General features: G+C 39.9%; 1 protein-coding gene across 1 annotated transcript; it reads right to left on the bottom strand.

The window, feature by feature from the left end:
* Window positions 1-336: 336 nt before the first annotated feature.
* On the bottom strand, window positions 337-108,894 carry pclob (piccolo presynaptic cytomatrix protein b). The gene is made up of 41 exons (XM_079619989.1): window positions 108,664-108,894; window positions 89,594-90,626; window positions 88,351-89,226; window positions 82,305-83,132; window positions 81,452-82,216; window positions 80,447-81,352; window positions 79,376-80,266; window positions 78,508-78,975; window positions 77,521-77,967; window positions 76,304-77,131; window positions 75,411-76,199; window positions 74,479-75,219; window positions 73,544-74,290; window positions 72,589-73,410; window positions 71,659-72,498; window positions 70,358-71,407; window positions 68,174-69,274; window positions 68,048-68,077; window positions 44,297-44,761; window positions 37,780-44,083; window positions 35,712-37,441; window positions 31,281-33,414; window positions 29,166-29,192; window positions 20,946-21,034; window positions 19,397-19,472; window positions 19,052-19,177; window positions 17,235-17,343; window positions 15,943-16,010; window positions 15,169-15,380; window positions 14,980-15,030; window positions 13,893-14,023; window positions 12,904-12,930; window positions 12,248-12,341; window positions 11,624-11,695; window positions 11,043-11,322; window positions 10,137-10,331; window positions 8,633-8,738; window positions 7,543-7,610; window positions 5,201-5,329; window positions 4,918-5,063; window positions 337-3,185 (listed from the first exon to the last, which is right to left on the bottom strand). Exons 2-41 carry the CDS (start codon window positions 90,518-90,520, stop codon window positions 3,045-3,047), a joined length of 25,836 nt encoding a protein of 8,611 aa, XP_079476115.1. The 5' UTR covers window positions 90,521-90,626; window positions 108,664-108,894; the 3' UTR covers window positions 337-3,044.
* Between the last annotated feature and the right edge of the window lie 13,002 nt (window positions 108,895-121,896).

Genomic DNA, 121,896 nt, shown 5'->3' with positions numbered 1-121,896 from the left:
TGAGCATTTGGGGGGGGGGGGGGGGGGGGGAATGGGTGTCCCTTATTTTGCCACACTGAAGGTGGCAACCCTACCTCACCCGTATGTATTTTCAATGGCATATTATACACTCACAAGAATACTTTATTACTTGAACTAAAGTATTATAATATACATTAATGAGCACATATAGTAAATATACATTAATGAGCACATCTATTTTTGAAAGAACTAAGTGTAAGAATAAACTACAAAAGCTACACAGTGGAGCTTTAAATAAGAATGAAAAATGTTGCTAAGATTTCACCAGATACTAAAACATCAACAATCAAAACATACCAAACACATTTTCACATTTGAAATAGAATCTATTCTTTATTATTTGGACGCAGGGAGAAAGTTTTTTTATTTATTTCTTATTTTTCATATATTATATTTTCTCTACTGCACAATTTGCATAATTTCATGACATCCTGTGGACAACCACAAAACCATAACAATAGTTTTTTTCCTACTTTTTTTTTTACACGAAGTGAAAAACAAGACTCATTTTACAAGCATTTTTACAGTCCGCATACAACTTCAGGTGATGTGTTCAATTTTTCTCTCTTTTAAACTGAATCTGGAGGCAAAATATATCAACAAACATCTAACAAAACATGCAACATCTATGTAAAAACATAGAAACTCTTTGACAACATTCAATTTGACAGGAAATTTTGTGTTGTCTTTTTTCCTTTTTTTCTTCTTTTTGTTTTTTAAACCTTACCGTTATCATTCTGAGAGACGCTGTTGATTTCATCAAACAGGTTGGAATGGGTTGATCGAACACATGATTTTAAACCAATCCAGACATTACTTTCTTACACAGTTAGACAAATACAGTATGTACAGACAGAGTTTGACCTTGATCACAATCACATGCTCAACGTCAGACCAAATAAATATTCAGACTTCTTTTCGTAGAAAATATCCTATATATTTACAAAAAAACAAAACAAAAAATCACATTCACGCTGTTTACGGCAACTGAATTCATCAAAAGCATCGTGATTTTAAAAGAAATGGGGTAATATAAGAATAGAAGATCATTTTTAGTAGTCAAAAAATTAAATGTGCTTGCTTAAAGGGAACAACTGAAAAAAAAATTGAAAGGTGTGATGCTATAGGTGAAAAATTGATGACAATGACTTGCAACAGGTTTTGATTGGCCATCATAATTATACGCAATATAAAATATTGCATTATGATGTTTTAAATCTGCACATATTTGTACTAATTTTTCTGGTATGTTAGCACATTTCTTTTGTCATTATTCAAGATGACATTTGGAAACCTATGAAAACAAGAACGTAAAGTGCATACGATTAATATGTACTGTGCCATAAAGAGTAAGTAAAAAATAAATAAATAAAAATAAACACTATACAATATTCATATAATTTATGTCTTGTTTTCTTTAACAGATATACATATATTCAGACACTCGCCGGATGCCGCATGTTAAGGTATATGCATTCAAAGAACATAATCCATGTTGCATAGATTTACCCAAACAGAACCAGTGGTTTGGTTAAAACATCAGGTTGGCACACGATAGTTTATCTTACTATGACAGCAACCTTTTACTCATGTACATCTGTGCACCACCTGTGCAAGATGTAGATTAAATAAAATGGAAATGTTGGAGTACGTTTTATTAGCCAGGTTACAAAACACTCTGTTTCCATGTGTGAGACATGTCCACTGATATATTGATCATGGAAACACTGACCGTTAAGTTAGAAAATTACTGACTGGTGTTTTCAGGACCTAGACAGACAACAAACACGTGTCTTAATCCATCAATGGCACATACTAGTGTAGCTATACACTGATATGGTGCAGAGGCAGTGATCATAATGATCATAAAGAAAAAGAACCATCCTTCATTGCTAAACTGACATGACCAGATGAACTTTACAGCAGAAAAAAAAACAATATTAAAAAGTGCACCACCATGGAACAGTGACACGTGACGTAGGACAGACACCTTGCACCATTTAAATAAACAACAAACATTACATCTGAATTTTAGTCGAGCCAATTGAGCCAGAATATAAATGCCAGAAAGGTATACGTTCATTGTTATTATTTTTTTTCTCATTGCATATTTGGATTCCACATACAACTTGGTCACAAAACGGAGACTATTATGACAACATCAGACCACTAACATGACATTTACTTCAAGATGCTCTTCATAAAACAAACACATATCAGGGACACGTACAATCATATTTCTGGACAGAGAATAGATGCCCTTTAACTTCAGAGAACCTAATTTGAGGGCTTGAGATGCTAAAAAGCAAAGTACGCCCTCATTTAGCATCCGACAAACATCAAGAAGGTTGTGTGAAAATCATCTCAACTTCAATGAGCCATCCGTCAGTCTGAAGTTTTAACATTCCCTAAACGTTAAAGACGACACTCCAGACAATATAAACAGGGGAATCTTAAACTGTGTGCGGTTGGATGCTGCATTCAAAAAGGGAAATCCATTATATTTACGATTGTCTTTCTTCCTTACAGTATAACCTCCATACAGTGCATAACATAGTCTGATATGGTCATTATATATCACATGATTGTGTCGAAAACTTTAAATTATGCTACGTTTATATCCATGTAAATAATGTTTTTGTTTTTTCGAGAAATATGACCTTGAACATGTGATGACAGCTAAAATGGCATTGAAATGTAGAAAATCTCAAGTAATAATTGGCCCATGCCTAAGATATCTTAGATGTAGAATGTAGTTGCAAAAAGACAACAGCAGTGCATGGGGAGTGGAAATGGATTGACATATCCTGATTGGGAATGGTTGGGAATTTGGAGTACACTTTTCAGCTAGAAAACCAGCAGTCTCACCCTACAGACTCTTCGACACAGTAGTCAGTTTTTTTTTCTTCACCTTGATTTTCTCTTTCCATCACCTGTCAGCCATTCCAGATTCCCAAACCCACCGTTTCCTGTTTTATTTCTCTTTTTTGGAGGGCACTGATGGGAGACGGATGGGCGTTTGATTATGGCTGCGGTTGATTGGTGGCCACTAGCTTGTGCCAGCTGACCGCCCGCTTACGCATGTCCACTTTGTCCAGCCAGATGTAGGCCTCACCAATCAGGGTCTTCTTCACAAACTTCCCTCCATTTGACACCAGAAACATCTGTGAAGAGGAAGGGGATGCAAGACAGGGGAAAGGGGAAACAAAGGGTGAATGAAAGAGTTACGTTTAATAAACAAGGTTCCCACGGGTCCTTGAAATCCTTGAAAGTTTGTAAAAAAAATACTGAAAAAAATACAAAAATTCAAGGCCCAGGAAAGTTTTTTTTTAAAATAAACATACATAGAAGCAGGTCCTTGAAAGTGCTTTCATTTATTTTGTGCAAGAAGATTTCTGGAAAAAATTCCATATTATTCCCTCCGGTCCACTAATGTGCTTGCTTGATTTACGCTAGTTAGACTTCGATAAGTGTTTCCCGCGTATTTACGCGTTACGTTAAGTGTTTCCCGCGTGAGGTACTTTGTGTTGTACGTTGCCATGATGTCAGGTGCGCACGAAACTACGATGGTACCTCAACGTTTGTTTTTGGACACAACAAATGTGTCCCATATTACGTCCTTGAATTTGAGGGTAATGGACCTGGAAAGTCCTTGAAAAGTCCTTTAATTTGAAGTTAAAGGAGAACTCCGGTCAATTTTAACATTAAGCTCAATTTTTAGTCAATTTGGAGTGCTGTCAATACAGAGAACAACGACAAAAATCGGTGTTGCCTACACTGTGTTATCCTATTTTTAAAATTTGCACCCTATTGACTTGAATGGGGCAAGTTTTAAACCTGCTTTTATCCTCTTAACATCTTTGATGTCATACAAGTGCCCAGCCATGTTGAGTGATTCCTTCAGAGTGAACACGAGTGAATCTGACTGCAGTAGATGTGAAAAATATGAATAAAAATGATGTTAATTCAGCCAGCGCAAATACCTGTATTTAGTTCCTGTTTTCGGTGGAAGTCCAAAGTAGTCGATTGTCGAGTTCACGCGCGTGATCAAAGTAACTAAACCTATGCGCATGAACTCGACAATCGACTACTTTGGACTTCGACCGAAAACAGGAACTAAATACAGGTATTTGCGCTGGATGATATAACATCATTTTTATTCATATCTTTCACATCTACTGCAGTCAGATTCACTCGTGTTCACTCTGAAGGAATCACTCAACATGGCTGGGCACTTGTAATGACACATCAAGGATGATAAGACTAAGAACTGGTTAAGTTTAAAACTTGCCCCATTCAAGTCAATAGGGTGTAAATTTTAAAAAGAGGATAACACAGTGTAGGCAACACCGATTTTTGTCGTTGTTCTCTGTATTGACAGCACTCCAAATTTACTAAAAATTGAGCTCAATGTTAAAATTGACCGGAGTTCTCCTTTAACCGAGGTGTGAACCCTGAATAAAATATACATACACTGTTCAACAGCTTGGGGTCAGTAAGATGTTTTTTTTTTATTTTTTATAAATGTATATTTAGTGACCGTAAAGAGTCATCAAAAAATCTTGAAAACAATGTATCACGATTTACACAAAAATAATAAACAGCACAACAATCAGCATATTAGGATGATTTGACAATGAAGACTGGAGTAATGATGCTGAAAATGTAGCTTTGTCATCACAGGAATAAATTACATCTTAACATATAATAAATACAAATCTTACCAACCCCAAACTGTTGAATGCTATGGTAGTGTGCGTTTGTGACTATATTCGTCATTGATGTAGCCTAATATTTTTCTAGCGCCTCTTGGCGGTCAAAGGCAGCAAAGACACCCGCAATTTTGTCGGTAAAAGTATTATTCTAGTACCAACTATAGTTTGTAATTTCTCTCACCTGAATGGAGTGGCCAACAGGATTCAGGTTAAAACGAAATGTCTCATTGAATGATGGCTCTCTGTCATGGCGACACACTCGGGTCTTCTTCTTTATGATCTTCTTTTGAGTTGCCACATTCACCACATAAAGCTTTACATACAAGTCTACAAAGATAGTTGAAATATAATAGATTCATCAGCATTTCAAGTTCAAGTAATCAAAATCTTTCTCAATATACAATTCACTTATCTTGAGTACATTACTTTATGTCAATAGTATCTGTTGAGGAACATTTCATTACCGGGTAGGTGGTCTGCAGATTTGAACTTGTAGGTGATGTTTCTACACTGCAGGATCTCAAGAACCAACTGTTCTCCTTCAGTCTTCATCTCCTTCTTCAATGCAACCTTGATCTCACCCATCATCTTACCTACAGTCATAGATAGATAGATAGATAGATAGATAGATAGATAGATAGATAGATAGATAGATAGATAGATAGATAGATAGATAGATAGATAGATAGATAGATAGATAGATAGATAGATAGATAGATAGATAGATAGATAGATAGATAGATAGATAGAATACATATACATACAGTACGTAGATAGACACATAGATAAATACATTCGTACATACATATTACATACATGCATACATGCATACATACATACATACATACATACATACATACATACATACATACATACATACATAAATACAACCTCATCTATTTCATATATTTGTTGCATGTATCTTCACTTCCTGCATATTGTCAGCTGTTCTAAATAAATGAATAGAAATCGTGGGCAATGGCGACCTCTAGTGGGCTGGTGCCTAACTAAAATGTTGCACTAAGCAAAAAGGAAATGGTGTTAACCTAAGTAGTCAAAACGTTCATAAGAAATTAACTACAGGGGTTGGACAATGAAACTGAAACACCTTGTTTTAGAGTAGACCACAATAATTGATTAGTTTAATAATTTATCATTTTGTTTTGGGAATGACTGATACGTGCCCTGCACAGTGATCAAAGGGATTTTGAGCCATTCCTCTTCCAGTGGCCAGGTCACTATGGTAAAACTGTTGGAGGAAAGCGTTTCCTGACTTACTTCTCCAAAATACCCCCAAAGTATATTGATCGTCTTCAGATCAGGTGACTGTGCAGGCCATGGGAGATGTTCAACTTCACTTCCATGTTCATCGAACCACTCTGTCACCAGTCTTGCTGTGTGTATTTGTGCATTATCATCCTGATACACAGCATCACCTTCAGGGTACACTGTTTTAACCAGGTGCACATGGTCCCCTAGAAAGAATGGTTCAGCAGTCCTTGACAGTGACCTGCCCATCTAGCACACGTAGTGGGGTAATGATATTGCATCCCAAACTATCACTGATACACCCCGTGCTTCACTCTGGGCAGTGTTAAACCTCTTTGGGGCTTCTCCACACTGTAACTCCCACAGATGTGGGGAAGACAGGGAAGATGGACTCAACTAAATTTGTAAAGTATTTTTCAACAAGATTTTTCAAATGATCCAAACCCCAAGATTTACGCTGCTGGCACCAATGAAACCCACATTTGGCATTGGCACGAGTGACCAAAGGTTCGGAATTGAATATTGACCATGAATATTGACCCTGTGGAGCTCACGACGAACAGGTTTGACGGAAACAGTAGAGTTGAGGTGCATATTTAATTCTGCAGCTGTGCTTTTATGTTTTTTTGGATACAATCCGGGTCAATACCTGAACATCCCTTTCAGACAGCTTCCTCTTGCAGTGACAGTTACTCCAGTTGGATGTGGTTCATCCTATGTGGTGGTATGCCGACATTACCCTGGATACCACAGCTCTCGATACACCAAGACATGCTGTCCTGGTTACAGATGAGCCACCGAGACGCACACCAACAATTTGTCCTCTTTTGAACTCTGATATGTCTCCCATTATGTTGTGTGGATTGCAATATTTGATGTACACCTGAGCTTTTGCTCTTTCTGATGGAATGTAAGATTGACCACTAGGCAGCACATTCATATAGGCGTGAAACACAACACTATATTGGTCAGTGGTTCAGTTTCATTGTCCAACCCTGTATGTTAAAACAATAGTTATATACACTATAAAACATGAAGTATAATGGAATAATAGACATCAGAATAAGATATCGGTGGCAACTAAATGCAAAACAATGTTGTGTGTAATGTTCATTATGCTGTACAAAGATAAACAAAAACGTTCAAGAATGCTCGTTTGACACTTTGTCCGTGTTTTGTTGTGCCGACGTCTGTCTCTTTTGACAGCAACAAAAACACACCCTCTGCTGTGATGAATTATTCAGCAATGAGTGGTAGTGGCACGTCTAGAGCAGAACAGAAGGGGGGTGACTGCTGTGTTCCTCTGTTTAACATGTTCTTAGTCTCCCAAACAGCTTTCTGACAAGTGCTAATTTAACCTCAGGGGTGAACCTGACCTGTACTGACTGACTACCCTGTATAACACAGTACAAAACTTTATTATGACTCAGTTTACCAATTTGATTTTGTTCTCATGAGGTTCACTGTTATGAGCATGGAAACAAGCTAGAATTAGATTGTGTGTGAACTGAATCTGGAATACGAAACAGATCGTTACCTTCCGAATCTGGCAGGTTCAAAGATTCAACTCCTCTGCTTTTATCTGTCCCATTAGGAATGTTTTTCCTGATGAAATGAATAATAATAGAGCAAAGAAATTGAAGGTGTGAGTACTGCAAAAATTTTTTTGATTAGTATATATTATAGTAATATATACATATTAGGGTCTAAAAAAACATTTAAACCTGGAAGTTTTATGTTTTTAATATTAAAATAAAGAAAATTGCCATAAAATGAATTAGAAATATTTCATATTCTGCAGATTTCAGATTTCTTTCTGAAAACAAATCAAATAAGATTAAAATTCAATAAATACAATTTATTCAGTTTTGCATTCAAATTTTAAAAACACACTAGTAAATCAGTAAGATTTTTAAAAAGAAATGTAAACATTTATTATTAATTATTATATATAACCTTTATATTTTTATGTTTTATAGATAGATAAGCAATATATAGCAAAGACATTACATTGATAAAAACTGACAGTAAAATCATTTATAATGTTGCAAAATATATATTTCAAATTTTATTCATCAAAGAATCTTGAGGGGAAAAAAATTTCACAAAAAAATAAAGCAGCACAACTGTTTTCAACATTAATAATAATGATAATTGTTTCTTGAGCAGCAAATCACCATTTCTTCACATGATTTCTGAAGGATCACATGACACTGAAGATTGGAGTAATGATGCTGAAAATTCAGCTTTGGCAACACAGGAATAAATTACATTTGAAAATATATTAAAACATCTGTAATTTGAAATTGTAATAATATTTCACAATATTACTGTTTGTACTTTTTTCTTCTTTTTTTTTTTTTTACAAAACTAATGCAGCCTTGGTGAGCATAAGAGACTAAACTTTAACAATAGCATTAACTCCAAACATTTAACATATATATATTACATATATCATTGGCACTAGTTGCACTATATACACTAGCATTTCTGTTCCACTAGCCAATGCAGATCATCTTAAAATAGCCAAATATCCAATACATCGGCCTATCACTTCACTGAATAAATACATGAAATCCATATGATACAGATGAATTGCAATTGCAGGATTGAATAGGCATACTTACAGATGAGGGACCTGAAATATGGCACTGTCCAAAGAGTTAGTGCCCATGCTATCTTCACTGTCCAGAGTGTATCCATCCCCATCAACCATTCTGTGGTTTGTTTTATCTGTAAAAATACACATGCACACACGCAAAAAAAGAAAAGAAAAAGAGAGAAAGCTGAAATTAGACATGTGCCATATAAATACGGGGCTCATTATTTACTTTACTAACTTAAACACAATTTATGCAAAAACAATGGATATGCATTTTCCACATATGAACGGAAAAGAAAAGCAAAAGAACATAAAAAAGAGAGACCACGGTGAAATGAAAGGTAATGCACTCTTTTTAAAATAACTTAAACATCGGTTTAACCACAGAACAGAAATTTATGCAAATTTCATGGCTTTCTTGACTTTAGATATAAACATTTTTGTGTTTTGCTTCTAAAATGGACGTGTAATGTGCTGATTAGTGCTGATTTTTTATTCTTATATTTAGAGAGAGGGAGGAGTCACGTGTCTCTCACCTCCTCTAGCAGAGATCCCTCCATGATGGTCATCTGACTCGATACTTTGCTCTCATTGGCTGGAAGATGTTGTATGATCAGTATGGGGCCAGTTCTGCCTTTAGATGGGGCTGTCTCTCTACACGGACTCATCCACAGATTGCATAGTCGCCCTCACATGAAACCAGCTCATGATTTTTACACACCACAATCATGCGGACATAGATATGGGTTTGATCTGGGGTAAGGGCCTGGGATTTTACTTGCAAGGGGAAATGAGGTAACAGAGGGGTTCATCATGCTCTGGATGTCAGTGTGAAGTGTCTTCAATATACACTCAAATTTAGCATCGAGTATCTCTATGACGGCAGGGAAAGAATAGCACTTTAGTTGTGAAAATCAGCCTGTGTGCTGTACCTATAGGGATCATTTTTTAATGCAATAAATGTCTCCTCTTCTAATACGGAATTGCAAAGAAAGATTGAGCCTGGCATTACGTCTGGCATTTACTTTTATATTGAGAATACATTTTTGAATTGCTGACTCACCCAAGTTTTACTATAGCTAAAGGCAATCTTTTGTGGTTTGTGATTTTTGATTTACAAACGGGAGTTTAACAGACATTTGGTTGTTTAAATTATTTAATAATTTTTTTCTTTACAATCAAGATTTTTTTTTAGATGAGATCATTTCCGTTTTGCCACTCACATATCTAAATGGGAAGTTTAAAAAGTAGGCTACTTTAAGACAATCAAATGTAATATCCAATAAGATATTGCCTATTTATGAATTATTAAGTTAAGGTCTCATTTTGTGATTTTAGGTGTAGGCTTTAATTTATTAACATAAAATGATGAAAACTAAACTAAACAAAAAATAAAACAAATGTGTCAGAAAGGTGAGGACGAGAGGGAATGGAAAAGAAATAGCGGACGAGTGCGAGAATGAGAGGAAGGAAGAAAGAAAGACAGAGAACGGATAGGCTGTGAGCTCATGTGAAGTAGTAAGGGTTACTTGGCTGGAGTCGGGCCTGTTGCACCGCAGCCTCGGCTGCAGCGATGGCGTTCCCGGCTTCTTCCAGGTGTGCTTGGGTGACGCTGCCTTTGCTCTGGCTGCGTGAGGGGCCGTGGGAGCGCAAGTGACCCTCAGAGGAAGATTTGGAGCTGCCGGGACTACTGTGAGACTTTTCTATTGTAGGGACCTGTGTGTCTGTGAACATACAGTACGTGCCCTCGATTAATCCTGCACAGATCCCAAATATACCTTAAACCTTCCTTCTCCTGTTAAATATGCACAGCCGTGCAACAGTCTGGGGTCAGCAAGGTTTTGTTATTTATTTTATTTATTTTTTAATTAATAAATTAATAACTAACCCAAGATTTGCGCTGCTGGCACCAATGAAACCCACATTTGGCATTGGGACGAGTGACCAAAGGTTTGGCTATAGCAGCCCGACCATGAATAGAATATTGATTATAGTTTTGATGGAAACAGGAGAGTTGAGGTGCACATTTAATTCTGCAGTGAGTTGGGCAGCTGTGCTTTTATATATTTTTGGATGCAATCTGGGTTAGTACCTGGACATCCCTTTCAGACCGCTTCCTCTTGCTAATTTTATTCAGCAAAAAAATATTTATTGAGCAGCAAATCAGCAAATTAGAGAATGATTTCTGAAGGATCATGTGACTCTGAAGACTGTGGCAGCAGAAAATTCAGCTTTGTAGTCTCAGGAATAAATTACATTTTAAAATCTATTGAACTAGAAAACATTTATTTTGAATTGTGATAATATTTCACAATATGACTGTTTTTACTGTATTTTGATCAAACAAATACAGTCTTGTTGACTTTTAACGGTATTATATAACTAGAAGCACCACCTGTGCGATCCCAGTGTTTATTTTTGTTTAGTATGCATACCTTTAGCAGGATCAGGGAAAATGCCATGACTTCGGCTTTTGATGACAGATGTTTTAGGGGACTGGTGGTTCCCCGGTTGCCCTCCTTGACCTCCAGAACCTCCTGGCCCTCCAGGGCCTCCCTGACCTCCAGGGCCGCCCTGACCTCCGAGTCCCCCAGAGCCGCCGGGCCCCTGTGGAGGTTGGGTCCTTCCATGTTGAATACTCTCGCTTTGCTCCTTTAGGGGGTGCCAGCGAGGCGTGTTATCCAGCTGAGTCGTGTTTGAAAGATCAATGAGCACCTACAAAAAAAAAACATATTCATAATGTGTTAGATTATATTTATTCTTCTGACTTCAGAGAAATGTCTTTCCTTTAGTCAACTATGAACTATTATTTGGTCGATAATAATGCAAATAGATACAGACAGAAGCTAAAATGATTTAAGAATGACACATTTCATAACAATAACCCATGGAAGTGAAGACACAATGCTAGCATACTTTGAAACACTTCTAAGGGACTGATGCAATACAAATTTTGTTTATCTCTGCCATAAGTGTTTTTTGGTGCATGGAATGACACTCATCTAGCAACACTCACTTCTCCCAGGAAATCATTTGAGGAATATCTGTCATAATCCCACACAGTAACCTCCAGAGTTTTCTTCTTCAGCTAAGCCGAACACACACACAAACACAATTTTTCAGTCAGATGCAGGCTGAAGACATAATTCTGAAGGCACACACATATTTTAACAAGAAATCTGTGACTCAGTAAACAGCATAGCAATGACAGCAAAACTGGGTCAACTTTCAGTGTTTTCAAGGATGGAATGCCAAGTTTTGATGGAAAAAATGGGACACATGGGAACTGTGACTGTGATGTCAAACTTCCCTTGTGTCTGAGACTAGTAATTACATATAATACATTCTGTGCATATCACATGGACTATATATAACAGCTAGAGAAAGAGGGATGTAGAAAAAATATTTTTTATAGATTAAATATGAATTCTGCATGAAGAGTGACTGCATGAAAGAGTAATAAAGAGTATTAACAAAACAGAAGTGAGAAAGAAGGTAATTTTTCATATAGATATAATGTTTTACTGATATTAACTAAGAGATAGCACTGGCAAATGCTTATAATCAATATGTCTGGAGAGAAAAAAACGGTTTAAATAATATTTATGGTCTCCTATTCAATAGTTAATGTCGTACTTACTTGCTCCAGAAGGATGTTTTTATAAATGACGGTCTGGTTCCACTCTGGGTTCTGAGTTTTCTGGATATATTTAGTCCTTCTCTTGTTCTCAGCACTGTGAGGTCATCATGTTGAGGATTACAAGGAGCAATAGACTTAGATTATGCATTTCAATGGATATATAGTATATTGATATAGCCACACTTGAGGATAGTTGAGTTTCATCAAGAGAGGACATCACAAGAGTCAACACCGATGCATTTACGTACGGTCCATGGCACCAGTAATGATGATGACATTATCAGATCACAGAGTAAAATGTGGAAAAATGTCTACTTCAACATGTGGATATGGGCAATCTATACAAGCATACAGTAGCGGTAGCCTCTTACAATGATCTGATGTGAATTTAAAAAATGGTTGAGTTGCACACCTGTACTTAATATTTACTGGCTTTGAGGGAATCATTTTTAAGAATTTATTGACTTCACATCAAAAACTTCAGAGGTAGAGGTTGCTTTGAGGTAGATCTGACTGAGACACTTCACAGATGACGCAGTAGGTTTCACCACACGAATGACAGCTAGATAATGAAAGAAAGGAAAACCAAACACACACACACACACCCACGCACCAATGAAAAAGTAAAATGAAAAGAAAAAGAATCACCACGCTACCTTGCGTTCTGGACAACCATGACTTGTCTGAACCAATCCGGAGATTTGTATGGAATGCAAAGTAAGTAGACAGACAAACAGACAACAGTCAGAGAATCCAAGGAAAGGGTAGGACAGAAACCCCTCCAAAAAAAAAGTTGAGGCTTGGGTGGAGTCGTGGCTGCCGAGCTTTTAGCACCAGACAGAAGGATCATGTGTGCAGGTAATAGGAACTAATCTCATAAACACTGCAGATATGGCTATTAGGAGATGGCAGATATAGCATTACACACCCCGTACTGGTGGAAGCCGTATCGATTGTGCTGTCTCCGCAGTCCGAGACACTGAGCTTGATTACTAGGTAGCATGTTAAGAGAGGAAAGGCTAAGCTAATAAAAATTGACTTCTCTAAAGAAGATCTCTTCCACTTTAGCCTTCCAATAAGTCATTTCAGTACTAAAGAGGTAAGGACTTCTACCCAGGAAAGGGACCTTTTAGCCCACTGGATATGCAAGCTATTATAGGTCACTTTTTTTATCTGCCATCCAGTGTTTTAATTGATTATAAAACACTTTATACGCTTCCGTTCCATTCCAATTATTATGGAATAATTTGTATACATCATTATACTATAAAAACAAAGAGATTTTCAAAGATAATTTTTGAAAGACCGGGAGAAAAACAACAACAGGAGCTATCCCCCAAAAAGGGGAGTTGATTCAAATTAAGTGACTCAAGATTCAGTAACTGAAAAAAGAAAAATCAGACAATAAATTAATCAAAATTACAACACTTACATATGCAGACAAAGACAAACATAAAAGAAATACAGGTACTGTAGAGTCTATAAATCTTTCATTCTTCACTCTTTTACTTTAACACTTGCATGCACGCACACACGCACGCGCACACGCACACGCACACACACACACACACACACAAACACAAACACAAACACACACACACACACACACACACACACAGACAGTCATGTACACAAGGACACTCACCCTCTCCCTGGCAAGAGATAGACTTTAACGAAAGGGTCTGTGTATCCATTGTTTTCTCTAGGAGCGAGGTTTCTTGCTTGCAGCACATGAACAATCAGGTTGCCCATATTTCTGTCATAGTTGATTTGAAGCTGAGGGAAAGATAATTATATGACACGATACGGCAACCCATTCAAATTCATCCAATTAGCACTGTGATGCTGCAATTTAAATCCAATAAAGCAGTCAATACTCGAGAAAGTTGTTTTTGTCACAAATAAATGTTATATTCTACATAAAAATGTATCTTAAATATAATATTTAAAAGCAAAAAAAAAATGTATTCATGTACTGAGAGGTAGGATAGGCATTTTCAGAGATCTTAGAATCCCACCCTCCATTCAGAGCGTCTCCAAAGCCACGCCTCCTCCAAAACACATTAATACGCACACCAGAGTTAAATTACCTCATGTTTCAAAGCACATAACATTACAATAATGAATGTTAACAACTTAGAGCTCTGACTTGTACCATCTGACTGCTGCAGACTCATGCCGGCGCTGATAGTATTGTCATAGAAACGCATAATTCTGAGTCTGAGGATGCTAACAGCTACGAGTAGAACGTCACGGGTTGCCATCTCTTAATTATACCGTAAGCTTGTTGTGAGCATAAGATCGCTGTTTTGGTTTAGGAGGAACTGTAAATGGTGGCTGTTTGTCTAAAACTCTGCATAGCCTCATGAAACATGCTGATGACATGTAATGTCTGCGCGAGCAGGGTGCTCAGAAGTATGCTTGCTAATACGTTGACAGGGAGGTTGGAAATCCTATCATTGCAATCAGACTGACTTCCACAGAAGAGGAATGTACATTTATTTAATCTTTAGACCACTAAAGATATTAAAAATGATTAAAGATATTCCAAAACATGTTGCCAAATTGTGATTAATACAGTTGGCTGCCATATTCAAATCTCTGGAAATATGACTATATAACTATGGAAATATGGGAATAATGACTGCTTAGATGATGCAAACACAGTCAAAACATAACCATATCATTCAAATTAACTCAAAATAGGTCATTGTGAAATTGCACAGACTCACTTGTATTTCACCAGTGATTGGATGCGGTTGTGGCTTCAGAACCTCTGCTGACTGAAAAACAAAACAATGAAAATAAATCCCTAGTAAAATTATTTTCCAGTTCCCTATGCAGACACAACATTTGATATAATATTCTTCATATACAGTAAGAGGCACATTACTTCCTGCACACATTTCCAGATACAGTACCTTGCTACCATGGCGCTTCTTGTTGACGGAAGGGGACCCGGGTTGTCCAGGGCTAGGGACGCCACTGGAAGCGGCAGATCCGGTGCCAGAGTGCAAGTGTCCCGCTCTCTCCAGAGCAGACAGCACTGAGACAGGAGCCTGCTGCTGGGACACCTTCTGCAACTCTGCAGCCAGCTGCTTTGGGTCTACACCTGGAGAGCGCTGACGCTCACCTACAACACACACACACACACACACACACACACACACACACACACACACACACACACACACACACACACACACACACACACACACACACACACACACACACACACACACACACACACACACACACACACACACACACACACAACAGCTATAACACAAAACAAACGCTTTTCAACCTATTGATTGATACGAACACCTTTTCCACGGTCAGGAGTGCAAGTTAAAATTAATGTTAAGGAAAGGAAGTCTCAACTTCCAGTCTTTTTTTATGCATGGCATTCATGCATATAGAACTTGATCTGAAAATGTCTATTTTAGCCAGCTTAAGAGGCTAAATTTTGAAATCACTGAAATATGTTATTAAAACTTAAACTTAACCACGGTTTTTGTTTTCGATTTAGTCTTTCCCCATTCAAGTACTTTGGAGCCTATGCATGGCAAAGATGGTTGCAGAGTGGACTCATTTACCTTAAAGGAAGCTTGGTTAGTATGAAAAGCTTATTACTGTAAAGGCATCAAGACATGTAAGTATGAAGGGAAGAATGAAATGTTAGAGACACTCACCAGCTCGCTGCTGATTATGGAGCTCCAATTGTTGTGGGTGCTCTGTGTTGGAGAGCATGTTTAGGTCCCTAAAAAGAAGTCAATTTAACTGTATTAGCATCTTGGCTTAAAGACCACAGTCACTGCATTGTAGAACATATTTGCAAGTTAAAACTGCATAACATTAATTATTAATATGGCACAACCTGAAACTGAAAATGTCTTCCAAGTGACTTACATAAATGATTGTGTGAAACTATATGTCCTTACAAAAAAGCACTGCACTACCATGAGGGTCTCAGGTGGTAACCATGGTACTTGATATAACATATTCATCCACCTTGATATATGAATAGCCTACATATTGGCCTATTTTAATATTGATAATAATAAGGAATTCCAGAGCAAATCAGCATTTTAGAGTGATTTCTGAAGGATCATGTGACACTGAAGACTGGAGTAACGATGCTGAAAATTCAGCTTTGCCATCACAGGAATAGATTACTTTTTCAAATCTATTAAAACTGAAAACTATTATTTTAAATTGTAATAATATTTCACAATATTACTTATTTTAGCTGTACATTTGATTAAATACATGTAATCGGATTTTTGTTGGACTAAGGATTTGATATTTGAGTGGCTTTTGACTAATGGTTATATTATGTAATGTAAGAGTATTGAGTGTGAATCGGAGGTGCTGTTGAGTGTACAATGCTACTTAGGTCGTTGCATGGTATTTTGTAATTGATAAATATTCAGATTGTGATTATTGATTGATTGTTTTGTCTAATTTGTCTTGTGTTTTAGTTTTTTTCTGTTGCTGCTGTAACACCTTAAAGGGATAGTTCACCCAAAAAAATTAAATGTTGTCATTTACTTAACCTCAAGTTGTTCCAAACCTGTATGAGTTTCATTCTTCTGTTGAACACAAGATAATATATTTTTAAGAATTTTGGAAACCAGACAGTCGATGGTAGCCACTGATTTCCATTGTAGAAAAAAATACTATGGAAGTCAATAGCTACCGTCAACTGCCTGGTTACCAACATTCTTCAAACTATCACATCTTGTGTTCAACAGAAGAAAGAAACTCATACAGGTTTGGAACAACTTGAGGGTGAGTAAATTATGACGGAATTTTCATTTTGGGGTGAACCATCCCTTTAATTTCTCCTTGGGGATCAATAAAGGAAGTCTAAAACTAATTTATTTGAATTAATTAATATGCATGTGGCATTTACATGGTACTTTTTTGTTAGTGTGGTCGACTAGACTGAGCCTTGAACATTGAATACATCATTGTAACTTACAGGCGCACACATATTTCTGCCTCTCCATACTGCTGTCCCATAATGCTTTGCACCTCTTCATATGTCTTTCCCAGCAGAGAGATTCCATTCCACTCCATAACCTGCATTCCTGAGGAACACAACACATGCCATTAGGAACAGTGAGTGAAATACATTTATTATGTTAGAATAGTAAAAACAGATTATCACAGTCTGTCTTGACCCAAAGTAAACATTATTTGTCAGAAGATTGTTATGGAAAGTATTAAGAAGATATGTTGTTTATAAAAGTCACCTACATTATTTAAAAGCATCAAATTGAGAGCCAAAGTTGGGTTTAGTGCGTCACTAAAAAAGTGAAGGCGCTGTAAACTGGGAAAACATGTCAAAAACTATTTTGATAGATTCACACACAGATAGACAGGAAAGATGTGCTATTGTGATTCCTGAGGAGAAATTCAGGAAGAGCAAGAACTGAATTACCTACAAACATACAAAAAAACATGCACACTTCTTCAATAGCATGCTTCCCTGAGCACTCCACTCACTAAAGGAAAACCGTCCTGCAGCATCAGGGACAGAGTGCAGAGGTGAGAGGAAATTTTAAAGAATCACTGCAAACTGAAGCCCATTTCAAGCCAAACCCCGGGCACTTACACAAATGAAAGCGAGTCCTCAGATAGGTCTTTTGCATACGGAGCGCTTCAGCGGCTGATAACAACAGGACATCATTAAAATGTCTGTTCATCTCTACACAATCAATCCCTTCAATTTCCACTCAGAAATCTCTCAAATGTTCAGCAAGTATGTCAGTCATATCTCCATATTACTCTGCAAGATTACCACTAGGCTAAAATCATCACTTCAGCTTTGAAGTATCGAAATTATTAATGCTTGATTTGGAATCAAATTCGGTTCATTTGCTGAAAATATTGTGAGCTATATAAAAGTGAGCATTCAAAATCATATTTAAAAAGGCTTTAATGTTAGAAAATACGCAATATTTTGCATCATATCGCAATACAAATGTATGGTTGATCCTTAAAATTGTTAAAAGATTAATCCTTATTTAACCAGAGCAGTGTGTTACAGTGCCAGTGGGATATAATATTATGCACTACAAGCACACATACTTTGTTGTTCTATGTTGAAGTGCATGGATATGAGTATGCATTGTGCAATTGTGTGTGCATTCAATTCTTGGCCCAAACAATAATAGCGCTACTGATATCAGCTATTAAATCTGCTCTCTAGTACTTTTTCCACTATATGGATATGGTATCAAGGGAAATGCATACTTAAAATGGAGAACAGATGCTTGTGTAATCTACCAGCAGATTGGTGCTTGCATATTTCAGGCATGAAACAAATCAAATCTAAATGTTTTGACACTATAAAGGAAAAATGCTTTTTAATTTTCTAAAATCACAAGTTATGAAAGAGTACAAATCAAACAAGCAAAAACATGTTCAGGAAGCTGAGCTACTCTCAGAGGAGCTCATCCAAATCGACAAAGCATGCTGAGCCAGCAGTGTCAACCAGGAGAGCAATCATACTGCAGCAACAGTGTCCCCGTTAAAATGAGAAATGGCTTCCCAAATTAGGCACTTATTGCTTTGAAAGACTGCTGAATGCTTCAAATAAAAGAATGAATATGCGGATGCTTGCTTATTTTAAACACCGTTTAACATATGAATAAAATAAGCATGTACATAAACATTTAAATAGAATTTGCTCATTTGTTTATTTGCACGTATTTCGCATCATTAACCCCTGAATGTCTGTAAGAGAATTTAACTTGCTGATGTTATCGGACAGAATAACAAAGAAGTTCTTACCTTCAACGACTTTTCCCGTTTGCTCGGCACATCCTCCTGCTGAAACATTGGCGATGTAGGCTCCGATCTCTCCGTTGGTCCCTGGAATCTCTTTTCCGCCCACAACTCTGATTCCCAGCCCTCTCCCTGAATTCACAAGGGTTCAGTTTAACTGATAAATGACTTAGTAATTGGATCCTAATCAAAGCATCTCAGTATCATTTTAAATGTGATCTCTTCACCAATACATCATTCACGAGGTAGATTGCAATGTTGTTTTGTTCTTCCTTCCAGTAATTCAGTTTGCAGGCCTAATTAACTACATTTAGCTTTGTATCTCTTTGAGTAATTGCTGCAAAAACATACCTGAGATGCTGTGGTCCTTGGGGTCCCTTTGCAGTTTGATATGAGTGTGTGGGAAGGGGTAATAGCTGCCTTTTATCTGCTACAACGAAAACACAATACAGAAGAAAATGATTAAACAATTCCTGGAGCTCTAACAGAGCTTTTGCAATAACTGTGCCTGCAGATGTGGTTTGGTGTTCTTTTAAAGATGAGTACAGTGTGTCCATGTATTTGCATGGTAACTGTGAAGTAGGACATGTTCCTGGAATAATCAATAGATAATCAAGTTCAAATTTGGAACACAACTTGTTTAGATGTGTGGCTTTAATTTTCCTGCAGTTTTAAGTGTTTTTTAAAATATGTTTTTGTGCATTTTTGATTACAATAAACGTAAAATTCTGTAACTTTTTTAACTTATTCTCACTTCAGCAATAATCAACACCAAGTGTTGTCTTTGAAAAGAGATCAAACTTAAGTCTGTGCTCTAAAGCATTCAAGATTTATGACAGTTTAAGTGGGAAATACAATTTTCAGGTATATGCTTAAATAGTGAATAAATGGATTATAAATATAGCGTAAATATAAAATAAAATCATAAAATCACCTAAAAATACAAAATATTAAATAAAACATTATCAAACTAAAATATAGGACATTAATTGTAACTGTCATTTTTGACCGACACGAGAGAGTACCAAATTAAAGCCATACATCTAAAGTTGTGTTCCAAATTTGAACTTGATTATCTAAAAAAAAATTAGCTTTCAGTAAGATTTTGTATTTTGTGATTAAGGATTCTTTTTTGACCGTGAGGAGCACAAATGTGACTTTTTTTTCAGGACCATTTCGCCTTTTCAAATCATGTCCATGACTTTGTGTGTTCACATAGCCAAAACCTTTACCAAGTTTCATACCATTCCGATGAAGTAAAAAAAAAATCGTAAAATTCAAAACATAAAATTTGTCAGTCAAAAAAGACTTAAGTGTCACGGCTCGTAGGAAGGATGGCGGAGATGAAAGTAGAAATAACACTTTCTTTAATAAAGTAAACTCAGGAACGGGTGAGACAGCGTGTATAACACAAACAATACCGGACAATGAAATGCAGACAGGAACTTAAATACACAGTGATGATGATTACAAATGACAGTCAGCTGTGAGGAAGGTGATCAGTGTCCATGGTTACAGATTGGTGGCGGGAAACACAGACAGGGAAACACAAGTGATGAATGACAACAGAAAGTCCATGAACGGAACATAATGTGACATTAAGAACACCAGAGGGTTAAGCGGCAACACTCACCGTAAAGCTGCTGACCCTACAATCTGATTGGTTACTAGGAATGTTATTCCAGGAACATGTCCAACTTCAACCACAGTTACCAGTCTTGCCATTACCCGCATTGTTATCGACTTGTAATTGTAAAGATTGTAAGTCAATAAATAATAGTTATGATTAAAACTATGTTTTTGTTTTTTTTGATAGGTATGTTGTTCCACAACCAACAAAAGCCCCCAGGAACACATCCTACTTGGCAAAATCACGAACACTCTGTGGGTGCCACTTTACCTGTCTTCTGTCTGGCCCGGCTTCTGGTCCACCACGTCCCTGGCAGGGTTTGTCAAACCAGTCAGTCTCTTCATGCTGAAGGTGATATGCTAGAAGACAGGAAGAAAGCAGCCACTGTACCATCACAAGCGACAAAACGTACTCGGTTACTAACGTAACCTCGGTTCTCTCTAGGAGAGGGAACGAGTACTGCGTCGAAGAACGCTACGGGAAAGATATTTCTTTGTCGAGATTGAAGCCAAAAATTAATCCTTAATTTTGTAATATTGTAAAACGCTTTTCTGAAGCATACAACCTAGGCGGAGCAATACAGCTCACCCATTGGCTGCTCTGCCAGAAAAGCACAGCCTATGCGAGGCCAGGACGCTGACCAATGAGGACGCTTCGCGCCCTTCTGCGTCACCTCCCGCCCAAACAGGCGTGGCCTAGGCCTATAAATACGAGCATAGCTGTCTAACACGCCGATTTTCGTCAATGAAGCGACGCAGCGTGGACACGCACGGCATGAGACGCAGTACTCGTTCCCTCTCCTAGAGAGAACCGAGGTTACGTTAGTAACCGAGTACGTTCTCTTACGTAGAGTTCTCTCGTACTGCGTCGAAGAACGCTACGGGAACCCTATGCAAACCGCCGTGCGTGTTCTTGGATCGACACAGACACCTAAGGGCGCGCGCGCCCTGGTATACAAGCGCCTACCCCAAGAAGTATAGGGAGAGCGGCTAAATAGCATCATCCCTTATAGTAGTGCCTCTTAAGGCATAATAGCATATATATGTAAATATAGATATATATGAAGGGTAATAGCATGCTCATGGGACACATTGTCAGTGAGTGATGCTTAAACATTGAAGTGACCTGGGCCGCAGCGCGGGGCAGGAACACTTATACATATTAGGCATTGAAGTGACCTGGGCCGCAGCGCGGGGCAGGAGCACTTGTACATATTACCATTGAAGTGACCTGGGCCGCAGCGCGGGGCAGGAACACTTATACATAGTCTTCTAGACCGAGAGCAGTTTAGCCTGCAACGCAGGAACCTCTAGGTTACAGAACCTAATAAATGTAGACGGGGAGGCCCAGCCTGCCGCCATACAGATATCATGTAACGATATTCCGCTATACCAAGCCCATGAAGAGGCCATGCCTCTCGTGGAATGTGCTCTGATGCCCAAAGGGCATTCCAAGCCTCTAGATGCGTAGGCTAGCGCAATGGCGTCCACTACCCATCGAGATAGACTCTGTTTCGTTGCGGCTCGTCCCTTGGAGCGCCCGCTGAACGAAACGAAGAGCTGCTCCGTCTGTCGAAAAACAGCGGAGCGGGACACGTAAGCTCTTAATGCCCTGACCGGGCAAAGGGAGCTATTTCCGTCCTCTGAGGCCGGCATGGCCGACAGGGAGATGACCTGAGCCCTGAACGGTGTGTTGAGGGACTTAGGCACGTACCCATGCTTCGGTTTCAATACGACTATAGAGTCGTTTGGCCCGAACTCCATACAAGAAGCTCTCACTGAGAGCGCTTGCAAGTCTCCCACACGCTTCACTGAAGCGAGAGCCAAAAGAAACACGGTCTTGAGAGACAGGTGTTTCATGTCAACTGAGTGAATAGGCTCGAAAGGGGCCCCTTTCATAGCGTTCAACACTGTAGAAAGGTCCCAAACGGGGACTGAAGGAGGCCTTGGAGGGTTTAACCTCCTGGCGCCTCTCAGGAAGCGGACCACCAGGTCGTTCCTGCCTAGTGAACGGCCAAGCGTTGGATTAACGAACGCTGATATGGCAGCCACATAGACTTTGAGCGTGGATGGGGTTCTTCCCTTATCCAATAGCTCTTGCAAGAAGGAGAGAATCTCCGGTTCTCCACACTGAAGTGGTGACAGACCTTGATCTGAACACCATCCAGAGAACACCGACCATTTGGAAGCGTAGAGCCGTCTAGTAGACGGAGCCCTAGCTTGTTCGATCGTGTCTAACACTCCTCTTGGGAGGTTAGCGGGTACCCGTTTATGGCCCATACGTGTAGGGACCAAAGCTCGGGGTGAGGATGCAGAATCGAGCCCTTGGCCTGTGAGAGGAGGTCTCTCCTCACTGGAATCGGCCACGGGGCAGTACTTTTCAGTCGCATCAAAGCTGGGAACCAGGTCTGATTCGTCCAGAATGGAGCAACTAGCAGTACTGAGCATCCGCTCTCCTTGATACGCTCCAGCACTTGAGGCAGGAGTGAGACAGGAGGAAAAGCATAGAGCGGGCGGCGGGGCCAGACTCTGGCCAGCGCGTTCGCGCTCTTCGAAAAGAATTCTGGGCAATGAGCGTTTTCCTGGTTTGCAAACAGGTCTATTTCCGCTCTGCCGAACATTTTCCACAGCAGACGCACTGTCTGTGTGTGTAGGGACCACTCTCCCGTAGGAACGTTGTTCCGTGAGAGTCTGTCCGGGCCTACGTTCAAGTGACCTGGCACGTGCATTGCTCTTAACGAGCGCAGGTTGTGCTGGGCCCACACCAGTATGCGTTCCGCTAACCTGAATAGGTTCCGGGATCTCACGCCACCCTGGCGGTTTATGTAGGCTACTACCGACATGTTGTCCGAGCGGACCAGGACGTGGTGTCCTTTTATCCGGGGACAGAAGCGCCTCAGCGCAAAGTCCACTGCCATCATTTCCAGGCAGTTTATGTGCGGTAGTTCGGCTCGCTCTGACCACTGGCCAAAGAGCGGACTGCCGTCGAGCAGTGCTCCCCAGCCTGAGGTGGACGCGTCCGTGGACACCACCTTCAGGCTCGAGGAAGTCCCCAGGCTTACACCTGACCGGTACCAGTCTGACGCTCTCCATGGTGTCAGGGCTGAAATGCATTCCTGAGTGACCTTGAGGCGATAACGACCGTGTAACCATGCTCGGCGCGGTACGCGCGCTCTCAACCAGAACTGTAGTGGGCGCATGCGCAGCAGGCCCAACTGCAGCACTGTTGAGGCTGAGGCCATGAGGCCCAGCATTTTCTGAAATCTCCTGAGTGGCACTATGTGGCCGCTGAGGAAGGATTTCGCCATTGCAGGGTATTTTGCCTGCGCTGTGATGACAGCTGTGCTGTCATAGACAGTGAGTTCAGATCCAGTCCTAAAAAGGAGATCCTTTGACTGGGAAACAGTGAACTTTTCTCCCAATTGACTCTCAGACCTAAGCACTCGAGGTGATCGAGAATTAGGGTCTTGTGGCGGATGCGTTCTGAAGGTGATTGAGCTAGAATCAGCCAATCGTCCAAATAATTCAGAATTCGAATGCCGCGGAGTCTCAGGGGTGCCAGCGCCGCGTCCATGCACACTGTAAATGTACGAGGTGCTAGAGACAGGCCGAATGGCAGGACTGTGTACTGGTATGCCTGGCCCCCGAAGGCGAATCTCAAAAATCGCCTGTGACGTGACGCAATTTGTATGAAAATACGCGTCTTTCAGATCTATTGCCATAAACCAGTCTCCTCGGCGAATCTGCGCGAGGATAGCTCTGGTCGTGAGCATTCTGAACTTTCGCTTTGTCAGCGCTTTGTTCAGATGCCTGAGATCTAAAATGGGTCTGAGACCCCCGTCTTTTTTCGGTTCCAGAAAATATCTGCTGTACAGACCCCCTTCGCTCTGAGCTTGAGATAAAGGCTCTATGGCCCCTTTGCTCAATAGCTTCGCTATTTCGGCTCGAAGTAGATGTGCTACTTCTGTTTTCACCGTAGTTTCGACTTTCTCCGTGAAACGGGGAGGGCGTCGATGAAACTGTAGCGAATAGCCTCTTTTTATAGTCTCTAGCACCCATTCTGAGACCCCGGGAAGTCATTCCCATGCATCTGCACGTGTGACTAGGGGTTGAATGTAATCTGGGCCCTGGTCGCGAAATGGCGGCGACACGAGAGCAACCGTGTGCTGTGACATGGACGCCGTGGCGTGTGAGGCGGGGGGCATGTTTAACACAGTATGCATCCCGCGCGCGCTCAGCTCTCTGTGTCGAGAGAGAGCGCGCGGGACGAGTCCCGTAGGGCTCGTGATGTTTGTGAATAAACGTGGGCGCTTGGTGGCGGGCACATTTATAACACCGGGAACACTGTTTTTGTGTACTGACTGACCGTTCGTTAGTTTCGTTTTTACAGAAAACCGCGGAACGTGCAGTGTGTAGTGGTTGTGGGCACTTGGCAGTGGGTCACGCTCACTACATGTAAAACACAATCGGCATGAGCCGATTTTATGTGTGCAGACCCTGTGTTGTTCAGGGCTGTGCTTGCACGGGTTGAAAAACCGGGCTCTGGTCGCGAAATGGCGGCGACACGAGAGCAGTCGTGTGCTGTAACATGGGCGCCATTGCAGCGTGATGCGGGGGCGCGCTTAATCGAGCGGGCAGCCCGCGCGCGCTCTCAGCTCTCTCAGCTGAAAGAGGGAGCGCGCGGTGCGAGCCCCGTACGGCTCGGCATGTTTGAGAATAAATGTGGGTGCGTGAACGCGGGTACATTTATAGCACTGGGAAGTACTGTCTATTAGAACTGACTGACCGTGCATAGGTTTCGTTTCATAGAAACCGTGTGACATGTAGCTTGTAGTGATTGTGGGCGCTTGAAAACGGGCACGCTCACTACATATAATGCACAATCGAAATGAGTCGATTTATGTGTGCAAGCCCTGTATTGTGCGGGGCTGTGCTTGTGTGTACAGATGGGCACTGGGTCGTGGGCATACAGTTACACACATTACATCATCGGCCATGGCCGGGACACCGTGTAGCACAGAGAGTACTGTCTATCAGAACCGACTGACCGTACATTCGTTTCGTTTTTACAGAAACCACGGGACATGCAGTGTGTAGTGATTGTGGGCACTGAAAAGCGGGCACGTTCACTAGCTTACATGTGAAGCACAACCGACACGAGTCGGTTTTATGTGTGCAAGCCCTGTATTGTGTAGGGCTGTGCTTGTGTGTACGAATGGGCACTAGGTCGTGGGCATTACGGATACACACATTACACCATCGGCCGTGGCCGGGACACCAGTAAATACATTTTCAGATTTACCTGGGGCGTCGTGAAAACGGCGTCTGTGTGCAGGCAAACGGGCATTGATGCCGATTTGGTGACTGCAAAATACACTGGCACGGTCGCGAATGTTGGGACTGTGCGAGCGAGACATTTTAGTGAAATCCGGCCGCGGCGGGATTTTAACACTGTAGCTTTCCTCGAAGCAGAAATGCGCATCCTGGCTGAAAACGGGGCTTTCCGGGACTCCGCGATTTCTTCGTGAATTCAGGAAGAAAAAGGCGCGGGTCGTGAGGACGGTAACGTACGTTCCTCTGCAGAAAAGCAGCCATCCAGCCGGTAAGCGCATCGATGCTGGTCTTTCTCCGTCGACGCTCACGAGCGGCGGGGGAGGGGAGATCCTCGGAGCTCGCCCATCCCTCGCTACCCGAAGCGAGGAGAGAACAGCAGTCGTCCTTCACAGACACGGCTTCATCTTCCTCATCTATGACGGACGCGGCGGCACACAGCGGCCCTTGTCCGTCGGTCAGAGAGTCCAGCGAAGCGGGCGGAGGAGCTAGCGGCAGCAGCGGCGAGCACCTCGTGGTGAAGGGAGGTTCCGGGCTCCGCTGAGCACGGCGCTTTTCACGGCGCGGCACTACAGCGGGCGGAAAAGGGTGCAGCTTCAGTAAATGAACGCCAGGCGAGTCCGCAGAGTCACCGTAGGCATCAAATTACAGCGATGGCAGCCGCCATCGACGAGAGCTGAAGCTGCGTGATACTCACAGGCAGGAAACACAGCACGTGGTCCCTGTCGCTGAGCGGGGCTCTACACGAGCCACAGGAGGTGCGAGACATCTTGAAAAAGACGCTCGGCTCTTTTAGTGTGGAAAAACTGTGTGACGCGACGGCGAACACACACACAAAACACACACACATAATGTAAAGGATATTCCACGCCGGAGAAGCGCAGCAGGGAACGGCGGCTGAAGGCGGCGATGACCAGCGGCTTCAGGTAAGAGGCGCGTCCTGCTGAGGTGCTTGTATCCAAACGGCTGTGGTGGCTCGAATCCAATCCAACGATGCGTGCAGCTTCGTGAATTTAAGAAAATCGGCGTGTTAGACAGCTATGCTCGTATTTATAGGCCTAGGCCACGCCTGTTTGGGCGGGAGGTGACGCAGAAGGGCGCGAAGCGTCCTCATTGGTCAGCGTCCTGGCCTCGCATAGGCTGTGCTTTTCTGGCAGAGCAGCCAATGGGTGAGCTGTATTGCTCCGCCTAGGTTGTATGCTTCAGAAAAGCGTTTTACAATATTACAAAATTAAGGATTAATTTTTGGCTTCAATCTCGACAAAGAAATATCTTTCCCGTAGCGTTCTTCGACGCAGTACGAGAGAACTCTACGTAAGAGAACTGGGGCATGTGTCCCACTCCACCACTTTTCTCCCAGACAACCATCCCTTCACAACCCCCAGTTGGGGACACTTATTTGCTAGAGTGTTTGACAGCTTGATGGATTTAGGTTAGGGTTTAAAAGGGTTGGACATTATCTTCCATTCCAGAAGATCTCAAATCAAGAGTGTTCATTTAGACAAATGCTAAATGTACTTAAGTAGCCTGTCCCCAGGGAAAGCGGTGGCGGAGGATGGTGAGGGCAGGAAAAGCAATGATCTGGGACATGTTTAGGGCATGCACACATGAACATGCATGCTGTGTCCCTTCATGACTGGTCTACATGTCATGCGTCGAGGATTTGATAGAGAACTGCTGTGGGTCTGAACCACAGCAGATATACGCACATACACACACCATCATACAACAGTGTGATGATGAGATGCCTTACCATATGTCTGATGATAAATACAGTTTCTGTCAGTACTATCTCTAGCACACTAGTTAGACTACAAGTAAACCACTACTCAAACCAAACAAAACCACAGCTTATGTTCTATAAAACCAGACTTTCATGATGCTAAAATGCAATTGACTTCAAACTGTAATCAGCACATTCAAAAAACTTGTTCTTATTCAGTGTTGTCATCTAGTTTTCAGTAAAAAAAAAAAAAAACATTCTTAAAGACAAATATAGTTGAGACGCGAAATTGTGTAAGATAAGACTATAAGATAAGGACACATTGTATTCAATTCATGCTCAAAATAATGGGTAAGAAAATGTATTCAATGTATTTCTAAGATCTGCTATTTTGGCTCTCAACTAAATTTATCTTTTGTTTTAAGAATATTTAGAATGTGTAATGTAAGAACGCTTAATATTATAGAAAAAAGACAAAAATACTGAATAAGACAATGACTTTTTAAGTGTACTTTGTCTCACCTACAGAGTTGCAGTGGTAATATGTTAGTCTAGCATCCTACAGTATAAGACTGTATATAGATCTACATGCTGTTTTTTTTTTTCAGCTGACATTTCAAGTAGTCTAGCACTTTCTTCAAAGACACTGGGAATTCCTAGAATAATTCATAACTCAAGATAGGGCAGACATGTCAGCACATACCTAAAATAGATCAGACGAGCAATATCTTCTGTTTTGTTTACTGGGTATTTTGCACAACCTGCAGTTGCTTTGATTACAATACTGTGTAAGGCAAGCGAATCGTTTTTTTTTTTTTATTCATGAGGCAGCACTATAGTACGCCACAAATCATAATTTAACTCCTAATAGAGTGAGAAGAAAAAGGACAACCGGATCTGTCAGCAAGAGTTTTGCAATGAAGACCTTGATGTGCTGTCCTTCTGCAAGGAAATGTCACCTTAAATCAACAGTGCATTCACTTTATAACCCAGATTAGAGGAACCATTGACCATGGCACAAACCAATGGCTTATAGAAAACTGTCATTCTAGCCAACACACTATCAAAAGGACACATCAATCTAATGACTTTTATCCTGCACCATCAAAACAGCCATTCCATTACATTAGTGACATTTTGGTGGGGCAAGATAAAGGTTGATAGAGTGACATTTCCTATTTAGCCTACCCTGTTCTAGGATACTTCTGCTATGGTATGCACACATGAACGTGTGTATGTAGACATGTATGTGCCCTGGTTGATATGATCAGGCTATGTAAGAGAGATCTTGAGGAAGTGCAGTGATAATGAACACCAGGATGGGTCTGAGGTGCACCACTGAGAAATGCCCATCATTCAAGACTACAGTATGGCACGCATGAAAGTATAGGTTTATGCTTAATGATATTTTGAAGGTTGCTGAACAGCAGTTCTCACCTTTCACATTCCAGCTAGGACCTCCAGCTGTAGTGCAAACGTTGTATTTCAGAGAATTCATAGTAAAATTAGCCTTAAAACAGAGCTATGTTGTGCCAATAAAAACACTGTTATATTTGCAGTGCAGGTTGATAACTTGTACTATTTCAAATATCGAATACATGCAATAATTAAATTTTCTAAAATATCTAATAACACACCATTGTATTTTACTCTAGAGAGCCTTTTAAAAGCTATTTTAGTTAACATTAACAATACCTATACAGCATTTATTAATCTTAATTTGAACATTTACTAATAATTAAAATTAAAAGTTGTATTTGTTAACAGTTAATGCACTACAAACTAACATGAACAAACAATGAACAGCTGGAATTGTATTAACTAACATTAACAAAGATTAAGAAATAGTGTAACAAATGTATTGCTCATTGTTAGTTCATACATTAACTAATGTTAACAAATGACCTTATTGTAAAGTGTTACCAAATTATTTGTTTAGTAACACCAGCAGTACTAGTCTTAATGGGATGATCCAGGTTCAAAACTAAGCTCTATTGACAGCATCTACGGCATATTTGCAATTACCACACAAAATACATTTTAAAGCAAAATGCGTGGCTTAAAAACAGCAGTTATTTATGATTTCTGCTTGTTTATACAAACTGAGACTACTGAAAGTTTTTGAACCTGGAACATTCCTTTGACTGTGAACATAAGCAAGCTAAATAGGCTGTTTCAGAAACACAAACCATTTCTGATACTCTCACAACAGAGCATGGGGTCACATCTGTGCAAACCCAGCAGAGCATTTAGTGTTGTAAACCAACATATATTCACAATTTGCACTCAGTTTATACCAGCTTTACACCTGGTGTATGTTAAACCTTCCAAAAAGCTTGACGTTCAACACAATATCACAATCTAGAGGGGATTTTAAAATGTTTCTCAATGTTGTCTTATTGGCAATGAGACCCCCGTGACAGCTTAAAGATTAAAAATGTGTTTTACAGGGGGAAATAATAATGAAACATTATATTCATTAACCAAACCATTTGTGTAAATTGCCTATAAGACAGACCTTCAAAACAATTCAATACCTGGGTGTTAAATTTCAATCCTTGCTTAATGTTCACTTCAGTATAAAGAACAAAATACGAAAAACAGAAAGAGAATGAATAGTATATTTACTGAAAATATATGAATCTTCATGTAACATGCAAGATGTTTTTAAATTCACATTTATAAGCCATGCAAAAAACTGTAATAGCAAGAATTTATTGAGAATGAAAATTGGAAACACACCAATGACAGACATTACATGACATAAATAAGAAAACTGTAAAACAGGCGAGTTAAAAGTAGTATATATGGAGGTAATGAAAAACTAAGCTCCAATTAATGCATGTTATAAACAGATAAACTTCATTTAACCCTCATTTAATTTACAACTTTATCTCATCACGAGTCAAAAGCACAAATTTGTCTATATTAGTGTCCACAAGGGTAGAAAATGGAAGGATATACATTCACTAGATTAATTTTGCCACTTGCATTTCTGCAACCTGACATATTCTGGATTTATGAAAACCAGACAAAATAAACAAGGTACTCCCATGAATTTAACATTTGAGAATGTCTTAAAAAGAAGATAAAAGTTTAATTATGATTAAAATGAATGGTTTCCTCATCAACTTGAGGACTTCGATAAATAACAAAGGCTCTGAATGCACAGTATAATGAATTAAAATAGCTGAATTAATAGTTTTCAAGATCTCCAAAATTGTTTCTCCTCTTATATGTTCTGTATATGACAAAGCAAAAGTGGGAAAGGAAACAAGTTCCTTTTTGCATGCAAATAGGCATGCGTTTATACATAAAAACCAATACTATGTATACATACAGTATGCAGGTGAAGGTTTTAATTTAAGAGTATGACATGCAAATGCAACACCCTGCAAATTGTAAAGTAAATCTAAAAAAAGATGAAAAACGTAAAGGAAAACGTAACAATTGAATTTACACACATATATAAACAATGCATTCAGAACCATACAAAAGATTAATATCAACAGAAGCTGGGATTAAAGATAACATATCTCATAACAAATTTACCTTCACTATCTGACATGGCCCCCTGAAGGTCATCCTTTATAAAGGCAATGTCTCGTTCATAGCCACTTGTCCTGGACTCCTCTCTCATGTGCTGTTGGACTTCTGGAAGAGAGTGACTGGAGCCAAATTGGTCCCTTGAGTCTGCTGAGATGGGTGGAAGTGGGCCTGCAGATGCTCTGGCCATGCCCATGGGCTGACCAACAGGACTCAATGGACTCTCTTCTTCTGAGTTTTGTGCAACAATGGGAATCCGACCCCTGCTCTGACTAATTGGCAGACTTGTTGGTTTAGCCCTAGATACAAACTGTGAATCCATGCCCTCACCCTCTGTTTTCAGGCGTAGTGAGGAGTTTGATAAGTCTCTTTTGATAGATAGGTCCAGTCCATAGACAGAGGAAGGCCTAGAGGAAGGTCTTGACCGAGTGCCGCTGGGATAGGTACCATCATCGTGGATGGAAGACCTTATGGTAGGTCCTAGGTTGAGAGATTGGCCAAAGTTGAGTGACTGAGCCAGGTTAGGATTAAGAGCTGAACCCAAATATTTCTGTTGCTCCACTAGGTTCTTCCTAAGACCGAATGTGATCTCATCCTGCAGGAGCCTTGCCCTGGTAGACAGTCCACCAACTGATGAGCTGGCTGAGGCCAAAAAGCTGCTGTAGTCTAGTTCAAGGTCCCTGCTCTCTTGAATAGGTGAAAACTTAATTTTAGGGTCAATTAGAGCTTTTTTATTCTTTAACTGTTTTTGGTAAAGAACTGAGGCAGGCAGTTGCTTGGCAGCCTGCTTTTCTAAAGTTAGTCTCCCAATGCTGTATTTTTCAGCTTTAGGGAAATGTCTAAAACTAGTGTCAGAGTGCAGGTAGTGAGGCAGACCGGTAAGCTGTTCAAGGCTATCTGTACCTCGTCTGAATTCCTGCTTAATTTGCTGTTTCAACATCTTCAATTCATATGGCTCCTCCATGGACTCCTCGTCAGCTTTACCATACGAATGCAGTCGGGAAGCAGCCTGAAGAGGAGCAAGAAAGTCTGCCACATCTGCTGTTCGACGAACATCAGCAGTCCGGAGAAGTCTGTCCGCTTTGCTGATATCCTTATCTGCGATACTGAAGCTTGAACTTAGGCCTGCTGAGCTCTTTGTGAGTTCACCGATGTCATCAATCAGGACATAGTTCCTGGCATTGTGATGATCGAGTTCTGCATAGAAGGACTCAGCTGATATGCTGGACATGGGGCTGCTGGCCATGCTGGCTCTCTCTTCCAGGCCCATCCTCAGATCAAGGCTACTGTATTTACCCCCGAGGTGGGAAACTCCATAGACACTCTCTGTGGATGTAGGGACAATTAGGAGGGGCTGGTTGCGTACAACCTCATAGTTTGTCGTAATCTTTGGCTCTAAGTCAGACAAAGTAGTCTGACGGGGTTTCTGTTGCATCAGAAGGAGTGAGGAATGGTCATAGCCAGTCTGCTGGGACTGCTGATTGAGTGAGGGTACTGATGAGTAGATGGATTGGTAGGGGGACACCTGCTGATGGTAAAGAGACTGCTGCTGGTACAATGTCTGCTGAGGATACTGACTTGTTTGGGATGCATATTGATAATGGGAATATGGGCTTGTAAGTTGTGCATACTGGGACTCAGCCTCAGTCTGTGGTGGGATGAACTGGTTAAACTCTGACTGTGGGGCAGTCCGTGGCCGTTCTAGTCCATGACCATTACCTCGTGCCTCTCTGATGTTGCTGACCTCACTATCTGACATGTAGTCTCGCTCTTCTGCCACTCCTTGTAAGTAGGCTCTCTCCCTCTTCTCTCTCTCTTTCAGTAAAGCCTCTTTCCTTCGATTTATACCCATTTCCAGATATCTCAATTTAGCATCTATCTCTTTCTCCTCCTCATCAAGTTCTGCCTGTATCTTACGAAGTTTTGAGGACTCACGTTCAACTAAATCCAGCTCCTTGTCTATGTCTTGGAGGATTTTGGCCCGTGCCATAGTGGTGTTCCTGCACATTCGCCTTCTGGCTGAAGCAGTGGAGTACTCAGACAGGCCAATGATGGTATCTTCTTCCGGTGGTGGATGAGGTAGTGTGCGTTTTACTTTCTTCTGAGTGCCAACTGGTGTGCCACACTGAGAACCTTTGCTCTGTAGATAAAAACAAACAAAACAAAAAAAAAAAACAGAGAGAGAAAGAAAAACAAGCACATGATAGGCAAGATATCCCAGATAGCAAGGTGACATTGATATAATGTTGAGTTTTGATCTAAACCATAATTGTATTTGAGATTGACATTTTAACGTTTAACGTGTGTTGGATCAGCATTGACATTTTGATGAAAGCCGAAAGCACACATGGGTGAAGACAGTGACATTGAACTAACAGTGATTTGTAATTGATGACCACAAGGTCATGCAGGTACGTATCTCTGCAGAACACTAGTAGGTGTTCCCCAATCAGTGAGGCGTTTTCAAACCACGATGGCCATTTCCAACCGCTTTACCCAATTTGCTCTAATTCCACTGGCGGCTTGATGATTTTAGCAAGTCTGTTGAAAAAGGGTTGAAAAACATCCATTGTAGTTTGAAAATGGAAAATTTTGGTTTTGCATGTGTACTTCACAGTAGTGATGCTTCCTCATTAGAGAAAAAACACAGGTGCATCATATACATGAGTCTTGTTTGTTGAATCCCCCGACATAGTTTAAAAAACTTTTGTGCATATTGAGATAAAACAATGGTACTGACATATTTTAAGATATGCCAGTGCAAGTTGCTTTCAGTTAAAACATCTCAAACATGAATTTTAGTCTGGGACTAGGCTTCAGCCTTGTCTGTGAAACCGGGGGCTTTATGAGAAAGTGACTGACATGGCTACGCTTAATGGCTAATTATAAACCTAAGCACTTTTATTATTCAAGATAAACTTGTCACTTGAATGCTATGTAGTTTCATTGAAAATGAACAAAGATAAAGTTCAAAATATAATTGCCATAGCTCAGAGGTGTTTTTTCCTCTTCTTGCAAAGCTTAGCTCCAACACAACTGCCACAACTGGAAGTTTTCATTGATCCGAAGGCTGGGCATTCACTGTGCGATTTTCACTTTATTTACTCATTTATTTAATATTTAATTAATTTTATTATCACAGGAAATGTGAACCGTTGTCCATCATTTGGCAAATGGTGATAAAGAAAAATGTCAATATTGGAAATTTTTCCGTTTTAAACCATGAAAGCGAGTCAGTGGATATCACACAATCAATCCAATCCAAACTTAGTGCGAGAGTTATGCCAGTAAAGAAGTCTCAGACCTCAGTCAATTATTCACTACAGATGTGAAAGTAAAAACTGACCGAGCTTTTGCGCATATTCTCTCAGAGACAACGAGAAATATATCCTACTTCAATGTATGCTGATAACGGTAAATAACTGTCTTAATTTATATTCTTAATATTTTATTTCCCATAAATTGTGAAAAATTAAGAAGAGAAGAATTTCATGTTAAACAAGTTGTTTTTTAAATAAAGCTGCATTTATTTTTCATTGATTATTATTGCAGTGTTTGGACATATTATAGACTGTTAATCATTTTAATTATAGGCCTATAATTCATTGTAAAATAGACCTAAATATTTTTAAATCATTTTCAATGAGGAGAAAGCCAATCTATATTATTCTTTTATTATCTTCTTCTATTATCTTTTATTATCCTCGCAGCACGTCAGTTATGTGGTGATGAGCTATGAAATATATGAAATATAGAGGGGTAATATCAATTTAGCCTAATAATAAAAGTAGGCCTACCCTTATAATAATAATAATTTATTACATAAATTGAAAATGCTAAATCTTCTTGATATCGATAGCTGATGCTTTTGAAAATATATCTGAATACATGATATCATTGTCTGCGCAACCCGGCACGGGGGTTTATTGCGCATATTTCACAACTATAGTATCAGCGGCCAAGTCGCAGCACGATGATCGGACCATAGTGTGAGCAGATAAATCGTGAGCTTTTGCTTTATGCATTTCACATATCGTAGATGTAGAATCAATCAGAGTGTAACATTTATTCAACAATATTACCATTGATTATTTGTATTAAGTTTAATATTGATTCAACATCTGTGATGTAGAATCAATCATAGTGTAATGTTGATTCAATGGCATTACCATGGATGTTTTTGTTGAAATGTCATTTTTTTTCAACATTAATTGCGGGTGCAAAAGAGATATCGAACCAACATCACTTTGTAACGTTAATTCAATGCAATTAACGTTAACGCATCAACATTGACAACATTGTTTCAATGACTGCTTGCTATCTGGGTATACAGTAAACAGCATGGTAACTTGGTATGTAATGCAATGATTAGGAGAGGACAAAATAAAACAAATACTGTATATGAAGAGTGAATCAGTTTTAAAGTGCAGTACTTACTGAATAGGTGTCTGAGTACTGGTACATCATTCTGTCCTCAGTTGTCGGAATGAGTGACTTGGGGTCAGACAGAGATCGTTGTGAGGCCCTTAGTGATCTTGGACTACTGAGAAGCCTTGATGAATCAGCAGTAAGCATCTTCTGTGAGCTTTTCCCAGGGGACACTGGTGAAACTGGGGAGCATAATACCTTTGGAGATTTGGTAACTAACAAGCTTCCAATGTCATCAGCTGTCAGGTGTGTGCTAACACTTATCACAGCAGGCGTTTGACATATTTTATCTCTGTCTGATGTAATATCTGAATCGCTTTCTGTTTGACCGTCTCTGTGTAAATCTACCTTTGTGTCAACCTGAGCCCGAACAGGAGATCTCCTAAGTGTCCCTGAATGCTCTGTCTGTACTGAAATCTCTGCTACAGTCTGAATTGCAATACTTGATACCTTGGAGCTTTTACCCTTCTCTCCATCAGCATATCTACTGGAACGAGACCTGCGTCTGCTCCGAATGGGGACGTCCCACTCATCCTGATCTTCATCATCAGTTTGCACACAGCTATCTACACTTCTTCTACTTCTTCTCCTTCTACCAGAAGGAATCTTCTCAACACCATCTTCATCATCTGTTTGAACACCACTCTCAACCAATTTCTTACCACTTAACTCTACACTTTGCTCTTGCTTGGCTGTATCTGGCAAGTTTGCGGATAACTGCAACTTCTCCTTTGTCTGTGCACTCACTGATACAGGAGTGGTTGAACTATACTGTGTAAAAGCCCCAGAAGTTGTTAGCCAGTTTTGACCTGATCTAGAGTCATGGGTGGACACTGCAGATGACATTGAGTTGTCATCCTTCACTGGCCAGTACTGCCCATTATCTCCCCCACAATATTTTGAGTCAAGAATAATGTCTGAGCTCATGGGTGGTGAAGTACCCTCATTTGGCCTAAACCCATATGGGTGTATCTTTTGCTCTTCTAGTTGTTGCTGGAGTTGCTGCTGTAATCGATGGATTTGCTCTAACTGAAGTTGCTGCTGTGCAAATGTTTCTTGTTGAAGAATCAGATGGGCTTTGCGTTCCTCTTCTTTTTGCATTAGAAGTTGCTGCTTCATGTTCTGAAGCTCCTCCAGCTCCTTCTGAACAATGATCTGCTCTTGTTCACGGTAACGCTGTATCTCGTGCCTCTCCCATTCAAGCTCTTCAGCTAGACACAGCTGCTTCAACTTCTCTAATTGTAAAAACTCATGTTCAGCCTTGTACTGTTGGCTCTTGCTGTCATCTAAATCAAGGAAATTTGGTGATACCAGTGTATCCAGGGATGCTGCTATTGCCTCAAGTGTAGCATCTGAGTAGAGCTCAGGGAAGGCAGTCAATGAGGGAAGGAGACTGGCTAATGCAGAAGGTAGGATATCATTTGCTATATCAGATTGTGGGAATATTGATTGGTCTGTTCCTGTGGTGTTTACAAATCCATATGGAGCAGGCTGATTTTGAAGTGCTGAAAATGGCTCCGTAGTATCAGTCAGACTATTGTACATTGTGCTCAATATTGAACCTGGTTGGGTAGTAATTGCATACGTGGAGGGAACGGGTGCAGCAACAGATGAGTAAACAATGCCATTTGTCGATCTTAGCAAACTATTAACACCAAACAATGTTCCTTGAGAATATGGAGTAGTGGTGATCCCGGTAAATTCCAAAGTTCCTTTCTTTGAGAAGTCTAAGGCCTCTTCTGTTATGTTAAGAAAACAAAAATAGCAGCAGCATCAGCATCTAAATGGATAATTTCTCTGTATCATGCAGCATTAATTAACTATAAAATGGAAGCCAAAGAGCATGCACATTTCTTGTCAGTGTCATCAGATTAGCAGGATGCAAAGCCAAAACACTGAGGGACAACACGAAGGCAAATGCATGCATCTGTTTAAAAAAAGGAACAGAAAAAACACAAGAATGAAAATCAAGACATTCAGAGAGTAAATAACAGAAAAATAATGGGCATGACCAATAAAAAGTACATTTCTCAGAATTAACATACAAAAAAAGATACAAGTGCACTGCAATACTGACCTGTTGACATTTTAGCTGATGTCAAATCTATAGCCCCCTCAGATGCCCCATTCTGATAGGTGAATCCATTCTTTCTTTCATAGCCAAAGAGACCAGTTTCTTTGAAATTACTGTTTGATATTGAAGCCTTCATGGTACTGAGATCTTCAATGACAGGTGTTGTGGCAATATTAATTTGATAGCCAATTTGATTGTCTGGTTGTGTGGTCACAGGTGGCTGTGTTCTGCAGCTTCCTGTGAAAGGAAGCCTGTAAATTACATCACAGCAAACAGTGTGTCTTCCAGATGTAAGATCAACTGGTGTACCATCATCTTCCACAACCGTTGTAATCACTCCAGAAGATGAGGACAAAGCAACCAAGGTTTTCATTGTCTTAGAAGTGCTGAGGTCTACAGGTCCAACTGCTGATGACTCTGTATGCATTGGCATACCAGTAGTGGCATTTACAGGAACAGGCATTAGAGGAGAAGATGTGCTTGCAACAGCTCTGTATGACAGATTAATAGGAATCTCTGCACTGGTTGTTGGCTTAGGTTGAGAATTCACAGGTCTGTACACAATCTGTGCAAGTGGCTCAAATGGATTGTATGCGGTAAGTGGGAGTGGCACTGAAGCAGCATTTCCCAGGTCCAGAGGCTTCTCAACTGTGTTATTGTTGTAGGCAATTGTAGCTGTGCAAGTGACAATTGTTATGCTATCAGTAACAACAGAGAGTGTTGTAGTAGGGATTATTTCAGCACTTAGATTCACAATTTCTGGCTGTACAGCAGTTGCCTGTCGTCCACTTGATTCGCTTGACAAGGAAGACCTACTTGAATCTGGGGCTGTCAGATCCATCCCTTGATCAGTCATTGTAACATTGACTTTAAAAGTAGTAAGATCTATAACATCACCAGGGTAGTGTATTTTTCCATTCTGTTTGGGCTTAGAATGGACTTCCGGCTGGACTGTGACTGTAGCAATCACAGGTTCAAGTATTGGTTCGACAGGAATCCTCTCCTGGACAACTGACACAGTTGTTCTTTGCACTTCAGTTGTGACAACTTGGGTAACAATGTTTGGCAATATATCAGGATGCTGCTCAGTTGTTGAGATTGCAGAGTAGACTTGGCTCATGCTTGATATAACTTTATCTTGTCCATGTATTTCTTGACTCTCAATAGATTTCGTAAATTGGGTAAATGTGACTGGTAATGGTGGCACAGCTATTGCAGAAGTAACTAATTGAGTTTCTTGTTTTTGCTCATAAACTGTTTGCTGCTCTTGAAGCTGTTTTATTGGAACTGGTGAGGGTTCCACGTCAGTCAATGCCTGTTCTGAAGCCGAGACAATTAGTACTTCTTCCATATCCAAACCAGGAATGTATTCATTCTGAGCTGGGATTGGAATCTGGGTTATTGTTATTGGTACAGAATATGTGGTTAGTATTTGTTGCCTCTCAAGTTCTTGTCGTACATCACTCACTGTATGCTGAGCAACAGACTCAGCAGAAACTCCTGACACTGGGGTTAAGGCTACTTGTACCTCTGCTGATGGTGAGGCTGAATACATTGGAAGATTAGAACCCATGGAAGTTGTGGTGTACATCATTGCTGGATAGGATGTTGGTTCCATGGCAATGGGTGGTGGTGGAGCTGCTGCTATTGCAACAGGTGCCGCCGAAATCATAGCAGCAGATGCCATTACAACTGGTGATGCATCATGTGATGTTATATTCACAGATGGGAAGTGCACTGTATTCTCCATTGAGACATGCGAAACAATATCTGTAGTCTGTGCTACTTCTGATGATGCCACTACAAGAGGTACTGAAACCGATGTTTGTACAGAAGCAAGTGGCATCTCTGGAACTGTTACACAAGGTGCTGTAATACTTTGTGTTGAATTTACAGCTGGAGTGATATAATGAGTCTCCATTGTGACTGAAGCAAAGTCAGGTGCCATCACCACACAGGGCGCTACTGCATTTAAAGCTGAGATAGCCTTTGGCCGGGCTGCTACAATTTGTGCTGAAATTAATGAGACGGGTGCATCCACTACGGCTGGAGCAAACACTCTTGGAGCATCATATGGAACCTGCTGCCTGGGACTTGGCAGTGATGATCTTCCCATATGTGCTTGAGTTGTAATACCCTCCACAGGTGATCCTGGTTCTGAGGGTAATGTTATCACCACATACGTTTCAAGAGTTCTAGCAAATCTGGGTGACAAGGGCGATTTTGGTGATGAAGCACTGTGCTTGGTCTCTACAGGGGCAGCTAAACTTAGTGGCAATGCATTTGGAGGTTCTCTTGTTCTTGGCAAAGTGGCAGCACGAACTGCTTGAGCAACTACTGGTTCGGGGCTAACCGGTGGCTTTACGCTCTCTCTTGATCTGTGACTAAATACCAGTCCTGGGGGAATACAGACAGGTCTGGGGGGAACCGGGGGTGGTGATTTGTGTGTTGGGGTCACAGCTGTCATTACAGTCATGTTGGCCATATTTGATGGGGGTTCAGGTAGAGTTACTGTAACTGATGAGGGCATTGGAAACGTTTTTTGCTGGTTAAAACCAGCCTTAGGCAATGTCCAATATGGCAGTTCTGGTGGTGAAGCTGTGGGAGGTGGTGGAAATGAAATCATTGGTCTATCTGTTCTTTCTTGAGACACATGAGGTTTTGCAGATGTCATACAAGGAGGAACTGTTGAATCAGTGATGAAACTTGATACTGTGGCTGGATAAGTAAAAGGAGAAACACTAACAATAACAGGTACGCCTCTCCCATCTTCAATAATTGTTTTACCCACCACATTTTCAAGATTTGACAGTCTGAGAGCAACTTGATCTTCCTGTGTCTGTACATCAGGATAAATAATTTGTGAAACTGATTGTTGTGAAGAAATTATATCATCTGATACATTTTTCTGCAGTATTTCTGCCATCCTTGGCTGAATATCAGCCAGTATAGATTGAAGTGGTTGGGAGGTTGAAGCTCCAAAAGCAACAGTTGTAGTAATAGTAGGAGAAACAACAGAGACTGTCTTTTCAGCAATATGCTCTCTGTGATCTGTGTGAGGTGAAACAGGGGCTAATGTGGGTGCCATGTCTGATCTGGTTTTCACTGGTCTCTGAATAGGAATTTGAATAGAAACACTGGCCGGTGGCTGAGTGCCTCTTCCTAAAGCAGTTATAGTGGTACAGGCAGATGGTGGTGTGGCCACTTGTTCAACAACTGAACTGGTTTGCTCTGTAGAGAGAACATTTTCTGGTATTGAGGCTGATACCAAAGTTGGAACAGAAATAGGTACTTGATCCACTGCTGAAACTGTCGATGGAAGTGGGGCATAGGTTTGGGAAGGTACTGGACAAGTTACAGAGATTGACTGTGATAGAGATGTGACCAGGTCAGGCATTTGGGCAACAATGGGAGTCGTTGTAGGAATCTGATTCTTGAGTGCAGTGAATGTAGGCTCTGAAACTGAAGTTTGCTCTAGAACTGGATGCTCTAATGCAGGGGGCACACGATCTGGCATTTGAACAACAACATAAGTTTCTATTAAAGATGCTTCTTGAGATTGAACAATATGTGTAGCAGCAGTATTTGTAGGGGTTTTCACATGCTCTACATTTGGATGAGTCATTGGTGCTACAGTTTGTTTTTCTGTAGAGGCTGATTTAACAACTGTTTGTTCATGTATTGCACCAGACAAAGGTTTTCGGGCTGAATCTAGTGTATGGGAAGAACTCCTATCTGGAGTAGGGACTGTTTCCTGTGTAGACTTTAGTATAACTGTTGGTTTTGGAGCCAGGTTTGGTTTTGGACCTAGTGTTGGCTTTGCAACAAGAACTTTAGAAGTTTCAGTCGAAGTGCCAGCATTTTCTGAGACATGTGGTGAGGCTGGAATGTCTGTTGAAGGTGATCCAATAATCTGTGTGGAAGATGCAATAGGAGCAGTTGCAAGTGAAACGTACGTTGTGGCTTGTTCTGACACAAAGTCCGGCATGTGAATTACTACTGGGGCAGAAACATCAGCAACACTGGGGCTAGCTGGAGTAGATGTCTGGTCAGAAACTGGAGAGGATGATGACTGTACTGCTGAAAGTTCTATATTTGAATCTGGGGATGAGATTGCTGGGGATGTCGGAGGAGACATTGGTGATATTGCTGATGTCTCCACATTTTTTGATGAAGGAACTTCACAGATTACAGAAATGGGAACAGACTCAAATGACTCTTCTGGGGATTGAGGTTGCTCTTCACTTTGAGAAATATCACTTGGCCCAGATGACAATTTTTCTTGTGTGACACTGTCATCCTCTTCAACTTCCTCTTCACCAGAGGAGCACTGAGTGATCTTTAAGTCAGGAATTGGATATAAAGCTTTATACACAGATACATCCTGAGTAGATATTGACTCTGTAATGTAAGGCTCCAAAATGCACTCAATAGGTTCAGTTAGGTTGTCTTCTTCCCCACTTGAAGGGATGAGTATCACCTCGGGGGAATCATATGATGACTCAGACAAAGTCAGAGGTGAGACGGGAGACACAGGAGTTGATTGTGTTGGACTTGTTCCTGGTGTTAAAACATCTTTTTGTGTTTTCAGTAGCTCTTCATAGGCATCATATGTTTGCAACAGTGGCTTTGCATTTGTATCTGAAATAAGCGCATCATTTCCAGAAATAGTCACATAACAAGTGTCACTGGGATAAAGTGGCAAGGATGTGTCGACCTTTGATGCATGCGTTTGCTGAGCCTCATCTTCTTTTTGCGAGATCTTGTTCATTTTATGCATCATTTCCTCATAAGCCTCATCTGGTGTCATAAGAATCCTGACCGACTCATGCTCAGACAGCTTTCTGAAATCTTGCTCATGGGTGACTTTACCAAAAGCTGTTGCAGCCTGGTCTTTTTCCTCAACTAAAGTTTCATAAGCATAGTCCTCTATTAACATGCCTCCATATAATGGTTCAATATCAGGTGGTGTGCATTTTTCTGATGTTTTGTATTCCTGTGCTTTCTGCATCATTTCATCATATACCTCTTCAGCACTCTTTAATGGATTGTCTGCAGCATCATGTGTTTCAGATGATAATACTCTGTATTCTGCATTCTCTGGTTCAGATTCAACACTAGGTGAAAATTCAGAGGAGGAGGACTTGCGTTCCTCCGTCCCTGCAACCAGCTGTAATTTATCAGTTTTAGTCAAGTGATCACGTCTCCTTTGCATGCCCAGATCTCTTTCTGTCTTTAATTTTTTTGTGACCTTTCTTAACTGCTGCTGATCATAACGTTCATCTTCCTGCTCTATCTGTTGACCACCCTCCTCACGTAACTCATCTTCCTCAGACGAGTTCTCTACAGTGGGAAGAGCCTGGCCATGTGGTCTGTGTTTTGCCTTCCTTTGCTGTTTACTCTCTGCTCTTGCCTTTTTATCACTTGGGCTACTGTCACTGTCTTCATCAATAGAAGACACAGAAGTAGGAGAAGCTGTTCCTGGTGTAATGCTGGATACCTGAACACTGGAAGACCCATCACCCTTGGACAAGTCTTCGATCAGACTCTCATACTCCTCTGTGGTCTGTCTAATAGGAGTTTTTTGTGCAATGGCAACAGCTGTGTCAGTAGTTGTGATATTCTCATTGTCATTTGACTCATCTATTTTCATTATGGTTTCTTCCAATGCTTCTGAAACAGGGATGACTTGGGCAACTTGATCATCTTGGTAATGAGAAGACAAGCTGATATCAGAAATATCCTCAGGTTCTACAGTAAGTTTCTTTAGGGCATGTTTATGCTTTATGGAATCATCAGATTTTTCAGCCTCTCTGGGTTGCTGCGTTGTTTGTTGCTCTTCTCTGACTTGGTTTTCATCATCAGATGGTAAGTTCTCATCTTCACCCATATGCATAAGTTGTCTTCTTATAAACTCTTCATCATCTCCAGAATTTGAACTGTCTAGTTTGTAGTCCTCACTGCTGGAGGAAGCAGGCATTACTCTTCTCTGTATCTGAGGGGAGTGTTCACTCTCACTGCTGTCCTCATGGTATTGTTTTACACTATCATGTGCTCTAACAGGTAAGAGTTTTGTAGCAGTTTCTTTTATGGCCATTTCACTGACTCTCTGTATCTCCTTAAGCTCTTCCTCAGCTGAGCTGTATGATTCTATCGAAACCGGCATGATGTCCTTTCTTTGTTGCTCTTTAACATCTGATTTTAAGGTGTCTACTTTAGAAATCTCAGAAATACTGCTATCCATTTGTATTACAACATCTTCTTGTTGTCCATTCTTTGCAGAATGAGTGTATGTATCCTCTTTAACCTGCGTATAATGAAGAGAAAACTATTCAATTAAATCTGTAACGCCAAAAACATGAAATTACTACTGTAGTTGTTTCCTTTAAACAAATTACATTTTAAACTTATTCATAAAAAAAACAATACTATTTAATATAATATATAAACAAATCTTTGAATAAGGTAAAAAAAACAACAGCTTTTTGTATTGCTCAATAATGTGTGTGTAATACTATACCATTGGCACTGCTGGAAGCATAGACATTGATCCTCTATCAACTTGTGTCTCGTCTGGGACTTTGTCTTTGCCAGTTTCTTTCAAAGTGACCTCAGCAGCAGCAATAACAGCTTTCTGAGACTCTGCAGCTGGTATTGGTGCCACCACAGCTGTCATCTCAGTCTGCAGCATATCTGTGGTTGGAACAACAGAGAGAGGTGCAGGGACTGCCGGAGTGGTCACAGCTGACTTTACAACAGTAGTAGGGATGTTTTTTTCCTCTGCCTGCTTTCCAGGAGATGGTTTTGTCTTGGATTTTAGAGTAGGTTCCTGTAAGGGTGCAGGAGTCTCGGAGAGCTGTGTTTTGGGTGTGACTGTAGGCATGTCTTTTGTGGATACAGGATCAGATATTGATATTTTCCCCATGTCTCCCAGCTGCCCAGCTATGGCTCTCTGTGTTTGACAATTCAAACACAACCACTCAGCCTGCAAAAAAAACACACAAAAAAAACACACACAATGAGATATAAATGAGATAATATCCACAATGAGATATAAATTCATCTAAATATATATATATATATATATATTACATGTATATGTACAGTATATCCAAGAAATACAGGCATCCTATCAATTCAGTGCCCCCACATAATTTGTGATGGCCCTTATTGTTCAAGTGGCACCACACTATCAGCAATGAAATATGCTTGAATAAATAATCTTAGTGCATTTAGAATAAATAAATGAACAATAAATACACTGTCCTCAGCAAATTTTACAAAGGCTCTTTTCATTATTCTAGCAAATAAAGAGCCACAGTCTCTGTTCCTACAGGAAACCATGTTTACGTCCGTGTGTGAGTGAGAGAGAGAAGGAATGAGAGAGAAAAAAGTTCACACTTAGAACATGCTACAGTAGGATTTAAACACACATACTCTGTCCTATGAGGAGATTAGGGTTTATTCCCACATCCAGTGACGCAAACAAATCATAATTCTTTGGCTGCCACATGGTCTGACTTCAGTACTGTTCTTTATGATGTAACACCCCCTCTTTATTTTGTCATACTCAAAGGCTTATTCACAAAGCTGTGATTATAAAAACGTAATTTTCTTAGAAATTGCATTGTAAATCAAATTATTTAAAAGAAGGGGGTATGCAAATGCATTTCAAAGGAAAGGAATTGAAAAACAAATCCCAAGACTAACTCCAGACCAGACTGAAGCCATAACTCCCAACTTAGCTATTCTGTTTGGAAAATCCTACTAAATCTCTTTGTTTGTAGATCATTTATCTCTCTCTCTCTCTCTCTCTCTCTCTCTCTCTCTCTCTCTCTATCTCTCTCTCTCTCTCTCTCTCTCTCTCTCTCTCTCTCTCTCTCTCTAATGACATTGTATTAATGATTGCAACAGAAAGCTGACAGATGTGTTCTGGGTGTTTTAACATTGTGTACCAGGGAGAAAAAATTAGGCACAGCCAGATGATGGTAAACATATGTAATCACAGACTAAGAGGATAAGTCAATGAGGTAGATCAGGACAACCTTCCTCTTCAAAACATCTGAATTTCATCAAAATTGAGTAAAGAATAGGGGTTTGACTGGGTCATTACTAAGTGTCACCATGGAAACCAGATAAGATGTATGCCCCTAGGAGAACAGTTTGTCCAAGCCTTTAGCTCTGTACCAAATCCTGCAGACAGCATTTTAAGGCACCTAAGGGCTTTCAAAGTGAAGACCGTTCCGAAAGCATTGCATCTTCATACAAGAAACTAAATTAATTAAGGAAAAAAGGACTATTACAATCTATTACAATTGAGATAAATATTATAATAAAAGTTAAGAAAAATTAAGAAAAAATAATCCAAGATTGTGGACAAAGTTGAGAGAAATTAAATGAATCCTCTGAAGAGTGTTCCAAATCAGTCACGTATGAAGATTAGGCCAGCTAGGCAGCTCACTAGGTTTTGGAACAGAGCTTTGAATTATACATTTTATGCCCTTGCAATTTTAAAGGGGTGGTATAATGCCCCTTTTTAAAATATGTAAAATAAGTATCTGTTGTCCCCAGAGTGTGTATGTGATGTTTTTGCTCAAAATACTTTTGTACAGCATGTTAAAATTGTCCCTTTTTGAGGGTAAGTAAAAACGCGTTGTTTCGTCTGTCCCTTTAAATGAAAATGAGCTGCTGCTCCCGGCACAGAGGGCGGAGCTTCAACAACTTGTGTGTGTGTGTTAGCAGCTATGATTAATTTACCTCACGCAGACAAACACTAAAATGTCAAAAACTGTTCTGCCTTTAAACTGGAATGTTTATGTTATAAAATGATTAAACTGGAGTCGTACAATGATGAAGAGACTCAAGAAGAAGTGATAACATGTAGAATGCAACAGGACGTTTCTGAATGGTTAGTTGATGAATTTATGTTGCTGATGTGGAGTTAACTATCTTCAAGTCCTTGATTAGCATATTCTGTCATGATAGTCTATAAAATCGCTCATGTGGGAACTGTTGTAAGATTCCTACAGAGTGACATGCATGTAACTTGTTGTTTATGCTCAAACAGCAATATTACACAATAACTAAAGTTAGAAAAGTGAAATCAAAATCAACCACCCCTTTAAAAAAAGTGTAAAAGTAAAACTAAAGACAAAATAAATTATATTTTAACCTACAAAGATACTCTTTATTTTAATAAAGAGCAAGTGTTTGGAAAAGCTTTGTAGTTCTTGAATTGGTTCTTGAATTTGGGCAATGTGTGAATAATGTGTAGTAATGGCACATTGGTGAGGCAACCTCCAAGAGTAGCCTATTTAGTGAGGAAAATCCCTCAAGGGCACTGCTGAGCAAGATAGGCTTCATGAGGAATAAAGTGCTTCTAATAAAGTTCAACATCCAGTACTTAATAAATCCAGTAAATAATACAAAAAATATGAACAGGATATACCAGATAACTACTTGCCTACTACAAACTAGATATGCAAATGTATCTATTAGAGCAAGATAAATTAACTAACAAACACAGCCATTACATGAACAGAAATGCATGGTTGCAAAAAGAAATGAGAAAAAAGAAATGAAACTCATTTTAATACTGGCTGTGGTTTCAGTAAAAGGTCCAATCATCGACACTAACTGATAACTTGACTGGCTTATGCATATGCAAATCAGGAGAAGCAGGGAGACCAATCAGAAGATGAATTAACCATAAAAGAAACCAATCCTCTTTTTCAGTATGTACAAATTTGTGAATGTCCTCATCACTGCTGCTTGTCATTACTGCTTGAAGGAAATGTAGAGTGCTGCTGATCATGGCACATAAACAAAACAGCAAAAACAAAAAAACAGGATTGTGGGCACTACAAACTAGAAAATATCCAAAAAGTGCTTAATCAAGGTACTAAACAGGGGTGCACAAAACTACGTATTTATAAAATATATTAGCTCAGTCTGTTGCCTGAATGACTACACGACTAATCTGTCTTAAGAAGACAGTTCCTTCATTCTAATAAATAGATTACATTCATTCTACAAAGAGCAGTCAAGAAGAGACATCATTCTCTGAGATCAATTACATCTGCTGAAGCATTTGGGAAGAAATGCCAGCGTCCCTGAATAACAAATACTATATTAAGAATTTCTGGGTGATTTATATTTCTATAGGAAAAAACGCCTCGGTTACGACTGTAACCTCGTTCCCTGAAGAGGGAAGTGGGAACGAGACGTTGCGTCGAGATGATGCTGTGGGAACGCTCTGTGTGACTGCGTCGTGAAGCACCTGTGCAATCAGCCCAATGGCGTATAGGTGCGGGTGATGTCATGGCAGAAAGCTATAAAGTGCACCCAGACCAAACATTGTCAACTTCTGATAGGTTGAAGCAAGTCGATCACAGGCACGCCGGAAGTATGGCAGGGTGACGCTATGTCTCATTCCCTCTTCCCTCTTTACACTCGTAACTGAGGTGTTCCCTTTCAAGGGAACTCGCGTTGCGTCGAGATGACGCTGTGGGAATGTCTTGAGTGAAATCAGGCGAGCACAACAAAGACAGAATCACCTGGGACCCAGGAGTTAAGCCCAAAACTAGGTTGTAAACCCGACGAGTGTGTGTGGAAAGGAACAGCCCGCTGCATCACACACCTCTTGTAGGGATACCCCTAATACAAGGCTACAAAGCCACCATACTCCTCCTGCTCCAACGCACCACGGAGGGAACCGGTTTGTTTCCTGTGCAGGGAGCTTTAGAGTGTTTGTGGCCTCAACAACCTCAGTTGAGAGGCCAAACCCACACTTTCATAACTCGTAGTACATCCATGTCTGCAACTCCTTATGAGCTCCACCACCTCGGGATGGAGTCTCCCTTCCCTGGGCCTAAGCCCGTGCCTTGACAGGATGTCTGCTGAATCTGGTGCCCAGGGATGTAGAGCCTGAGCCATCATCACCAGGTGATTAAGTGCCAAAATGAGTTTAAGCTACAAAAAGAAGCTCCCAGCACAGGACCATGAGACAAGAACCAAGGCTTCTTCCACATAACTAGGGCATGTAAGCATCTACTATAAACCTAATCATGGAAAGAATCCCAGCGCCATTACATTTCCAGGCGGACACAGAGATAAGGGCTCGTCTGAGACTAGAACTCGCTGGAGATGATGGGTTGGCAGAAGGTGATGGGGTTGGCAGAACGGCCCCTGAGGGCACCGAAGGGAGATAGGCACCGTATAATGACGTGTTATTCATTTCCCCCCAGGAATGTCACCATTTATTTCCTCAGAATTAAATGCAGCCAAAGATCAACCAGACAAGTAAACACAGTCTGGATGATTGGCTGAATAGTATATTAATACCGACATCTAACTCCTCAAAGATCAGATGGGTACATATTATTTAATTTTCTCAAAAATTAAATGCAGCTAAATATCAACCAGACAAGTAAACACGGCCTGGCTGAAAGGCTTAGTAGTATAATAATGCAGACATGTAACTCCTCAGATATCTATTTAATTTAATCACAATAAAACACAGCCAGAAATCAATCAGATAGAGAACTTGGTGAGGATGAAAGATTTAATATATTATTTATTATTATCTACTTTCAAAGCCAGACAAATATTTCATTTAATTTCTCAAAATTAAATTCATAATATTATAATCTCAAACACAAAAATAACCATAAATAATAGTCTGCAAACACATAATTAGTTTGCACACAATCATAAGAGAAAATCCATTATTTACATGTTGCCTCTGCAAACGCTCGATCTGAGCCACTAGATTCTTATTGCAGGTGCAGGCCCGGCAAACGCTCGATCTGAGCCACTAGATTCTGATTGCAGAGATGCAGATAAATAATCTACGTGCTGCCTCGGCAAATGCTCGATCTGAGCCATTAGAGTCTTATTGCAGAGATGCAGACCCACGTGCTTCCTCGGCAAATGCGAGATCAGAGATCAAGTCAGAGAATCTTTATTGCAGAACCCTAATCTATGCGCTGCATCAGCAAACGCGAGATCAGGGCCAAATAATATTTATTGACTTTCTTCCCTAGAGAAGAAAGCCAACAGGAGCAGAGCTAAAACTCTTGATAGTGCATATGTATGGGGCGGCAGTGGCTCAGTGGTTCATGTAGGTTTGTCTACAAACCGAAAGGTTGGTGGTTCAATCCCCGGTTCCACCTGACCAAGTGTCGAGGTGTCCATAAGCAAGACACCTAACCCCAGCTGCTCCCGACGAGCTGGATGGCGCCTTGCATGGCTGACACCGCCGTCGGTGTATGAATGAGTGAGTGAATGGGTGAATGTGAGGCAATGTAAAGCGCTTTGGTGGCCATTGGGTCTGTGAAAGCGCTATATAAATGCAGTCCATTTACCATTTACCATATGTAACACGTCGGGAATTTATGAATGAACACTGTCAGCCCTTTTACTAGAGCTGACTGTGCATGCTTTACTCCCAAACAAACAACACATAAATTGCGTGTACTTAGGGGTGGGCGATATGGCAAAAATATAATATCACAATTTTTTTCAGGAAAATCACGATTTTATCATGATTCTTTTTCATGTTGGTTTTACTATTTTGCAAGTGACTGAGCATTACAGACAAACTAATATCCCTATTTTAAAAACAAAGCCTTAGTTAACAAAATATAAAATAAAAAGAATGGCAGACATTTAGGCCAAAGTGGTGAATATAAAGATATTTGTCATTATTTTCTTTGTTATTAAAATTAAGAACAAAGATACACATTACACGTATACACAACTTAATATACAAATGAAATAAACAGTGCTTTGTTTTTTTTCAGCTACAGTAGGTAACAGTAGCATTGAAGAAAGTAATTAAATTAACAAATATGAAAATAGAACACAACATAGACTTCACTGTATAAATTATACATTGATTCTTATTAAAGCTACTAATAAAGTTCTCAGTCAAGAACAGTGAGTGATTTCCTCTTTGTGTTTTGTTGTTTTATTAACATTAAAGGAATAGTTCTCCCAAAATTATCAATTGTCATCTTTTACTCTCTCAAGTTGTTTTAAACCTGAATACGTTCATTTCTTCTGTTGAAAATAAAAGTTATTTGGAAGAACGTGGGTTTAAATTTGTGGGTGAACTATCCCTTTAAGGACAAGTGGTAGCATGTTTACTATTGGGCTACTGTCGCTTTAAGACCAGCACGCAACGCGTCTAATATACACGAATTTGACAAGCAGATTTTCTCTCAATTTTCTCTGTTTGCTTTCACTTTAGACATAACCAACTTTGTTTATGTAAACCTTGTGTGTATAGTGCGCAATAAGACTCGAAAGATAACTTAGTCCAGTAACCAGACACTGTTAGACAGGCTTTTAGTGCATGTGCGCGTCGGGTGTATGCGCTCAGAAAAGCGCATGTTAGAACAGCGCATCAGCACATGAATGACATGTTTAACCAGCAAGGCTTTAAAGCACATGCAAATAATGAACTTTTGTGAACTGCATTGTCCCGTTCCTCTGCGTTAACATTTGATGTGAATATACATCACGCTGTTCAGTATGTTGAGACGGAGGCGCCAGAACTGCAACTGATAGAATGCACGACACTACGATATTTCTTCAAAAGCAGATCGTGGAGACATTTTAATCGTCCACGATCAAAAACCGTGATATCGCACACCCCTATGTGTACCCCCACTCGTAATTAAGCAAGGACAGGGAGCTGAATGCAAAATGCTGTTTGCTCGCCATTATATTCCTGTCTAGATATATATTTGTGGACAAACAACAATAAATAGATTGAGACAGATTCACACACAGTGCCTGCTGAAGACACAGAAACTGACAATGTTTGGTCTGGGTGCGCTTTATAGCTTCCTGCCATGACGTCACCTGCCTATATTTCATTAGACTGCTTTCACAAGTGATTCACGACGCAATCACGCAGAGCGTTCCCATAGCGTCATCTCGACGCAACGTGAGTTCTCTTGAAAGATTGGGTTTTTATTTTTATTAGTTTCACATTTGACACTGGATATATGGGGATAAGGACATACATACACCATGCATCTCAAATGTTTCACAGAACAAAAAAGCACAAACAAATCCATTTTGGGGACATTGTGACCAAAGTTACAGTTAGCAAGTAAAATCCAGTCAACATAAGAATAAGAACAACAAATCCTGTACTCTGATTGACCATGAGTTTTTTTGAAACACACTAGTGAACAATCATGCAAACATGCTTTTCAGACACTCTCACACATACAGGAGAAAATCAGAGAACTACCAGGCCTTGTAGTGTAAATGCAACTTGCTGATTTAATTAATAATAATACTATCTCTAAAGATTTAAAAATCGTGATAAGCCAAATCGGTTTAAGTGCGATTACATAGAAATTGCGATTAATCGGGCAGCCCTAATACCCAGCCCTACATACAGTTGATATATACATAGTTGGAATACTGTGTCAGGGTTGGGTGGTGGTGAAAGGAGCGAGGACTCAGGTGTTGATGAGCTTTTATTTAATAAAAAACAAGACAAAAACACAAACTACCCCGAGGGGGAAACGAGACTAGACTTGACTTGGCTTTGACTTGACACAAGAGGTTACATTAAACAACGATCCAGGACAGGACTGAAAACACAGGGAGAGTAAATAGGGAGCGAACAAGGCAGGTAACGAGGGAGGATATGTGGGGCAAATGAACCAATAATCAGGTAACAAGATGGGCAGGGTTAGACAATCGACAGGAGAGCACATGGCACAAGGAAGCACGCATGACAAGCCACGTGTCCACACAAAACATGACAATATGAAAGCATGCAGTCAGTGATAAACATAATCTGCATGCAACACAGCACAAGACAAAACATGACATGAAAGCACATGAAACAAGGCACAGACAAGACAAAACAGGAGAGTCAGGGCTCTGTCACAAAACCAAGAAATAGACTAGACAGAAGTGACAGAACACTGACATACTGACTATATAAAAACTGTATTGACTACCATGCTATTAAATTTACTCTTCCATGCATGGAAATCACTCTTTTGAAATGTTCTCATATTTTGGGGTTTGCCAGGACCATGGGAACACTGTAAAGAAACAAATTATTTGTGTTTGTTTTCAGCCCTCAAGGGCAATGCTGAGTAAGAGGGGTTTCATGAGCAATAAAGTATTTATAATAAGGTTTAACATCCAGTACTTAAAAAATACCATTTAATAATACAACAAATGCAAACATAACATAAAAAATATAGAGGGGGGAAATTAACACATGAACATCTCCAACCACAGTGGTTCTCTAAGTATGAGACTAATAGCTACACTAGTGTTTACTGCTGTATTATGCCCAATGTTCCTGTCTGTCCTTACCCTAATTTTATGTTGCATTGTTAGCATCCTAGCACAATGACCATGAGTAGTGTCATTAGCTGGTCCTTTTGCGCAAATACATCTATGTGCCTGCCGCAGCTGGTTCTGAACCAGCCAAGCCTGGCTGCACTCCATGCAAAGTCCTCTTAAATTATAGACAACTAGCGATGGCCAGCAGGCCTGGAAACGGTCCCCACATAGGCCATTGTTCTCCGTGATTAACCCAAGAGAAAAACACATCAGCTCTCTGAAAATAAGACGCATCAAGCCTTAGGAGATATCTGACCTTTTACCATGTTCTAATCTGTTAAATTACCTCAAATTCAACTAGCCATGAGTAATAGAGAATGGCTTAGCCAAAAGAGTTGCATAGTTTCAATAGCTGAAACAATGCTCAAGCTACATTCCCCGCAACCTGTTTCTCTCCAAAGCAGCCATCTAGAGAATTGCGTTTTTTCTTAAGAGCTCCTTAAGATATAGCTCTAGCATTCATCTGCTAAGGGCAGTGCAATCTGCAATGCCAAAAGCCATTAGGATAATAACACTTTGTATTCAACATGCATTGCTGCAAATGCTTGCTCCCTGAAGCTCTGTAAATGAATGCAGACTAACAGTGTTCCAAGCTGCAGCTTTAAAAAAATAAATGCATTATATTCTAAAACATCTCATGGCACATTCCAGGTCAAATAAAATTAGTAGCCTAGTAAGTATCAGCCAGGGTTTGTTTTATTGTCAACCTGCCTGTACTATAGAGCAGAAACATATTTTGCACTTGAGAAGTAAGATTAATTTATAGCCAAAGTTATTTATTGGAGGAGCTATTCCCTTCATGGGACCACAGCATTGCAGAGCTGCGTCTGACACCGTATTGATTCCTGGCAACTGCCTTTGGCGAAGGTTGTAGTTGGCTAATATAGTGAGCTTTCAACCACCCTCGCAGCGGTACAATCCCAATAAATCAGGCCCAATGATAATAGAGAATCTTGACCTACTAATCTGTAATAAGCAGAGTGCTTGCCACTGACGGCACAGAGCCAGCCCATAACGCCCACCGGTGTGACAGAAAGCAGATAAACAAAGAGAGAGGGGAAGAGAAAAAAAACAATATCCTCCTTTTATTATTGCGTGCCTCAGCAAAATGTATAATTGAAGACATGCAATTTATCTCAGGTGGTTGAAAGACAGAAGATGAAACTACTTTCCAATTTTCTATAAAAATGACCAAACTATGCTGAGTGTCTCAAAATAATCCATGTTTCCGCCTTAGTGATGTTCTCTTGACTGCTCTCATTTAAAAAGCCAAACATGCACAGACACACAGCTAGGGGCATCTAGAGAGCTCATTGGTTTAAAAGCAGCTTGCGAGAAGGGAAAAAAAGGTTATAGTACATCTCTCTAGTCTTGTCTCAGACTATTTATACACCCACCGTCTCCTCCAGGGGAGCTCTCCTTTTTGACTTGGCAACAGTTGCTGTCTACATTTAAGAATCTATTCCTGCAGCTGTCTGATTCCTGCAGCATTTGTGATGGTGGCAATTTCATTGTTGGGGTGCGTGCAGCCTATACATGTCATTAAGACTGTGTAGGTCACATATTAAGAGAATTACATTTATTTGTTGCAGTCCAATTCCTGAAAATTGTGCTTGCTTTAGAATCTTTCTAAAACAGCCCAATATCTTTTGTAGAAAGAAATGACATACTGTACTTCTCTCTTATCTATTTCTATGTGCAGTAACAAAACAAAAAAATAGCTGTAAGCAACAATTATGGAGCAAAGCACACTAATGGAATGGAATTTTGTAATGCAGAGTTTGTGGAATATACCTTGTAAGGTTGTGCAGATTTGTGTAGTCATGACAACTGCCGACTGCAAGTGTTTTGAAAACAACTGTTCAAAGGCTTGTAGATTCATTAACTGGATGTTCAGTTATTGCTTTTGACCTAAAGCATAGTGTTAACGACAGAGTTCGGTTTTAATATGAAATAATTTGTTTAATTTGTACATGTAAATTGTTTGGTTTTATACTACGGGGCTGTTGGATGCTTGAATCTGATTGGTTGACGAGAGTTCACAGGGTTGCAATTATTTTCAGGGAAACGCATGGCTAAAGTAGTACCAGGCAGGTCTTGACCTGTGACAATCAGCGGCTGGAGTGCCCGCGTGAGCCACTGGGGGGCACTCCTTCTCTGTTTCACTCATTTTTATGTTTTACTCTGGACTGATTAATGTTGATTTTATGCACCTGTTTTATTATCTTGTTTAGCGCACCTGTCTTAAGCCTGAGTGGCCCGTTGCACCAGTGCTCAGTATTGTTTGTGTCTTACTGCATTACCCAGCGTTTTCCGAGTTCCTTTGTATTTTCTAGTTTCACGGTTCCTGGATTCTTTGCCTGTATCTGGTTTTCCCGTTTGCCTTCTCCCTGCATTGTACTTCTGATATTGGACTGCTTACCTGGTTTTGACCCCTGCCTGTTTCCTTGTACCTGTCTCTGGATTCTCCTCTAATTAAAGCCTGCATTTGGATCACCACTGTCTGCGTCCTCGAGCAGTTTATGACATGACCAAATTACAGCTCCATATCTCTTCGCTAAATAATTTCAGTTATTTCAAAGGTCTTTACAGCCTACGACAGAAAAAGATCCAAAATCCACCTCCACAATGACACTGACCAAGCAAATACATTTAGTAAACAATAGGATAAAAACAACCAATTATTTCCATGTTTTGTTTTTTTTGCCACAAAACAAGGTTTTATTATGTACTACAGACAGCACTCTCTTTCTCCCGCTCTCTCTCTCTCATTTAAACACACACACATACAGTACGGACACACAATTGAGAAGATAGGCCTACATGTTGCCAGCGCTGCTCTAACAATTTTATCAGTAAACTAGTTTAACAACATAAAAGCTACAAGACATTTCACACTAGCAATGTAATAACGTTGTTGTTATTGCAGCAGATAAACTTACTGTACACTTACTGAACACTGTTGAGAGACACAAAATTAGGTAATTCATACATGCCTGATAACCCTCTCTCTCTCTCTCTCTCTCTCTCTCTCTCTCTCTGCATTAATAACTGCATTAGTCTGCAATCAATGGCTCAAGCATCCGTTACTAGCTCTAAAATGACATTTTGGAATTAGCAACAGAGGTGTAGGATTAGATGCATAAGAAATTAGTCCTACACACAAGAGCGTTTTAAGAAACTGACAAATGTCTTGAAATAAATCATCTGAACAATGTTTTGAGGTGTGGTAACCATGGTATAAGTGGAATAATTGAATTAAGCGGGCCACTGAATTATTGAAAAATAATGCACACCTAGGGCTGGGCGATAAATGTATTTTATCGATTAACTCGAATGTGTAGTTTACATCGATATGTTTGAATGAAAATCGGTTTTCTCTTTAATATCCGTCGACCATCCATCTTAAACGAATATCCATCTGGGCTCCCGTAGTTCCGAACGGGCTCAGCGCGTTTGCCATAGAGCTACACAAACAACATGGCAAATGAACAAGACCGCGGCACAGTGTTGCCAGATTGGAAATGTCCAAGTATCGTACCAGAAGCTCAAAATTATCGTATTTTGAAGAAAATGATCGTACACGAGGAAAACATGCGCAGAATTCTCCAACGTGGGGGTCTGAATAATTCGCTTGGTTGGGTCCTTACCATAGACTGTAAAAAAATCAGGTCCTTACATGCGCTTCGTGAGGCACACACGCACACTAGCACACACACACGCAAGGTCTCTCGCTCCCTTTCTCTGCTGTGCGCGCGCTCTTGCTTGCTCGATCTAGATTTCGGGAGATTTTTTTACTAATTTGTGCGCACTAAAATTTACTAAAATGTACGATAATTCTGAAATTATCGTACATTATGGGATTTTATTCATTATTGATCGTACATCGTACAGAGGTCAAAATTATCGTACAAATACGATAATTATCGTACGTCTGGCAACACTGCCGCGGCAGCACAAGCACACCCGCCAAAAACATTTACAAACTGAATCTGCAAGGCTGCCAACTCATCTGTTACTACTAACTTAGTTAATAATAAATAAACACGAATGATCAATAGGTAATTTGAAAGATACAGTTCAACTTACCGAAATTTTATAAAATCGGTCGATCAAGTGTTTTTCAACCGCGGAAAGAGGCCCATAAACAGCTGGAGAACAGTCAACGTTTCGTTTACCTCAGGAAAGCCATTTAATAGTTTAAATTTACTATTTCAATCGTAAATCGTTTTTTTTTGTGAAAAATTCAGGGATGTTTTTTCGCCCAGCCCTATGCACACCTGAGATGTAACTCAGCTTCGCATTGTGGCCGCATTACCACCTCAGGTGTGCATTATTTTTCTTATAATTAAATGGCCCATCGTCAATAATTTCCTTACATATGGCATACATTGTTTGGTATATAAAACAACAAAAACATTTACGGTAATTCAATGAAAACTATTAGATGAGGTTACTTTTTTTATTATTATTATATATCTGGCATAAATTAAAATCATCAGTGCTTTAAAATTACTGGAATCCAGGGAATCAGTGTGGAAAATTATACTATGTAGTTTGGTTAAAAGGTTATCTAAGCTAAGCTTTTGAAATAATTATCTTATGCTCACCACGGATGCATTTATTTGATCAAAATACAGTAAAACAAAACTATTGTGGAATAATATTACATTTAATGTTTTATTTTAGTATATTTAAAAATTAAAATAAAATGTATGAAATTAAATGAATCCGTTATGGCAAATCTGAATTTTCATCAGCCATTACTCCAGTCTGGAGTGTCAAGAAGTGAGAAAAGTGATGTGAAAAGAGAAGTGATACAGTTTCAAATGTGAAGTGAGAACTATGAAAGAAATTAGGGGGTGAAACAGCGTGAATAGCCAGTCGTTAGCCATTATAATGGAGACAAAAGAAAAGCATATTTAGGGCCATAAGCAGGCTGGAGATGTGTGAATGTGAGCAGGAGAGACTGACACTGAATGGGGCTCGTTTGCACCACAAAACAATAGAGACAATAGACTGAATAGATGCTAATAGATGACAATAAACACAAGTTTGCATTTTAGAGTCAATTCAAAATAAAGTCATTTGACACAATCTTGAAAAACATTTAACTAAATACAGAGTTTTAGACTAATCACCTTCAAATTTTAAATATAACATGGTCAGACATGTGTCTTTAGCTGGAGTGCAATTCTTCAATTTCAATTTCATTTTCATGAAGATGTTTCATAAAAATAAATTTCTAATAACTTACACAACTTTGAAGCTATTCATATTTTTTTTTTCATTATGACAATAATTCATTCTACATTTCCAATAAAGTGCCAGGTGTAAGCTTTCAAATGAGACCATACTTATGCTTTTAGTACAAAGGGTTCATGAACTGTATCTGTTTTAGTTTGGGTATGCCATTTCTGGGGATTTTTCAAAAGTGGCGCTTCAGGCTAACAGGTTAAATAAAAATAAAAATCATACGTACTGACCCAAAACTTTTTTAATGGCAGTGTATCTAAAACTTTCTCCTGTTGGTAGAGGTATGTTGCCATCAAAAATAACAAGACCCTCCTCAGTCAGTGTGCTAAATTTCACAACGATTTACCATATGTTTAGCGTCTTTCGACTGCGCATGCGTCGCGACTGAGCGCGTTGTTTGTGTTTGGAGCTCCGTCGAATTGATTCATAAATCCTTGATTTTCGTCTTTACACATTTATAAACGAGCATTTTCTATTTTTCCAGCGTGTTAACATATCTCCGATACTACTCTTTATAAAAAAAACAATCGGATTGCTTTGATATCGCTAGTTATATCCAACTTTCCGAACTTCCGTTACTATCTTTAACGTTAGCCCGCTAGCATTGCACGCGTGGTCTCGCGGCCCTTGCCTATCGATCGTCTTATTTACACTCGTATCACTGAAAGGATACAGGTTCTATCCATGATTCCAGTCCTAAATTAGTAGTGACATTGGTAGTATCACTGCTAATTTATTGTTCATCTGCTATAATGGCGAATATATCGGATGTGTGTCTACCTCTGAGTGCAGGTGAGGACACGTTTGAGCTGCATTCGGTTCAGCTGGAGCTGGAGTCCGTGGAGAAGCAGATCCGTGATCTGCTGGGGAGGCAGGCCGAGCTGCGAGACCGACGATCAGCGCTTGAAGCATCACGCGCGATCACCACAAGTCAATGGTTAGTAACTTTTAGACTCCGGCCTCCTCTACTCCGTGTATTTCTCTGCACAGGACCCGAGCATTCCTGCCCTCATTCACCCCGGCACCGACACAGCACCATGGGCCCAGGATGATTCCACAGCGGAAGACACGAGCCAGGACCAGAGCAAGGACCTCTCCGCCCCTCCCGGTCTTCGAGATCTCCACCCGGAACCGCTTCTCCCCTCTTCGCGAGACGGAACGCGACGACGCTGTGATCATCGGCAGTTCCATCGTCCGGCATGTCCGCGCTACCTCAGGTAAAGGTATGGTGCGCACTCACTGCTTTCCTGGTGCTCGTGTTCTCGATGTCGCTGCGCAGGTTCCCGAGATCCTGAACGGTGACGAGCGCGTCGGAGCTGTCGTGCTGCACGCGGGGGTGAACGACATCAGGCTGCGGCAGACAGAGGTTCTGAAGAGGGACTACAGGAGCCTGATCGAGACGGTACGCAGAACATCGCCTGAAGCAAAGATTGTCGTGTCTGGACCGCTTCCCACGTACCGACAAGGACAAGAAAGGTTCAGTAGATTGTTTGCACTAAATGAATGGTTAATGTCATGGTGTAATGAACAGAGACTGCTCTTTGTAAATAATTGGAATCTGTTTTGGGAGCGACCTAGGCTCTACCGTGCTGATGGCCTGCACCCCAGCAGAGTCGGAGCGGCTGTTCTGTCGGACAACATCTCCAAGACGTTACACACCATATGACTAGTAAGTCAAAGTCCAAATCACATTCTTTGCTGTCCCAAATTAACCTTTTGATATAAGTACCAGTGTAGAACACTATATAGAAACTGTGTCTATTCCTCGTTTAGTGAGGCCAAATAATAAATCTACTGCAGGATCTAAGAAAAATCTAATTGTGATTAAACCAGAAAATCTCAATATTACTGAACAAAAACAATGTCTAAAGCTAGGTCTTCTAAACATTAGGTCGCTTACACCTAAGGCGGTTATTGTAAATGAAATGGTCACAGATAATAACTTCGATGTACTTTGTCTTACTGAAACCTGGCTTAAACCAAATGATTATTTCGGTCTTAATGAGTCCACTCCGCCAGGATACTGTTATAAGCATGAGCCCCGTCTGATTGGTCGTGGCGGCGGTGTTGCAACAATCTATAGAGATATTCTTAATGTTACTCAGAAAACAGGTCACAGGTTTAATTCGTTTGAAGTACTTGTGCTAAATGTGACGCTTTTAGATGTAAAAAAAGAAATCTCTATTATCTCTAGCCTTGGCAACTGTATATAGACCTCCAGGGCCCTATGCGGATTTCCTAAAAGAGTTTGCAGATTTTCTCGCAGATCTATTAGTCAATGTCGATAAGGCAATAATTGTTGGAGATTTCAACATACACGTTGATAACACAAATGATGCGTTAGGGGCTGCGTTTACAGATTTACTAAACTCCTTTGGGGTCAAGCAAAACGTTAGTGGTCCCACTCATCGTCTTAATCATACTCTAGATTTAATTATATCATATGGAACCGATTCAACCGATATAGATATTACACCGCAAAGTGATGACGTCACTGATCATTACATGGTAACTTGCATACTACATACAGCTGAAATGTGTCATGTTGCGCCGCGTTATCGACCAGGTAGAACAATCCTTCCAACCACTGTAGATAGATTATTGAATAGCTTACCTGATCTATCTCCGCTCCTCAGTGAACCCAAAATAACAGATGAACTAGAGGAAATGACTAGCAGTATGAGCACCATTCTCTCTAGTACATTAGAAATTGTTGCACCAATTAGATTAAAAAAGGTTAGAGAGAAAACTAAAGCACCATGGTACAACAGTGCTACGCATGTTATCAAGAGAGAAACTCGTAACTTAGAGCGCAAATGGAAACAAACTAATTTAGAGGTCTTTAGAATTGCGTGGAAAGACAGTATGTCACGTTATAAAAAGGCTCTAAAAGCAGCCAGGGCTGAGCATCTCCGCAAACTAATAGAAAATAACCAAAATAATCCAAGGTTTTTATTCAACACTGTGGCTAGACTAACATAAACAGACATCACCTGACCAAAATATTCCGTTACATTTTAGTAGTAATGATTTCATGAATTTCTTCTCTGAGAAAATAGAAAGCATTAGAAATACAATTGTAAATGTACAATCTTTGACAGCGTCTTATGATTCAGCCTCAATTATCACCCCTCAACAACAACTACAGCGCTTTACAACTATAGGACAGGAAGAGCTAAATAAACTTATCACTGCATCTAAAACAACAACATGTTTATTAGATCCAATACCCACTAAACTACTGAAAGAAGTGTTACCTGTAGTGGACGAGCCTCTTCTCAATATTATTAACTCGTCTCCATCTTTAGGACATGTTCCAAAAACGTTCAAGCTGACAGTTATAAAAACCTCTTATTAAGTAACCACAATTAGATCCAAATAACCTAGCAAATTACAGACCCATTTCAAATCTTCCATTTATGTCTAAAATACTAGAAAAAGTTGTGTCCGCTCAATTGTGCTCTTTCTTGCAAGAAAACGATATCTATGAAAAGTTTCAGTCTGGATTCAGGCCACATCATAGCACAGAAACTGCACTCGTTAAAATTACAAATGATTTACTTTTAGCTTCTGACCAAGGCTGTATCTCAATACTATTTTTACTCGATCTTAGTGCTGCGTTCGACACTATAGATCATAAAATACTCTTAGATCGACTTCAAAATTACACTGGTGTTCAGGGACAGGCATTAAGCTGGTTTAGATCGTACCTATCAGACCGTTACCATTTTGTCCATTTAAATGGGGAAAAATCAAAGATAACGTCAGTAAATTATGGATTGCCGCAAGGATCTGTATTAGGCCCTCTGCTATTCTCAATTTATATGCTGCCACTTGGTAATATTATAAGAAAACATGGAATAAGTTTCCACTGTTATGCTGATGACACTCAATTATATATTTCATCACAACCAGATGATAACACTAAATTATCTAAAATGACAGAGTGCGTTAAAGATATAAAATATTGGATGACGTGTAATTTTCTTCTATTAAATTCAGATAAAACAGAGGTATTACTGATTGGTCCAAAAAACTGCCCACAAAACCTCTTACAATACAACCTTAATCTAGAAGGATGTCCTGTTACTTTATCCTCTACAGTAAAAGATCTGGGTGTTATACTAGACCGCAACTTGTCTTTTGAAAATCATATTTCAAATGTCACAAGAACAGCCTTTTTCCACCTTAGAAACATTGCTAAGCTACGTAACATGCTCTCTGTTTCTGATGCAGAAAAGTTAGTTCATGCATTCATGACCTCGAGACTAGATTACTGTAATGCTTTATTAGCTGGTTGTCCTGCATCCTCAGTAAACAAGCTACAGTTAGTCCAAAATGCAGCCGCTAGAGTTCTTACTAGGTCAAGAAAATATGATCATATAACACCAATTTTATCATCTCTACATTGGTTACCTATTAAGTTCCGTATCAATTACAAAGTATTGCTACTGACCTATAAAGCCCTAAATGGTTTAGCTCCTGTGTATTTAAGAGATCTTCTATCGCCATATAATCCATCGCGCTCTTTAAGATCGCTAAATTCGAGGCTTCTGGTCGTACCTAGGATAACTAAGTCCACTAAAGGAGGGAGGGCGTATTCACATCTAGCTCCTAAACTCTGGAATAGCCTTCCTGATATTGTCCGAGGCTCAGACTCGCTCTCCCAGTTTAAAACTAGATTAAAGACGCATCTCTTTAGCCAAGCATTCACATAATGCATCTCATACCTTTTATACTACAGTTAAATCAGATCAAATGCATTCATATTATGAACAGCAGCTACGCTAATTATTTCCCATCTGCCTTCTTTTGTTGTTATCTCGGGACACCTGTCCCGAGATAACTCAAATAGAGTTCGTCAGCTCCAGTTACGTATCCAGCCCCTCATGGAGACTTCAGATGCCCCAAAGAGACGACTCGACGCCTGTGACGAGACGACCCAACGGCGGCGATATGTTATGCCCTAAATTTATGATTAACTAACTGTATTTTTGTATGTGCATTTCTGAAATGCATTTTCTGTAAAGCTGCTTTGAAACAATATGTATTGTGAAAAGCGCTATACAAATAAATTTGAATTGAATTGAATTGAATTAATGCAGACAAACAGGCCAAACAAGCAGCAAAGGAAGAGTAAGATGACTAATGGATACATAACAACATATGTGCCATTGGTGCTTGGCCCCATAAAAAGAATGACTCTGGCCTCTTGCAGGTGAGGCTACTCAATACGAGTTAGTTAATGGCATTAAATTAGTCTAGCGGGTTTTACGTGCCTCTCAGAGTCTCAGAATAATCAACATCATATATTAGCAAGCAGAACACACCTTGAACTCCTTTCCACGCACTGCGCCATTGGGATGATCATATTACTGTGCATAAAGCATCTAGGGCACAAACACACAGACACACCAAAACACTCACACATGTGACTAGACTAGACTCAAGACTAAAAGGAGAAATAGGTGAGAGAAACCGTGTGTGCGCGCGCGCGCGCGTGTGTGTGTGTGTGTGTGTGTGTGTGCACGCTTGTGTGTGTGCGTGTGTGTGTGTGTGTGTGTGTGTGTGTGTGTGTGGTGACAATGGCCATGTAGTGTAAACCATCAGAGCATTGTTTCGTGTTAATGACATGTCATAGAAAACTCAGTCCCACAGAGAATACACAGAACTCTCTCGGGCACAGCTGGGCACCAGTGTATTACCACCAGAGGAACAATGAGGAAACACAGCAGACAGTAACCACCGCTGCTCAACCCATTACTGCATTCAAGAAAACAGAACACTCTGTTCTTTAAAGGGGTCATATACGAAATTGAATTTCTCTTTTGCAATAAGAGTTTCGTATACAGTAGGCCTAGCTATATTAACAACTGGATGGGTCTGAAAGCTTAATCTCAAGTACAAATAGACCATCTTTGGAAATAAAAGCTGCACTAAATAAACTGGAAATGGTTCGATTTCTGATATGAGAAAAAAGGGAGATCTATAAAACCCGGAGAAAGCTATTGATTAGCATTCCAATTCATCTTAATGGCAGTTGCTTGGCTAGTTGCAGGATATCACTGGAACTAAATATCTTGTTTGGTGCAAGAAACCTTAACTATCATTATAAGATCATTACAGATAATCACTCTAACATTAAAGTAACTTATAATTCACCTAAATATAACAACATGATTCTATTGTACATAAATAACAAATTATTAATTTTATGTTTTTCAAGCAAAATCTGTGATTGCAAAAAGTAGATATAAGCATAGGCTGTTAGATGGCATCCAAAATTACCCAAGTCCCCTTGGGTCCAGCGACAGCTTTCTTGGAGCCGCTGTCACAACGCTAGCTGAGGTAGATAAAAATCTAAAGCTATTTTTAGCCAACGGTGTGCCAGATGCGGACACAGCATATCACTAAATATCTTAATATCATGCATCAGCATTTGAAGCTATGCTCTTAGCTTTACACATGACAGATATGTGAATATGCAATGTCCTTCAAAAGGTTATTTGGGCAAACACTGTATTTTTCGTTTAACATCAGAAGCACGGGGGCTGTTTTCTTGTGTGAAGGTGCAGGATTGTAGAGGCCAGAGTCAAAGGCTCATGTTAAGGGCATATTACAAGAGACTGACTGTGTCATTTCCAAAAGGGCAGGGTGACAGTGCAATGCCAAATATGATTTAGCACATAAAAATGCAAGGCTGTCTGTTTCTAAGGTGGCCATCTTTTACACATAGTCTTTTTAAATATAAAATTAGAAAATGTTCTAGACAGTGTGGCTCCATGGGAAGAAGGATTCGAGAATAAAGGGTCAAAAATCAATATCAAACTCAATTTGTTCTAACTAAAAACACTTCAGGAACAATGTGTTCATTCTGAATACAATACATATTTATAAACTACTAAATGTAACCCTTATCGAAACACTGCAAATATCCACTAACAGAAAAAATTTCTACATAATAGTCTAATGCATACTTTTTCCATCAGATGATATTGTCCTTTAAATGAACTTGCAGAAGACACTGGTGTACTGTACACCGTGTACACCCCAACTGAGCCAATTATATTATAGTTAAATTTGCCTATGTACAGCTGTTTCTACACTGCACACTGGCACATTAAGCTGCAAATATACTGATTACAAAGATGGGGCATAAATGTATTTGCACAGATCCTCAATATCAGGAAACAGTGGATCATATGCGACTGTTGATTGGCATGCAAAGCAGATAGAAATCGAGATGCAAGCTAACTGTCAAAATAGCTTCTGTAGTTTGTGAGAATGAAGCTGCTGTTGGGAGTATATTTTAGCGGGTAAACTGCTTTTCTGGCACAGCAATTGTTTACTGATTAGTTTAAATTTTTAATCTCCTTCCCATCCTATTTACTTTCCAAGTAACTGAAATCTAAAAAAAATATGAAATAGAAACATTTCAGCATTGAAAAGTATTGAAAAGCAACAACAACAACAACAACAACAAATCACCATCAGCGATGCTATGATTGTATAGGATTTTCAGTGTGCCACTGACAGAAGTACACAGAACAAACAATCATTGCATGCCATTTTCTTCAGTGTGCAGTAATAATCCACCAATCCATAAATCAAACCGTTCTCTTATTAAATTACTTCCACAATCACAGCTCTGATGAAAGCAATGAACACAGCTTGTTAGGGTCACAAGCACAGGAAGTCACATTAGCATAAACTTGGATGGTTGACATGTGCATGTGGCCATGCTCACACTGCGGATGGCGTGGAAGCTTTAGTCCATCAGTCCACTCGCACAAAGTAAACATTTGATTACCCTCCAAGGGTTGGGTGATATGGACAAAAAATACATAAAAATAAAATAAGATAAATATTAAATATATCTGTATTTTTTTGTTATTATGTGCAAAAAGGTGGTTAAAATCACATTACATTCTAACATTGTAACATTAAAATCTAAAAACAAAAAGTAATGCTTTTGTTTTTAAGTTGACTAAAGGCTAAACTAAAAATGAAAATAAAAACAAAAAGCACAAATGAATTATATTAGCCTGCATTGATTATAATGGTCACTTTCATAAAAATATACTTACTTGTAGGTTTAAAATTCCACATATGGCACATTTATTGTCTCCAACAACAAATATTTTAGCAATGTATATTTTAGTCAGAATTATTGCGATTATACTATCCTATTGTGCTCCATCTGTTTGGTGCGCATGCGCAGAGCGGTGGCGGAATTCACGGAAGCTTGAATTTTAGCGGAGATTAACATTAAACAGCACAAGTATTTATCTATCAGTCAGCAACATATCTGTCAGAGCATCTGACAGGGCAAGCTGCTTTAAACTTGTTAATTATATCTTACCAGTTATTTTGAAGCCATTAATATAAACTTGTGTCATGTTTAGGATAAATTGTACTATGTACTTTCACTGCAGCAGCTCACACTGTGTCATCTGCTATTTTTCAGATGTGCTCGTATCAAACTACTGTATCGATATTTACGGTATTGCCTCATTCCATATCGTTAAAAAAAAAAAAAACTTGATATACCCTAGTCTACACCCAACCTCCACACTCAAAATTTGCTCAATTTATTGCGATATCAGGAGGCACACCCCCTCCCCATTTCCTAGCTGCTGCCGATCCTATCATATTATGGTTGTTGAGGGGTATATATTGCACAACCCCTCAATCACTTGAACACAGTGTGCTGTGAGCTGTGGCTCTCTTCAATCAGCCTGTTACGTAATCACACATTTTGTCCAAACACAGGGATTCTTCCCTCAGAGTCAGCGCTCAGCACGTTTCAGCATTAGCATGAAGCTATGATTTCATAAATACCACTCATGCAGATAACCGCCTCTGCTCTCCAAGCTTAGGCCTGGGCAACTCGCCAAATAAAAGTTTGTCCAAATTTGCAATGCAGAGCGAATGCATAATTTTAAAACTTATTTGAAATTGACTTGTTTTGCACACAAACAGCAGTATTAAATCATCACAGACTACTGCCCACTCCCATTTTACAAGCTTTTAATTCTTAAATCGTTTAATTTATTATGAGTTCTAAATCACCAAGGGACAATAGTGCCCACTTTCATTTCCCAGGCTTTGGATTCACAAGTCACATAATTTCTTAGCAAGGTTTTGTTGACTCAATCTACACTGGCCGTTATTGGCTGAACCTGAAAGAATGCCAATCAGTCATTGGTCCCTGCAGAGCGCTAATGCATTTATTGGCTCTTCTGCTGCATCCTCAGCCCTTGTAGAGTTTTAGTAAAATTACAATAATTTGGAAAGAGCCATCTGGAGCATGAGTGGGCATAACAGAGGTTATGAACTGCACATTGGAGAACCCACCAGCACAGATTTTCTGTCTGTCAGACTCATGCACCCAAGCATATCGGCTGATTAGTCATCAATACATAAGAGCTAAAACACATGAAAGACATCGAAAGAGCTTATTCTCTAGACACCTTCAAATAGGCTGCATTTGGGGAGGGAGGGAGGGGGGACGTTAGAGGGAGATTCCCAAAGAGAGTCTGAAGTATTTCAGTGAGGCAATCAAATTAAATTAGCAATCATATCAAACTAAAATGCTAGCCATGACCCCATCCATCAAATTTCTGACCTTGTCACTCTTATTGGGCTTATCCATCCACTAAAGACACATATTAAAAATAATGATGAAATGGACACTAATTGACACGATTCCTGCAAAAAAGACTTAAAAATAGGTAAATAGTAAATTACTCACCTCCGCAAGGTGAGGCATGGGGTTAAATCCACAGAGATGGCATACCACACTTTTACATTCAGTGCATGTGTTGTAATTAGGAGGGTCCGTTGAGCCCATGTTAAGATCCACTTTACAGAGTGGGCAGGTGGATGGGTTAGGTACACTTTCAGGATGTTTTACTAATTTATCCTGTATAGTTGCAGGTTTATCCTTTTCTGAAGTAGATATCCCAGACACTTTGTCTTCATTGAGCTGCTCTGGTTTCTTTTCAACAGGTGGCTTGGTCTGTTTTGCAGGAGGTATCTTGTTGGGTTCTGTTGCAACAGATCCTTTGCGAGGTGTCGGCGGTGTAATCTTGGCAGAAGCCACTGAGCCTTTACGGGAAGCTGGTGCTGTGGTAGCTTTACCAGACTCAGTGGAAACCGTGGAGCCTTTCCGTGAAGTTGGTGGCGTTGTTGACGGCTCATCTTGAACAGCTGAAGAGATCAGATTAGATGCTGAGCTAAAAAATGAGGATCCAAAGCCCATAACTTTTCCAGAGACAGCGGAAACTGACTGTGGTGAGGGTGACCGAGATCTAGCTGTTTCTGTCAGACCACCAAAGCCACCGAAGAACTTCCCTGTGGTTGACTCAGATGATTTAGAAGCAGACTGTGTTTTAGGACCACCTAATCCAAAACCAAAGAAATTTGATTCCTGTTTTGAGGGTTTGACCTCGGTGGGTGGAGCAGATTTTACAGGAGTGGTTATATCTTTGAGTGGCTGTTGTTCTGTTTTCACAGGCTCTGGTTGATTATTATTTTGCTGTTGAGGTTCTTTTCTAGGGATGATTTTATAAGTTGTCTCGGCATCAGTGCCTGTCTTTTGTTGAGGGCCTGGAATTGAGATCTCTTTCTTTATTTCCTGAGCAGGAGCTGCTTTATTTTCAGCTGCGGCTGTGGTGGGCTTCTCATCAGATTTGGACTCAACTGGTGCTGTAGCTACCTTGTCAACTATGGAAGGAGTTTGGTTGTCCATCACTAAGGGAACTTGCTGAGGTATCACTATGGGACTTTCAGATGTATTTATTCCTGCCTGTGCCCGTTGTACCTGGCAACTTAGGCAGAGCCATTCCTCCACCTGCAATAATTATAGGACAGTCAATGGCAATAAGTCATACATCCTCTACTCTAGGTGTTAGGTTTCTATCTAGAAAACCTAATAACTAGTAAAAACAGCTGCTTCATACATTTATACAATAAAATAAATGACCACTTAAATTCATGTCATTAAGGGTGCTTTCACACTGGCAGTTTAGTTCGGAACGGGGCATGGTTCGCATGAAAAATCGCTAATGTGAATGCTGTCATGCAGACCTGGGTGCGCACTGGGGTACCGAACACGAGACTACCTGGAGGAGGTGGTCTGAGTTCGGATGCACTTGAACCGTGCTGCGTGTAAAGCAACACGGACTCGGGTGCACGCTTTTTCAGGAAGTAAAGTAACCTATGCGCATGCGTTTTAGCTGATTATGGTGTATTTAGTTAAATAAAACATGTAAGGGATGATAGGGTTGGTGATTTAACTTGGGTTGGATAGAATCAATTGAGTGTGAAACCAGACCAACGCTGCAGGGGGCGCCGGGAACAATCGCGATCGTGCTCGCACCGCAGCAAATGAAAAAAAATTCATTTGTACAGTTAAGACTGTTATTTTACTTTTGAGTATTCAATTTCTGTACCTGAATAGTATACTGTTAGATTTACCTGAAAAAAACATAAAGCATTGTTTATTTCAAATATATCTGTCTTCTATTGTATTTATTTATGCTTGCAATTTGATTTTATTATTTTCTACGCAGATTCAATCCCCTACAAAACCACCTCAATTATTCTAGAATGAGTAATTATTTTCAAATAGAGCAATTCAAATCATCTGGTGAAATTGTTTTTATATCGCAATACTGTATATATCGCAGAAAAACTAAATATCGCAATGTACATTTTTTCCTAATTTGGTACTTCTAATAAAATGCAATAAGTAGTTATATTTTATATTTAATTTTTGTTTTTTGATTTTTCAGTTAAAATTCCAGTTTTCAGTAAGACAGTTTTTTTGTAATATGATGACAATGCTCACTGTAAATATTTACTGATTGTTGGAGCAAATAACAACAAGAATGGAACATGGATCATGTTAAAAATTAGATGTCAAATGTCTTACCTCTGTTTGATTAGGCAGTGGATTAAATCCACATTGGCTGCATACTGTTGTCTTGCATTCAGTGCATGTGTTAAAATTCTTGGCATCCTTAGAACCAATGTTGAGTTCCACTTTACATAATGGGCAATTGGTCTTGACTTCTTTATGATCAGGTTTTTGGGGTGGTTTGGGTGCTGTGACTTGCTTAGTTTCTGGTTTATTCTCCACTGTTTTTACTGCATCTTGTGCTGCATGTGGTTTAGTGTCTCCAACAGCTGTAATTTTACTAGAGTCTGGTGCGACTGCAGATCCTTTGCGAGATGAGGGTGGAGTACTCCTAGCAGACATCTGGGAAGCTATGGATCCTTTTCGAGAAGTTGGTGGTGTTGTGGAAGGCTCATCCTGAACAGCTGAGCTAATCAAATTAGAAGCTGAGCTGAAAATAGAGGATCCAAAGCCCAGAACTCTCCCAGACACAGCAGAAACAGACTGTGGAGAGGGTGAGCGAGATCTAGCTGTTTCTGTCAGACCACCAAAGCCAAAGAGTTTCCCACTGGTTGACTCAGATGGCTTATTGGAAGCAGGTTGTACCTTAGGAGCACCGAATCCAAAACCAAAGAAACTCTGTTCCTGTTTTGGTGGCTCTGCCTGCGGAGGTGGAGCAGATTTTTCTGGAGACTTGTCAGACTCTTTTAAGAGTGCGTCAGTCTCTTTATCTTTCTTTGGATCTGATGTTTCTTTCTTCTGAGAGGATGCAGGTTGTGCCTTTATGTTACTCTCTGGTAGTTTTGGTGATTCTTTCTTTTGAACATCCACTGAAACAGAGCTCTTGGTTTTGTCAGGGATGGCCGCAGCTTGAATCTCTTTCTTTTGGGTTTCAGCAACATCAGAAACCATGTTGGTTGAGACTAATGATGGTGGCCCTGGTGTTGTACTTTCTGGTCTTGGATGCAGTGCTGTGGTATAGACATTGTCAAGTTGTTCATGGGTCTTTATTTTAGAAGGTCCTTGTGGTTCCATTCCTTTTAATGCTCGCTGTGTCTGGCAGTTCAGACACAGCCATTCATTCGCCTGTAATTAGAGATTAAAAATTATTTCTTTAATTATTTATTCCATGACATGGATGGAACATTTACATGATATTGATTTTTCCTGGAAACCACTAAAAAAAACCGGCACTGTATTATAGGTAAGTAAACACATTTGCTGCATTAAAATAGTGTTATCAACAGTTAGTTTAATTGCTTCTATTGCTCTCCTCATTTGTAAGTCGCTTTAGATAAAATTCTGCTGAATTATTAAATGTAGTAGTATTCTCTTACCTCTGTTTGATGGGGAGTTGGGTTGAATCCACAAAGGTTACAAACAATGTTCTTACACTCAGTGCAGGCATTGTAGTTAGGAGTGTCCTGTGAACCAACATTAAGATCCACTTTACAAAGAGGACATGTTTTTGTCTCTGCTTTAGGAGCTACAGCTGCTACTACCAAAGCTTCAGGTTCTGCTGTAGCCTGTTGCACCTGCTTCTCATCTGTTTTTTCATCTTTTGGTTTTTCTGTCATAGGTGCTTTTGTGTCAACAGTAGGTGGAACTTTTTGAGAAGTTATAGATCCTTTCAAAGAAGTGGGTGGTATTGGTGCAGTCTTTGCAGATGTTTCAGATGTTAAAGCCTTTTGAGTAGTTGGTGGCTGTTTTGAGGACTCATCTTGAACAGCTGAGGAGATTAGATTAGATGCAGAGTTCAAAAAGGAGGATCCAAAGCCCAGAACCTTCCCAGGGACAACAGTACCAGAAGGCTGAGGGGATCCAGATCTAGCACCACCAAAACCAAAGCTAAATAAACCTGTTTCCTCTTTAGAAGGTTCTGGTTTCTGTAGTACAGCAGATTTTGTAGGAGAAGGATCAAGTTTTGTCATTTCAGTTGGTTGTGTTGCAGATTGTGTGGGCTTTTTCTCTTGATTCTCTGTAGTCATTGATGTCATTTTCGTCTCAATGACATCTGGCTTATTTTGTGGAGAAACTGAAATTGGAGTGGGTATGATAGCCTCCTTTTTTTCCAGCATTGTTGGTTGAGATGCTTTGCTAACCTGGGCCTGTGGATGGGTAGAGGGAAATCCTTGTGCTTTCTTCTCCTGGCAGTTCAAACACAGCCATTCCTTAACCTGTTGGATTTATAATTGGAAGAAATTAAGGAGAATGTTATGCAATAACTGATGCATGTGCAACTCACACAGAAAAAAAAGTACTCTTACCTCATTTTGATGTGGCATGGGATTAAATCCACAAAGATTGCACACCGTGTTCTTGCATTCAGTGCAGGTGTTGTAATTCGGAGAATCCCTCTTGAAATCCACTTTACAGAGTGGACAGGCTTTTGGAAGCTCTAGGGCTGGTTTGTTAACTTTCACATTAGTGACTGGTTCTTTGGACATTTTATCTTGTGGTTTATTCTCCACTGTCTTCTTTTTTTCATCCTGTTTCTGTACAGCAGTAATTTCGGCCTCTTCTGCCAGTTTAACTTTTTGTGGGGCTTGTGAAGCTTCTGAACCTTTTCGAGAAATTGGTGGTGTTGGTGTTGTCTTAATAGAACTTTGGGACACAGTGGATCCCTTACGAGAACTTGGCGGAGTTTTGGTGGATGACTCATCCTGAACGGCTGAGGATATCAGATTAGATGCTGAACTGAAGAAGGAGGATCCAAATCCCTGAACTTTCTCAGAGACAGCAGACTGAGGAGAAGGTGACCGAGATTGAGCACTTCCAAAGCCAAAGAAACCAGACTCTTCCTTCTTCTGTTCAACTTTATATGACAGAGCAGGTTTGGAATGAGATGCATCGCCTTTAGACTTTTGAGCATTTGGCTCAGGAGTACTTGTAGTTGTTTTAGTTTCTGCTGTAGGTTTCTTATCCTGCTCGGCAGGAACACTCTGCTTCTTTTCTGGAGAAGGTTGATCTTGGGTTGCTTTCTTTTGTGGAGATGCTGGTTGTATTTTGTTATATTGTGATTGTGGCTGAGAAGGGGGAGGTCCTGAAGTTCTGTTTACCTGGCAGGTCAAGCATAGCCACTCCTTCACCTGTTGATTATTTTAAAATTTGAATTAAACCATTAAACATAATTTAAGTCAAAATCTATACAAATTAATTCCTAGTTGCATTTTTAAAAGAGCCTTTAAACATATAATTGTAAAATACATTGACATATGGTACCTCGGTTTGATGTGGATTGGGATTGAATCCACAAAGATTACAAAAAAATTTCTTGCAAGAACTACAGGAGTTATAGTTCTGTGGGTCCTTCCTAAGGGTTTCTTTGCAAAGTGGACAGTTTTCTGAAAACTCCTCTGGAGCATGTGGAGGTTTGGCCAGTTGAGGATCTGGGGTTTTCTCTACTGGCTTATGTTCTTGCATTGACATAGCAGCTGGCTTTGATTCTTTTTCAGGTAGTTTTTGTTTAGCATCCTGAGGAGCGACTGATCCCTTCCGAGAAGTGGGTGGTGTTGGTGTAGTCTTATTTGAAGTCTGGGAAATTGTAGATCCCTTGCGAGATGTTGGTGGAGTTTTGGAGGAGGGCTCATCCTGACCAGCTGAAGAGATCAGGTTAGATGCTGAGCTGAGGAAGGAGGATCCAAAACCAAAAACCTTATCAGAGACAGCAGTTTGAGGAGAGGGAGACCGGGAACGAGCACCGCCGAAACCAAAGCCTAAGAAACTTGACTCTTCTTTAATCTTTTCATCTTTAGGTGGTAAAGCAGACTTGGAAGGAGAAGTATCAAACTCTCTCTTGCCTGCCTCAGCTATAACACTTGACTTCTTCTCTGGAGAAGGTGAGACTGAAGTTTCTTCTTTTTGTGGAGATGCTTGTGGAAGTATTTTGTTAGATTGTGGTTGTGGCTGACCAGGGGGGGGTCCTGCAGATCTCTGCATCTGGCAGGTCAAACACAGCCACTCTTCTACCTGTAGATCATAAGAAATATTACACTCAAAAAGAGTCACATATACTGTTTTGGTCCACCTTTGATCTAACAAAATTTTAACCATATGTTTACCCTTATCTCTGTCGTTTAAATTACGAAATATATACACAATATTTTTTTTGTCCAAAACGAGAGCATTTACATGTAATAACTATAAAACAGACTTACTTCAGTTCGATGTGGATTAGGATTGAATCCACAAAGATTGCAAACAATGTTCTTGCAAGAAGTGCAAGAGCTATAGTTCTGTGGGTCTTTCTTGAGGGTCTCTTTGCAGAGTGGGCAGGTTTTTGGAGGCTCATCTTTTACTTGAGCTTGTAGAGGTTTGGATGGTTGAGTATCTGGTGGCTTTTCCTGCTCTTTGCTTGGTGTAGAGGTTGGCTTTGATTCCACTGCAGGTGGATTTAGTTTAGTGTTCTGGGGAGCTACTGATCCTTTTCGAGAAGTGGGGGGTGTTGGTGTGGTCTTGTGTGAAGTCTGGGAAATTGTAGATCCCTTGCGAGATGTTGGTGGAGTTTTGGAGGATGATTCATCCTGACCAGCCGAAGAGATCAGGTTAGATGCTGAGCTGAGGAAAGAGGATCCAAAACCAAAAACCTTATCAGAGACAGCAGTTTGAGGAGAGGGAGACCGGGAACGAGCACCGCCGAAACCAAAGCCTAAGAAACTTGACTCTTCTTTGATCTGTTCATCTTTAGGTGGTAAAGCAGAATTGGAAGATGTATCAAACGCTTTCTTGCCTGCCTCTGCTATAACACTTGACTTCTTCTCTGGAGAATGTGAGAGTGAAGTTTCTTCTTTTTGTGGAGATGCTTGTGGAAGCATTTTGTTAGATTGTGGTTGTGGCTGACCAGGGGGAGGTCCTGCAGTTCTCTGCATCTGGCAGGTCAAACACAGCCACTCTTCTACCTGTAGATCATAAGAAAGATTGCACTCAAAAATAGTCACATATGTATTGTTTTGGTCCACCTTTGATCTAACAAAATTTTAACCATATGTTTACCCTTATCTCTGTCGGTTAAATTACAAAATATGTACACAATATTTTTTTTTGTCCAAAACGAGAGCCTTCACATGTAATAATTATAAAACAGACTTACTTCAGTTCGATGTGGATTAGGATTGAATCCACAAAGATTGCAAACAATGTTCTTGCAAGAAGTGCAAGACCTATAGTTCTGTGGGTCTTTCTTGAGGGTCTCTTTGCAGAGTGGGCAGGTTTTTGGAGGCTCCTCTTTTACTTGAGCTTGTAGAGGTTTGGATGGTTGAGCATCTGGTGGCTTTTCCTGTTCTTTGTTTGGTGTAGAGGTTGGCTTTGATTCAACTGGATTTAGTTTAGTGCTCTGGGGAGCTGCTGATCCTTTTCGAGAAGTGGGGGGTGTTGGTGTGGTCTTGTGTGAAGTCTGGGAAACTGTAGACCCTTTGCGAGATGTTGGTGGAGTTTTAGAAGGTTCATCCTGGACAGCTGAGGAGATCAGATTGGATGCTGAGCTAAGGAATGATGAGCCGAAGCCTAGAACTTTCCCAGAGACAGCAGACACAGTGGGCTGAGGAGATGGTGACCTTGAATGAGAACCACCAAAACCAAAGCTGAAGAAATCGGAATCCTGTTTAGGAGGTTCAGATTTAGATGGTTGATCAGATTTGGCAGGTAAGACCTCACTTTTCTGCATTTGAGTTTCTGATGTAGGTTGTTTTGAATCTGCCAGATTCTTTTTGTCTTGTTTCCCAGAAGCATTAAGTTTCTGATCATCTGCTACAACACCCGGAATGCCTTGTTTTTGTGGTGATGCAGTTGGAAGCAATTTAGTAGTCTGTGGTCCAGGTTGCACAACTGAACGTTCGAGAGTTCTCTGCATCTGGCAGTTCAAACACAACCACTCCGTCACCTGTAGGGTGATGATAAAAGGTAACCATATGATATTGTGAAAAATAAAGACCACTACATACTACATACATACATACAAATCTGTAAAGTTAACTTTTTTCTCACCTCGGTTTGGTGTGGCATTGGGTTGAATCCACAGAGATTACACACAGTGTTCTTGCAATTAGTACAAGTGCTGTAACTTGGTGGATTCTTTATTATTTCTGTCTTACAAAGTGGACAAGTTTTTGGAGGCTCTGATTTGTCGTCATTCTTTTTTATTACAGCTTTTTCCTGAACTTTTGTCATTTTCTCTTCTGGTTTCTGGTCTTTCTGCTTCTCTTCAACGGATGTAACTACATGTTTAGGTGACAAATCAGCTGATCCTTTCTGAGAAGTAGCTGGTGTTAATGTAGTCTTCACAGGAGTTTGAGAAGCTGCTGAAACCCCCTGTGTTGCAAAAGGTGTTGTGGAGGATTCATCTTGTACAGCAGTGGAAATAAGATTAGAAGCTGAACTCAAGAGGGAAGAACCAAACCCAAAGACCTTTCCAGAAACACTAGGGGCAGCAGGTTGGGGAGATGGTGATCTAGAGCGTCCAAATCCAAAAAAGCCACTCTCTTCTTTTGCGGATGCAGTCTTTATCAGTGCAGTAGATTTTGTGAATACATTATCCTCCTTCTGTGCTGGCTGTACTGGGCATTTGATGTCCTGCTGCTGAGGTGGCTTCTGTGTTGATGGAACTGAACTTTCCTTCGTAGACCCTGGTGTTGTACCTGCAGATAGATCAGTCTTTTCTTTTTCAGTGGCATCTGTGGAGTCATGAAGCAGCTTCTTCTGTGCAGGAGCAGGAGCTGGTGTAACTTTCTTTAGTGGTGATACCGGTGGAGGTACTTTGTGAGCCTCAGCTTGCGCTCTTTGCATCTGGCAGTTCAGACATAGCCACTCCTTTTTCTGAAACAACATTCCAATAATCAGTTTGAGATTGAGGAGGCTTAAGAATAAGCATCAGCATATTCACTAGCACTGTGGTCATTTTATCACAAAGAGAAGAACTCTAAACAAATATTTCAAAATTGTATCTAATAATTTACAAAACTATATAAAACAAATAAAGTAACAATACACATTTAACCACATTGATATGTATTGTAAATGAAATGTATATTAAGTTTTAGAAAACTTTAAAAAGTTTTGTGCTGTGACAAAAATATTTTTAATGTAATATGAGGTTATAAATGCTGGTGCCCATAATGTCAAATACCCAAATACTACTACAGTACTAATAAAATAATCATTCTAATAATGTGAATATGTTCTTCAATGTAAAAAAGGCTGCTTACCTCTGTCTCGTGGGGCATAGGGTTAAAGCCACATAGATAACACACAGTATTGTTGCACGCGGTACAGGTATCATAATTGGGAGGCTCCTTCTGCAAATCGACCGTACAGAGAGGACATGCTTTGGGAAGTGATTTAGTGGACTCTGCACTTGTTGTTTCAGGTACAGCTGTATCTTTTGTTACTGATACAGTTGTTGACTGTGCCAGACTGACCATAGATTTCTTATCTGTTTTCTGCTCTTCTATATTTTCAGGATGTACTTTTTTGTCATCTGAATGATGCATTCTAGGAGAGGCATCAGATACTTTTTGGGAAGTGGGAAGTTTGCTGGTCTTGAGAGATGTCAGAGAAACTTCAGAGCCCTTTTGTGAGGAAGGTGAAGTGGTGATCTTGTCTGAAGTCTGGGAAACAGATGAGCCTTTACGAGAAGTAGGTGGTGTTGTAGTCTTAGCAGATAGCTGGGAAGCTGTGGAACCTTTGCGAGAAGTGGGTGGTGTTGTTGAAGGCTCATCTAGAGCTGATGAGATCAGATTACTTGCTGAGCTAAAAAAGGAGGAACCAAATCCTAAGACCTTCCCAGAGACAGCAGATGCTGCAGGTGGAAGTAAAGGAGACTGAGATCTATCCCTAGACACTTCAGAGAACACAGGCACAGCTTCATCTTCCATCTTTCCTGGTTCTTGTTGCTGTGGTGTAGCTCCTTTATTGGTTTCCTCACCTTTCTCTGCAACCTTATTTTTTGTCCCATCTGTATTGTCAAGATTGTTTTTAGAGTTTACGGCAGCTTCAGACCCCTTTCGTGAGGTTGGAGGAGTCATTTTAAAAGATGTCTGCGAAACTGCAGAACCCTTGCGAGAGGAAGGTGGACTGGTATTAATTTTATTGGAGATTTGAGAAACTGCAGAACCTTTGCGAGAGGTTGGTGGTGTCTTATCAGAAATTTGAGAAGCTGTTGAAGCCTTGCGAGAACTAGACGGTGCTGTGAAGGATTCATCTTGAACAGCCGTCGAGATTAAATTAGATGCTGAGCTTAAGAAGGAGGAACCAAATCCTCGAACCTTCCCTGAGACAGCAGAGACAGCAGGCTGAGGAGAAGGGGATCGAGATCTAGCTCCACCAAAACCAAACCCAAAGAATCCAGATTTGTCTTGTTGCGGATCTATTTTTTGAGATTCTGAATTTGCAACTTCTGCAGTATGCTGTTGCTTTCTTTTTGTTTCTTGGCTGGGTTGTTCGGTTTCTTTTGAAGTTTGCGTATTGTCTTGTTTCCCTGCTAATTCTGGTTTCTTATCCTTTTGAACTGTTTCTGCTGGAGGATATGGCTTTTTCTGTGAAGCATCTGGAGTGGGAATATCCATTCTAACTGGTTCAAATTCCTTAGCATGTGACTGAAGCTGCACAGGAGGAGGTTCTGGTGCATCCCGCATTTGACACGCCAAACAAAGCCACATCACCTGTAGTTTGTAAAGCATAATGTATTAATAATTTTGCAACTTAAAATTACATTGTGTATATTAAGCAAGCTAAATAGCATCCCAGAGTTCAATGGACTAAACCACAATGCTTATAACTTGCAATGTTCCAAGGTAGCTCAAATTATTTAGAATAAAGAGATGAGCATTACAAGCTATTGTGTCAAATATGAAACTGCTGTATGCAAATGTTTTCCAATTTGTATTACAGTATGATGCCAATATTATAATGATAGAGATTTTAATTTAAGTCAGCATCAACTCAAAATTTACACTATTTATTATCTTAATGCATGTCAATGCACCTCTGTATTATGCTGAATTTAACAAACCAAAATATTGTTTTAAATACATTTTCAACACAACAGTAGTATTTACTCACCTCATTTTGATGGGGAATGGGGTTGAACCCACACAAGTTACATACAATATTTTTGCATTCAGTGCAGCTGTTGCATTGATCTTTCTTGAGCTCCACCTTGCAAAGTCGGCAGACCTTGGGAAGAGGCTTGGATAAATCCTTTGGTGTCTCTGATGTATCCTCTTTCACTTTATTTGATGACTCCTTAGCCTGTTGAAGTAATGCTGTCTGCTCCTCTTGTTTCTGTCCAATTGAATGTTTAGTGTCTTTACTACGTAGAGCTTTCGGAGAACCTTGCATGGTCTCAGAACCTTTTTGTAAGCTAGATGAGGTGCTGCTGTTGGACAATGACTGAGACATTGCAGAGCCTTTACGGGGGGAGGGGGGAGCTGTGGTTTCTGAAACTGATGAACCTTTGCGGGAGGTTGGTGGTGTTGTGGAAGGTTCATCTTGAACAGCTGATGATATCAGATTAGAGGCTGTGCTAAGGAAGGATGAACCAAAGCCTAAAACTTTCCCAGGCACAGCAGAAACAGCAGGCTGAGGTGAAGGAGACCTGGATCGGGCCCCACCAAAGCCAAAACCAAAAAATCCAGACTCCTCTTGATGAGGTTGAGCCTTTGGTGGTAGTTTGGTTTGTTTTTCTTGAGGCTTGTCCAATTTAATCTGCTGTGAGGTCTTAGGTTGATTCAGCTGTGTTGGTGAAACATCAGTGGGCTTCTTTCCCCCATCTACAGCTATTTTCTGACCAGTATTGGTGGCTTCCTCTGCGTTTTGTTTCTTCTGCATGGATTCTAGAACATCTTGCTGCTCCTTTGGCACTTGGACAACTTTCTTAGCTTGAGCTTGCTCTGCATTGGAAGGCATTGATGCCCGCTGCACTTGACAGGTCAAGCAAAGCCACTCTTTTGCCTGCCAACAAATGAGAGAGGTTGAGACACTCCAGACAACAAGGTTTCTCTAAAACAAATGTTAAGAAACACAGATTTGATGTACATAACAATATTGGTGAACTAGCTGTGGAATGATAATATTGTCAAAGGTATTTTCTATTAAAGATTAATACATTTTGCAAATTCTAGATAATCTTACCTCGGTTTGATGAGGCATAGGATTAAACCCACATAATGTGCATACAATGCTCTTGCATTCAGTGCAGGTGTTGAAATTAGGAGGATCTTTCTTGAGCTCCACTTTGCAAAGTGGGCATTCTTTAGGATGAGACTGAGAGGACTTATCAGCTTGTTGAGGCTTTGATGGAGGTGTAGATGGTGCTTTGAAAGGTTGAGGTTGCATGGACTTCTTGTCTTCCAGTTGCTTTTGAGAAAGAGGTTTACTTTCCCCAGCCTGCATTTTTGTTGAGGCCTGGGATGCTGTAGATTCCTTGTGAGATGTAGACGCTGTTTCAACAGCAGATGTGTTTTTGAGAGACGTCTGTGAAACTGATGAACCCTTACGAGAGACGGGTGGCGTCATCGACTTCACAGAGGTCTGGGAAATTGTTGAACCTTTACGAGGTGTTGGTGGTGTTGTGGAGGATTCATCCTGAACTACTGAAGATATAAGATTAGATGCTGAGCTGAGGAAGGAGGAACCAAAGCCTAGAACCTTCTCAGTGACAACAGGTTGAGGTGAAGGGGATCGAGATCGAGCACCACTAAAACCAAAGCCAAAGAACCCTGTATCTTCTTTAGAGGAATCTTTTTTTGTTGTAGTTTCGGATTTGGCTAAAGCAGTACCATCTTTTGGCTGTTGGGGTTTTAGAGTTTCTTTTTGTGCAGGTGTTTTTTCCTTTGGTGGATTTTGTGTTGTAGACGTAGAAGTGGGTTTTCCAAGTACTGTTTTTGACTTGTCCTCAGTTCTACTGTCTACTGGAGGAGGCTGATATGTACCTGTTTTGTCTTGATGCGAGTAAGTATTAGCCTGTAGCTGTGGATTTAGAGTTGAAGGTTCAGGTGTTCTCTTTATATGGCAACTCAAACAAAGCCATTCTTTCACCTGCATGGCCAAAATCACAACCACAAATCAACATTACTGTTCTTAAATAAAAATAAATATGACAAAGAGTAAAAGAGTAAAAGAAACATCTCATCTTACCTCATTTTGAAGAGGCATGGGGTTAAATCCACAACGGTTACACACAATGTTTTTGCAATCAGTGCAGGTGCTGAAGTTAGGAGGATCACTGGTAATACCTGCCTTGCAAAGTGGACAGATTTTGGGAAGAGACAGGGGAGTCTTTATAGACTCAGATATCTTTGTGTCTTGTTTTTGTGTGGTAGGTTCTTTTATGTCCCCTTTGTTTGTGGTCTGTGGAACAGCAGGGCTCTTTCGAGACGTGGGTGGTGTTGAGCTCTGGGAAACTGTTGAAGCTTTGCGGGAGGTTGGTGGTGTTGTAGATGTCTCGTCTTGCACAGCTGAAGATATTAAATTAGATGCTGAGCTGAGAAAGGAAGAGCCAAAGCCAAGAACCTTCCCAGAAACAGCAGACACTGCAGGCTGAGGAGATGGAGACCTTGACCTAACACCTCCAAAACCAAAAAATCCAGATTCTTCTTTTGCTGTTTTGGCAGGGACTTCAGATTTGGCTTTATTTTCTTGTTGTTGGGCTTTTTGGATTGGCAGAGTACCATTCGGAGCCTTGCTTTGTTGATCCTGTAATAATTTCTGAGCAGGATCAGTTTTCTTGTCAAACTTGTCCAATTCAGAAGCACCTTTCTTTTGGATTGAGGGTGAAGCCAGTGGTTGAGAAACAGTGTTTTTGTTGGGCTGTTCTGCGGTCTCCAACTTTGGAGGTCCTGATGGCTCCATTCCTTTGAGAGCTCTTTGTGTCTGACAATTTAGACAAAGCCACTCTTTCAACTGAATAAATAAGACAAATTGGTTAACTCATGTACACATGCATCATTCAAAAACTTTTCAAAAGTATTAAAAGCCAACATAATGTTACCTCTGTTTGATGGGGTGTTGGGTTGAATCCACAGAGATTACACACAGTGTTGTTGCACTCAGTACAGGTGCTGTAGTTAACTAGGTCCTTTTTAAATTCTACCTTGCAGAGTGGGCAGGATTTGGGTGGGGGTTGAAGGCCTTTGACTGCTTTTGACATCTGTGAAGAAGGTTCAGATTTTTTAGATATTGGTGCTTTGTTCTTTTGGTCAGCAGTTGGCTCTGTCTTTTTCTCTTCTTTCTGACCAACTGATTCATTAGCCTTTCCTGTAGACACTGATATTGCAGCCCTTTGTGATGTTGTGGAGCCTTTGCAAGATGTTGGTGGAGTAGTGGTCTTGGGAGAAGTTTGAGAGACTGAAGATGCTTGGGGATTAGTTGGTGGTGTCATAGAAGGTTCATCTTGAACTGCTGATGAAATAAGATTAGATGCTGAGCTCAGAAATGAGGACCCTAATCCTAGGACCTTACCAGACATGGCGGAAACAGCGGGCTGAGGGGATGGTGATCGTGACCGGGCTCCACCAAAGCCTAAGTCGAAAAATCCTGACTGTTCTTGCTCAGTCTCAGCCTTTGGTGCTGCTTTAGACATGGAAGAAGAGGGAGCATTTTTTGCTGTCGGCTGCTGTAAAGGTTTAGGGGAGGGAGCTTGCTTTGCTCCTTCTGCACTAGTCTGTTGTTCATGCATCTCCTTTTTCTGAGCAGCAGGTTGGTTGGCATGACTAGCCGTTGTTGGTAAAGCTGTGGGCTTTACAGTGGGTTGTCCTGGAGGCTCTATTCCTTTCAGCGCTCTCTGTGTCTGGCAGTTTAAGCAAAGCCATTCTTTTGCCTGCAAAAACATCTATTATGAGTAATTTCTTCACATTATTTATTTTTTTGTAACATTAATAACAAATGAGGAAAAAAAAGATTTTGCAGGATTGGTGTAAGTTGACCACAAGCAGATATCATCTTGTTGCTTTGAAAAAATATGTAAAAAACTATCAGAGACTCAACCATTGGTGATATACTGTATTCTCTCTCTCACACTTTTTTGTTAGTTTAAGTTGTTTTTATAATAAAAAGAGAAAATTGGTCTGCACTCTGAAAATGTATATTAATTTATTTTAATAGCAGCGTTTCCATTACCCTTCAAATTGTGTGAATTAAACCTGCGATATACACCCAATGGAAACACGTCAATTCGCAAAAAATCCCATATATCACAAAAAAAGTTTTTACGCTTGCTTGAGGTGTTTTTTTTTCAGGCAATTTGAATGCGGAATATTTCACGAAACTGCAATGGAAACAGTTTTTCGCATTTACAGGTCACAGGCATACGTAAAAGTCGATCATTCTTTAAAGAAGGCACGGTATGTTTGGACAGAAGATGAGTTCTTTATTAAACTCATAATAGACAAAGTATTACAGGAATACTGGATTCTAAAGTTTCAGCTTAAAAAATGGTTACTGACTACTCAACACTGTCAACATTAGCATTGTATCTTTGACAATGTACTTTGTTGTGTTGTTTTCTGCTCTGCTTTTATCTTTCTCTCTATTTTTATTACCATTATTTTTCATTTCTATGCGTTTTGTGTATGTATGTGTATGTATATATATGTATATACGTGTCTATGCGGATATATGTATATGCTTATATATGTGTGTATTTATGTGTATATGTATATATGGTCATATGATGTGTATATGTGTGATGTTTTGTCTCTGTTTTTAGGGTGACTTTTTCTTAACATTCTGTCAAGGGTCTACAGATGTAAATTAGCCTTTTAGGCTAATTCTGGCACATTTACATTTATGTTTATTAATGTGCATTGCCCCTGTAAACACAATAAAATGAAATGAAATGAAATAAACTACAAAGAAATGCCACAATTTTTCAATACCTTGAAGCAGATAGGAGGGAGAAACACCTCATACGTGGCCGCTCCCAAGTATAAGTGGCTTTCCTTGCCATTAATGCTTGGATAACATGCCTAGTATTTTCCGGACTATAAGTCGCTCCGGAGTATAAGTCGCATCAGTCAAAAAATGCGTCATGAAGAGGAAAAAACATATATAAGTCGCACTGAACTATAAGTCTCATTTATTTAGAAATTTATTTCACAAAATCCAAGACAAAGAACAGACATTTAGGGCCCTATTTTAACGATCTGAAACGCAAGTGTCAAAGCGCAAAGCGCAAGTAACTTTGTGGGCGGATCCCGGCGCTGTTGCTATTTTCCCGGCGGGATAAATGACTCTTGCGCCTGGCGCAAATCTAAAAGGGGTTGGTCTGAAGTAGCTTCATTATTCATAGGTGTGGTTTGGGTGTAACGTGAAATAAACCAATCAGAGCGTCCTCTCACATTCCCTTTAAGAGCCGGCGCGCTTGTTCCACGGCGGATTGCTATTATAACGGCGGATTTGCCGGCGAAGCCAGGAGCGGTTCACAGCCGAGGAGGCCGACGTTCTCGTCAGGACTGTAAAACACAGAGAAGTGACAATGGGGATGATGGGAGAAACCCACCCAAATTAGCTTCAGTTAAACAGGCGTATAATTTGGGTATAACATCCTCACGGACACAACAATGATTTCCTTCGTGTGTTAATATTTTTCCTTGTAATAATGTATGATTTGCAAAAATGAAAACTGCTGCGTCTGTTTATATTAGAGAATCAAAGTGGATGCGCGTTAACACGCTACATTATGGCCAAGCACGCGCCCTTAAAATACCATATCACTAACGCGCAACGCGCCACTGTCTTTAGACTGTTTTTTTCCTAGTCAGTGGCGCAATTGCTTTCTAAAACTGGAAAATAGCACCAGGGGAGTTTTGCGCCGGAACACGCTCCTCTTTGCGCTGAACCGCCCCCCGCGAGCGCAAGTTCATTCCCTAATTTACCGACGTGCATCTGTGGAGGGAAAAGTCCGCTTTGCGCGGGTGCAAAATAGGAATGATACATGCGTCGGTGTACAAAGTCAATTGCGCTGGGTGCAAGATAGGGCCCTTAATCTGGAAAGTAAGTTATTCAACTACACAGTATCAAATAGAACAACAGGCTGAATATGTGTCCGGTATGTTAATGTAACACATTAACAGTAATTCAGCTACACAATAGCATAACGAAAATATACCTGGGAGGCTGAATAGGCTAAATTAACATTAGCCAGCGAGTCCAACAAGCAAGTTCACCAAGCTCCCGCAATCTCATTCCACATCACTGAATCCATTGAGTTCTTCCTCTATGTCGCTTCTGAACAACTCCGCCAACTAGAGCGCCCTATCGCAGCTGTAGACGGTAATGTTTTCTCTTGGTTCATCTCAGTCAGTATGAATTAATTTTGATATATAAGTCGCACATGACTATAAGTCGCAGGACCAGTCAAAAAAAAGAAAAAAGTGTGACTTATAGTCCGGAAAATACGGTACGTCTACTATAATTAAAAATAATGGCTAGTGCGGTGGCTGGTATAAGTAAACCTACCAACATCCGTTGCCATGATTTTTGGAATGACTTATCATGGGAGAAAAAAATTATGTTTTTGTCGCATAACATCGGTTAATTTAAACGGCGTCATTTCGCAATAGTTTTTTATTGACATTTAGAAAATATCGCAAATGTGTTGTGCAAATCTATAATGGAAACGTGGCTATTGTTGCTACTAATAAAATATATTCTTTTAATAGGCTAGACCTTTCTGAATGCCGACCCATTTCTAATTTGATTATTAATATTAATATCTGAATATTTAGAACAGATAAAAAATCATGACGTTCAAGCATATTTTGCTTTGGGGACTTTTAGAAAGAATGCTGCAAAGTCTTTGATTTCTTGAGAATTCTTCTCAGCAAGATGAAATTTGAATATGTTCATGTTAGACCAGCCCTTACAACTCTTACTTTAACAACTCTAAAGTTTCATGACCTTGGAATACTCCTACACGTTACAGACAACTGTGAAGTATACTGAAAATACATATTCTGCTAGAGGCCTACATGACTTTATAAATGCATTCCCAGTAAGCTAGAAGGGGAAACCACAGTATGTTCACCTAAAACCAGCCTTAAGACACTCGTAAATGTTTTATTATTCTGAAAATGCATGTTTTAGAAGTCTACAGTGCAGTTGCTCTGACTTAAAAGGGTTTTTCCAGTAAACTAGAATGCTGAAACAAATATTTTCATTTCAGAGCAGTCCTCTGAAGTCCCATTTGGCTACAATAAAAATCATTTGAAATATTTAGTGAATGGGCTATTTTGTGTTACAAATAAAAAATAAACAACAAATATTGATTACTATGACCCACAGTAGTATTATTGACAGTACATAAGCTTATATATGTTCATATACTACGCACACACACACACACAATATTACAAGTAAAATATTACAGATTTTTTTTTTTTGCATTGCAGTAGGCAGTGACAGTGTTGTGTGATGTTGGGGAAATTGAACTGTAAATATCCCTCAACAAGAGTGTGAGCTGAGGGTTAAATGAATTTCCCTCTGAATCGCAAAATTTGTGCTGCATGCACACTTCAACCACACAGCTCACCCTGAAGCCTACATATAATCTCTGGAGAAAGCTAGCAGCACTCTTTTTTTAGGAATAAGGAAACTAAATAATTTAGATAATTTTTAGCATTGACTAAAAATATACACAGATGTGTTGCATTTACTAATTCTCTAGACGTAAGGCAATTCCCAGGTTTGAATGTTTCATGATAAAACACCAAACACACAGTTGTGGCCATGAATGAAGGTGACCTTCATATTGTAGAGATATTTTTTTTCAGTATTATCTCATTCCAACAACCTGTGCTTGACACTGAGCACAATCGAGTAGCCAATGCCACTGTAATCTACACCTCATCTCTGTGTTTTTGAACTCTCTTGGAAAAGTCTTAGATTTTCTTTGAGGACTGCCCACTGATCCTCTGCCTGTTGTTTTTTTGTCACACAGCTGGTCCATGTGACCCAATAGCCTTGGAGTATCCTTGCCAGACTGCACGTAAAGGCTGAATGTTTAATTACAGAATCAATAGTCTTTTGTGCTCAACACATCTTAAAATATGAAATGGCCATTTAGGGGCCAGTCTGGTATGCCCAGGGCTTCCAGATGATGACAATAGAGGTGATAAGGGTTCTCTAGGGAACATATATTATTACAGCACATTCACTGCTAAGACTAAGCACATGACACATCCCTGGCCTTGACTATACTATTCCCTTAATATAAAATCTCATGGCCAAAGATGATACAAAAATTAGTCTGTTTTGTCAAATCTACACAAACATTATTTCTGCTTCAAACTGATATTTTTGATATTTGTAAACATGAAATTTGTACTTTAACAAACCCTAATAATATTCAGTATTAGATGCCAACATTCAGGATAAAATGCTGTAGTAATTCTAACACTCAAATAACACTCTAATGAGAGTTGGTGCAACGTTACTTATAGCCTAGTCAACAGAATGTGTTAAAGGGACCATCAAAATAAAGTGAAACCAAATAAAATGGCACATAATGACACATGGCAATTACTAGGAACATCTATATTTGAACACTAAATAAATAAATAATTAAAAACAAGACAAATAAGGGAACTTGTAAAGGGAAACATTGGCATAAAGCAAATAATGTCTATTCATTCATAATATATACTCTTCTCACCCAAAGCCTTAATGGATCTGTAAATCAATTTAAAGCATACCTACAAAAAAAGGAGGAAACAATGTGAATATGCACATTATGTTTTCTTTTCTGCCTTGAAAGTGCAAGCACTTTATTTTTGTAAGTTTAGGCTGGGAGTAGTCTAAGGCAATTGAGAATCAAGGCACATTTTGTCTCTCTCACAGCCATTTTCGGTCTGCCTTCCACAAGACTGCCTCCACACAAACCAAAGAGACTAGAAAATACATCCGTCTTTTACAACAGAATCACTGGAATCACCCAGAACATGTCCTCTGAAATTGCTCTTGACATTTCCTGCCCACAGTTCATTGCACAAACCATAATGTGAACCTACTGCAAGAAAATACATTCATCTGTTTCTTACCTCCGTTTGATGAGGCACAGGATTAAATCCACACTGATTGCACACAGTGGCCTTGCATTCAGTGCAGGTACTATAGTTGGGAGGATCTCTTCTCAGGCCTGCCTTGCAGAGTGGACAGGCTTTGGGTAGAAGTTTTGGGCTTTGATCTATTTTAGTGGCCTGAGCAGATGAGGATTCCTTCGTTGTCGTTGGTTTTTGAGTGTCTTGGGGTTTATTTTGTTGCTGTTGCTTTTTTCCTTCCAGTGTCTGTGATTTAGAAAGATTGGGGGAGCCCTTAGAGCCCTCTGAATCTTTTCTGGTAGAAGGGGGTGTGGTGGTCCTGGCAGAAGTTTGGGAAACGGCAGAACCCTTTCGAGAGGTTGGTGGAGTCGTCGAGGGCTCATCCTGGACAGCCGAAATCAAATTGGATGCTGAACTAAGGAACGAAGAACCGAAGCCTAGAACCTTCCCAGAAACAGAAGAGGCACCAGGCTGTGGAGAGGGAGAGCGGGATCGAGCGCCACCAAAACCAAAACCAAAGAAACTGGACTCTTCTTCTTTTTTAGGGGGCTCAGTCTTTGATGGTGGCTCACTTTTGGCAGAAGGAGCATCTTTTGTTGTCTGCGGTGGGAGAAGTTTTTGTTGTGACGTTTGCGGCGATGAATGAGCTGCACTTGTGCTAGACTGGCTTGACGGTTTCTGACCGTCTGTTGGTTTGGTTGGCTGGCTGTCAGATGGAGGCATCTGCTTACTATGAGGTGTGTCTTTCTTTATGGGGTTCTGTGATGGTACGGAGACCTTGGACTGTGGCTGGGCTTTTAGCGTAGGAGGTTCACTACTTTCTGCCCCTCCCAGAGCTCTCTGCATCTGGCAATTCAGGCAAAGCCACTCCTTAGCCTGCGTACATTGAGGATACAAATTTTTAGTTTTTAACTTAACAAAAATTCAAATCAACAAAGAATATGAAGACTGAATTTTTTTTAAATGTATTATAAAAAAAATTCAGCATCCATCATAGTCCAATAAAGCATGCTTCAGAGAGAATGCACTCTGGAATTATAATAGTGACCATCGCCTGATAGTACAAACTGATGTATAAATCTAGAGTGATCTATTTGCATAACATATCTTGATTATATAATAACACTATTATATAAAATATATTGATTTTTTTTCTATTTTAATTAAAAAACGAGCACAAAAAAAGAGTCATGCTTATCAAATACCACTGCTTTATGTATCATGCTTAGGAATTTGTACTCACAGTTGCATCTGGAGGACTGAACCCACACATGTTGCAGACCACTGATTTACATTGTGTGCAGGTGTTATGGTTGGGAGAATCCTTGGACTTAAAACTGAGTTCTGTCATTTTACAGACTGGACAGAGGGATTTTACCCCAGCTCCATCTTTCACCTGAGGTTCTGCTGAAGGAGGCCTTGACCCAGCTGCACCTGCTGGATGAGACCCGGGTCCTCTTTGGCCTTGTTGTTGAGGTCCAACCTTCCCAACGCCCTGCTTAGGAGATCCACCCCCACCTGCTCCTTGTGGCAATCCCCCCCTCCCCACTCCCTGCTGTGGGAGACCTCTACCAGCTCCTTGCTGTATAGGACCTCCCCGTCCACCTCCTTGTGGTTGAGATCCGCCCCGTCCAGCTCCTTGTGGTTGAGATCCGCCCCGTCCACCTCCTTGTGGTTGAGATCCGCCCCGTCCAGCTCCTTGTGGTTGAGATCCACCCCTTCCAGCTCCTTGTGGTTGAGATCCACCACGTCCAGCTCCTTGTGGTTGAGGTCCACCACTTCCAGCTCCTTGTGGTTGAGGTCCACCTCGTCCAGCTCCTTGTGGTTGAGGTCCACCACGTCCAGCTCCTTGTGGTTGAGGTCCACCACGTCCAGCTCCTTGTGGTTGAGGTCCACCCTGTCCAGCTCCTAGTGGTTGAGATCCACCCCGTACAGCTCCTTGGGCTCCCCGTCCCACACTCTGCGGCTGCTGTCCACTTTGCCTTTGAGGTCCCTGTGAGGCTGGTTGGCCGTTCCCCTGCTGTTGAGGATCCTTCTGCTTGGAAGGACCTGGAGGCTGCTGTTGTTGCTTTTCCTCAGTTGCCTCATCCCCAAAAAGACTAAACTTGTTCACAGCAGAGGACATCGCACTTAGAGGATTCCCCCCACTCAGAAAGTTGGAGGAGAACATGTTGGCTGTGGGGAATGTTGGTGTAAGGGAGGGATGGGATGGAGGGGCCCAGTGAAGGGCTTCTCTCACCAGTTGCAATTATCCCTCACATCTACCTCCAGTGTCCCTTAGGAAATAGAAAATGGACAATGAAAAGAGAGAAGTCACACATTGTGTCTCTTTAATGCATACATACCTTTAAAGCATACACACACACACACACACACACACACACACACACAGTCAAATTAAATGGAGTCTAAAAGTGTTGTTATTTTCAGGCATGCTAAGTCTAGCTACTGCAAGTCATCTTCAAAGCAGGTAAAAACCTAATTAATGCAAAAGTAGTAAATAAGATTAAACAAACAAATAAAATAGTCATGAACTTTATAATACGTTATCGGTAGCTAGCATGTATTGGTGATAGATGATGATCAATCTTATACGGTCACAATCTGCATTAATCACACTGACATCTATCGAAATGGTAAATAACAAAGCAAATAGTGATGGACAGAAGTTCCCTTACTGTCCTGATCATGATGCATTCACACTTTACTTCAAATAAACCTTACTTCATTTTTTTTTTCAAAATTCATAAGATAATGTTTCCATATTGTATATAGATTCCATGATCTTTGGTATTCCGAATGGCATTATGCCAGAATGGATTCAATATCTGCAACATAGCCTATCTGTTGGCCATAGCATAAAATAATTATAGATTGAATCAGTTGATTCAAAGTTTAATAACTACCCATTCAAATTACGAGTGCAGTTCTGCAGTTACAGTGACCAATCTAAAGACAATTTTGCAATTTTACTACATCTGTTGCTCATCCACATGTGTAATACAGCTTAAAATGTAGCATGAATATGTAACAGCAATAAAACTCAGATTTTTCGTGTAAAGCGTGACTGCATTCCCCTGCAATTGACTCAGTGTTTGGACGTTTCCCTTCAGCACCTCGGACAGCGTTCTACGCTCAGCGCATGCATTACGTTGCTCTGCCTTTTAGAGTGAAATACAACACGGTTCACAATACACCATTCACAGCAGTAACTCTATGCGGAACCCATTCATGATGAGAAACTTTAAAGAGTCAAAGAGTGGGTTTTCTGTGTGTATTTTTTATTTTTATTTTCGCAAACGCATGATTGTTTTTCAGTAGAGAGAGCGCCGTCAATATTTCAATCACATCGATAACCTGATATTAATGCTAAATAGTCACATTGTGCTCTTCAGACAGCCTAGAAATATATATTGACAATTTTTGTTCTGCTTCTGCTCCTTCAAAACCAACATCTATAGCCCGTCTACAGAAATCATCCGTCGGCATATCCGGGTTGGAAAACCTTCGCTGCATGTGTAAAACACAAATGGGTGTTTTGCAATCTTACGTGAAAAAAAACTTAATGTTTCATAATTTAAAGGATTTGATGATTTAGTTACAAAAAAAAATAAGTCTGTTTTTTTTTTGTTTTTGTTTTTTTTTGCATCAATACACAAAAAACTAGGCTATAGTATAGAATATAATAGGTTGGTTATTCGATATGAGATTGTAGATGATCAATCTCAGACGGTCACGATCTGCAGTAATCACACTGATCTCGCCTCATCATAACATACATTCAAACAGGAAATAAAAGAGCAACGGTGAGAAATGGAGGTTCCCTCACTGTCCAGATCATGATGCATTCGCCCTTGATCAAGCCCTGCAATTTGATCAAGGATGTGAGGATTTCCAAACCTCATCCGCTTTCTTGCATGCTGTCTGAGAGCATCTAGAAGCCGAAAGCATTTCCAGACTAGAAGTAGCCTACTACTCTACTACCACACACCATAATCATCTTTCATCAAAACTGCCACTGTGGTCACATGGAAAAACACGATTATTTTCAACTGAACGGGCAGCTGAAGTCGTACAAACCGCATCCTACCTGCAGCGTGAGAGCATCCTTATTTATTCTCCCATGTCTGTCTCTCTAGTGCTGTTTGGTAGTCGGACTTGGCTGCTCAGCGTCTAGGATGGAGGTTACGAGGAACTGAGGGCATACCCGCTTTCACAACCATCCCCTCTGCGCATGCGCATGCGCCGCACATGACAGTTGATCAGCATACATCGCCTCGCGAAAATTGAATTTAAAGCGACATAATCATTCGTCTTTGACAGACTCTCGGCTAATAATCGGCTAACGTTTTATTCGGGCATCTGTAAGGGGACAGTGCCTTTATATAACAAACACCATACTTTTAGTAAAAGCAGTTTTATTAAAATTCTATAATATAGTCTAATATAAATGTGAATACGTTTGAATATATATTTATTTTGCCTACATGTTTCAAAATGATGATTGTATATTATGGATTAATATTATTGTCTCCTAGTAAACATTCTATCTGACTAGAAATTAAATCTGAAATGTAAAGTAGGCTAGCTGAATACTGGGGGAAAAGGGGATTCTCCTAATGAATAAAGAAAGCAGAAAAAAATTATCCCAATATAAATTGATGCTTCTAGGCAACAAACATATTTTGGCAATTATTCATAAGCATGGTGCCAGAAAGGATAACCATTGTGATAAATGGAAAAATGAAAATGTTACCAACAGTGTGCAAAAGAGGTTAAACAACAACAAATAATAAGGTAACACTTAATTTTAAGGTATGTAGTTCCACATTACTACATGTACTTACTATAGTAATAACAGTAAATGATCCATAATCACAACCCTAGCCGTAACTCTACAGTACATGCAGTTAATTATTACTCAGTAGCCTACTTCTTTGAGTAAGTACAATGTAACTACATCACTTTAAAATAAAGGTGTAAAATAAATTACACTTTTTTTAAGGTGTTATACAGTGTAATATAACATACTTATATTAACCCTTTCGCACGTACGATCACACCGGTGTGATCAGTCTTGGCTGGTCCCTGGAGCGTACGATCACACCGGTGTGATTAGAACGGTCAGCGCATCACGTGATCAACTGCTAAATTCAAATGTACTTTCGCGCGTTGGCTGGCGCTGAGCCAGAGATGGACGTGCTCGCGCTTGTCATATATCACAACTATTCAGTGTTTTCAACCACATAATGTTTATTTTAGGTTTCAGGCATTTAAAATCACATAAGTACTAGCAAACCAATGAATTTGAGTTTGTAAAATACACACAGATGTCTATGGAAGCGGCAATAATAATCCTTTCCATTATAATAAGACGACACGTTTTATTCATATAAGATACACAATGTGTAAGTAGGCTTACATTTTACCCTATTCTTCTCCCAGTTAACCTGCCACTTACTTTCATGTATTTCGTGAGAAGTGGAGGAATTGACGTGTTGTAAATCCAGCACAAACTAACATGGCGCCGCCCATCGCGCATACAGCTCAACTAACGCGATCGTTATAAAAGTGTTTAAACAACCAAACACATCCACATGCACATATTTGACAATCGGAATATCTGTGTTTCATGCTATATCTAACATATTTTTGAATATTTTGAATCAAAAAGAGAAAATTGCACGTCAATAACACGTCAATTCCTCCACTTCTCACGAAATACATGAAAGTAAGTGGCAGGTTAACTGGGAGAAGAATAGGGTAAAATGTAAAGCTACTTACACATTGTGTATCTGATATGAATAAAACATGTCGTCTTATTATGATGGAAAGGATTATTATTGGCGCTTCCATAGACATCTGTGTGTATTTTACAAACTCAAATTCATTGGTTTGCTAGTACTTATGTGATTTTAAATGCCTGAAACCTAAAATAAACATTATGTGGTTGAAAACACTGAATAGTTGTGAATGATATATGACAAGCGCGAGCACGTCCATCTCTGGCTCAGCGCCAGCCAACGCGCGAAAGCACATTTGAATTTAGCAGTTGATCACGTGATGCGCTGACCGTTCTAATCACACCGGTGTGATCGTACGCTCCAGGGATCAGCCAAGACTGATCACACGGGTGTGATCGTACGTGCGAAAGGGTTAAGTACTGAGTATTAGTAAGCAACTAGGCTACATGTATTTGCTGTAGGGGTTAGGGTCGGATTAGGATTGGTTTGAGGGTTAGTTGCAAGTAATTATGCACAATTTACTGTTATTACGATGGTAAACATGTAACATATGTAACAAGGACACTGTAAAATAAAGTGTTACCAAATTAAAAAATTAACCAATTATAATAAAGAACTCTGAGTGGGATACAGGCTGCTACAAAACGCTATCTGGTTTATGTTTATTATAGAAGGTCAACTGCAGTCAGAAACACTGAGCCCAATGGCCTAAATCCGTTCACCTTCACAGTAAACATTGATAGGGTATGACAATTCCTCTCTCTCTCTCTCTCTCTCTCTCTCTCTCTCTCTCACGTGGTGCGTGCTGGGAGGTTGTGGGTGAGGGTGGTGTTGGGCGAGAGTGAAGCTGTGAAAGTTTCACCTGTTTTTCAATTTTTTCTTTTTTTCCTTTCTGTTTATTTGTATGGTTTGGTATTAGTTTTTAAATTTTTGTGGGAAGAGTGGGAGTTGTGTAAGAGAAGGATGGCGTTCCACGCGGAGACGCCATCCGTTTCTCTGCGTAATGGCTTCAGGTGTATGCCGGAGGACGGAGTGACCGTGGAGGATGTTTTGGTTGCGGTAGGAGAGAAGGTAGGCCATGAGAATATTTCCTCTGCTTCTAGAATGAATAGAGCTGTTGTCGTTTTTTTGAAACAACAACAACTTGTAAATCAAGTGATCGAAAGTGGGCTTATTATTAAAGATGAATTGGTGCAAGTTACACCGCTGCATAATGCATCTAGTAGGGTAGTGATTTCGAACGTGCCGCCGTTCATCTCTGATGACGTATTGGAGCGAGAACTAGTGCGGTTTGGCAAGATTGCGAGTCCGTTCAGAGCGATTTCTTTGGGATGTAAGAACCCGGCTTTGAAGCATGTTATGTCTTTTAGGAGACAGGTTTACATGTTTTTAGAATCACCCGATCGTACACTTAACGTTTCCTTTCGTATAAAACATGAAGGGGGAGCGTATATGATTTATGCAACTACCGGAAGTTTGCGTTGTTTTGAATGCGGTGATGTCGGCCATAAACGGCAGATGTGTCCGCATAAAGAGCGTGGACAGGAAAATATTGGCCCAGTGATAGAGGATATTGCTCAGGCTACTTCTATACAGACGGGTCAGGAGGAGATTTCAGGCCGCACGGAGGTAAGACAGTCGGAGGTTACTATGGTTTTAAATGTAGCCGCGAATACCTCAGAGATACCAGTGGTAGCGACAACCAGTTCAAATACTGATGTTGATGTTGATGTGGTTCAGAGTAAAGAACACTTATTGGCTGAACAGGATAGTGAATGTGACGAGAATGTGTCCCCCAGTACTAGTGCTGGTGGTCAGCATGTGTGTGATGCAGAGAGTCGTTCAGACTCGCTGACGACAGCAGAGGATGCGTTGTCAGATGAGTCTGCTTCTGTGCAGGACATGGACTCCTGCTCACAGTATGGGTTTGAAGAGAATTCTCAAGATCCCCATAAGGATCTCTCTTTATATACTTTAGAGGAAATTGACCAGTTTCTAGATAATACTTTTGGGAAGCAGGTTGATGTCAAAGAATTCTTTCCTGATGTAGAGAAGTTTGTTAAGTCAGTCACTTTTCTTCAGAAGACGGTGGGGGTTGATCTCCTGAGTGAAAAGAAGCGTTTCCGTCTAAAGAAGCACTTGACTACAGTTAGAAGGTACCGGAATGTTGAGAAAAGGATAACGTCAAAAGTAGTGTCTTAAATTATCTTTTCATGCATCACATGGTGTCTTTTTCTTTTTTTCTGCTCTTTTCTGCCTGTCTGCTCTTTCTTCCAGCATTTTTTATGGAGGTATTGAGGGTTGGTTCACTTAACATTAATGGTGGAAGGGATGAACGGAAGCTTGCTCTGGTTTCTGAAACAATTGAGCAGAAAAAATTAAATGTTATTTTCCTTCAGGAAACCCATAGCGATATTGCTAATGAAGTTGAGTGGGGATTATGGTGGAAAGGGCAATATGTACTTAGTCATAAAACAAATTTGAGTGCTGGGGTGGCAATCTTATTCTCTCCAGATATAAGAGTTAATGTTTTAAAAACAGAGGAACCTGTAAATGGAAGACTAGTAGTAGTAAAGGCTGATATGGATGGAGTTTGTTTTTATTTTGTTAATGCATATGCACCCAATGTGGGACATGAACGAGTAATTTTTTTCAATATATTAAGAAATGCTTTAAATTTGTGTGTTGATGGTAATATAATCATGGGAGGTGACTGGAATTGCACTGAGAATTTTACTATTGATCGCACAAATGAAGAACCTCATATTCAGTCTTCATCTCAATTATCAAAAATAATTCGAGAAATAGATCTTTTAGATATGTGGCGGATTAAACATCCACAAGTGAGACAATATACTTGGATTAAAATGACAGATAACAGAGTCAGTGCTGCTCGGTTGGATAGGATCTATATGTCCAATCACCTTAGTAGTCGGAGTATTGATTGTTTTATCACTCCAGTAGGTTTCACAGACCATCATTTGGTTTCTCTTACTATAAGTATGTCCAAGTGTATAAAAAAGTCTTCTTATTGGCATTTTAACACTAAATTGCTTCAAGATCTTAATTTTTGTAAACATTTTGAGACTTTTTGGCAACAGTGGAGATTGTGTAAAGGCACTTTTGAAAATTTAAAACAGTGGTGGGAAATAGGGAAAACAAACATTAAATTGTTTTGTTTGCAGCACACTGCTAATTCCACTATTAAATTAAGAGAAATGATTCAGTCAATTGAGAAGGACATATCAAAGATGGAGATGGATCTAATTAAAAGATATGATCCCAATCTGTTTAACAACCTGCAAGAAAAAAAAAGAGAATTGGGGTTGTATTTGAATGAAAGGGTGAAGGGAGCTCTTGTAAGGTCTCGGTTTGTCTCTGTTAATGACATGGATGCTCCTAGTGCTTATTTTTTTAATTTAGAGCACAAAGTGGCACAACAGAAACAGATGTCATGTCTTCGCCTTCCTGATGGGAGGGTGACCAGTAATATCACGGAGATGAGGCATCATGCAGTGACTTTTTATTCCAGTCTTTATACTGCTGAACATTGTGATACTGACTGTGCTGAACAGCTAATTCAAGACTTGCCTCAAATAGACTCAGACTCTAAGACTGCCTTGGACACTGAGCTATCTCTTCAAGAACTCACTACTGCAGTTGGTCAGCTTGGTATTGGACGGTCTCCCGGTATTGATGGGTTGCCGTCTGAATTTTACAAGTGTTTTTGGAACTGTATTGGAAAAGATTTATATGAGGTTTTCTGTGAATGTAGCAAAGATGGTTGTTTGCCTATATCTTGTCAACGTGCTGTGTTATCTTTACTACCAAAAAAGGGAGATTTATCTCTTCTGAAAAATTGGAGACCTGTTGCCTTATTAACAACTGACTACAAAATTATGTCTAAGTGTCTTGCTAATAGGCTTAAAAAATATCTAAATTTAATTGTACAAAAAGATCAAACTTATTGTATCCCAGAGAGAACAATAATGGACAATTTGTTCCTAATTCGAGATATTTTAGATATTTGTAAGGGTTTTGAAATGAAAGTTGGTTTAATCTCTTTAGATCAAGAGAAAGCCTTCGATCGGGTTGATCATGGCTATCTTTTTAACGTTTTAAAAGCTTTTGGTATTGGTGATTCTTTCTTAAACATGGTCAAATTGCTGTATTCTGGTGCTGCTTGTATTGTTAAGGTGGGAGGTGGGCTAAGCCGGCCAATCCCAGTTTCAAGGGGTATCAGACAAGGTTGTCCTTTATCAGGGCAACTATATAGCATTGCTATTGAGCCTCTTCTTTTTAATTTACGTAAAACTTTGTCTGGTTTTATTGTTCCTGGTTTATCTCAGAGTTCAAGTATTACTGTAAGTGCTTATGCTGATGATGTGACGGTGTTTGTTAATCATGAAAAAGACATTACGGCCCTGGTTAATGCACTCAATGTGTATGAAAAGGCTTCATCTGCGAAATTGAACTGGGACAAAAGTGAAGCTTTTTGGGCAGGGCAGTTTACTGTTGAAAATCTTCCACAGTTGCCAGGAGGTCTTACATGGAAAAGAGAGGGGTTAAAGATTTTAGGTATTTATTTTGGGAGAAATGAGTCTGAAAAGTTAAATTGGGAGGGCTTAGAGGAAAGAGTGTGTACCCGATTGTCTCGCTGGAGATGGTTGCTGCCCCTGTTGTCCTACAGGGGAAGAGTTTTGGTCGCTAATAATTTAGTGGCTTCCACTCTTTGGCATAAACTGTGTGTACTGCAGCCGCCTACAGGACTAATCCAAAGCATTCAAAGGAGTTTGGTGACCTTTTTCTGGTCAGGACAACACTGGATTCGAGCAGCCGCTTTGTATCTTCCAGTACAAGAAGGTGGGCAGGGCTTGGTGGATATTAAGTCCAGGATAATGACTTTTCGGCTACAAACAGCCCAAAGACTCTTGTATAATGAAAACTCTGCCTGGATGGACACTGCAACAGCTCTTTTAAGGAGAGCGGGTGGAATGGGTTTTGACAAGCATTTGTTTTTGATGCAACTGCAAGAGAGGGAAATGGTGGATCTCCCCCCCTTTTATAGATCTGTGCTGGAGGCCTGGAAGGTTTTTACCGTATCGAGATCGTCTAATACACCTGCTGGTCGTTGGTTGTTGGAGGAACCTTTGTTTTTTAACTCCTTTTTATCTTCAAGACTGTTGTCATCTGAAAATGTTCGAGCACGACTGTTAGCGGCTGGGTGCAATAAGCTGGGACATATCCTGAGAAGTGATTTGCAAGTCTTGAGCCAAAGAAGTGGTGTGAAATCAATCCGTTTTTTACAACAGTGCATTGCAGAAATATTCAAGGACTTAAGCACAGATTATCAAGTGTTTTTGAAAGACCCAGATGTCCTAAATGAATGGGTAGAAGAAGGTTATGGTCATCTGTTTCCCTCAATCACTGTAAGCGCGGCTGTGGAAGACTGGGTGGAAGATGAAAGCTTTTTACTGACTCTGAAAACACCAGTCCTGGAGAGTTTTGATTCTGCTGGAAAGAAGTCTCTTTACTTGATATGTGTTAAAGTTTCCAACATGCAATTTTTGAATGGAGTTTCTTCAACAAGATGGACACAGTTCTTTGGATCTATTTTTTCTCCGAAAGGCAGCTGGCGTACCCTCTATAAATGTCCTATTGACAAGCGGACAGGTGACCTCCAGTGGAGGATTGTACATGGGGCAATAGCCACAAACAGGCATGTGGTACACCTCAATCCTAGTGTTGGGGTGGGCTGTCCTTTTTGTTCCGAGACAGAGTCAATTTTTCATCTCTTTGTGGAGTGTTCACGATTGGGTACTCTTTTTGATTTTTTAAGAAACTGTTTTTTGTCCCTGGGGGAAGATTTTTCTTTTCAATTGTTCATTTTCGGGCCAAAGTATGCATTTCAAAAGAAAAATGTGTTGGTTTTAATTAATTTTTTATCTGGCACTGCAAAATTGGCTATTTGGAAGACAAGGAAAAACAGACTGTTGGGGCGAAGGTCAATAAGCGTTGTGCCTATGTTTTTAGGTTTGGTAGCTTCTCGATTGAGGGTGGAGTATGCTTACTACAAGATGGTGGAATCGCTACCAAAGTTTATAGAATTATGGGGAATTAATGAAGTATTATGTACATTGTCTGATAATGATTTGGTTTTGAGGTTTTAAAGGAAAAAAGAAAAAAAAGAAAGTGTAATTTTTTTATCTATTTATTTTAAAAAAAAATCTATGTATTATGTGTATTTTTTTTTCTGTAATTTGTTTGTAATAGTAAGTCGATTGTAATAAAAGTGAACTTAATCCTCATCTCTCTCTCTCTCTCTCTCTCTCTCTCTCTCTCTCTCTCTCTCTCTCTCTCTCTCTCTCTCTCTCTCTCTCTCTCTCCTACTCACTCACATCCATCATCTCTCCGTTCTCAGGCAGCGAGAGAAGCCTGCTTTTCTCTGTCTGCATTATAGGTTTTTGCCTGGCAGAATCAGTTATGGTCCTGAGAGAATCTAATGTGCTCCACTCTAGTGCTAATGGTCAATCCATAAAAAACCATCAGTGCCGGCATGCCAGTACCATTACCTGAGTCTTGCTGCCCCATCCCTCTTCAGAATAGAGCTCTCAGCAATCCACAGACTTCAAATATGTCAGTAACATGGCCAATGTAAGATCTCTACTTTCCTACTGTCTCTAAAGCAGTGGTTCACAACTATGCAACGGGGGGAAAAAACTGGTTGTATTATAATTATAGCATGTCACAACAATTAGGATTATCAACTAAAAGAGAGGAGAAAACACTTTGCAAATATGTTCTTGTTGCTGTCAAAGGTTGTGTGTTCAATCAAACTTTACTGTATTTTTTACATAAATTCAGTTGCTGAAAATATGCTTTTACACAAAACAAATAAACAAATATGGTGCTGTAAGATCGCTACCGAAACCATTAGAGAATCACTTTGCTAAAGTATTTCAGAACTACCTGCCTTTTAACTTCCACAAAGTTTTTGGCTTTATCTTAAACCGCAAAAGAAGCAAAGATCCATACACATCTAATGAAGTGTTAATCTGTTCTTGAGCAATTATGCTTTCTCATGATATGCGTCAGCGTTTGAATTGAATTTTCAAAATGTTAAATTTAAAAAGGCCGGTACATAAAAACCAACAGCCTTCAATGTTTGCAGATCATGAGTGGCTATTACCACGTATACACACTGTTAAAGGCCAGACATTTCGCAAGTGCTCATCTTTTCAGGCTTCAAGCTAAGCCAAACTTGTACCTGTTCAAATCAAATCATTTTATTGACTCTTTCTTCGATCTCTCTCTTTTTTCCTTTCATCAAACATTTCTCTAAAATGTCTAGTTGCTCTAGTGGAAACCTGCTCATTCAGAAGCCTGAAAACCATGTTGGATTGAGGTCACATAAATCAGGAGTGCTTGGCTTACAGCCCAGGCGAGTTTTCTACAAGAAGCATTTCATTCAAGACCGTAGACCAAGCCTGTCACCCTGCAATGCGCTGAACAAGAGCAGTCTAAACAATCTGCCAAGAAGCTACATCACAGATTGCATCTATCCAGCATCTCTCTGGGGATTAAGCCCAAAACTAGAGCTGCCATTTACTCCTTTCCAATGTAAATTAATTCTCATCACTTTAGAATAAGCCCTCAATCATTCTGAGCTATGGTCTAGCAATGGTTTATGGAATAATCATACATCACCTCACCGTATGATGCAGAGTCAGATGCAATTAGGAGGAATGTCTATTCCAGCGAATTCAGCACGTCTAGAAACCATATCATTAATGGATTTCAACTGGTTGCCCAAGTTTAAGGATATAAAATTGGTAAGGAGAAAAAGGAATATAGTTCACCCAGACACCAGAGTTCAGAACTGAACTGAGAATGCATCCAATTAATGCAGTTCATTTGAATTAAAATTACAGTAGAAAACAGGATGCAGAAATGCAATTCAAATTGAAATTTAAGGAAGAAGAATAACATTTCTTTGAATTTCAGTTTATTTTATTTATAACGTCAAGACTTTTAAAACTTTAATTTTAAACAAGGCTTTGTCAAAGTTTGATGGTTTTTGAAGTTTGAAGGTACAATAGAAAGAACAATAAATAGAAGGATATTATGATCGATAGAACGATACATAGAACAATGTATAGAATGATAGATATAGAATGATTGACAGATGAATGATTGATAGATCAAAAGATAGAACAATAGACATTACCATATGCTAGAACGATAGATACTGTAGAATGATAGAACGATAGATAGAAAGATAGAACAATCACTTTTCATATTTTTGCCTAAATTATTCCTTCAATACAATTTTCTACATTAGCATGAGGTTAATGGTTTGTGTTGGTATAAAATATTTTCATAAATGATATAAAGGTGTTTTTAATTAGGTAGGTGGTGAGAGCCAGGAATCGTCTGGAAACATATGTTTTGTCAGAAATTAATTTGGCTCTAATGCAGTAATGTTAACGTAAACAAGAAATTCACCCCATATATCTATTCTGCCACTGGGCAGACAGAATTCTGCCATTGAAACACACAGATCAAGACAGCCAGAGAGAGAGAGAGAGTCACATTTCTCCAGAGCCTGTTCCTGCGAGTGAGCGTGTGTACGGTGAGTCGTGCATGTCCTCAGTCTCCCACTCGGCCTGCGCGTCATGTGTTGGGGGAGGGAGCATGGACGTGTGTGTGTGTGTGTTGTGCTGATTATGTGTTGCGTCATGCGTGGGGAAGCGTAAACACTAGGAAGCTGGAAACATTTTTCCTCTCCCACCATGTGTGGGTGGGTGGGTGTCTGTGTGGGTACACACGACAAGATTGGTCTGAATATTCCTCCAGACATTGTTACAGCACCATTCTCACCCTTCTGATTGCTCAGATGTCGTTCTTTCAAAGCTCAGGAGACTGAAAGTGTTTTTCATTTATGTTCCATAAAATAAAATAAATAAAAATCAAATACAAGAATCAATAGTATTTCAGTTAAAACAGATCAAACATGCATTTTAGTCTGGGACTTAAGCCTTGTCTGTGAAACCAGGGGTTAGAGTATCTGATTTGAACAGTATTTAAGAATTTTACTCGTACTGAATGTAGGCTCAAAGATGCGTCTAGTCCTCAACATGCTAGTGAAAACCAGAGAGGCGGTATTAAGATTAAGTGGCATGGCATCTTACGCACAGAAGCTATTGGCACATGCTGCTATGCTTAGTAGCACATTCGGTGGCACATCCGGTTCTTATTGGCATGTGCCAGTGGATAGTGGCATGTGGCACTAAAACTTGTCACATGTGCCGATGGATTGCGTCATGTGCCACCGACATTGTTGCGGAACATGTCGCCGTATGTTGTGGCACCTCCAATAGCCTAGTGACACATGTCGCTTTCTCCCGTGCATCATGTAAATGTTTTAACATACGCACTGAACAGCACTTTTTCCCCTCTGATTTGCATAGGATTGACAGTTCAGCTGTATCATTTGAAATTATAAAAAAATATATAGATAATATTTAGAAAGGTGACTCTACCAATCAGGTATTGTGATTATTGTGATACTATAGACACCTGCCATTCGAAAAATTCGAACCTGGACCTTGACACTGACTCTTCACAATGCAGAGTAATGTTGGTCTGTAGATATTATATTTAACTCGATGTCTATTATAATGAGGCTGTAGCAAGTCAAATACTTTATCAAAACATTCAGGCATCTTCAGAAACAATGCATGTTCACATTGTACTTTATTATTACATAATTCCATAACATTATTACTGCAATATTAAAGCAATATGAGAACCACTAACCACATATTAAAGGGCACTTTCAAGGCCTGAAATGTAGTAAAGACATCGTTAAAATAGTCCATGTAACCACAGTGGTTCAACCTTAATGTTATGAAGAATACTTTTTGAGCGCAAAAAAAACAAGAGTAACTTCTTTATTCAACAACTTGTCGACGCATGCGTGTGGTGTTGACACAGGAGCCGGCCAATACTGAGCAGCCGGTCTAACGTAGAACCCGGAAGCGCTGTGTTTACAACGTGAACAGCGTCAGAGACGGACACGGAAGAGAGGACACTTTTGTTTAGTTTTTTTCCGCACAAACGGTATTCTCGTCGGTATTGAACCACTAGTTACATGGACTGTTTTAACCCTAACGGGTTTGGAATGACATGAGGGTGAATAATTAATGACATAATTAAAATTTTGGGGTGAACTAACCCTTTAAAGTCCCCATGAAATCAAAATTTTAGTTTTTTTTTTTTTTTGCTTTTATGAATATGATAGCCTTAAGGTTATCTACAAGCTAGTGTGCTCCAAAACAATGACACAATTTGCATTTAGAAGATATAAGCAATCAAAACGTACTGTCTCTCACTTCCGCCAATATGGATCAATGATTTTGATGACATCACCCTGCACTTCATCCTCTCATCAGATTTTCTCTTCTATCAAATGCTCTCTAGAATCTAAAGCATCCCCCCACCCCCCACATTATAAACAGACAAGCTACGGCTAAAATCGGTCACTTGTTCACACAATTACTATTTTCTACATGGTGAAAGGCACATGATGCACAATATTGGGGACAGAGAACGATTCAGACAGTGTAGATATGCTTTCCATTGGGGCGAATTAAGTCTGGTTTTACGTTAGCACCACGGTTAGCAAACCGCCACAGCATGCACAGGGCGGATCATATGCGTGGGTCGCCGCAGACCACAAAACGGATCAGACCCATTTGAATTCTACCCAGAATGCTATATTTTAAAGCGATGTAGGAGGAGAAACGGTTAGACAGACTAGGCTTTAGAAACAGCACTGACGAGTAGAAGTGATAACACTGGCGCCATGCACCATAAATTACACACTTTTCAAAGTACACATCCTCAGCATGATTATGTTCACTGTTTTGCTTTAGTAACAGTTTCATATTAAAGGGCACCTATTATGACATTTAAAATGTTCCTAATGTTGTTTAGGGAGTCCCCAACAACAGTTTTACATGCATGCAATGTCAAAAAACACTTTTGTTTTCGTATAATATGCATTTATTTTTACCTGATTTGCTCACCGACTCCCAAATGATTCGTTCAACGACTCATTTTTCCAAACCCCTCCTTTGCGCGACGCTAATCTGCGATTGGTCAGCTGACCCAGCAGTGTTTACAGAGATAATATTTATTGTTTAACACGGAGTACAATGATGCTTTTATCAATTAAATCGTGTTATAATAATGATTATAGTCCACTGCTTTAGTTTGTAGTAAAAAACTAAAAATAAGATAAAGAATGTAATGTTATGTTAGCGAGCATAGCCCAGAGTTCATATTGTAAAAGCACAATCAGTCATTGTTTGCGTTAGCCCGATGCATAAACATAACGTTTTTACAACAAAAAAAATGCAGTTACGTTACTACGTACGAGGTATTACTCTAATTCTTTAAGACAACTCCGAAAACAACGACAAACACTTCACATATCTCAATACAATTGCCATTGAAGACCTAGAAGCTAAACGGTGCTTACACAACAAACAAAATAATAATTAAGCATGCTACATAAAACATAAAAGCGAGGAAGCTGATGCAAATACACTTAGAAATGAACCTTCCTTCAATATCAGTCGGCTCGCGAATCCAAGTTTGATTGCATTTAAAAAGCAATCGTCTTCAAAATGGCACGAACAAAGCACAAGGCTCGGACTATACTTCTGTGGTATAGTTATATGAATTGTAGCCACTTAAGGCCTTTTTATGCTTCTGCGTCGAATCGAGGGCGTACCCCCGCAGACCCTTCTGCGTCGACGCGAACCCCTCTCCGCCCCCTCCGCCGTAGCTCGACGTGCACCTCCAAAAAATTTTAACTACGCGTCGAGGCGACGCAGACCACAAGGGCTGTGATACCGCCCCCCTAGCGTTCTCGCGGTGAAATGCACCGCGATGCAACACAACCCGACGCAGAACCATAAAACGGCCATGACGCCGTAGGAGTAACGGCGTAGCTACGGCGTGGAGTTGACGCAGAAGCATAAAACAGGCTTTAGTCTTCAAATGCTCCTCCTTGGGCAGATGAAAAAAGTTGGCTTTTGAGTCGCACTTCAGAACACAGCGTCTCGTCGCCATGATATTTTCCCTGGCCTTGGAGCGCAATAAGTGGGCGTGTCGTATTCAAATAACTTGACAAGTTGACGTCATCTAGTCAGAGAGAAAGCTTCGGTCTTCTAACGATTCATAAAAATGACTCCGAGTCGACTCTTACTTTTGAAAGACAATAACTTTATATACGGTGCACTTTCATATTTCAAACTTTGCAGGATGTTTTTGTTCACTTAGATCTATGTTACACACTACATGAAAGGTAAATTTCTAAATTCCATAATAGGTGCCCTTTAAATCCAAACTCTGGGCGAACTGATACGAACGAAATGCTATTGGCTATTTTTTTTTTTAATAGGAGAAGCTGCTCTATATGTCCCACCCTTTCTTCCTGTTTCATTGGAAATTCTGTCAACACATTGAATAATGCTGCATATATATTTCAAGGCACATCAGTGGGCCTTTAAGTAAATAGTCACAGCCTACTTGTATTGTATGTGCTGGTTTCGGCCTCTTTACTGGCTGCAGCCATGTCCTCATTTCATATATTCAACAACTACTGTACCTGCTAATGCACTCACATTCACGTAAAGTAGCCTTTTTGACAAGTTTGGGTGAGTAAAGGCAAAACACACAAGATATGAATTGGAGTACAGAGCGCATATGCTTATTCAAAAATAAAGTCAAGTAGAGAGTAATGTTGCTAATATCTTCATACTCAGTCAAAGAGCAAAGTAGCCAAAAAGATACTTACGTAAGTAGGATATAGCAACTAGCTTACATTTACTCTACTTTACACCACTGCATACATATGCAGTGTTTTCCAGATAATATTTTATTTATTTGCTTTAGTAAAATGACAATATAAAAGCTAATCGCTTAATTTAGGACAACGTTAATTTAAACGTCTTTATAATATTACATTCATATTTTTCTCACACCGTATAATATAGCTATTCGTACGTATTTATGTTGTAAGAAAAGTGTTTATTGAAGCATGCCTCTGGACAATGTAGCTCTTCTGTTTGTTTGTTTGTTTGTTTGTGTGTGTGTGTGTGTGTGTGTGTGTGTGTGTGTGTGTGTGTGTGTGTGTGTGTGTGTGTGTGTGTGTGTGTGTGTGTGTGTGTGTGTGTGTGTGTGTGTGTGTGTGTGTGTGTGTGTGTGTGTGTGTGTGTGTGTGCTTTTGTTTATATTACATTGTGGGAACCAAATGTCCCCACAAGGATAGTAAAACCTGAAATCACCTCCATTGTGGGGACAAGCCAGCGGTCCCCATGAGGGGAATGGGTTAATAAACATACTAAATTATATTTTTTTGAAAATGTAAAAATGCAGAATGTCTCCTGTGATGGGTAGGTTTAGGGATAGGGGCAGTGTAAGGGGATATACAGTTTGTACAGTATAAAAACCATTACGCCTATGGAATGTCCTCACAAGGGTAGCAAAACACCCTTGTGTGTGTGTGTGTGTGTGTGTGTGTGTGTGTGTGTGTGTGTGTGTGTGTGTGTGTGTGTGTGTGTGTGTGTGTGTGTGTGTGTGTGTGTGTGTGTGTGTGTGTGTGTGTGTGTTTGTTTGTTTGTTTGTTTGTTTGTTTGATTGATGTCTGGGGATGTTGGAGCAAGTCTTCGCTCCCGCTTTCGGTAAGCTCTGCTGCTTCACTGGCCCTGACATGTTATTCCATCAAGCATGCCTAAACCTTTTGACATTTTTCATGTCCTCAAACAAACTTTCTCTCTTTCAGCCTCTTTAGGTGTCTCAGCTTCTCATGCGAAAAACAAACATAGTTATAGAAAAGGATGCAAGCATGCGCTATCACTGCAAAAAATATACATGTACAAAAACATGAGGACACAAACAGATGGACAAGCTAAACAAGCTGACGTTGACAAATACACATTCACAAGTGCACTCATCACACAAGGTGTTGGATATTCTTGCTTTGTCTCAGCAGTATATATTAATGATATATGAGTATATTTGAAGCACACATGCTGGTATTATTAATTGGATGTTATAATCTACTATAATATACACACACACACACACACACACACGCACGCACACACACACACAACCAAAGGAAAACATGCACACAAACCTCTCTGCATGTGGAGTACAGCAGAGGGTCAGGCTGTAATCAATACTGTAACTTGATCACACACTGTTCGCCAGTTTCATTAAATTTAAATATCTGCCTCAGAGAGGAAGAAGATGGACTGGGTTGTCGAGCTAGAAAAACAAATAGCTTGACAGCTAGTTCACAGTGGTCAACCAACCCCCATCCTCCATCATAGCATCATTTCATATCTGCAAGCCAAGCATGATGTAAAGCTTGCATGTATGAAAGTGTATGGTTGAATATAATCTTGAAGCCAAAAACATACTCAGTCTAGCAAAAAAAATTAAAAACTTTTCTATATTAATAATAAAAAAATACATAATTGCAACTACTTACCCAATTTTAGCCCCGACAAATTAAGGTTACAAATAACCCAAGTCCAGTGTGTTTAATGGCGTTAAATAAGCGTTTACATCCACAGTACATCAGCGTATCCCCTTGTCATCCATATTCACAGGCAGCTACTGCACTGCTGCCACTAACTCTGATTTTCCCCACCACTGACCATCATCAACTATCAGCCTAAAAATACTCTTAAAGCGGCAGCATCTCTCTCTGTATCCTGGCACTCTTTGGACACCCATCCAGCTGACTAGGGACTGCCCTAATCTCCTCCTGCTCATACAGACCAATCAGGAGCAGGCAGGAAGTCAGTAGTGATGTCTAGTGAGAGAGCAGGAGAGAGAGAGAGAGAGAGAGAGAGAGAGAGAGAGAGAGAGAGAGAGAGAGAGAGAGAGAGAGAGAGAGGCAGCTGTGGATAATAGATATAGAGGGAGCATAGACAAGAATCAGCAGGAGATTATGTACTTAAAAGATCCTGCCTGGTATATGAAGGTTTTGAGGATGGCGTGGGTGGGTTTTTACCATTACTGGTTCAGCTTATGTTACAGAAAGCGCTATACACTGCAACTGCTTTACATGTGATTATATAATACTGTTGTATATATTGTATTGTATTGTATTGTATTGTATTGTATTGTATTGTATACAACGGGGCAGTCGAATGCTTCAATCTGATTGGTTGGTCTTGACCGCATTACATGTTCATATCCCTTCGCCAAATGATTTTATTTATTTCAAAGGTCCTTACAGCCTACAACAGCAAAAGAACCAAAACCCACAACAACACTGACAAAGCAGGTAAATATAGAAAACAATAGGATAAAAACTATGAAGTTTCATGTTTTTCCCCCCACAAATTTATGTTTTATTATGTACGGAAAGCACATACTCTCTTTCTCTCTTGAATTTCTAATAATTCAACAGTCCTTCGTCAATTATTCCATACATTATTGTATTATATTATACAGACATCCAAGATAGATAGATAGATAGATAGTAAAACATTTATAGCTACATGCACCATTGACATTCTCTGAATAAATGAATGAGATAAATCACGGAGCGAATGGATGTTTAAACCATGAAGGCTTGACTGACATGGCTTGTTGTTGATGAGTTTTTAGGTGAGGTGCTTACCGAAGCTGCATTTTCCTGACACATGCTGTCCTTGATGGAGTAATGCAATAGCAAGGTCTAGACACTAAGCACTGTATAATTGACGAAGTGTAAAACAAGATGGGGATAAAACCTACCTCAAAAGTCTTGCCCTCGACTCTCAATGTTGTTTTAATGAGTCACACTCTCTCCAGACCTCAGGCATATCATTTAGTAACTGTTTGCTTTTGGGAACAATGTGGATACAGACCCCAACATGTCTTCAAGCTGAAAGCAAACATTCAGAGACCATCTGCTGCACTGTGCGCTTGATATTTGAATGATCCAATATGGTTACAAATCAAAAGTTATTGGGATTTCATTATTGCTTTATATCAAACAAAATGATTTATGCGCAATTACAATGCTAGGGAAGTGAGTTATAGCTTTTATGCAACTAAATTAACTCTCATGGGCTGTTGCTGACCATTAGAATATATTCCCAGAATATGCCAATCAATGACTAGAAGATAACCTTAATTCATCAACTAACCATTCAGAAATGTCCTGTTGCATTCTACATGTTGTCACTTCTTCTTGAGTCTCTCCATTATTGTCGGACTTTGGTTTGAACATAAACAAGATAAGGTAAAAGGACACAAGCTCTTGAAGCTCCGCCTCTGTGCCTGGAGAAGCAGCGCATTTGCATTTAAAGGGACAGACACAAAAACGGTGTGTTTTTGCTCACCCTCAAAAAGTGACAATTTTAACATGCTATATAAGAATATCTGTGGGGTATTTTGAGCTAAAACTTCACATACACACTCTGGGGACATCAAAGACTTATTTTACATCTTGTGAAAAGGGCATTATACCACCCCTTTAAGACTACGTTAATACTCTCTTTGCATGTGAAATAAATTGTAGTGCATACTTACTGTAAAGGTTGTGGGTTTGCTGTTGAGTCCAGTGTAGTTGGTACTTCAGCGTCTTAATAACAGTATTTTCGAAAGGTCTGCATCAAATTAATCTGACCTGAAATATGCCACAAAAACTTTTTGGGCCAGACTGAAATGATCAAGGACTTTTAACCATAATTTAATGATAATAATAATAATCAAAACTTCAGACATTTATGCAGCGCTGAAAAGACTTTGTTGATGCTCAAATATGGGTGTTGATGCTTAAATATGGGTGATCAAGTGTTTATGCGTTCACAATGATATTCGCTTTGCAGCTTAGTCTCTGTAAACAATTTTTGGACTGGAGGGGAATTTCTCAGCATGCTATTATTATTTTTATATATTTTAAGGGACTTCAAACTGCACATAGAATGTTCAAATGAAAATGCAAAGCATTTTTTAGTGGTGCAGCACTAAGATGATGCTTAGAGGTTCATAATTGTTCCCTCTCTATGATTTGGAATAACAAAGGCAGGTGCGCCGTAATGACACTGTTCCCAGCATATGGAGTGCCGTGTTAACATCTGCACTGCTGAACGCTTTTATGTGACAGGGCTGACAACTGCAGCCATCACGAAGAACAAATGAGTGAACAATCATGCTGGATTCAGAGTTAGCTATAAACTCCAAAACCATCAGAAACACATACTGTACGTGCCTCTTCGGAGAGCAGCATTGCCAAAATGAATAAAACATTTTGTTTTACAATTGGTTTGCCCCTTTAATTCACTATAAAAATTGCATAGCCGTTAACATTAGCGTTCTGACACATTTTAGCTGTGATTGAACTATTAATAAAAAATACCATAAAATACCAAACAATCAGTGTTAGCACAAACATTTAATTTTACTAAAACAACATACCATCAGACTTTTTGATGACACATTAACAACACAGGCTCATTTGGAAATATGTGCCTTGATATGTGTAATACCTATCAAATACATGACATCTCTTCAAAATGATATTACGCAGTTTCTTGCAATTTTTGCGACATTTTCAAAGTGAAATGTCCAGTGAGTAAAAATTATGTACCACCTACTCTAAATCTAACCAATATAGATAACAAAAGCAAACGCAAGATAAAAATGCGCTTTTTGACTCGTGGATGTCACTTTTTGAAAGTGCAATGCTGTATGAGGTGAGGTACTGAGCAAGTTTACTCTGTCAGGATAGAAAAGCCATACATGGAGCTCAAATAATGTGTTAATGGTAAAAGCGTTTTAAGCTCAGGACATAGTATTGTGCAAGGAACCATAAAAAAATAAGTCTTTCTTAATTGATAATCTGCCCCTGTAATCAAAATTGTGAAATGAATACAAATTGTTGGTATAGAGTTCATTTCAGTTGGAAAGTGAAGAGGCACATTTCCCCAATGGTTGCTAATGAATGTCCTTGGCCTTCTCGTCGCATCTCAACGCAGCTGAACTCGATGACCTTGAGTTTCATGTCCCGGTTGTTGTGGAAGAGAACACAGAAGAAAAATAGCATCACTTTTCAGGTGTAACTTTCATGACCAGGGGAGAAGTTATACTTCAATATCACCTTCACTGGCTCTGCATGCCCACGGGGGTGTAAAGTTAGGGAGGTTACTGTAATCCAGTGCTACACTGAGAGATCGAGTCTCTTCTCAAATATTTATGGGCCGTCACTGCCACACAGCTGTTGCCGCTGCTACTGTCCAAACACACGCTATCTGGCCCGTGGTCAATGAGAGCCTGCCTGTCACTCACAACATTGATGCTATCACATAATACAGCAATAAAAATAAACATTACATTCGTCACTTCAGCAGCTTTCCGAGGGACAAGGTCTGTGTATGAATGACACATGTTGGGTTAGCTGAATTTATGAGGGCACCTGTTAGAACGGAAATAAATGCAATGAGAATAGTGCCATTGACTTCTATGATTCAACTGTCAGATGTGGTGATGTAAGACTGCAAATGAGCCATATATTCTAACACAGAATACAACCTCTCATGTTAGATGACTGAAGCTGAAGTAATGAGACACTCTGTCCCTTGCACAAACTCAATTTGCTCAGGGCGCACACATCTTAGCCAAACACTTTTCATCACTTGTATCACTTGATATCTGACACTCACGGATTAAAGCTTTAGAGCTTGAGCTGACCAACGGGAGGGTTGTAAGAGATTATGTAAAAACACAGTAGGTCTTGTTCTCTAATCGTGAGCATAGATTTATGCATAAAACCTGTGCAATTATTTCCATGCAGAAATCATGAGTAATCATGAGCAAATTTTGAAACAAATTTAAATATATAAAGTGTAATGTAAAACAAAGTTGTTTTTATTATATATATATATATATATATATATATATATATATATATATATATATATGTGTGTGTGTGTGTGTGTGTGTGTGTGTGTGTGTGTGTGTGTGTGTGTGTGTGTGTGTGTGTGTGTGTGTATATACAGTATACTATATTATTTCATATTATATAGGCTATATTTTTTTTAAATCCTTATAAACACACGCAAAAAAAGAAAAAAAAATCAGCACACCTTGTGTGTGAGATACTTGTCAACATTATTAGAGAATGAGACCCGATGTCTTGCTGACATTGTCCAATTTCAACTGTAATTGTGATTTACGGCATGGTGTGTCGAGGTGTACAAGCCATGCAGATCTAAAAGTCAATTATATTGATTTCAAAATAAATATTTCCTGCGGTGTGTCTCTTCTTGTATATTTTGAGCTGTCAGCATGTGTTTGCTGCCCGAGTAACAGATGTCATGTTTTTACAGAGCAAGGGTGGTCATTATGTAATGTGCGTACACGAGTAGGCCTATATGTGAGATTACAGAGCGGATATGAAGACGTGAATACCCAAATGGAGGGTTATAACTCTCAGATTAAACACATTCCATCCGGACAGTGTTGGATAAGCTCTTCATATTTTACAGAGTGAAACAGAACGGGTCTGTTGAGACACACCAATTTTGGTATTCTAGGGGATGCCATTTAATCCTGCAAGGGTAAAGGTGCTTGTCCTTCTATTTGAACACCACTGGTTTTGTCCCATTACATTTTAATATCAACATTTCAGGACTGACTGATGTCAGAAATGGCCAACAAATGTTCTTTCTCACTTTTTCATTAAAGCCCTGGAATGCTCTGAACTCACCAGTCAATGTCACAATATTCTCACCAGGATAAAGATCATCAAATCAAAGCAAAACTAGTCCAAAACTAAAACTCAAAATACTGCTTACAAAGCAAATACAATGTCCTTAGATTAAAGAAGCAGTCTTCGAAAACATTGATAAAAACTGACCCTGATAAACCGTCATCATTGCCAAGTATCTTGTCATGTCAAATGGTCAACCTCAAAAATAAGGCCATGGCATACTTTAAAAGTAGCCAATAATTATGTGGGAAACCCTCAGACTTGGCAACACTGCACTTCATGACCCACTAAACACATTGGCATTACACTTTCTCCATTGATGTCCCACAGGAATCTGTTTTCGGCCCCTTAATATTCTATCCACCAAATTACTCCTTTCTTTCAAATGCATGCCTTCATTTTTCTTTGATGTGCTGACAGCATGCAACTGTATTCAAATAAACCAGTTTTATATCCATTTTTATGAGGTCAGTCTGTCTCTACGACATATATGACATATATACCGGTACTGTATATATATATATATGTCTAAAAACTATATTTTTGCTGTATGGAAGGAATTTTAGCATCCTTTTTGCCAAATTAAGGTTTTGTAGTACATGATTTGTATCCATAATAAATGTCAGTCCTCTCTTTTTTCAGGGCTGATGAATCATCAAACTAGTCCTCTGCTTTACATTTCTATCTCTTCTGTCTATTTTGGTGCCACTACCTCTCCTCTCCATCTCTCTGAGTCAGTGTCTGTGTGCTCACGCTGAGCTGTAGTGGGTGAAGTGTCACACAGGCAGATGAATTGTGGGTATTACTTCCACTCCCTCGCTGTCCTCCTCCATAACTCTGCTCCAGGCTGTGTGAGTAAAGCGGAGCCTTTAGTGTATGAGCGTTGAGTGTGTTTGCGTGACTGTATGTGATGTATTGTACTGTGCTCTGCAGAGCAGGGACTGATGGCTATCCTATGTGACCTCTGTTCTTAACAACAACAGCAGCGGCTACTGCTGTCCTGAAAAATAGAAAAGTGTCAGGGTTATCCTAATGCAATTTTCTATCTTCAGTTAACAGGTAAATCTAAAGGGCATGTTCAGGCTATATTTCAACCAAAAAAAAACAACAACCATCATCACTAACATTTTTAATGACAATTTCATTATACACTATTCAAAAGTGTGGCAAGCAGGGCGGAGAGCCATGGGAACAGAGCGAGGGCGGTGCCGCGAGTGATAATGAGCATCACTTGCACGCCACACCTGACGCAAGTCCCATGGAGGAGCACCGGAATTATAAAAGGAGAAGTAACGACAGTGAGGGAGAGAGGACCAAGCCTGTTCATATGTTTTTGTTTGTGGGGCAGTCGTCCGTGAGGTGCTGTCGCTTTATCTTTGTTTTGTAGTGTTTATTTACTTTGGCATTAAAGGGTATGTTAAACGTTTGCCTGTTCCCACCTCTTTTTTCCCTGAACTTGAACATTGTTATAAGATTTAGTTTATGAAAAATGTATCTTATGCTCATCGAAGCTGCATTTATTTGATAAAAAAACAAAGTTATGCCATGAAATTCTAGATGGCACAGGCTGATAGGTCCCTTAACTCAATCTGCTTTCAATCACATCATTCTCTAAAGGGCACAGCTGATTGGTTCCGGCTGTATCAGTAGCCTATGAGCTTGCTGCTCAACCTTCAATAGCTGGTCAGCATTTGCTACAGCATTTGCAGTGTGCTTTCAGAAACCCTCCACCTTCCCCAGCTCACCCTGTTTAGATCTACTACGGGTAATTTGTGTATGTTACATTGTACAGCAGCAGCATGTCTTATTTGCTCACAGCAGCAATAACAGCAGCAGCAGCAGATATATTCTGGCAAAAAAAAGTAATTATTGCTGTTAAATTTGTGAGAAACTGATTTGGAATTTATCCTGAACCAAGTTGCAATATTTGGAAGATCTGATTTTTAATGGATGCTGGGAAAATCAACCTGGGGTTTTAGATAACATGTTTGCTCAGCCTCCTTTGGCATCATTCTGAAGTCAGAGACAAGTGTTTATTTGAGAGCTGATGAACTTTGATAAAGAACAGTGGGACTAAGCCGTGCTCTGTGATGATATCAGCACCGGAGCATCATGAAAGCCTTTCAAAGGATTTAACACGTCTGAGAGTGCCAGAGTAAAGCTGAAAGAGAATGTCAACAAAGATTACAAATAATTATTAGTACTTACAATGTGTTTGATGGATTATTAAAATGGTAACTCACCAGGTACAGTGATTGGATTTAGTTAAAACTGCAGTCAAGTCCCTTTGATGCATGCATTAATAGTGTTTTACATTTATGGTTTCCTTTTTATTTTTAAAGGATTAGTTCACCCAAACATATAAATTCAGTCATCATTTACTGACCTTTAAAATGGAGACACCCCTCGCTGCAGCCTGTAGCACGATGACGTAGTTGGATGGTCCAATACGTAGTGGATGGATGGTGACGCATGCGCAGTAACGATCTCTGGGTTATAATCGTACTATCTATGGTTATAATTCGCCTGCGCTGGTAAAGGTGACATGTTTGCTCAATATTGTATTGAGATGATGTTCTAATCTAACCTGTGTATTAATATTTAATAGAGTACAGTAGTAGTAGTACAGTTTAATAGTAAGTAATTGTTGATGAATAAGTAATTACATAAATGGGATGCTAAGTTATCCGAGTTTCTCTCTACAAAATAGTTAATTTTACAACATTTCAATCACATGATTTTAAACATACATTTGATAGATTAATAGCATGTCCTCACTGCAAGTATTTTTTTTTTAATGCGTGTATATAGAACATTTTAAAATAAAGCCTTTTTAATTTTCATTATCAACCCTAAACCTGTCATAATTAAATGTTGCGGGGATATTGCGGGGTTGTTATTATTAGCCATTTTATTTTATTCAGGTCATATTTGCTGTTGAGTGGAAGCAAAAATGAGTCAATAATCTAATTGTCTCTGTAATTTTAAAGGTACAATACAATAAGGTCTGTAAACATCTTACAATACCAGTACACATCCAAGGGAAAATGCAAAAATAATAACAGCATCAAGAAAATAAATCTTGTCAGATGTCAAAAAAAAAAAGTGCTTAATGATATTTTGCCTGGTAAGAGTTCCTTCTTTAATGGCTATTCGTTTTTCCAGTGATCTGTACATAAGGTTCTTGCTGTTCAGTGTCTGCAAGACATGGAAGCTTGTTTTCGCCACGGAGTGAGAAATAAAAAAGGTAATTGCGATTTTTATCTCACTATTCTGACTTTTTATCTAAGAATTGCGTGATATAAAGTCGCAATTGTGTGTTATTAAGTCAGAATTGCGTAATATAAAGTCGCAATTGCGTGTTATTAAGTCATAATTATGAGATATAAACTCGCAATTGCGAGAAATATAGCTTGAAATTCAGACTTTTTTTCTCAGAATTGCATGTTTATATCTCGCTATTCTGACTTTATAATACGCAATTGGGAGATAGTCAGAATGGCATGATATAAAGTCGCAATTGCGTGTAAGTCAGAATTGTGAGATGTGAGATATTAAACCTACTGAGGTAAAAAAATAATAATATTTTTGAATAATATTTATTTGACTTTATAACTCGCAATTGCGAGTTTATATACACAATTCTGAGAAAATATGTCAGAATTGGGAGATATAAACTCGCAATTATGTGTTATAAATTCAGAATTGCGAGAAAAAAAGTCAGAATTCTGACTTTATAACACCCAATTCTGACTTTATATCTCGCAATTCTGACTTTATAACACGCAATTGAGACTTTATTTCACGCAATTCTGACTTTATATCTCACAATTCTGAGAAATAAAGTCAGTATGCTAAATGTAAACTTGCAATTGTGAGATAAAAAAGTCTCAATTATTTTTTTAAATGTTTTATTCTGTGGCGGAAAAGAGCTTGCATACTCAAGTGACCATTTATATATTAACTTTATTCTTCTTGGAAGATCAAAGCACGTGTGATTGTTTCCGTCACCAAAACACACCACCGCGCATGCGCGTAACAGAGTCCACTACGTATTGGACCATCCAGCTACGTCATCGTGCTACAGGCTGCAGCGAGGACCTCTTGTTAAAATGTGTCACATCAAACTTCACTGGTTCTTGAGAGCTATAATAGAAGGCAGTATTTTTTTAGTGAGTAACCATTTTTATTGTAGGCCATTTGACTTCAAAATACTTGCAATACAATGCTTTAGTTAAATGAGTTACTTTTATGGTACCTTCTATGTTTACAAATCACAGTAATGAAAAAAATAATGTAAACCTTCTGCTTAACATTTCCGATTGGGTTCCACAGAAGAAACTAAATCATACAGGTTTGGAACAACACGATGGTGAATAAATAATGAGTTTTATTTTTTTTATGGTGGAATTATTCCTTTAACGTCAACATTAAGGAGAGATCCCCTGGTTTGATTGTAAAGCGCTTTGGGTGTACAGTAGTATATATGAAAGCGCTACATAAATGCCTCATTCATTCATTCATTCATAATGGACTTTATTTTCATAATGCACCCATGTTGCTGCAGATTCATCGGTGCTACTGTAACCGGTGGCTCGCGACACCAGTTATGCACTTGTCTGCGTTGTGTTTTCGGTCGTGAATGAAGAATCAGGGACAGCATGCGGCAGTTTCACAGATTTTATTCCTGATGTACAAACAAATGTAATCAGCCTCTTAAGTGAGAGTCGCCCTTGCTTTACCTCTCCACTGCATCACCAATGCAAAGAGCAAGAGAGCAATAAATCACATAGAACAAAAAAACACACGTAACAGAAAAACATACCTGATGTACAAACAAATGTAATCAGCCTCTTAAGTGAGAGTCGCCCTTGCTTTACCTATAAAACACATGTGATGTACACTTATCACGTGCTCTCTTTTCCACATTTAGGCCCAGATGCAAAAATATAACTTAAACGGGATGAAATGACTAAAATAACCACACAGATAGGTAAAATAACATTATATACATAAATTAGAGTGAAAATATAGACATAAAAGCAACAATTAAAATAAAGATTAAGAAAGATTATCAGAAGCCCAAAATAACCTCACCTCTCCACTGCATCACCAATGCAAAGAGGAAGAGGAGGGGACAGAACAGGAAATTATATTGACTCATATCAATTAAAGGGAAAGGTACTCATTTCACTTAGGCAGTCATATCAGGTATGTAAACGAACAATTTTGTGAAAATTCTAATTAACAATACATATTTAACAGTACGCTTTCTATACCTGTTACACTCACCCCTCAGAATTTACACAAAATTCCCAGAGTATAACAAAAGAAAAAAAATACACTGGTCACTAGAGTTACATGGTCCACACTTTAAAAACAGTGAAGACTACACCTAGAAAGCTACCCAAACAAAAGGGATACAAATATGGAGAAAGTTGGCCAAACTTCTACACATTTTGTAGGCATACACAAAGTGCCCATTACACTTTGAAAAATCTCAGACCAGGTACATAAACAGGATTAATATACACAATAAAAGTCAGAAAATATCACTTAGTATTACCAGAGACCGTGTAACACAATACACAAACCTATACATGAATAACAGGAGATACAGACTCCAAACCAAGTAAGGTTTCAAGTTGAACCATTGACTCAATCAGCCTACGAACAGGCTTAATTACCCTACCAAGCCTGGTAGTGTAACGATCATCAGGGTTATGGTCAATCAAAGAATCATGCAAACTGTTAGGAACAGGAACAGTAGGAGAAAAAGCACTAGTTACAGTGTTATGGTCAACAGATAAATCATCTTGTGCTTCAGAAACAGTTTGAGAAGAATGGGTTGAGACCCAAGAAGCAGTACGATCATCATCACAAACAGCTATGTGAGAAATGACAGACAGAGACTCAGCATGTGACAAATCATCATTGACAGGTACTGTTGACTCAGCCACATCACATACAGATTGAGAAGGTGTGGAACAAGGACCACCACTACCACTTTCACCAACAGAAAAATCAGTTGCAGGCAAAGGGAGAAAGTTAACTGGCAACAATAGATTCCGATGTACCACTTTCTCATGACCAGATTTGTCACAGATCTTATAAATGTGCAGGGAAGGTTTGGAGGCAACAACAGAATACATGGTGGGTTCCCATTTATCGGCAAGCTTCCGTTTACCTCTACAGCCTTTGTTGGCAATGAGAACATGATCACCAACTGACAGAGGCAATCATTTGACCCTCTTATTGTACTGATCAGTCTGATGTTTTTGTTCTGCAGTAGAGTTCTTTTGAGCCAGCGCCATAGCAGACTGTAGATCACTGACAAGAGATTGAACATAGTCATTGTAATCACAGATTGACTCATCACGAAGCACACTTTGAAACATAAGGTCAACAGGTAATCTCGGCACCCTTCCGAACATCAGGTAAAAAGGGGCAAACCCAGTTGTCTCATGGGCAGTGCAGTTATACATGAATGTCATCGTTTGTACCAACTGTGGCCACTTTTGCTTAGATCTGGGTGGAAGCGATCTCAACATGTTACCCAACGTTCTGTTAAACCTTTCAGTTCCACCATTCCCCATTGGGTGGTACGGGGAAGTCCGTGACTTGTCAACACTGGCAATATCAAGAAGCTCTGCTATTAGCTCACTCTCAAAATTTGCTCCCTGGTCCGAATGGATACGCTGGGGAAATCCATAGATGCAGAAGAAGCCATCCCACAGTTTCTTAGCAACACTTTTAGCACATTGATTTCGGCAAGGGAACGCATGAGCTAACTTGGTGAAATGATCTGTAATTACCAAGACATCCACAGATTTATTGTGCCTATCTTCAGCAGACCAGAAATCAATACAGACAAGCTCCAATGGGGCAGTGGTCTTGATGCTCTCCAAGGGTGCTCTTGCTGCTGGCTCTGGAGTTTTACTCAGGACACAACGGGTACAAGTCTTAACGTAATCACGCACATCACGTTCCATTCCAGGCCAATAGAACCTCTGGCGGGCTAAAGACAGGGTAGGTGGCTGACCTTGGTGACCGGCTAAATCATGAACACCAGAGAGTGCTTGCTGTTTCAGGGAGCCAGGCAGGACGAACTGAGACTTTTTGTGTTTAGTGAGGGGATCTTTGACAGCTCTATACAGGATGCCATGAAGCAAAAAGAGTTTTTCCCACTGCCTCAAAATCCTCAAGACTAGCAAATCTTCATTCGCACGCTCACGCCTGGAAGGCCTGCGTTTCCTGCTGACATAGAAAACCACCCTTGAAATAACTGTGTCTTTGTGCTGCTGATACTGCAATTCGGACAATGAAAAGGCATGGGTTATGTCTTGACAGTCGGGAATCAATGAAGTCAAATGATTAGCCAGGGATGTTGCTCTGGATACAGCTCCTGAATCCCAATCATCATAAACAGACAAGATAGACGACACATCCTCAGTAGTCATAGAAAAGTTTATCTCAGAGCTCAGATTGAGTTCAGTTTCAAGTGTCTGTGGCTGGCATGTGAGGCGGAATGTTTTCTGTACAGAATCATCTTCCACACTGTGTACATTTTTCAGCAGTTCAGAGTAAGGCTCGGACAGAAGTCGCTGACTCACTGGGTTGACAAACGGGTCACGACTGAGTGCATCTGCCACAACATTCAATCTTCCAGGAACGTACTTGATTTTAAAGTTGTACGGGGCAAGTTTTGAAACCCAGCGTTGCTCACATGCATCCAATTTAGGTTTTGTCAAGATGTACGTGAGCGGATTATTATCCGTCCACACGGTGAACTCATGACCTTTGAGCCAGTGACTGAACTTGTCACACACTGCCCACTTCAGAGCCAAGAACTCTAATCTGTGTGCAGGGTAATTGGCTTGGCTGCGGCTCAACGACTTGCTGGCGAAGGCTATAGGACGTGCTTTGTCCTCGCCACTGGGAACTTGAGAAAGCACTGCACCTAAGCCGTCCAACGATGCATCAGTGCAGAGAATAAAGGGACTCTCAAAGTCA

Source organism: Phoxinus phoxinus (genome assembly GCF_949152265.1).
Source record: "Phoxinus phoxinus genome assembly, chromosome: 8".
NCBI lineage: Eukaryota > Metazoa > Chordata > Actinopteri > Cypriniformes > Leuciscidae > Phoxinus > Phoxinus phoxinus.
Note: the sequence above shows the minus strand (reverse complement) of the source record. Positions and strands in the feature narration are given on the sequence as shown.

Coding starts and splice junctions, on each gene's coding strand:
- pclob (XM_079619989.1), bottom strand. CDS start 90,520: ATGTTCTCCTCCAACTTTCTGAGTGGGGGGAATCCTCTAAGTGCGATG. Junction 77,132..77,520: donor CTATGCCCCACGAGACAGAG/GTAAGCAGCCTT, acceptor ATGTTGTTTCAG/AAAAAGGAGTGGCTATGTCT. Junction 17,344..19,051: donor AACGGGAAAAGTCGTTGAAG/GTAAGAACTTCT, acceptor TGTGTTCCTCAG/GAATGCAGGTTATGGAGTGG.